This window comes from Carassius carassius, chromosome 15 (genome assembly GCF_963082965.1).
Source record: "Carassius carassius chromosome 15, fCarCar2.1, whole genome shotgun sequence".
Classification (NCBI taxonomy): Eukaryota; Metazoa; Chordata; class Actinopteri; order Cypriniformes; family Cyprinidae; genus Carassius; species Carassius carassius.
In genome coordinates this window covers 13,829,112-13,953,237 of record NC_081769.1, presented here as the reverse complement: position 1 = coordinate 13,953,237, position 124,126 = coordinate 13,829,112, and the positions used below count along the sequence as shown (strand labels likewise).

The 124,126-nt window shown below is 38.3% G+C and overlaps 5 protein-coding genes across 9 annotated transcripts in view; 2 read left to right on the top strand and 3 right to left on the bottom strand.

Annotated features, from left to right (window-relative positions):
- Window positions 1–5,498: 5,498 nt before the first annotated feature.
- On the bottom strand, window positions 5,499–27,553 carry plekha8 (pleckstrin homology domain containing, family A (phosphoinositide binding specific) member 8). Of its 2 annotated transcripts, none has more exons than XM_059567488.1 (13): window positions 27,383–27,553; window positions 26,849–26,965; window positions 25,911–26,066; window positions 18,717–18,847; window positions 18,310–18,468; window positions 18,188–18,228; window positions 18,002–18,108; window positions 17,648–17,912; window positions 14,761–14,846; window positions 13,259–13,317; window positions 12,602–12,803; window positions 12,435–12,496; window positions 5,499–7,022 (listed from the first exon to the last, which is right to left on the bottom strand). In XM_059567488.1, the coding sequence occupies exons 1-13, from the start codon at window positions 27,420–27,422 to the stop codon at window positions 6,825–6,827; spliced, it is 1,623 nt and encodes a 540-aa protein (XP_059423471.1). In that variant the 5' UTR covers window positions 27,423–27,553; the 3' UTR covers window positions 5,499–6,824. The 2 variants fall into 2 exon arrangements, with proteins under 2 accessions (XP_059423471.1, XP_059423472.1); XM_059567489.1 differs by having other exon boundaries at window positions 18,002–18,105; window positions 27,383–27,549.
- Window positions 27,554–28,512: 959 nt separating this feature from the next.
- Window positions 28,513–30,650, top strand: fkbp14 (FKBP prolyl isomerase 14). The gene is made up of 4 exons (XM_059567487.1): window positions 28,513–28,860; window positions 29,289–29,440; window positions 29,610–29,737; window positions 30,036–30,650. The coding sequence occupies exons 1-4, from the start codon at window positions 28,664–28,666 to the stop codon at window positions 30,192–30,194; spliced, it is 636 nt and encodes a 211-aa protein (XP_059423470.1). The 5' UTR covers window positions 28,513–28,663; the 3' UTR covers window positions 30,195–30,650.
- A 1,976-nt stretch (window positions 30,651–32,626) lies between these two features.
- On the bottom strand, window positions 32,627–84,072 carry chn2 (chimerin 2). The gene is made up of 13 exons (XM_059567486.1): window positions 83,600–84,072; window positions 68,080–68,118; window positions 64,897–64,952; window positions 64,656–64,687; window positions 64,166–64,279; window positions 63,147–63,417; window positions 51,131–51,217; window positions 47,719–47,803; window positions 43,499–43,672; window positions 41,542–41,619; window positions 41,150–41,287; window positions 34,506–34,611; window positions 32,627–34,142 (listed from the first exon to the last, which is right to left on the bottom strand). The coding sequence occupies exons 1-13, from the start codon at window positions 83,646–83,648 to the stop codon at window positions 33,971–33,973; spliced, it is 1,401 nt and encodes a 466-aa protein (XP_059423469.1). The 5' UTR covers window positions 83,649–84,072; the 3' UTR covers window positions 32,627–33,970.
- A 2,074-nt stretch (window positions 84,073–86,146) lies between these two features.
- On the top strand, window positions 86,147–100,757 carry LOC132157705 (probable serine carboxypeptidase CPVL). 2 transcript variants are annotated; one of them, XM_059567007.1, is made up of 13 exons: window positions 86,147–86,261; window positions 86,578–86,770; window positions 87,545–87,663; window positions 87,858–87,972; window positions 89,753–89,811; window positions 98,788–98,867; window positions 98,961–99,027; window positions 99,099–99,221; window positions 99,411–99,542; window positions 99,618–99,716; window positions 99,809–99,982; window positions 100,161–100,343; window positions 100,476–100,757. In XM_059567007.1, the coding sequence occupies exons 2-13, from the start codon at window positions 86,590–86,592 to the stop codon at window positions 100,578–100,580; spliced, it is 1,437 nt and encodes a 478-aa protein (XP_059422990.1). In that variant the 5' UTR covers window positions 86,147–86,261; window positions 86,578–86,589; the 3' UTR covers window positions 100,581–100,757. The 2 variants fall into 2 exon arrangements, with proteins under 2 accessions (XP_059422990.1, XP_059422991.1); XM_059567008.1 differs by lacking the exon at window positions 86,147–86,261 and adding an exon at window positions 86,390–86,509.
- A 6,242-nt stretch (window positions 100,758–106,999) lies between these two features.
- Window positions 107,000–124,126, bottom strand: part of creb5b (cAMP responsive element binding protein 5b) — an 83,134-nt gene continuing 66,007 nt past the window's right edge. For 2 of the 3 annotated variants that reach the window (XM_059567483.1, XM_059567484.1), the window contains 2 exons: window positions 112,349–112,457; window positions 107,000–109,311 (listed from right to left, as the gene is read on the bottom strand). In XM_059567483.1, coding sequence (XP_059423466.1) covers window positions 109,187–109,311; window positions 112,349–112,457 — 234 coding nt within the window. In that variant the 3' untranslated portion in view covers window positions 107,000–109,186. The other variant, XM_059567485.1, reaches the window with a different exon arrangement.

Here is a 124,126-nt window from a genome sequence, read left to right as displayed (position 1 = left end):
CGGACATCACGCAGTTTGTTGTGACATTCAAGAAACACAAAAAATCACTGATGGAAGCATATGAACTATACTTTTTGTTGAAATAAGGTAAATTTTTTGTAACATTTGCAACCATTTTACTCACCCTTCTATCAACCTCTCTACCAATCTATCAATCACACTACCTCTCATAAACCATTTATACACTCACTTTAGTGGTTTCTTGCAATTTGCATTGTTGCAGTGACCGAAATCGCCAGTAAATCCATCTACTTAAGCACCACTACTTACTTAAAATTCTACTTAAAATTCACATTTTACTTCAGTTTGGTGCATGGCAGTTGTTATTTGTGGACCCTGGGGATAAAAGTTGTGTTTTCACAGAGTATTTAATGTATACAAAAAAAGGCACTTAAACACTAAGTACAATAACGCTACTGACTGACAATATTTAGGATGTTTAAGATTAGAAGACCCTGCTTTCCAGGCTCTCTGTATGTTTTATGGGGTCAAACTTAGTTAACATTTCCATCATATCTCAGGAAACCACTTAAAGATATCCATAACCCATCCACCTCCATGTGTGGAGTAGGGCGCACATATTCCACAGTTTAGCTTAGTTCCACGCTGTTGTTTTCTGCTTCAAGATCTTGAAGTAAAGCAAACACTGCTTATTTATTGGGTTATGGGTCTGAAGATCTTAAAATAGGGAGGAAAAACCAACCAATCTCACAAGGAAATCTAACCATTTTACAAGGTGGCAATTTGTTTGAATTCATACAATGTGATTTTCAGAAAACAGTAAGCATGAAGCACTGTCCCTAAACCTAAACCATCAGTGAGTGGGGTGTAAGAATGTAGTCATCAATTTGCCAAAATGCAAAATAGCTTGGAACTTCCGTGAGGTTGTGTTGGAAAAACTATTCAGTATGTGAAGGCTCTGCAACTGTTATTGAACATTTTGTACTGTCTGCTATTGCAGGGGTAGCATTTTGCTGCTATTCAGGCTAAAGACTGTTGGATTAAGGCTGGACTGTTTTTGTCGTCCCAAAGGCTTTAAACTGATTTATGCCAAAGTCCAGTCTGAATATACCTCAGCATATACAATGGGCTTTAGCCTTTGTGATTACAGGACCTGAGGTGTAGAATACAGCACTTACTTACTGTTAAATTCACTAGAATCTTGCTTAAGTATCTTTGAGTTTTTTATGATCAAGCCATTTTTCCATAAGCTATATGATGCATTTGCTGCAGAAAACTCTTTGCTAACATTTCTTGGGTGATATTCCTGACTTCCTTGTAGATGTCATGTAAAATATTATGGATATATTATCGAAATAAGTGTCTTGAATTTATTAATCTGGTGAAACTGCATGTTTATATTGTATACTCTTGTTCAAAAGAGCAAAATTTGCCACATACTGTAACTGACTGTTATCCTCAGATTTGTATAAATTGAGGAAAGATTGCACAACACACCCATCCAAAAGAGAATGTTTTGTCCTAGTGTAATTTGAAAGCTGTTCTCAGTATTAAAACGGTTTATGGTTTAATACTGTCCTGTAATGATGCTAAAATAAAGCTTGAAAAGCTAACTTTTACAGTATCACTGTTGTTTATATTAGACCCATTTATTTTCTTCTCCTAAACATGAATTTTGTGATGATTCTGTCTTCATATTCTTTCATCAAAATGTTGTAATAGATTACACAATATTGTCAATGCTAGTTGCCCAAAGTCAGAGCCAATCTGTAGATTCTGAGCAGTCAGAGGTGACAGATTTAGCATAAAATTATTGTATGATGGGCACAAGTTGTTCAAGTCATTTTGAACACAACAAACTCGAACAGAGGTGAATTATGAATGTTCCTTTATGTTGACTGAAGTGATCCTTAATCTTTTTAAAAGTTATTTTTGGATCATATGATATACGAGTCGGCATTGCTAACATTTTTGTGTTGGCAAGCCTTCAGAGAACGCCGTACTGCTCTCATTGCTGTATATTTGATGAGTTTTTCTAGCTCATCAAGGTGTTGTAGCTGACTAGGCTCTGTGCTTGATCACAGCCAGCCGCAGTTACATCAGCATTTCTGTGATGAGTCTCCAGATCTGCTTCTCAGAGACTGTATATGTGGGCGTGAGGCCTGACAGTGATTGACAGTGTATTGATCACGGAAGAGATGGAAGGTGACAGAGAAAGATAAAAGGGATGCTGTCGACAGATTTCCAGGAAATAAACATTTTGTGCCGATGGAAGAATGGACCATAGAGCCTGAAAGGTCTTTTGCAATGGCTTTAGACTGGCATTTTTTTATTGTGTGTGTTTGTAAAGGTTGGCAGGAACCCTGAGTTAGGTACACAGATTTTTGAAGATGGTTGCATTTCAGTAACCATATTACATAGCCGTATCTTTACCCACTAATCACATTATGGTAATTTGCCTGCAGATGAGCTAGGCAATATCTTATATATGCATTGCATAACACAATCTGATTTTAAACTTTGTTGGGAATGTGCCAGTATGAGTCATTGAGGAGAGGGTCGCATGGAACTGGGTGTGAGGCGAGACCCCTGTTGCATTTGCAGGGGCTCAAACGGGGTCTTATTTAGCTAAAGCTGCCCAGGACTTTCCATTCAGGCTGGATGGAAACTTTCTGATAATCTTATAGTCTGAGTTTGAAATGTCTGCTAGTGAAATCCTAAACTGTTTCCCAAATCGTAACCTATATAGTGCACTATTTTCAGGGTAGTAACTAAATGTAATTTAGTAATTAAATGTAATCTAGATTATGTAATCAGATTCCAAAAATAAAGTACTTGTAATTAAATTATAAGACATTTTAAAACGCTCATAATCAGATTAATTACTTTTATTGATTATATAGTCTGATTAATTAGATAAAATGTGTAATCTAACTTTGGAAACAGCTCTATAGATTGTGATTAAATTAAATAGGAAAAAAGACAGCTGCCATATTGTAAGTATGATGATGGATTATACCGATGCAGGTTTAGGGGTGTCACGTTCCGGCTGCCGGCGCAGGATGGAGGACAGGGGGCCTCACAGGCAGGAAACAGAGAGGACCCAGCTGTCACCCGAGGCCCCAGTGAAAATCCCTGACCTACGGAGGGAATGGCAAACATGCAAGGTGCAATAGAATGGCAGGGAATTAACAACATACACAAACACATATAAACTAGAAATAAATGGATGGATAATAGCCAGGAACAAAGGGCCAAATTACAAGAACTCTTAAATCTTTGAAGAGTGTTCATCAACATAATAATTGAAGTCTTATACGGAATCAGCTAGCTCAATTTTATGACAAAGCTAATAAATGCTATAGAGTGCAGTGATTACATTTTTTAAGTCACACCCTGGAAGTTAGCATTTCCCTGTCTCGACAAAGAGTCAAGATGTTTTCACTGGCTTTTGGATTATTGCAGGAAATAAGGAAACAAAATGAGGCTGTAAAAGCAGACTAGTGAGTAGATGTTTTCTTGTTCAGTGTGATGACTATTAATGTCCATAACAACCTCTGATGTAATTTTATGTCAAGGAATAAAGCATGAAAATATATTTAGCTAGCTTGTGTTACCCTAAGAACTTATTGTATTTAACCAAAAACCCATAAAAAATATATTTTTTAATTAGTAATTTGCATTGCTAAGAACTTAATTTGGACAACATTAAAGGCGATTCTCTCAATATTTAGATTTTTTTTTCTGTCTTTTTTTTGTTTTTGCACCCTCAGATTCCAGAAATGTCCTTGTTTCAGCCTACAAAATACATAATCTCTGCGGCAGTCTAATATATTTAATACAACATGTTTGCAGTCTTCTTATTTGATTGGTTGAGCTGCATCTGAAATATGCAGTGTTTGAGGAGTGTGAATGTGCAGCAATGGAACTGATGTCATAGGTCATGTGATGACAAAGCCAATGTTGCCAAATTAGCATCACAGATTGACCTCTTCCCTCAACACAAATAATACAAATGTCAAAGCTGCAGTGAAGCAGGAAAATATATTTTCATATCTTGAATTTATATTCTGTTGAATGTTAAAATTAGTTGTGGTGTCCAAGCTTAAGTGTAGGTTTACAATGACAACAACAATCATTGCATAATCAAGTAGGCCTACGTATAAGGCATTGAATTATTACCTCAATTCAATCAACAAATCCTGATTCGTTTAGGAATGAAATATCATTAGGGGTAATTTACAGAAAATGCATTTTCATCGTTAAATAACACGAAACACAAGGTCGAGAGATTCATTTTTGAAAAGATAAAATAGCACTGAAAGCAAACGTCCCGTCCTCCCTGCAAACAGCCATGTATGCAAATACATATGTTGACAGGCAGTGGAAGGAAACCCAATCAACAGGGTCAACGAAAGTTTTTGGGCCCTACGCCTTCCACAGAATATGTAAATAAATATAAATACACTTCGATCACTTCCCTTAATGATGGCTATCGGGATGTGAAGAGACTTTCAACCAGCATAACAAAAAAAAAATGTTTCTGAAGAATGTTTCTTGCACCTTTAAATATGGCAATCTAGCACACTGAAAAGCAGGGGGCTAGAATGCCTTTATTATGAACTTGTTAAATTAAATGTTGTACAAAATCATGTGAAACTGCTCAATAAAAAATATTTTTGATTAACTGACTGGCTGGCTGAAATCGAATAAACATATTAGACCTCTTCTTCCAAGAAGGTTGCATTCAGGTCAATGGAAAACTCTGTTCATGGGCCAAGAAGTTTTTGATAGAGTGCTGGGGGTGTTGCAAGAGGTTAATTTGGCATCCAGTTGCCAATTCCATCGTGTCGCCTGCCCAAGAAGTTCTCTCAAATGTTTCCCCATTATCCCCTAGAAATGGATGGAGCAACGCTGCATAGATAAAGTGTTTCCACCGAGTATGGAACACAATATAACTCCTCTCAGAACTGTCATGATGGCCATTTAATAAATACTGTATTCGACTGTAGTAGTATATTTAGTTACTAAAGACTGGTCATGTAGAATACACTCTCAAAACATTCAAAGCCACTACCTCTGGATATTTTCTATGTGCTTTGACAAACAAAAACATTAAACCCTCCATCACACATGCACAAGTGCACGTAAAAACAATCCTTCTATTCTCGGCCCTTATTATTGAGTCTAGAGATCATCCTTGTTGTGGTGAGAGTATCCCAGCAACCACATCCAGATATTGAAGGATTGAGTGTCATAACAACGATGTAACATTGCATGTGTCTAAAAAGGTCACTTTTTAATGCTTGTTATTGGTCACCTCATGAATTTACAAAATTGATCTATGTTGTGAGAAATTTAACATATTATTGAACAAAAAGAAGAAAAAAAAAACAATGTAGACAATTCAGTGTAATTAACATACAATTTAAAAAGTACAATTAGCAAATACTTATAAAAAGGCATACCATATAGACATTTTAATACTAGTGAATGGCAACATGGATCATGTGTACTTTTCTTAGGATGTCAAAATATCTTCTTTTGTGTTCAACATAAAAAATACACTCATATAGGTTTGTTGACGCCATGCTGTTCAAAAACTGTACGACTTAATATCCTCTATGGAACATAGAACATATTTTGAGAAATGTTTCATGCTTTTATATTCTTAACTTTTTGTTTACCAAAAAAATTCAAAATATCGTTTGTGTTCAGCAGAAAAAGAAAGTCATACAGTCATACAATCCTGACATTTACAATACTAGGAAGGCATATTTATAAAGCTTTGTCGTATTTTAGTTTAAAACTTTGTGGAATTCAATTTTAAAAAAATGTAAACGTAAGAGAACAGTCGTCATCATATTATGTGCGAATCATTTAGTAATCTAAATCTAGATTATTGTCAAAATATAAAAACATAATCCATGCAATGCAACATGCAGACATTTGTATCATTCATATGATTTGAGAATAGGCATAGTGTGATTCTTACAATAAAAATCAACAGTTAAAATTAATATTCATATAAGTAAATAAATAAAGTCACTGAGAACATATCATAACATCTTTCCTTTTGTAGATCCACAGCTACATGTTCTTAAAAGTAGGAAATCTTTCCACAAGATCATGAAGAAGAAACCCTGCTTTGGTCCCTCTCACCAAGCTGAATTGAGTTATTGTGAATGTGTTTAAACTAAGATTATGTCACTGCAAAAAATAGTCCACCACAGTATCTGTATACTTCAGGTAAGTACTTGGTTTTATAAACACACTGCATGTTGATCTGAATCCCCAAAAGCCTCTGAATAACAACTTAGTTTTGTGCTAGTCTAAAATGAACGAGATGTGAGTATATGTATAAAAGTAATGCAATATTTGAAGTTAGGAGAAAAGCACATGTGCAGTTGTATTGCAGATAAGCATACTGCGAGTAACAGCTTCACTGCCAGGTAAACAATATCTTCAGCTTATCTGCTGTTGTACTCTTATGCCTAAAAGTGTATGAAAAACATACAACCGATTTCAACAAAACACTTGTTCACGCCACTGAAGGTTTCTAAAAATATACCTTTTCCCCGAAACACTTGGAATCACACCCTGCACTCCTCAGCTAGCATTATTTTGACTCGCATGTTGAAATTTCACAGGGATGACTGTTATTGGACTCTGCATATGCCACATTATCCAACACACTCTAACTGGTCAGGCTTTGCAAGCCCTGCCCTCACAGAAACCTCCGTTTTCAACACTAACTTCGGGCTCGGTTACCACAGCGGATGAAAGAGTTACAATTTCACCACTGAAACCGGTGAGCTCCGTCAGAACCAAGCTCTGTTCGCTGTGTAAGTGTATTTGATTAGTCACACGATGTCATCTGATTCCAAGCCATACTCCTCATAGAGAGCATCCAGGATGGACAGCTGCTTCTCCATGGCTGGCAGGTAGACGTCTAGGTCTCGATGCATGCCAGTCGTAAAGCCTTCCTTCAGCTCATCGCCTTCATGAGAAACCAGAGCAGCCATGAAGCCCTGATAGGATGGGGCAGCCCGTAGAGCCAGCTAAAATGAACAAACACAGTCAGAAAGGCCTAAGGAGGGCTGAATGCGTGTTGTTGTTTTTACAGAGCTGTATATTAAATGTATTTTCAATGGAACACTAAAGGACATTTTTAAAGGATCCATGCACAGTTGGTGCCATAAAACGATCAATCATGACAACTCTCGGGATAGAGCTTTTATAGTGTAATGGACGTGCCAGTGTTAATGTATTTGGTCTTGGCTGAACAGATCTGCAACATTGCTGCCGAACAAGCACAGGGACTTACTACTACAAGGATATTCAACGACAAGCTGCTGTGAACATACAGCATACATTCAATTATTCGTAGCAGATTTATATGGGTGGAGCTGGGGAAGGTGGAGGGTTTTTGATGGTATGCTATAGGGGTGAGCGAAAATCATGATAGGAGTAATGCTATTTCTCGGTAATGAGATATATATATATATATATATATATATATATATATATATATATATATATATATACACACACACACAGGTCCTTCTCAAAAAATTAGCATATTGTGATAAAGTTCATTATTTTCCATAATGTAATGATAAAAATTTAACTTTCATATATTTTAGATTCATTGCACACCAATTGAAATATTTCAGGTCTTTTTATTGTTTTAATACTCATGATTTTGGCATACAGCTCATGAAAACCCCAAATTCCTATCTCAAAATATTAGCATATCATGAAAAGGTTCTCTAAACGAGCTATTAACCTAATCATCTGAATCAACTAATTAACTCTAAACACCTGCAAAAGATTCCTGAGGCTTTTAAAAACTCCCAGCCTGGTTCATTACCGCAATCATGGGTAAGACTGCTGACCTGACTGCTGTCCAGAAGGCCATCATTGACACCCTCAAGCGAGAGGGTAAGACACAGAAAGAAATTTCTGAACGAACAGGCTGTTCCCAGAGTGCTGTATCAAGGCACCTCATTGGGAAGTCTGTGAGAAGGAAAAAGTGTGGCAAAAAACGCTGCACAACGAGAAGAGGTTACCGGACCCTGAGGAAGATTGTGGAGAAGGACCGATTCCAGACCTTGGGGGACCTGCAGAAGCAGTGGACTGAGTCTGGAGTAGAAACATCCAGAGCCACCGTGCACAGGCGTGTGCAGGAAATGGGCTACAGGTGCCGCATTCCCCAGGTCAAGCTACTTTTGAACCAGAAACAGCGCGAGAAGCGCCTGACCTGGGCTACAGAGAAGCAGCACTGGACTTTTGGACAAATTTTGCATGTCATTCAGAAATCAAGGTGCCAGAGTCTGGAGGAAGACTAGGGAGAAGGAAATGCCAAAATACCTGAAGTCCAGTGTCAAGTACCCACAGTCAGTGATGGTCTGGGGTGCCATGTCAGCTGCTGGTGTTGGTCCACTGTGTTTTATCAAGGGCAGGGTCAATGCAGCTAGTTATCAGGAGATTTTGGAGCACTTTATGCTTCCATCTGCTGAAAAGCTTTATGGAGATGAAGATTTCGTTTGTCAGCACGACCTGGCACCTGCTCACAGTGCCAAAACCACTGGTAAATGGTTTACTGACCATGGTATTACTGTGCTCAATTGGCCTGCCAACTCTCCTGACCTGAACCCCATAGAGAATCTGTGGGATATTGTGAAGAGAAAGTTGAAAGACGCAAGACCCAACACTCTAGATGAGCTTAAGGCCGCTATCGAAGCATCCTGGGCCTCCATAACACCTCAGCAGTGCCACAGGCTGATTGCCTCCATGCCACGCCGCATTGAAGCAGTCATTTCTGCAAAAGGATTCCCGACCAAGTATTGAGTGCATAACTGAACATAATTATTTGAAGGTTGCCTTTTTTTGTATTAAAAACACTTTTCTTTTATTGGTCGGATGAAATATGCTAATCTTTTGAGATAGGAATTTTGGGTTTTCATGAGCTGTATGCCAAAATCATCAGTATTAAAACAATAAAAGACCTGAAATATTTCAGTTGGTGTGCAATGAATCTAAAATATATGAAAGTTAAATTTTTATCATTACATTATGGAAAATAATGAACTTTATCACAATATGCTAGTTTTTTGAGAAGGACCTGTATACAGTACAGACCAAAAGTTTGGAAACATTACTATTTTTAATGTTTTTGAAAAAAGTTTCTTCTGCTCATCAAGCCTGCATTTATTTGATCAAAAATACAGAAAAAACTGTAATATTGTGAAATATTATTACAACTTAAAATAATAGTTTTCAATTTGAATATACTTTAAAAAATAATTTATTCCTGTGATGCAAAGCTGAATTTTCAGTATCATTACTCCAGCCTTCAGTGTCACATGTAACATCCAGTCTATCACTTAAATTCTAATAATATATATTCTAATAATATATTTTCTTTAATATCACTTTTTATCAATTTAACACATCCTTGCTGAATAAAAGTATTGATTTTATTTAAAAAAATAAAAAAATAAATTACTGACCCCAAATTACTGACCAGTAGTGTATATTGTTATTACAAAATATTTATATTTTAAAAACATAGCTTCTTTTTTTTTACTTTTTATTCATCAAAGTATCCTAAAAAAGTATCAAATGTTCTGAAAAAATATTAAGCAGCAGAACAGTTTCCAACTTTGATAATGAATCATCATATTAGAATGATTTCTAAAGGATCATGTGATAATGATCCTAAAAATTCAGCTTTGCATCGCAGAAATAAATGATCATTTAAAGTATAATAAATTTTAAAACAATTATTTTAAATTGTAATAATATATCACAATATTACTTTTTTCTGTATTTTTGATCAAATAAACATAAAAAATAGTAAAATATTAAAAATAGTTTCCAAACTTTTGGTCTGTACTGTATATATATGTATATACATATATATATATATATATATATATATACACACATATATGTATGTATGTATGCATGTATGTATATATATATATATATATATATATATATATATATATATATATATATATATATATATATATATATATATATATATATATATATATATATATATTTATATTAGGGATATGCCGGTATCTAATTTTCCCGTTGCGGTTAATTGATAATGCTTTTATCATGGTATACGGTATTGTCACGGTACTGAAATTTTGTTTTAAAAAAGTGGTCATAAAACAGTATAACAGGTTAAATAACTTTTTTTCTTATAACAAAAATAACTAAACATTTAAAACAAAGCAATACATAAAAATATATAAAAATTAAATGTTTTACACATTAAAGTGCAAAAGAACTATAAAAACCAATAGGTATCACTTTACAGTAAGACCTCATTAGTTAATCTTAGTTAATGCATTAACATTCAAGGCAAGGCAAGTTTATTTATAGCCCATTTCGTACACAATGGTAATTCAAAAATAAATTAAAAAAAAAGTCATGAAGAAAAATAATCACAAAAATAAAAAAAGCAATTTAAGAACTTGAAAATGAAAATTATTTAAAAATTGACTTAAAATGAATTTAAGACCGTTTCAAAATAGAAAATGATTTTACATAAAATACAGTGCAATACATAAAATATAGTGTAATCAGTTCGGACATCACATAGTGCTCATTCAATAAATGCACAGCTAAACAATGAGCAATAGCTACATTTTCTATAGATGTTATTAATCTTTGTTAAAAAATACAAGTCTTAGTTCATGTTAGCTCATTAAATAACACAGTTGCAACTTTCAATTTTAACAATGTGTTATTAAATATTGGAATACCTAAGATTAATGAATGTTCAGAATAATTTTTTCATTGGCAGTTTATGTTAACTAATGAAGCCATAATGTAAAGTGTGAATGAACAATAAAATATCAAAACACTTTCAAACAATATCTAATGGCATTTGCAGTCCAGATTAAAAAAAAAAAATGAATGTTTAAAGATAAACAGCCTATTAAGTAGAAATATTTCAGTAGTTGGCTCTGTAATAAACACCATAGGGAAAACACAAATCTGAATGGTTATATAAGATTATTTTTATGTTTACAGGGTAAGGGCTGCATTTAGCGCCATCTTCTGTCAGAGAGTGAATGTGCTTTCATTCAGCGCGTCTCTCACGTGTTCCTCCATGCGCTTCTCATGCGTGCTTGTTCACATCAGAGTTCATGCGCTCTTTCAAGCAGCATACAGCGATGTTGTGCATTTTAAGCAGCTGATGGGAATAATATTCATAAAATGCATTCCAAATTCTAAATAATTTGAAATGTATATTTATTCACGGTATTTAGAAGTGCCCACGATAACAATATCGTGCATAGCCTATTAATCACCGCAATATATCGCATTACCGAATACCGGCACAATTCTAATATATATATATATATATACTTTGGTTTTGCTTTAAATTAGGTTATGATATCAATTTTTTTATACCATAGAAATTTCTCTTCTTGTCAGCAGTGTCAATATAACAAAAAACTAATACTAGCCTAAATGTAAAAACAAACAAACAAAAACTCACTGAAAAAAGTAAACAGTCAGTGATTATATAAGAATAAGAAACATTACAATAACAGGACCAAAAACTACAGAAGAACAAATAAATGTAGAAATGCTACATACACTCTATAAACTAAATAAATATAATAAGTATACAAATACTGCATACTCTTAACTGATTAAATTAATTATAAATATCCTTCTTATTAAAGTTGCGAAAGTGATTTTAGTCAACAGCAGTGAAAAATTCTCTTTTGTTGTTTGATTAACATGAATGACAGACAGGACAGGAATATTAGACTGCTGTCACTTTAAGAGCTGCCCGGATCCAATATACTGTTACGGATGTTTTCTTTCTCAGCTGTTTGCTTTCTCTTAAGAACTATTAGGATACTTGCAAAAACGGGCATTTTGATACATTCAAGCATGTCTATTTAACTGTTCAAGGCTTATAAAGTTCTCAGAAACATTCTCTTAGACAGCTCATGCGATGTTGAGAGGATGTGATTGTTAGCAGATTGCATTATCAGCTTACGCCATATAGAGAATGACTGCACTAGATGTTTTATAGATGCCCATAAAAGAACTTTCTAAATAAATAAAATGGCATACATAGCCTGAAGGGCAGTGCTCTAACATGTTGCTTCCTGTCTACTCTATAGTGCCTAATCACAATAAAATAGCAAAAATAAAATATAACTATATATTTTAAAAAAATAATGGTATTAATATGGAGGCCCGCACATAACGAAAAAACTAAACAAACCAAAAAGAAAAAATATATGTATATTGTAGCCACAAACTGATTAGTGGTGGGTTCTTTAATATATATACATTTTCTTTTTGTTAGAATGAAGTATGGTAAAACTGTATAAAGTTTCTAGCCCCCAAAAAAGTGACACTATAGGCCATCAGACAAATATTCCTTTAAAATGGAAAAACAGCACTCTTAGCACAACACTTACTGCAAAGACACCTCGAACAACCCATCCATGATATTGCCGTAGCGTCTTTCCATATGCATTATCTGAAAGAAGAAAAAAGGGGACATTACAAAGCACTTTGTTGTTTGAACCAGGTGTTATTTTCTTTTTGCAACACAAACGGTTTTAGATTTGATCATCTGACTTACTAAGAGCTCCTTGGACATCCTTTATCCCTGTATTGATTTCAGAAAGAAATTCTTTGAGGAACTTGAGTCCACGTTTAAGCCACAGCAGTGCTTCTGTGGCCGAGTTCCTCACCTGTGTCACCTCCGTCTCCACCTCATGCAGCACGATGCTCTGCAGGGTGGGGAAACTCTCAGGATCGGACACCACCTTCTGCTGGATTTTCTGATTGAGAAAATGAGGACGAACTCTCAGACCAAGTTATTATGCCCTCTAGTGGTTATGGTGACATCCAGAAAAAGTACAGAGAAATTACAGTAACCTGTTAAATACTTCAACTGACCTCCCAAGTAATAATACATATATCATAATATGTAATGAAACCCACTACAAACCAGTCTCAAAGTCGTCACAGGCGTTACTTTGAAAGGTCGAGCTTAACTAAATATTATCTGTATTATACAGTAATTACTTATTATTGTTTATTACAGATGATCAAATTCTGTACTGGATGCACTGAATTTTAATTGTGAGATGCATCAATGCATTTTTCACCCCAATACTAAAAGACATGCACGTCATCCTCGAGTTAACCTATAATCTGTAAATCCACTGCTCATGTCATTTAAAATATGTATGTATTATTATAAATGTATTTCATTGTTTGCATTTACACTTACCTTAATGTTTCCCACAAAATCTATTTTAACTGGAGCAAAGACAGTTGGTCCAAGCTTGTCTGAGGGGAGAAAGTCTTTGTGAGTACTTTGTTGGTTAAGCTGTTAGTTTCATCCTAAACATACAGTACTGTTCAAAAGTTTGGGGTCAGTAATTTTTGGAGGAAATTAATACATTTATTTGGCAAAGAAGAATTAATTGATCAAACATTGCAGTAAAGACATTTACAGGACATTATAAAAAAAAAAAAAAATTATATTCCAAATTATTTTCTTTGAAGTGTTTTATCAATCCCAAAAAAACAATGCATCAACGTATTTAAATTAAATTAAATTAATGCATTTAGCAGACGCTTTTATCCGAAGCGACTTACAGTGCATTCAGGCTATCAATTTATACCGATCATGTGTTCCCGGGGAATCGAACCCACAACCTTTGCGCTTGATAGCGAAATGCTCTACCAATTGAGCTACAGGAACACTAAATAATTACATAGCACAACTGTTTTCAATATTGATAATAATACAAGTAAAAATAATGTTTTACTGTGCACCAAAATCAGAATAATCTCAAAAGGAGCAATGACGGCTGAAAATGCAGTTTTACCATCATAGGAATACATTTTAAAATGCATCATGGAAAACTGCTACATTTTATTGTAATTACATTACACAATTTATACTTTTTCAACAGCATTTTTAAATTAAAGAAATAATGCCTTGAGGAACCATAGAAAAATATTACCAACCGCAAACTTATGAATGGTAGTATATTCATATATTGGTCAGGGTCATAGTAACTGTGAGACAATGACACACATACAATTCAATGCGAAGGCCTAGAAACATCTGTGGGAAATAACAATTTGTGCCAGTTCATATGCAGTCCAATGATCTATCTGCACAAGGATCTACTTTATTCCTGATGTGCAAGTGTATTGAGTCTCCACAACCCAGAGAGAAACGCCATTAATCTCTACCCAGTCATCATCAGAAGCATCAATGCCCATTTAAGCTATAGAAAAAAGTGAGACTTTAAAACTGTACCAGTAGAAAACCAGTGCACGACATACCAATCACCTTTGATATCACCTTGATAAAGATTGTCCTTAAGTAGAAAGTGAGGAAAAGTGAGAAAAGTCTTCTGTACAAACTTTTAGAATTGATTGCAGACACAGCTTTTCTTGTTTTTAGCCCCAGTTCTTGGTCAGATACTCACCAAACTGTCCCAGTATACAGACATAGCAGAGAATGCAAGACCATGCATGAGGGAGCATGAGGTATTAACTGTGCAGACCAATGTGAGATGCAAATAAAAAATATAAAAGAGCACATTGTGAAGTGACACATCCACAGAGTACCAAAGATTTATGTCCCCAGTAGCATTTTACAACATTTAATAAGCACAAGCAGAGTATGAGTCAACTTTGACTGACTGACGAGAAAAGAAACAAAGCAACGAAGGGGTGGAAAAGGGAGAAAGAGTGAAAGATAGAATGTCCTACCTAAAACTGGTACTATAGCATAGCAAGAATCCAAAAAGGCTTGTGTGGGAATACCACTGTCGTCCTCCAGTATTATATCACTAAATCTACAAGAAAAAACCACAGACGTTCAAACAAGGACAATACATTAGAACACACGTCAACAAAACACATTTATTTGATGAAATTAAACACCAATACAAAAGCAGGCATAGCAAAAGCAGAAGAAAACCAGTTTGGAACATGCAGCCCTTGATTAAGAACAGCACACATTATAAATGAGATTCTATAACCTTCCCACATTGATATAATACTGAAAAGGTTTTCATATCTAAATAGCGACACAATGCATTGATAACATTTCACATTACTGACAGTTCAATTTTATTTGGTTTCAGCCCAATGAAGGCTGTTGGAGCAGATTAGTGTTGTAGATACATGATAACTTCATTATAACATAAAAGAGATGAAAGAATTATGAATAGCAAGAGAATCTACAAACCCTCATCAGGCTGGGCCTCATTTTGAGCGACCAAAAGAAAACATACCATGATAAACATTTAATCATGAACCACTTTTTTCTTTACATGATTAAATCACTATGTTGAAACTGCAAGACATTTATTTCTTTGTTTTGGAACTTTCCACATGCAAGGTACAAATACGAGACTTTCCAGCAAAGGACTAGTGCTGGGCAACAATTACATTTTTTTTTAATCGCAATCAATCGCATTGTTATGCACAAAACTAATAATGCATTCAAAAGTAGTGTATTGTGCACTTTTTTCACTTAAAAGTAGGCCTACTGCTATATAAATAAGTGTAGGAAACATTTGGTTTGCAAACACTTTAAACAAAATGCGCTTTTTACCGCAGTGTTCCTTTTACATAGTAGCAGTTAAAATATTTATTGTAGCCTAAATCTCAACTTATAACATTAATGTAATTAAATTAAATATAAATCAAGCCATTTGTCACTGCCAGGACATTAACATTTTTATAGAAAATATTTGATAGTTTTTTTTTAGAGAAAAACAAGTTACCCTCAGAGTCCAGTGCCTCTATCATAAAACAGGGTTTCCCACACATTGATTTATTTGTGACGGGCCGCCACAATATCAAAACTGACCACCACAAATAGATTTTCCAAAAGGCTTTGACTTCATTGAATAAACATGAGCACTGCACGTTTCAAAATCAAAAACCGGTGCGGGTGTTTTTATATCACCGTATTTCAGAAGGAAACCAACTGTATTTAGAAAATTTTTGATTTCATTTTGCATGTAATGCTTGATAAGGCTGCGTTAGTGAGCTCAGCGCTGCTTTACAGCTGTTACCGGAGAAACTTCTATCTCTCCTGCTCTTAAAGCGCCTCCTGCTGGTAGAAAATTAATTTGTATACATATGTATATATGGGGGTGGGGGAGTGCCACCATGAATAGAGTGTAAGGCTGTGGGAAACACTGTATCAGTATAACAGGCATCTTCCTATTAGAGACCTGCACGATTGCAGGACCCATCGCAGCAGAGTGCGGCACAGGATAACACTTGATGGGTGAAGGTTGTGTGTGCGGGATGCGGGAGAATAATTAGGGTGTGCTCACACTAGGCAATCTTAACTGTGTTGGAGCACATTTGACCCCCAAAGCCTGGTTCGTTTGACTAGTGTTATCACTCCGTTTATCTGTCCCTGGCTCGGTTGGAAGAGGTGGGCAAGAGCACGGTTCAGTTATATATAAATCAGTGAGTGTGAGTGCAGAACTTCTGATACGTGCTGCATGATTGCGTGAATATTTCTGAGCGGGAAAAGCGTTAGATCTGTAAAGCAGTAAATATTGTGAGAGGAACGTGTGTTATCGCGTCCCATATGACTCAAAATAATAAACCACAAAGTTATCAAAATGATTCACTCCACTGTGTTGAGCGAGAGCGATTCTCTGCTGTCTTCACATGCTATTGGAGACTTCCTATTCCCAGCTTATAAAGTCATGATTACGAGCTCGTTGCATTCTTTTCTGTTAAAAATAACAGTGGACATTGGTTTGTGAATGTTGTTGATAAGCCTAAATAATTTGATCAGGAGCATTCCCTCCTGTGACCCATGATTTTTCTGTATTTATTTTTAGAGCCGGTGAGCAACAGACATAATAATAAAAAACTGTGTTAACACGTGATAAAATACCTTTCCGCGTTAATCAATCAATCAAGTGATAACGCTTTAAATTGCCCAGCCCTAGTTTGAACATTTCAATGGGACTTTTTAAATAGATTTGAACTACAACTAATCAAATATCAGTTCAATAATTTGTCAAAATTATATGACATTCCTGTCATAAAAAAAAAAATCTCTATTTTACAGTGGGTCCAGATATGTGATATATTTTCAAAAGTTTTTAATGCGAAAAAAAAATTAATTAAAGGGACACCAAAGAGTACCCTATTTGTGGAAAGTGCCTTTTACATCACGATCCAACCAGGTGAGACGCAACAAGTATGCAGTATAAAGGTCTGTCTTTTTTGTCCAAACTGAAAGCAAACTTTTAGGTGAGTGCAAATTGGTTTATGTGGTATATCACAGCAAGCCACAAATTCTTTCAACAGACTTTACCTTTGAAGATACCTTTAACAGAACAGACAGGATTGGTCGCTTGTAACTTTATCGCGCTGCACCTGGTTACTCAGCACACAATGTTACTCAATGGAGATTTATAGTCCCACAATCTAGATTTTTTACTGAAACAATGACTTTGCATATAGCACATTTCTAAGAGTAGTGTTAGCTAATAACTTGCCATAGCATGACCATAGCTAATTTTCAAACCAAAAACAAGATTCTGATTAATTTAAATGTGTGCAGTACATTCATCTTGTTCCCTCAGAGGATCACAGCAACGGAGGCGCCTCATACCTGTGGCTCATGGTACTGAAGAATGTGTCCACCTTATCTTCCTGTTCCTGTTTATTCTCAGACTGAGGCTCATTCACTTCCTGGTCAGCCTGGATTTCTTCAGTGACCTTTTCTTTGTTTTGTGTGGGGCTCAGTGAGACTTCCTCTTGTTTTTCTTGGGTCGGTATTTCCTTCTCTCCTACAGATTTTTCAGGGTCCTGTGTCCTTGATGAAGAGCCATTACGAGGCTCCATGGGCTCCCTCTTCTCCTCCATTAAACCACTTTCTAAAAGAACAAGAGAGGAAATGATAGTAGAGGTCTGCCAACTGCTGCATGCGTAATCATTTCTGAATCTGACTTAATGTTTGTCATACTTGTAGGAGATGTAGGCATGTTTTCTTGAGGAGATGGAGGTGGTTCATTTTCTGGTCCACTCCCATGTGCTGATGTTCCTGAGATGTTGATTAAGTCCTTTCGCCTGCTTAACACACATTTTAATTGTAGAGAAAAACAAAAGCACATCTGACCCACAAGAGTACATTACTATGACCTGAACTCACTTTTCTCCTGGGTGCTGATGTCTTGGATCAGTAGGTTTGATCTATGGAAAAAAAACAATTATATTTTAGGTTTTGACAAACTAAATGAATCTACAACCGTTCAGTGATTATATTTAACATACCTTGTGAGGTTTGATGGTAGCCACAGGAGGAGAGCCTGGAGGGGTCAGACTCAGAAGGTTTGGATTGAAGGTCCGGCTAGCAATCTGCATACACTCCTCCAGGGTCTTCAAGAAGGTGCTGCAAGTGGACTTCACTAGATTTCCAGTCTCATCCCCTACCTGAAACCCACACATAGCACAACAAACTTGATTAGTCTGACTGCTTTAGGACTGATTTTTTTTATCCCTCATTTTTGTGATAAAGAAAACTACAAAAAATCTAAATGAGAATAGAATTCATTAGTGCAAGTCTGAGCTAATAAATACTCTAGTCTGTACTGATGTTTGAACAAGTTATGTATAGTTTATTTATCATAACTATGTCCATGAGCGTAGTGAAGGTTGACTCAAGACAAACACTCCCTTACCTCCCCCGAATCAGCTGCCATCTCCACTTCAGAACTTTCTTGTATTTTGTTCACTTGCTGGAGGAGAAGGTCACAGTAAAGCCTTAGCTCAGACATTTTTGTTTTCAGAGTGTCTGTGTTTTCCTGGAGCTCTGACAAAATAAAAGAGACTATTGTTGACATTATTTCCTTCATAGACCTGAATTGACAGCTCTTTGCAAAATTGCAAAATGAACAAACGTCATGATCTGAATGGGTTATGTAATCTCATTGGTTAAAGCCCCCATGAAATCATATGAAACACAGTTTCCTGTAATTGACATACTGTCTATTAAAACATCATTAAAACATATAATTTAAAGGGTTACTTCTAGTGATGCACCGATCATGATTTTTCATGGCCGATTCCGATACCGATTTTTTACAAGCACACTGGCTGTTTCCGAGAAAGAAGGAAAGTTTGCATAAACAAGATGTTTTTTTGGTATTTAATAGGCCAAACTGGCTTTTGGCTATTGAAAACAATAACCTTAACCATCTAAAATGAATGGCAGTAACTGCACATTAAGTAGCCTACATTCAATACAAACATAGATGGTACAGACATCAGCATTTAGCTTCTGTTTTTGAATTGGGTTGAAATTACATAGAACTGGCCTTAAATGAAAACATTAACTCTAACCATGTGAAATTAAAAGGCAGTAACTGCATAGTTCTACAATCCAAACAACACAATCAACACACATTCAGTAAGATGTTTCTTAATCAGTATTCAGTATTTGTTTTAATTTTTAAATTTGGTTTTAAATTTAAAAAAGGTCTTTACCAGTGAGACTAAGTAAAAGTATACTTTAAAAATAAATTATTCCAAAATGTTATAATAAAATAATGTTGGTGCGAATAAAACAAAGATGCAAATTGTTTTATTCGTCCAATTAAAAAAAAAAATTGGGTAATGATTCACATCTGTATATTTTTTTACTTGAGCCAATGAAAAATAAATAACTATTGGCTCAAGTTAAAAAAATATATGTGAATCATTACCCTAATTTTTTTTTAATTGGATGAATGAAACACTTTTTTTCAGTGTGCTACAGCAGGTGATTTTTAAATCAAATTAAGTCGATGTAATTTTAAGGTAAAATAAAAATAAACATCCTGTACAGAACTGACGTTTACTTCTGGCTTTTCAAATGTGTATGCAAGTTCTACTTTACAAAAAAAAAAAGCATTTCAGTTTTGTCACAGTTTAGTCCGTTTCGTTTCTCATCCAAACACGTGAGAAGTTGAGCTGAACATCCCTTCACTCTCTCCATTTGCGCAGGGCGCGGACAGATACAGGACGCTCGCGCAGCTTCAGTGAGCGCAGGAAAGGGGCTCTTATTTTTGCAGCAGAACATCAATAGCTGTTTGCTTCCTGCTATCTGTGCCTCAGGCGTGTAGCTCTGCACTTCCAGTGCTGAACGGCTGCCCGTGTCCTGCGCACAGATTTCGAAATGCTTCCAAACAAATGACATGATAACCAATGATTACAATGTATTCTGTGGACGCAGACGCACTTCTGGAAAAATCGGCTGAAAAAAGACCAAAAACCGTCCGACTGCCGATTGTGTATTTCAAGCAAAAACCTTCCGGTTCTGATTCATGGCCAGTCAACCGGTGCATCCCTAGTTAGTTCACCCAAAAATGAAAATTAGCCCATGAATTACTGACCCTCAAGGCATCCTAGGTGTATATGACTTCCTACTTTCAGACGAATCCAATCGAAGTTATATAAAAAATATTCTTTGATCTTCCAAGCTGTTTAACGGCAGTCAGCGGGTGTTGAAGTGCATCACTCATTCCATTCTTAATTAAAAGTGCCTCACATGGCTCCGGGGGGCAGAACAAAGGCCTCCTGTAGTTAATCGATCCATTATCGTAAGAAAAACAATTCCAACAATTTGATGAGGTACAAATTGAACAGACATTTTCTTTTATTCATTTCAATTGCAGAAGTTTATCAAAAAATTTTCTGAAATCAAACATTTTTTTGGAGACATTTAAAGGAAGATTTAAGTTAACTGCTTTATCTGAAACATGGATAAAGAAAGGCAAGGAGGTTGATCTGAAATTAAAGGGCTATAATTTATATGTCACCAACAGAGCCAATAGGACTGGAGGGGGAGTGGCCCTCTATATCTATAATGAATAGAAATGTAGACCAGTTAAATGCATGACAACAGCCATTAATGATTTAATGGAAAGTGTAGCTGTAGAAATAGAATTAGAACAAAATAGGAATATTGTTGTTGCACGTGTATATAGAAAACCAGGATCAAAAGTGGAAACCTTCATAGATAAATTAGAAGAAATGATTCATGGTCTAAATAACAAACTAAATATTGTAATTTGTGGAGATTATAATATTGATCTTCTAAAGGTAGATACACATATACAAAACTCAGATTTTTTTGGAGACATTATATAAAAATGGGTTGTATCCATTAATAACGAAGCCTAGCAGAATAACCACAACTAGTGCAACTTTAATAGATAATATCTTTACAAATGTTTTGGAGAATCACATTACTAGTGGGTTGGTAATAAATGATATAAGCGACCATCTGCCTATATTTGCAATATTTGACTATAAGTTGCCTAAAAAAAAAAAACAGTATACCATCAAATATATAAAAGGAAAAGGAGTGTTGATCATATTAATAAGTTTAGGAATGATTTAATTAAACAAGAGTGGAAAGAGGTGTACACAGATGATGTAAATAATGCTTATAATTCTTTTCTTAAATGTTATCTTACTCTGTATAATAAGCATTGTCATGAGATCCCATGCAGATCCATACAAAGGCAAAATAGTAAACCTTGGATAACAAACGGATTAAAAAATGCCTCTAAAAATAAAAATAGACTTTATAGGGAGTTTATCAAATCAAGAACAGAGAATGCAGAAAAACGCTATAAGAAATACAAAAATAAGTTGACTGATATATTGAGACAAGCAAAAAATGACTATTATAATAGAATGTTGCATGAAAATAAAAATAATATGAAGGCTACAAGGAATATTCTGAACAATGTAATTGGGAATAAGACTGGACGAACGGAACTGCCTAAATATTTTGAAAAGGACAATAGGGTGATTGAAAATAAAGATGAAATAGTCCATGAACTAAATCAATTCTTTTTAAACGTAGGACCTAGCTTAGCAAACGAAATACCAATATCTAGTGATCAGCTAGGGGGAGTCTGGAAAAGGGAAAATAGGATTTTGCAGTCAATGTATCTAGGTGAGGTGACTGAAAATGAAATATTATCTGTGGTTTATAAGCTAAAAAACATGACCTCAACAGATAGTGATGGTATTCACATGAAAATAAAAAAAAAAAAAAAAAAATTGAGAGAGAAGGAGTTTTTCCAGATAGTATGAAAATAGCTAAGGTAATATCTTTTTTTAAAACTGGAGATAAACATATTTTTAATAACTATAGACCAGTATCTCTCCTACCTCAATTTTCCAAAGTGTTTGAAAAACTCTTTGTTAATAAATTAGACAACTTTATTGAAAAACATGAATTAATAAATGAAAATCAGTACGGATTTAGGTCAAATAGGTCTACAAGTTTGGCTATCGTGAAAATTATTGAAGACATTACAACCGCAATAGACAGAAATAAATACACAATAGGAGTGTGCATTGATTTAAAGAAGTCATTTGACACTATAGATCATCAAATTCTTATTTCTAAATTATATACTTATGGAATTAGAGGAGTTGTACTGGACTGGTTAACTAGCTATTTACAACAACGACAACAATATGGTGAGTTTGATGGTTATAGGTCAGAATGTATGAAAATTGAATGTGGACTTCCACAAGGCTCAATTTTAGGACCCAAACTTTTTATTTTATATATAAATGAGATTTGTGAGGTTTCAAAAAAATTACACTATGTATTATTTGCAGACGATACAAATTTATATAGTTCAGGAAATGACTTGAAAACTTTAGCTAATAATATTGAAGATGAAATGGTTAAACTAAAATTGTGGTTTGATGTAAATAAATTATCTTTAAATTTGAATAAGACAAAGTTTATGATATTCAGCAATAAAAGAAAGGAGGAAGTCAGCTTATCTATAAACAATGTAAATATTGAGAAGGTGTCTGAAATCAGATTTTTAGGAGTCACTTTAGATGAGAAATTGACGTGGAAAAGTTATATATTCCATGTAAAAAAATAAGATGGCAAAAAGCCTATTTATTTTGAATAAGGTTAAATACAGTTTACCGTATAATACAATGAAAATGTTATATTGTTCAATGATTTTGCCTTATTTAAACTATTGTGTAGAAATATGGGGAAATACATATCATTGTAGGGCTGCACGATGTGTCGTTTAAGCATCGATATCGCGATGTACAAATCCACGATAGTCACATCGCAGGATGTGCGATGTAGGCTGTCTAGTTGATCCGTTATTCATTAACTGTACGGGCCAGCTACTCCCCTGACCTTGACGAATGTGATTCGCGGATTAATTGCACAGCTTAACCATCATAGAGTGAAAGTTTATAATTGACAGGACTGAAAACCACATGCAAGTTTAACAGGGCAGAGACAGAGAGAGCGCGCGGCGGCGCGAGAGAGACAGAGAGAGCGAGAGACAGAGAGAGCGAGAGACAGAGAGAGCGCGCGCAAGAGAGACAGACAGGGAGAGAGAGCGCGCGAGAGAAACAGACAGGAAGAGAGAGCGCGCGAGAGAGACAGAGAGAGCGCGCGCAAGAGAGACAGACAGGGAGAGCGCGCGCGAGAGAGACAGACAGAGAGTACATTAGAAGTACCATCAATGTTTATAGAAATGTATATGGATTTATTTTGCATGTAATTTTTTTTTATTATGAATATATATGTATTTTTGTTTTGTTTGTTTCTATTCTGCTATGTACAATACTTTAGGAATATGTACCTTTGTATGTCATGCCAATAAAGCAATATGAATTGAATTGAGAGAGAGAGAGAGAGAGAGAGAGAGAGAGAGAGAGAGAGAGAGACCGAGAGAGAGAGACCGAGAGAGAGCGAGCCGTTTTCAAACAACACGAGCGCTGTCTTGCTCTCCCTCCCTCGCGCATATTAATCAATTGACACGATGGTGTCGATGTTTAAATCATTTAAAATGAGAATGTAAGTGTGCTCACCCCATTTTTGTTTGTAAGAAAAGATATCGCAATATATATCGCAGAAAAATAAAATATCGCAATGTAATTTTTTCCCAATATCGTGCAGCCCTATATCATAGTAACACTATGCCTTTATTTATTTTACAGAAAAGAGCCATTCGCATTATTTTCAAAGCAGGATATAGAGACCACACAAATCCACTCTTTATTAGGTCAGGATTATTAAAACTTAAAGACATTGCAGAATTACAAACTCTGTTAGTGATGTTCAAAGCTAGAAGCAAAGCTCTTCCACATGACTTACAAAAGTTATTTGTTTTTACTTCTGAAGATGGAAATCACAGAAGGCCGTATGACTTTAAACATCTAATAGCACGAACAAACCTGAAACAAATGTGTTTGTCTGTTGCTGGAGTAAAAGCTTGGAATTCTCTAAGGAAAGATTTAAAAAGTTGTAAAAATATTATGGAGTTATAAAAAGTTCTATATAACTTTTTATATTAATATTCTATTAAGGAGTTATAAAAAGAAACAACTTGAATTATATCAAACTGAATTTTGATTTGGATTGTATGTGATCATTGTAAAACGTTTAAACAAATATCAGATATGTTGGAGTTTGGGTGATGGTGGAGGGAACGATGCTAATGACATCTATTTATGTTAATATATTTTGGGTGATGCTAATGTCATCTACTACTAATGTTAATAAATTTTGGGTGATGGTGGAGGGAACAATGTTAATGCCATCTACTATTTATGTCTATAAAGGGGGCAGATAAATATAAGAATATTATTCTTCTATCTGCTCCTTTCTGATCATGGAAATGTAAAGGAAAGTTCGAATGAATTGTATGTGTTTCGTACAAATAATGCATTTTCATGAAAAGAATAAAAGAGAAAAAGAGAAAATGAAAAATCTAGCTTGCGTCAACAGTTGTAAATGGAAGCAGTTGCGCATGTGCCGGTGAGTCTAGTGAAAACCAACATTTGTTTACAGGATCAAAGGAAGCAAAGGAAAACCAGTCTTCTCTTGGCTTATACGGAAATCCTTCGACATTCTTCTTTACAAATCCTCGATTTGTACTTTTAATTCATGACCGTTGTTTTGTTTTGATCTCTTCGCTGCACTTCCGCGTTCATTACTTCTGAGCGGCGCATGCGCAACGTCGACCTCATACGTCATCCGCCCGGAACTGCTTCCATATAAAACTGTTCGCGCAAGGTACATTAATGCGATTAATACGTTTTGAATGTAGATATTTTTCTAACAAAAAAGCGTTGATTCAGTACAGGAGGCCTTTGTTCACCCCCTAGAGCTGTGTGAGACACCTTTTAATTATGAATGGATGCGCTTTATTTAACTTCTTTTGGACTAATGCACTGCATCACCCGCTGACTGCCATTAAACAGCTTGGAAGATGAAAGACAATTTTTTATATAACGCAGATTGGATCGTCTGAAATAAGAAAGTCATATAGTCATATACAGTAGGATGCCTTGAGGGTGAGTAATTCAGGGACTCATTTTCATTTTTGGGTGAACTAACCCTTTAAAAAGTCATTTAAAAGTTTGGGATCAATTATTTAACACTTTGAAATTAAATTCAGCAAACTAATACTTCAATTCAGCAATAAATGTAACAAAATGTACAAAAAAATAGACTTTCATTGTTACAAAAGATTTCCATTTCAAATAAATGCTGTTCTTTTGAACTTTCTATTCAACAAAGAATAGTTTCAACCTTTTTAACACTGATAATAATATGAAATGTTTCTTGAAAACCAAAAAAACATATCATGTGACAGTGAAGACTGAAGTAATGGCTGCTGAAAATTCTGATTTGTAGTTTTTACTGTATTCTTGATTAAATAAATGCAGCCTTAATGACCATAACAAAAACATTAGAACTGACTGCAAACTATCAACCTAGATAGTAGTTTATATTACATTATCATATTTCACTGTCATATTAACACAAGCCAGATGATCTACATAGAATATCTGGTCCTTTACGGCAGAAATATAACACTCACCTTTCTCTCTCTTGGTTCGGTTGTCTGTGAGGCAGGCTTTTGCTGTCCCCAACGCCACAAGCCATTTCTGCCTCTCTGCTGCATTAATTGCCCTGAGATAAAAGTATTGTTCTCCTGGAATGATCAGATCAACCCTAGTGAAATCCGATGGGTGAACTACAATGGAGAGGGAGGACGAAGAAGATGGATATGCAAAGCATCAGTCACTATAGTTGTAATACAGTACTTGGGTGTTTCTTCAACTCTGGACACTTTTGGCCCTTTTAAAAAATAAAGTCTCTTCACGCTGTCAGCTTGTTTATTTTACTAGTATATTACTGTATTAAACGGTGAACACACAATTCTTCTCCTTTTCCCCATTTTATTAAGTAAAACAACTATGATTTCAATCAGTGTCATTTTCACCACATCTTCAATGAGGCATTATGTTTAATAGGATTGTATGGTGCAAATGATGGCAGTGGAAATGTATATTTTGAACATTTTTCATATAAACTGCTTTCCTTTTGTTTTCATAATTCACAAGGCTAACTTCTCATCTAGCATTTTATGTATCCTACATATAGTCTCAAAATCTATTAGGTAGAACACTTTTGTTGTAGTGGCAATGATTATAAATCATTTTCAAACAAATATTGTAGAAAGGTTGTTTACAGTTATTACAAAAATGCAATGATTCATACTTTCATGATCATGATCTCATGAAAAGTCTTGGTCTAGGGCTTGAAATAATATTATAAAATCAAATAAGACATTCGAAAGTGGCAAAAAAAAACAAAAAACTTGGAAGCCCCTGGGAAATTAAAGTTCCCAAAGACGAAGAAACATCCCCTTACATAAGCATGTGTTAAGATATCCCGAAACATAAAAATAATAGCTGCTTGTGATGTAATGGTTATTAGGTTTCCTGCTCAGGTTAGGCATAAACCTTTCCTTACCCTGTATTTCACACACAGATATTTTGATGCTGCCCTTGCATCCTTTCCATGCATCTTCTTGAGAGTCATAGTAGGAAAGAGTGCCTCCCTCAAGAACAAACCAACGAGGCTGCCAACCTTTTAACAGAAACAACAAAGCAATTATGAAATTCTTCACTGTAACTGACACATGTAACACTGTAACAATGTATTGATGACATTTGAGATCCCTCAACATAATAGGGTTTGACTTGTTCTTCCAGTCAAGTGGAGGCTTTTAACTGGTCATAGCTAGAAGTGAATAAAACAGAATCACACATCATCTTAAAACCAAAACAAACTTTTCTGAAAATGCTTTTGGCAGATGACACGTATGTTGTTCAGTTGGTCCCAGCGTTGGAAAAAAAAATATCGGCACAAAGACCTAAAGAGGATGATGACTTAACTTAATTTATACATTAGCGTTAACGTTACTTGTGCTAGCAAACAGGCTAACCGCTTTTCAGACTTCCCTGATTAACGTCATATAACTTTTGACTATCGCTGTATACATACCGCTAATATAGTTTGTCCATTTATAGAGAACTCCCTCCATGATAGACCTTCTCTTGACAATTCATTACTTAGTCGTGGCAAGACTGAGCCCAACACAGCCTCTTTGAGAAACTCGAGATTATTTTTAACTACGACAACTATATCCAAAAAACGCAAAGCGACTGCTGGGAATTGAGATTACGCAAACGACTGGCATAAAAGCTTCAGGAATACCAGTCCATGTGACCATAGAAGGTTCTGCCCACGTGCGTGACGTCTGTGGGATTTTCGTTTAGCGAACCTCTCATTGGATACGGTGTGAGTAGATGGGCGTGGTTGTGCTAAGACTATGTGTGTAATGTCCAATGAAAATTAGATACTGGTCGCTAAGGCCCGTCCTCAAAAAATCTGACCAATAATAATTAAAAGTTGTATTTTAGGGTGCCAACGTTTACGCTAGGAATCTGGGGAGTGTGTGCTGAGGTCCGAGAGTCGGTTCTTCCAAACAAATCGTTTCAAAAGAACATAGCGAGTCTTTTACGCCATCCCGTTATGATATCTCAATTTGGCATATAACATTCTCTAAATTACGTTTTGTTGTATTTGTGATGTGTCCCAGAAATTTACAAAGTGTAATTTAGGCAAGGCAAGGCAAGGTATGTTTATTTATATAGCACATTTCGTACACAGTGGTAATTTAAAGTGCACACAATGGTAATTCAAAAATTTGAACCTAAATATATAGCTAATTTGTATTTTTACAAACAAAATTAATTAGGCTATCTATTGCCTTAAAACGTTTTTGTAAGTTAAATATTTGTTTAATATATTTTAAAATGTAATACAGTCCAGTACATTTAACATTTCTGTAGTTTATAACATTTATTTATTTATTTTTAAAGCTGTTATTGCAATTGTGATTCACAGCTTGTTGAAGTCATAAAGCTCATAAAATCTTTAATTCATGTAGGCTATTTAAATATTTAATTCAATCAGTCATAAACATGTCAAGTACGTTCAGTTTGTAACGTTTCTGCCGTTTACTCTTGTGAACACCGAGTTAACTGCTCGTTTTTACAGTTTGTGAACAGTTTCAATCGATTCATTGAAAGGAGTCGACTCAAAAGAACGAATCGTTTATGGATCGGACATCCCTGGTTTGGGAAAGACCCCTGTAGAAATTTCGCTTGCCACGTAGTCGCGGCGGCACAACTTGTAGTTCGGCAAGTTTTATCAGAACTTTGCTGTGCATGAAACATTAGTTCAACAGTTAGAGAGTATTAAACTGTTCCTTATATTAAGATGATTCCAGAGTTGTGGACATGCATTTTTTCTGCATTATTCTTTTACGTTCATGGAGCAAAACTTCCGGAACCAGAGGTGAAAATCGAAGTTCTATACAAACCTTTCCTTTGTCATCGTAAATCCAAATACGGAGATATTCTTCTGGTTCACTACGACGGCTTTCTGGAGAGTAATGGCACAATGTTTCATTCCAGGTATCATCTAATGAACTATCTAATGCATGTTCACACTGCAGAAGAACAGGCTTTATTAACCAAACCTTCCCCTTTTGCAATGAGAATGCATTGTTAACTGTCAGAATCTATTTATTGTTACACTTTTTTTTTAAAGCTTTAACAGTTATGTTTTGCAACATTGTACTGCTGGTTTAATGTCTGATCCAGAATGATCATAAGCTGGTCAGTACCTTGATTCAAATACCAGTTTGACCACTTTAGCTGTTAGGCTCGTTGATGTGTTGCTGACCCAAGTTGGTTTAGTTTGGACCAGCAAATGACCAGTTTAGACCAGATAGGAACCACCAACCATGTTCCAAATCACAGCTACCAACTCAAGCTTGGTTTTTCAGCAGTGTGCATGTCTCTAGTGTTTAATACTAATGCATATGTCTTGTAATTGGCAGCCGCCATCATGGAGACAAAAACCCTGTTTGGTTTACGTTGGGGATCCGTGAGGTGATCAAGGGTTGGGACAAGGGTCTTCAAGGCATGTGTGCAGGGGAGAAGAGGAAACTGACCGTCCCTCCAGCTCTCGCATATGGCAAAGAGGGCAAAGGTGTGCCAGCAAGATGCATATGCATAAAACATTTGAGGAACTCCGGTGTTCTCCACCTTCTGCTATTGAATTTGTCTTTAACATTGCATGAGGTCTGCCTAAAATATATTTTTTTAAAGAATTATAACTTGGATTAGCTATATTGACAATGGATACACTATGTTCACAGGTAAAATCCCCCCGGAGAGCACTCTGATCTTTGACATTGAGATCATCGAGATCCGAAATGGGCCTAGATCACATGAGTCCTTTCAGGAAATGGACCTCAATGATGACTGGAAACTTTCCAAAGCAGAGGTTTGTCGAAACTTGTCAGAAAGCAGCTGTCCAGCAAGCATGAGATTCATACGCTCTTAAAAATAAAGGTTCCTAAAGGGGGTTTTGTTTACAATGCAGTAGAATAACTGTTTTTTGGATCCCCAAAGAACCTTTCATGGAATAGTTCTTAAAATAATCTTTTTTTTTTATCACATTTTTCACCATAAATAACTTTTTGTGCAATTGAAAGGTTACATGAATGTTAAATGTTTTTAATGAAACCATCAATGCCAATGAACATTTCAGGTAGTTATTTGTGTTTTTCTAAACACCTTAGGTCAAAGAATACCTGCGTAAAGAGTTTGAAAGGCATGGATATGCTGCCAATGACACCCATCATGAAGTGATGGTTGAGGACATCTTCCAAAAAGAAGATGAAGATAATGATGGATTTATTTCAGCTCGGGAGTTCACCTACAAACACGATGAACTATAAATACTCCCCACTCCTAACAGCATCAATGTTTACCTTCAGAGAGATTCCAGTATTTTTCTCTTTGAGATTTGCAGCTTGTCTATATCATTTCAGTCATGTTCCGATAGTTCTAAACAGGTTTTCTGTTATCTACAGATCGTGATTTTAGGTTTTTAAATACACTCAGGTGGTGGTATGATTGAGCTTTTACAGTAGGCCTATTTGAAGACTGTAAATCTTCTTCAATTCCAAAGTGCTAAATTCTGCTCAGAGAGAATGTTTGTCCCCAAAGTGCCTTTTGGCTGAAAAAATGAATATATTTCAGAACATTTCAGAGCTGATTTTTTAATAGTATGTATGTGTGTCACTTTTTCAGATGAATTTTGCAATAATGTTTACAATATTTAGAAAATTATTAGGTCAATTTGTCTGGAGTAGCCTATAAGTATTTAAGTGAATAAAGTACAGTTTATCAGTTCTGTGCTGCTCATCACTATTGACTTTGTAGTTTTATACACCAACACCAGATGGAGCTCTTCTCTTAGCCTGTTCCATGACACAAAATAACTGAATATCTCAAACTTCTCGCATATACGGTACTCTTAGAAATTGTAATGTGTAATAATAGGCAAAATTATTGAAACAGATTAGATAAAATGTAGTCAAGTGGCCTTTTGTTGACAAATGGCATAGTCATCATCATGCAGAGATGAGTATCTGTGTGTGGTGTGCATAATAATTGGCATACAACAATATATTCTCAAGTCACGCTTAACAGCGTTCCATTCTCCTATGCCATTACATAAGCTTTTGTCAAATTTGCGCAAGTTTACAGTTCCATTTTAGTTTGCTCCGGTGGATCTGCCCCGTCTCAAATCATTTTGGATAAAACCTAACTTCTCAATGGTGCAAGATTCAGAAAAGTTAATGAAACCAAACTGTCCCCCAAACAGAACTGAAAAGTGAATAATTAGTCCCTACATCATATATTGGATATCCTTCATTTAAAAAACGTTTGCTTTAAAAATCCCCTTTTAAGATAATAAGTAAGATACTTTTATGGAAAAAAGCAAACAGCCAAACAATAAATAGTTTGCGCCTACAGAGCCAATTTATTTCTTATATATATATATATATATATATATATATATATATATATATATATATATATATATATATATATATATATATATATATATATATGAATGAAGCGTTCAGAGTTAGATCCTTCAGCAGAGACAAATGAGCTACTGCAGACTGTAACCGTAAGTGTCATTACAGTCAGTCACTGAAACTGAAGTCAATGGCTCCACCGAATGATGGTTTTCTTCATAACATCATCTCTCCACTGCAAGCGAACGACGCAACCAGACAAAATCAGAACGCGCTCTTGAAAGATGGACTTCTCAAAATTCCATCCACAATTCCAGAAGACGCTTCGCGCGCTCGCCTTGTAAACAGCGTCCTTTATTTTAAACGCCGTAAACTGGCTAGCTACTTTGCAGCAGCAATGTTTTTGTCATAAAAGTTGTTCTCGGGCATGGTGACCCGCACTCTTCGTTTCTCCTTGAAACGGCCAGACCGTGAAACTGTCCAGTTTCTCCGGCACGTGTGTTCACTGAAGGAAGGCTCCAGCTGAGAGTCGTCGTACGTCTCGTCTCTGATCAGATTGAGTTTCTTGTTGTCGCCGCCAGTTTGTTTCACCGACGTCGCATTTCCAAATTCCTGCTGGCCTTCTTTAAAATGGTTCTTGTTTTTTCCAGTTAAGTTTTTCCACCAGGAGTTTCTGTCTGCCATTCGGTCGAATTCTTCAGTTCACACTGAAATGCATATATTAATGTTGTTAAAATTATATGCGAACATTGTTATTTTCTACAATAGGCTTATATATTTTAAATACTATATGTTATCCATCCATCATTATCTATCTATCAATCTATCTATCTATCCCATCCGTCAAAAATACTCACCTCAGCTTCAGGTGTGTTATTGTCAGCCAGAGACTGACAGTTGAGTCTTTCGTTTCTTTTGAGAAAACATCCAGCAGAACAACCTTGTGGGTTTTCAGTCTATATCTTTACAACATCCTACAGTGCTGCATCTCTCTGTCTAAACTATAATGAGTGATGAATTCTTTCATTTATAGTTCACCTGTTGCTCATGCGCCCTCCTTCCTCTCTCTCTTATTGGTCTGATGAGTTGATGCAACTGCCCTCAGGAAGCTGGTTTCAGGTTCTCACTTCACCTGTGATTTGGTGAAAAAGTCACTTTGGGGCATATACCAGCTCAGCGGTCTGATACTAAAACAATGCTGCCGTTCACACCCCTGAATATAGAACAAGAAAACCAACACCTAAAGAGAGCTGACCAAGCACTAATTACAGCAACATATTTCACATGCTGTAAATGTGAGGTGTTGCAGCTGAAGCAGTAATAACACAAACTTTCAGAAGTTCATTTGGACTGTCAAAATGTAACCAGATTTACATAATTTAATAAATCAGCATTTGATAAATTACACTCATAATTACAATCATTCACAGAAAATATTTTTTTTTATGTAAAAAGGTTTTATCAAATAAACAATTTGAAGGAACTCAAACCAAGTTAATGGTAACCATGTATGTGGTAAGGTACCATATGTGGACTTTTTTTTCCCCAAGGTGAATAACTGATCTCGTCTCAGGAGTCACGTAATTTTGTTTAGCGAAATCATTGAAATGGGACCAAGTCCAAGGAGGAAGGAACAAGCACTAAATAAAAGCTCACAGAACCATTTTGTCCATTCACAGGGTGATAATGTAGATCACTTAATCACTGTCAGGGCTAACAAAATATAATTTGAAGGGGGCATGGGTTAAACACAACATTATTAACACAGGGTGAACAAAATATTATCTATTTACACTCCATGTAAAATTAAAAAGTGCTTTACACATGATCTCAACTGACTTGCCTCTATAGCACACATACACGTCATGATCCATAAAAATACATATATTTTTAATCATACTTGACAATATGTCAGTTTTGCAATGCTAATTGACCATAGCTTCATACGGTATAATTACTGTAATTTGATTTAAAGGAGTCCCCCCCCCCCCCACCAAAAGATTTAATCACCCTCAAGCCATTCAAGATTTAGATGAGTTTGTTTCTTCATCAGAACAGATTTGGAGAAATGTAGAATTATATCACTTGCTTACCAGTGGATCTTTTGCAGTGAAAGGGTGCCCTCTCAGAACGAGAGTCCAAAAAGCTGATCAAAAAACCAACTTCAGTTCATCAATGATCATAATCAGTTAACATCTTTTTAAGAGCTTTTCTCTTCACAAGATGTTAATTGTTGGACTGGAGTCATGTGGATTACTTGTGGATTATTGCGATGTCTTTATCAGCGGTTTGAACTCTTAACCTGACGGCACCCATTCACTGTAGAGGGTCCATTGGTGAGCAGGTAATGAAACGCTAAATTTCTCAAAAAAAAGTTCTGACTGGGAAACAAACTCATCTACAGTACATCCAAAGTTTCTGGAAATGTTCATTTTGGGTGAACTACTCCTTTAAACAAAATGCCCATCAATATAATTAATTCTGTTTTCGGCACGAATGTTTATTTTTATCCATGCTTAGCAGTATTTGTTTGGGGAACTGAAACACATTGAGAGAAATGTGCATATAAGTCCAAATTTTGTACACAAAAGAGAAAACATAATATCTTTGAAATGTGTGGCAGGCTGCTTTTTAAAATGTACACGCTCTTTAAAGTCTTTAAAAGATGTCTTCATTTCAGCCGTTTAAAACAAGATGTCCTCATGCTCTATCAGGAGCTGAACTATCAGTTTCTGGTATCTCATGTCGTTGAGAGTGGTGAGTGTGTTCAGGTCCGGCGGCCGCATGAGTGTTGGGCCAAAAACGATTCCTAGATTCTCCGAGTTCATGTAATTGTCCTTCTCATACATGGTGACCCTGATAAATAGAGAAAAAGACCTCAGACAATACAATTTTGCTAATAAACATGCAGGTAGGTATCTGATATAATTTTCATGGGTGGGGAAATGTGGCAAAGCTGGCTTGGCAAGTTAGAGGTAAAGCACAAATCCCTGAGGATCATAGGTTTTTTTGGTTCCTGAAGTGCACTGAGCTAAAGTGCTGTATTGTGTTTCCTACTGCAGGGTGACAGGAAGTAAAATCACTCTTTAAAGCCGCAGGGAGAATGTTTAAATGGAACAAAAACCTGAAAACCGAACGGCTCAGTGAGGTAGAGAGCCATGTAATGAACTGTGGGACCGGCACATAAGGGAGCCGTAAATGTGTGTGAACATTCAATACCTTTTCAGGTGCGTCATCAGGTACCGCAGGGTCTCATAGTGGGCTGGAGGAAGTTGGAGGAGACCATCATGAACCGCCTCCAGTCTAGAATCAGGGTCTGTTATTTCTGACAACAGAAAGTGTAAGGAAATGTTAGAAAATGTTTTGCAAAATACTGTTCAGAATTGTGCAAAGTCAGTTTTTCTGCTACAACTGGCCACTATTTGACAGACTTTACAGATGTTATAGCACTTACAGTCCAAAATCTGAGACCACTAATGAAAATGATTTATTTTTGTATTCTTATACATTTTCACTTACAAGTTACACGACTATTTATAGGTTTGGGGATTTTAAAATATGTTTTAAATGTTTGCTCTTATGCTCACCATGGCTGCATTTATTTGATCAAGTGTACAGTATGAAAAAGTAATGTGAATTTTTATTACAATTTAAAATAACCATTTTAATATATTTTAACAATTTATAAATTCTTTGGGATGGCAAAGCTGAATTTTCAGCAGCCATTACCCCGGTCTTCAGTGTCACATGGTCCTTCAAAATGAGTTCTAACGTTGATTTGGTGCTCAAGAAATGTCCTATAATTTTCACTGTTGAAAACAGTTTGGCTGCTTAATATTTTTGTGGAAACTATGAGTTCCCTTTCGAAAGGGAACTCTACACTACGTCAGAATGACGCTTTGGGGAACGCCTCAGGCGTGACAGGTGTCTGAAATCACTATCAAATCACGGCAATCATAATGACCGGCGACAGCCCGTGAATCATTAACGTGAATGATTAACGTGCGACCTGCAAGTATAAAAGGGAGCCTTGCAAACATGACAAACATCTTTTCGTCTTCAGGGACTGTCTGTTTGATATCGCTGGAAAAGTCGGCAAAGAAAATGAAACGCACGGAGAAGGCTGAAAGCTTCAGGAAGTGTGCGGATCCGTGCCCAAGGTATTTGACGCCGGGTGATTCACACGAACTGTGCGTTCTCTGTCTGGGCAAAGAGCATGCACAGGCGGCTCTTGAGGGAGCTGTCTGTGCAAACTGTGAGCGTTTTGCTTTGAAAACACTCCGCTCTCGTCTAGCCTTCTTCTCGAGTGAGGAGGGCTCACCATCTGTACCTCGTGGCTCAGGTCCCGCTCGCGCTGAGGCAGAGCGGCGACTCGCGTCATGGGGTTCCCAGAGGGATCTCGCCGATCGTCTTGAGAGGGGTGTTAACCTCTCAGATGATTCGGCGGATGACGAGGGTGAGTTGCAGGTGGATGACGAAGAGGATTTTTCTCCTACTGTTCCTGCAAAAGATGCTCTTCAGGACGGGCAGGTGATGGATGAGGAGGAGGTCATTCAGGTGGACCCTGAACCCTCTCAGCCACCCTGCCCCGTGTATGCTGAGCTGCTGGATGTAATGGAACGCGCCACTGACAGGTTGCAACTGCCATGGCGGCGCGTTAGGGGGAGAAGTTGTTCGTGGCAGGCTGGACGATCGATTTCTCCCCGGCCATAGACCACCAGCTCAGGCGAGCCTTCCATTTCTTCCTGATCTCCATACTGAGATCGAGAGGGCATGGAAGAACCCATACTCTGCTCGGATCCACCGACATCAGCGGGCTAGTTTCGCTGATGTTGAGGGGATCGGCGAGTATGGGTATGTGTCGATGCCGCCCATTGACGAGACGTTTGCGAACCATCTCGTGTCTGGGCGGGCGTCGACACTGAGTGCTCCAGCCCTGCCATCCAAACCGCTCAAGACCACAGCGCGTTTGAATGGCAGAGCATACACGGCAGCGGGTCAGGCCGGTGCTGCCCTGCACACTATGGCGGTGTTGCAGGCGTACCAGGCCGACCTGCTGGGGGATCTCGACCAGGGGGCAGGGCTGTCCCCTGAGGCGGTGGCTGAGCTGCGCCGCACCACAGATCTTGCTCTCCGGGCCACTAAACAGACTGCCGCTTCGATCGGTCGATCGATGGCGGCAATGGTGGCCACGGAGAGGCATCTGTGGTTGAACCTGGCTGGCATCGGGGAGAAAGAGAAGGCCTTTCTCCTTGATGCACCGGTTTCGCCCTCTGAACTTTTTGGCACCTCCGTGGAGGCGGTGGTTGGAAAGTTCAGGGAGGCGAAGGCGCGGTCAGCGGCGTTTAAGACCTGTATACCGCTGAGATCCGGATCCGAGCCCAGGCAGGCGGGAGAGCCTGGCCCTTCACGACCTGAGGGCCGTAGACAGGGCCAGAGAGCTAGTGTCGCCTCTCGTGCACCCCCTCCATGTAGGAGCAGGTCACAGAGGAGGCGTGACTCCCGCAGGAAAAAGAAGGATCTGAGGGAGGTGATCCAGTACAAACGATCACAGCGTTAGTGATGGATCATCTCCTGGAGGGCTGTTACTATCCTAGCCCTCTCCTCTTTTTCCCGACTCCCCAGGCGTTTCTTACACCAGGCCTGGGGCTGGGTCTAGGATGAGAACAAGGTTCTGATGGCCCGCCTCGGCTTGGTTGGTGAGAGCGCCTCTTTCAGGCATGTAAAGTGATGGCCCCCAGGTTCATAGAGAACTCTCTGGCGAGTCTTCACTCTGCACGCCGCAGGTGAACTGGTTGGTTTTTAATATAATTTCTGTGTGTATACTAACACTGATTTGTATTTCTCTACAGACCTTGTTCCCTGTATAGACCTAGGGAGTCATTCTTAGAGGAGCAATGAGGTAAGGTATTGGAACTTCAGGGCCCTGAAGCCCCCCCCCCAGCTTGTGGCTAGAACGATTTAGGGAGAAGCTCAAAAAAAGATTTGACTCCCGTGTGAGTAGGTGATGGCCTTCCTGTCATGACATTTTTATGCGTGGTGGGCCACCACTCATTTCTATGTTAGCCTCAGGGCTTTAAGCCGCCTAGGGGTAGAGTAGTTGGTCTTCCTAAAAAATAAAAAATAAACTTTTTTACTTTAGGTTTAGACTGACGCTGGCGCTTCAGATAGATCTTATGTCCTACCTTTCGGTTTGTGACATTGGTATCCTGAGTACTTCGCTCCCCTGGCAGTAGGTTGAGTGTTTCACAGCCTCTCAATCAAGTAGGCTGTGGCTCCTCCGAGCCCTCAGGTAGATCTATGCTTGTAGGTCGGCCCTAACCCGGGCCGCCTCTGTAGCTGGCCTAGGCTATGTTTGGGATGTTGGAGGCGTTTTGCTAAGTATAGCTGCCGCATTTTATTATGTGTAGGCTTCCTCCCCGAGATTTCAGCCTCCTCCCTTAAATGGGAGTTGTTGGCCAAAGCCCGCCCCTTTCACTGCATTCAGGGGTGATAGAGTAATGCAGGGTGGTAGTTGAGGTATGATCCTTCAGGCGGGTCAGGCTGTCTTTCGCTCTGCGATGTGGTAGTTTGCCAGACCCTGCCGAACAGAGCTACTTGTTTTTAGGCCTCTAGAGCTGGCTCCACTCAGCCCGTTGAGCTGAACCGCTCGGACGATGGGTGAAAGTTGGTTGGCTTGCAAGCAAGCTCCGCTCCCCCAGGCTGGGCATAGGACAAATCCCTGTCACCCTTTGGAGCCACTTGCAGGCCCGCTCCCTGTCTAACATTTCAGGGGCATATGGTGTTACTCCCCCGCTAACGCAGGGTAGTTTTGAGTAATCCATTCTCAGCTCTGTATTATCTACCTCACACCATGATGGCTCCGGTTGAGCAGGGAGTTCTAACTACATTTCATTCCGGTATTTGAACTCCGCTCCCTTGAAGCCAGAGCATTGCCATGAGCTGATGCCCTTGCATTTAGTAGGTAGGCCCTTAAAATGGGGCCTCCACTAGGCAGAGTGGCGTATGTTGTACTCCCCTGCTATGAGGGTATTGCTTTTTGCTGAGTACACTGCCTTTGGCAATGTGATTAGGTACCAGGATGCTGTAAGCGCTGTAGTAACAGTTTTTCTGCCTTGAAGGCTGCACAGTTAGGTAGTAGGCCCCAGCAGGCCTCCTTGACTGGGTAACCCCTAAGATAGGGCTCCTAGGCCAGCTCACCTTTGGTGGTTGGCCCTGGTAGTTTGGGCAGAAGACTCACTACCGAGTAGTAGGTCTTAACAGGCCTCCTCGGAGGTGGGTCACAACATTGTGGAGCATACACTAGGTCAAAACTTTAGGAAAGTTTTTTATTAGTATGGTTCCAGCAGTGTTCATTAAAGTAGCAGAAAGACTCGCTATCAGCTAGTAGGCTCGACCGGGCCTCCCTGTTAGGCGAGTCCCCAGCAGCAGTACACATCCAGCTGATTAGACCGTTTCAGGAAGTAGGCCTCTTCAGGCCTCCCTGAAGATGGGCTCCCACATTTTTTGTGGAGATCAGGTAGTAGGCTTTACTAGGCCTCCCTGAGGGCTGAATCCCTCATACTGTGGTACTAAGTGGCCCTGAGGTTGAACTATCAGGTAGTAGGCCTCATAAGGCCTCCCTGAAGGCAAAGCCCCATAGACAGTCAACTGGACTGCCAGTCTGGCCCACTGTCAGCTGTGGTTTTCAGGTAGTAGGCCTCTCCAGGCCTCCCTGAAAGTAAGCTCCTTCATGTCATGGTTCTCTGGTAGTAGGCCTCACCAGGCCTCCCTGGAGTTGAGTTCCAACATACTTTGAGTTTCCACTTAATGTGGGTTTTCTGGTAATGGGTAGTAGGCCTCTCTAGGCCTCTCTGTAAGCGAACTCCTATGTACTGTGGTAGGCTTCACTAGGCCTCCCTTAAGTTGAGCTCCCAGGTTTTGTGGTTGTCATGTAGTAGGCCTCTCCAGGCCTCTCTGTAAGTGAACTCCCATGCGCTGTGGTTATCAGGTAGTAGGCCTCACTAGGCCTCCCTGAAGTTGAGCTCCCACATACTGTGGTTATCATGTAGTAGGCCTCTCCAGGCCTCCTTGGAAGGTTAGCTCCCACTTACTGTGTGTTCCACTGAGCATGGTTTTTCAGGTAGTAGGCCTCTCCAGGCCTCTCTGAAAGTGAGCTCTCACGTTTTATGGTTATCAGATAGTAGGCTGCACCAGGCCTCTCTGATGGTGAGCTCCCACATACTGTGGTTGTCAGGTAGTAGGCCTCTCCAGGTCTCCCTGAGTAGTTTCACAGTGGTGCTGGGTTTTGTAAGCTAGTGGCCGCTTACTTTCAGTTTAGCAGACCTTATCAGGCAGCTACCAAAGGTGAGCTTGCGCCCTGGCTCGACTCAAGTTTTTATTCTCTGCTACGGGTTCCCTCCTGGAACCTCTTTATCTTGCTACAGCCTGGTTGCCTACCAGGTAGATCTAATGCTCCCCTCACTGAGGGTCAGTATGAGTATGTGGTCTCCTGAGTCTGATCAGTCGGTCGTAGGCCTCTCATGAGGCCTCCCAGTTAGATAAGTCCTTAGGCCCTCACAGGCCTCCTTAGTGTTTTGAAACACAAACACTGGGTTGATCCGTGGATCGAGTAGAGAAACTCCCCTCGCTGGCAAGGGTTGTAATGCACTATGCTGAGTCATACTCTCCAGGATATCCCGTCTCTGAGATCCGGTCCGAGTGGTTCACTGCCTGCTTCGCAGTCCCTCGGGTTGGATGCCTTCCTAAAGGCAAGTGTCCAGAGGCTCTGTCTTCGGACAGACAGGAAGTGGCCAGACTATAGTGTCTTGTATGGTGACACCAGGTCAGGCCTGCCTGGTGGCATTTCAGGTGGCACGTTCCCCTGAATAGTGACTGGCTGGGGTTCCCTCAGGTTCCCTAGCCACATTCCCTAGAAGGGACCCCTTCTAAGAAGTTGAAGTGTGGTCCTAGGCCCTTGAGCAGGCCCAGGTAGACCTTTCACTAAAACTATGTTTATGGAGGTTTTTCTGTGGTATCATATAGCTTGGGCTATGACCGTAGGGAGTGCTGTCACTGACAGCCCAGTGTGACCTGAGGGTGAGTGGTTCTAGCGTTTCATTTGAATTTGCTAGTTCTGTCAGTTGTCACTGCCGCTTGGCAGGCACTCCCCTTAGCATGGTGGCGTTGGTATATCGTTCCCCAAAGCGTCATTCTGACGTAGTGTAGAGTTCCCTTTCGAAAGGGAACGTCTCAGGTTACGACTGTAACCTATGTTCCCTGAGAACAGGGAACGAGACACTACGTCTTCCTGCCATGCCTCGGGGCCTGCCTGCAACAGTCCCTTCAGACGATAGGATGTTTGTCATGTTTGCAAGGCTCCCTTTTATACTTGCAGGTCGCACGTTAATCATTCACGTTAATGATTCACGGGCTGTCGCCGGTCATTATGATTGCCGTGATTTGATAGTGATTTCAGACACCTGTCACGCCTGAGGCGTTCCCCAAAGCGTCATTCTGACGTAGTGTCTCGTTCCCTGTTCTCAGGGAACATAGGTTACAGTCGTAACCTGAGACATTTTTTTTTCAGGATTCTTTAATGAAGAGAAAGTTCTAAACAGCGTTTATTTCAAATATGATTCTTTTGTAACATGTTTTCGTCACTTTTGATCAATTAAATCATCCTGACCCCAAACCTCTGAATGTCATTGTCAAAATGATTAAAATTATTTAAGTGTTGTACCAGAATCAAAGGGTATTTGATGACAAGATCGAAGTAGTTAAAAAATAATGATCATCAAAACGGAATACAAGAGAAAGAGTCTAGTTAATTATAACACAAATAACTGATATTGTAGAATTAATACATAGTTATAGTCTCTTACTGGCAGCTTGAATAAATTTGGAGTAGACGTCATATGTGATAACTGGAATGGGCAGATCTCGCAAATAAAGCTTCAGAGCTCCGGCAATTATATTGATGTCTGGGTACATATTGGCACTGATGTCTGCCTTCTCACCATCTGCAAAGTAGAATTAGTTATCTGTTATCAGTAACAGATTAATCACTATACCGTACCAAAAATACATTGTTTTGAATGGAGAAGCATGGGTTTTTCCATCCAGGCTGCATGTTGATAAAATAAAAATAAGATAAAATAGGATTGAGAGTTCATTCAAGCATGTAAGCCAATGTAAAGAGACCAAACGTTAGTTGAACAGCTATCATACACCTTCAGGTCTGAGGCACAGACAGTTATTCTAAACCTTTGCAAACCTCTATCGAAGGCCAGGCGGACATCTTCTATGTGTTCTGTGAAGCCTGACACTCTGTACAGACCCTCTGATTTCAAACCTGGAAGAAGCAGAAGTAACACATATGTACTTCAACTATCCAATCAGTGGACTTGGAGGTAAACATGTAAATTAGTATTGATCAAACTGAGACTGCAACTAACAACTAATCAGATAATCAATTGATGTTTTGATTATCCTTTTGATTAATAGGGTATTCTGCGTCTTGCCTGGTTAATCTATCAGGGCTTCTTCGCCCGAAAACGGGCGAAAACTTGAACGTTTTGAAATGTTTAATTTTTTTGCTTCATCGGATGGGGATGAAACTTGGATGACTTTTGTTGTATTACCTATATGAACACACAAAAAAATCAAGGAGATGATTCTGATATGTTAAAGGGTCGTAAAAAAAAAAGTCACACTTAGCTTCCTCCCGCCCGAAAACGGGCGACATAGGAAATGAATGGGAAATACGAAAAAATAGGAAAACTCAGAGAAACTTTTGGTGGTACAAGCTACAGATCAGCAACTGTGCTGAAAAAAAGTGTACAGCAATGAAGGGGTGACACTCTAGAACATCAAGAGTGCAAATAAGACCCCCCCCCACACACACACACACACCCACGCACACAAACACACACACACATACACAGATAAACTGGCGACTGCAACAGCAAATTTGTAGAATATTCCACATAAAATCAATAAATGAAAAAAAAAACTTGCTCAAATACACACACACACACACACACACACAGAGAGAGAGAGAGAGAGAGAGAGAGAGAGAGAGAAAGAAAGAGAGAGACTGGTAAGACTGCAACAGCAAATTTTGAGAATATGCAAAAATAAATAAATAAAAAATACAAAAAGAGACTCTCGCTCAAATGCAACACACACACACACACACACACACACACACACACACACACACACACACACACACACATTCACTCACACATACACACACACACACACACACACACACATTGTGTTCCCTTTCTAACCAAATGCTATAGTTTGATTGTAATCATAATGCAAAACCTGATACTTATCTAAACATTTTTGTTAAGAAAATAAAGTAATCATCTTTTAGAATATCTAAATGTATATCTAAATAAAAAAACCGAATAAGATAGAGAAATCATGTCTAAAACAACAAAAGGAATCAAATAGCCTTTCTACATAGGATATATAGGAAGCTATAGACAGCCTACAGGCTGGTACAGGACATTACACAAAAGTGGCTATTTTTTAAAGCCACTAGATGAAGTTCTTCTCCTGGAACATTTTTTTTTTAGGCTGGCACTCTATTTTGATGTGAAATGCTGCATTTATTGAATTTTTTTTAAAAAATAAATATAAAATAAAAAATGATATATTAATTCTAATGGAAAAAATAGCTCATAAAAATTATATAATTAATGCAAAGTATCATAAATATATCTAAAAATTCTAAATAATAATCAGAAAACATTATAGAACAAAAATATATTTGATTGGTTATCCTGGGAAAAAGTAAAGTACAATTTTAAGGCTTCGCCCGTTTTCGGGCGGGAGGAAGCTAAGTGTGACCCATTTACGAAGAAGCCCAGAGGGTTAAAGTCAGTCACATAAAGTATCAAAAAGTTAATTTTATTAATTGTTTCTCAAATATAGCAAGCAGAATGCCGGTTGGCTTATACAGTATATAACTAATTTCTCAAAGAATGCTCTCTTTAATGGAAGACGTCACCCAATAAGTCAAAATGTGAAGAATGTTTGCTTCCTCTCCCTGTTGTTTTAGGTTAGGCATTCTTCTTTTTTGCACATCTTGTTATATGACAAGGAGACGCCTGAGCAGAGAGCAGCTGTGAGATGCCTACAGTCAGTGATTAAGTGCCTTACTGAAGGCCACAAGTGCTAGAGAAGATCTGGGATCTCCATATTAAAGTGATCAGTACCTCTGTGCTCGATCTCTTTGATACACATGTCCAAAACCATTGGCCGTTGCGAGTTGTGGGCTTTGACCAGCGTGGTGAGATCACAGCTGAAGACCTTCTTGATCCTGCGTAGGTCTGGCTGACAGTCACTGGGCACGAGTTTGGAGCACTGTTTGTGCACGTTCAGCCCACAGTCTGCAAGAGTAACAGGTCAAAAGGTTAGAGGAGTGTGACCCTGTTGTCTCCAAAAAGACAGACTCCAAGGTAAGGGATACCCAAAGTGTGCGTGTGTGTGTATAGGGGTCTCATGGAGGGTATATCTTCAGGGCAAAGTATACGTGGAAAAACAGGTGCATGTCAGTCAAACTGGGTGGTGAAGTGGGATAATATCAGTCACATTCTGCCATGTGTTTGTGTCTTGACATGTCTTGTCCCCAAATACACTGAGCCTAGCCTGAATTGCATGTCCAACTGTTTTACACATATTTTGTTCATTAGAATCAGGAATCTGTAGAAGTTGAATTTGATTGCAGTACTTACAGGGATAGTTCACCCAAAAATGAAAACTCTGTAATTAATTACTCATCCTCGTGTCATTCCAATCTCGTTAAGATGTTGTTATTCAAATTAAGATATTTTTGATGAAATCCAAGGGCTTTCTAACCCTACATAGACCGCAAAGGAACTGACATGTTCTAGACCCAGAAAGGTAGTAAGGACGTCTTTAAAAGAAGAAGAAATTATTGAATAAAGTCATTATTTTTGTTTCCTTTGCACAAAAAAAGTATTCTTGTAGCTTCATAACATTATGGTTGAACCACTGATGTCACATGGACTGTTTTAACGATGTCCTTTCTACCTTTCATGGCCTTGATCTTGGTAGTTCACTTTATGTCTGTGGAGGGTCAGAAAGCTCTCGGATTTCATCAAAAATATCTTAATCCGTGTTCCAAAGATCAACAAAGGTCTTACAAGTTTGGAACGACATGAGGGTGAGTAATTAATGACAGAATTTTCATTTCTGGTTGAACTATCCCCTTAATGAATAGGTGTCATGAACTAACAGTCCATAACTATATAATGAGTATATGTATGTTTTGTGGCTGTACCATTGAAACAGAGCATTTTACCATTTACGGATTGGCCTCATCCATTTTCATTGGGTTATTATAGTTAAATAATTTAGTTTTAAAACATTTTGATAAGAATGATAAGAAGTATAACATAAAACCTAAACATTTTATTTACAGAATTAAAACATAAGATTATCTTTATTCCCAGCTGCCAAGAAATATTTAATTTTCATTTAGTTTAACTTGGTGTACTAAAATGACTAAAAATGGAAGAAAAAAATGAAACAACACAACAGTTATTATAATACCAAACAAACAACAAAACTGTATCTAAAATTAAAACTGAAAACATAAAGGCAGTTCAAAATAATAAAAACTGTAAAAGTGGCACTAAAGTAACATTATGTCGCTTTTGAAGTTTGAGGCTTTTGAGTTCCCTGGATTAAAACTGACAAAAACAGATGAAACGTTCAAGTTTAGAATTACATGAGGTTTAGTGAATTATGACAATATTAATTTTCGGGTGAAATTAAAGCTATAAATGTAATATTACTCCTATTTGTTCACTGTAAATGAACTCATTCATTAATCTGACTTAAAATATTAGAAATGTACTAACCCAAGTACAAACAATTTTGTAAAAGTATTGTTCATTGTTTCATGTCAGTCACTGCATATACAAATGATTACACAAAACCTTACTGTAAAATGTGACCTTTTTCCATATTACAGGTGTTGTCATGTCACACGAGGGAGAGATGAGGAGACGCTGGAGAATACTTATTCTTGGAGTTGAATTTCGAAATCAACAAAAAGTAAACACTCAAGAACTCAGGTATGACATTTGTAGAACCGCATTTAACAGCAGACAGAACTAGGGACTGGGAACACTAAATTCACAGACACCAATGAAACACAGCTGGGAACAAATTCACATGACCAGGACAGGCACAGGAAGGACCAAATAAGGCAAACAGGAACATACACGTGACAGGTGTTTGCTCATACTCAGGGCTTGATATAAAAAATAAAAAAAGAAACATAAAATTAAAAAAAAAACATCTAAGAACTTTGGGATGTAATGTACTCCACACAAATTGTGATACAGATATGAATGATACTTGAAATTATGTGGCATAAGGACAAATGTTGAACCAGAATATTATACGAATGAAATATTTAGGGGACCATTTGGAGTTTCCTTTTTTTACCTTAGAGATTAAGCAACCACCTAGCAACCATCCAGAACACCCTAGCAACCACATAGCAATGCTCTGGGAACCACGCACAACACCTAATGTCTGTGGCCCTCGCATTTTCTTCAGAAAATGTATAATTTGCTTTGACAGTTTTGCTACAATTAATGAGTGCAAAACGCTCCCTTTGACTCCACAATTAGAACTTATGGAAAAAATTATCAGGTTTTATGTTGTTTAAGTTGTAAGAATCCTGGTTTGCTAACAGCTTTGACACTGGGACTCTGTGTGTGTGTGTGTGTGTGTGTGTGTGTGTGCATGGGAATGTGGCAGTAGGGGGTCTGTCTCTCTGTGTGTCTCCAGTAGTATGCACATGCTGTCCCACTGCTCCTCATCTTCAGCAATGCCATAAATCACACTCTCTGTCAGTTTTACTGCCTGCCTGAACCCCTCCTTAGCATCTTAAAGGCCACAGAGAAAAAAACAGAAGAGGACAAAAAGAAAAACACTCTGTGTTCCTCCATATGGGCCTAGGGACACATTCAACTCTGCTCTAATTCTCGATGTGTCTGATGACACTGGCTTGCCCGGGAGCCAGAGTGAAAGAAGAGAGGCTCCTGTGTGAAAAGAAAAGGCTTGAATAATGGCCCGAATGGATGAGGCCGTTTACAGTGTGAAAAACCAACAGCAAAGCCTTGTGACTGGATTGAGTTTATGTATTGGGAGTGTTTTGGGGAAGTGATGTCAAACAATAACCAGCTCCATGTTAACATGAGATCTGAGCAAACCTGTAGTCATGAACCATCCTGTATCAAATATGATCAACTACGATGTTTTGGTTGTTATTTTTATTTATTTAAATTAAATTTGCCTTTTGCCTCACAAAATAATGAAAAGCAAAACAAACCAACTCAAAGGTAAGCAAAACAAAAAACAAAACAAAACCACAACATACATATCACAAAAAAAAAAATTTATCGAATCCAAAATTAAAGTTTTTGTTTACATTATATATGTATGTGTACTGTGTATGTATGTATATATAAATATAAACACATACAGTGTATATTTTGAAAATATTTATGTTTATACATTTATATATTAAGATTCTTATATTATATATAAATATATTTAATATATAAACAAAATATTTTTCTTAAATATATACATGCATGTGTTTGTATTTATATATACTGTACATAATAAATAAACAGTACACATACATATACTACATAAACAAAAACTTTTATTTGGGATGCGATTAAGGATAAAAAAATTAGTGAACAATATAAAAAAAACAACAGTTTCTTTATAAAGTAACCTAGTATTACCTGGATTAAAATGAATTCATACAAAAATCATTAGTTTGTGATGCATAATTTATTAAATTGAAATAATTTAAGTTTGTTGTAAAGCTATTATATAAATCATATGCATCACTTGTACATAACCAATAAAGTGTCATACTTTGTCATACAGTACAGGTGTGTGTGCATTTATGCATCTGTTTATGTATGTTTATGTGTTTATGCATGTGTGATTTGAAGTGTAGCCTGATGCATTTTGCATAAACACAAAGAGACTGTCCTGGTTTACCTGGGTGTGCCTCTCACACAGTACTCCACAGTGTACACAGTATGTTTCACTATAAATAGTCAACACTCAACAGAAGGCACTCAACTGGTTTGTACCAGGTGTCATTAAGGAATGCAAAATACCCACACATCAGCATACTAGGTAAAACCCTTATTGTCCCAGGTATCACTTTCAGTATTTATCCTCAGGTTGCCACAGCATGCTGGAAAAGTTCTACAGCCAATTAAGCATTGCTACCAGAATGGCATGAGAAATTATCTGGATCCTAAGCGGCCTTTGGATTATAATTTGATATGAATAATGCTCCTCGACAGGTGCCATAATTCTGATGGACACTTTATTTCTGTGGGAGGGTTTGTGATTGGTGGAGGGTTACCTGAGCAACGGACGCCCTGGGCGATAAGACCCCACATGAAGTTTGCACAGTATTCACACCAGTGCGGCCCTCTGAAGGTGTGCACCTACACCAAAGGCAAAGCAGTCATTGTGAGTCAAGCACACATCAAAAAACACACATACATACATATTAGGCAAGTGAATCATTCATCTCTAGATTGTAATTTTTCTAGCTAAAGCTCAAAATGAAAGTTCCAAAGAAAATGAATGATTATATTTCCAGAGTATCTCTTACTGTACCTGACAACGGAGTGACCGTGTCTCACTGAGACTTGGTCAAACATAAAAACAATTACGACTTTTTTCTCACAATTGCGAGGTTACATCTCCCAATAATTTTTTCTTTGAATTGCGTGATACAATCTTGCAATTCAGATTTTTCTCAGAATTGTGAGATATAAACTTGCAATTGCAAGATAAAAAAACAGTTGTGAGTTGTGAGTTTATATCTCGCAATTCAGACTTCATAACATGCGATTGAGAGTTAAGTCAGAATTGTAAGATACAAACTCACAATTCTGAGAAAATATTCTTTTTTTCTCCTCACAATTGGACTTTATAACTCACAATTGTGAGTTTATATCATGCAATTCTGATAAAAAAGTCTGAATTGTGAGTTTATATATCACGTAATACTGAAGCTATAACTAACAATTGCGAGTTTATATCATGCAGAAATGATATAAAAAGTTGCAATCATCTTTTTATTTCTTTTTTTTATTCAGTGCTGGAAACAGGCTTCCATAAAGCAACATTGGCATTATATTATTTTACAAATGTTGGTAGGTACTGACCATTACTGTTTAAGTTAAGTTTTTTCAAAGGAAAACTGGCAAATTAAAATTTGAGTAAATATCATTTTAATTAATTTTTAAATAATTTCAGTTTACCACTTGCATCAGAATAACAAACGAAACAGCTTTGAAAAGAAATACAAATATATATATATAATACAAATATATAAACAAAATAGAAAATAAAACAAAACAAAACAAAACATTAATTAAAACTATTTCATTGCCATTTGCTACTTGCCCCAGGAAAAAAAAAATGGAAAAGGAAATGTGACTGAAGTGATTAAAATTTTGATGTCTGTCATCTGCACCATCATGGCAAAGTGTTTGTACACTAACTCTTGGGACATAGTTCCAAAAATGTATTACAATTCAATATGTTTAGATCAACATGATGCATGACGTTTGTTGTAGGAAACAGCCAGTGACGAGTGAAGCTGTTGTCTGTAGCTTTGTGAAGTGTCAGCTCCACTGTTTCTGCAAAACCCTATGACAGCAACAAATCAGTCGAGGGACAGTTTGAAGGCAGGAAGAAATAATCAAGCCTCTAAGACTGAGGGTGGTACCGAAAAAATGTAAATAGGATGGACCCCCTGTAAAGACTCAGCCCTGATTTTCTACATTTTTATATGTGAGTCAGATTACAGGATTGCAAGGGGAAAATGTGTCTGGCATCTGTTACCAAGCTGCTGAAAGTCACACGCAAAGCATGTTCCCATGCACGCCCTTGTGCTGTCAAAACACAGAACAAAGATAAAAGAAAAGACACAACACAGGGTTTTGGATCAAAGCCCAGGTGTATGACTGCTTAAATGTAAATATCATAATGATGTAAATATCATAATGAGAATACAATTCATCTCAGGCCAAAACCCAATAAGCTGTCTACATTCTAGCTGAAATGCCACCTAATAAGTGACTGATTTGCACCCAACATAGGGCAGAAACTCTGCATTATCAGATAAATAGCACTCAATAAAATGTTTTATAGGTTTTTGTATTACATTTTTTGTATGTAATTTTTTTTTTTTACAATTTAAGTATTTACAATCAATAATAAATATTTCTCTTCCATTATCGTATTGAATTTGCGCTTTTTACAAAGCTCATAACAGAATTCTGGGATTTTATTTATTTTATTTTATATGATGGATTTGGCAATAAATAAATAAATAACTAAATAATATACATATACATGCATGCATGAATACATATATTATTTCTTAACAATAATCTTTTTTTTACATTAAACTATTTATTGTTGACTTTGAGTATCAAAATATTTATTATGATTTTTGATTGATACATTTGGCCAAAACAAAATATCTCTTGAGCCAACATGAATTACATTGCCTTGGCATAGGGAACATAACTTATGATATACATTAAAACACTACATATTGAGTGTGCTCACTAGGTTTTGGAACACTTTTATGTGGGAGGTAATACTGTATAATCCATAATGCTCTTATGACCACTGGTGACACCCTGAGGAAGATGTTATAAGGAAACTTCCAAGCGACACGTTGAAGTCAGATGACTGCTTTGTTTAGCTCTTTTGGGGTTTAAAAAGCAAGTCAGATGATGGTACACTGTGCTGATTCTCAGCCTCAGATATTTTTCAGAAGCTGAAAAGGCATGAAATGCAAGAGGCCATTCAGCAGCTCGGCAGCGAGAGGTTATTGATTTGTGCGATCAATCCTATCAGTCAAGAGTGCTGTTAATGGATTAAAAGCTTAGGCAATTAGGCTCCTATGATAGATTTAAGCTTATTGATACGAGACTCACAGTATGTGTACCGTGCATTTAAATTCTGTCAGAACATAAACATTTGAATGAGACATTAGTAAACATCTGAAAAATCTCATGCTAATGCCAAATAAAGAAGTGACTGACTTTGTTAGGACCACAACCAACATTCAAATTTTGGTGGTTTTGAAAAAAACAATCTAAACAACTGAGAAATCACAAACAAATAAATGCAAAAAAATTCACAAAATATATTCAGTATGCCCAATATCAACATTTAATACAGATAGTTAACTAAAATAACTGATAATTCTGCATAAAACATTAAAATTGATGTCACAATGATCACAATGGAAAGATGACAGTGAGACTATGTAATAAAACAGCATTTCAGATAAAAAAAAAAAGTCCAAACATAGTTACCCAGCTACCTTCACCTGTTAAAGATTCAGCCAGTTTGACGCTTTTTGTATGATGTCGATAAGGAGTTTATGATGAGATGAACATATTGAACCATTCAAAAGTTTGGGGCTGGTAAGATTTTTGATTGTTTTCTAAAGCCTCTTATACTCACCAAAGCTGCAAATTATTAACAATGCTATTATCAGTTTTATAAACAGTTGTGCTGCTTAATATGTTTGTTGGTTGAAAAGAAAGTTAAAAAACAATTTATTTAAAATAGGAATCTTTCGTGAAAATTATAAATTTCCCAGTTCTCATCCTTGCAGAATAAAAATATCATTATTATAATTTTTTTCAATAATATTACTGACCCCAAACTTTTGAATGGTGTAGATATCATAATTCCGTCATGACATGACATAACACCATAACACAACCAGCACCCACCTTAAAGTTGTGGATCTTCTCATAATTGCAGTGTTTCTCCGGTCCATCCTTGATTGTGGTCCGTCGTCTCAGTGGTGATGGGCTGATCTGTGAACAAGCCAAAATCTTTAGAGGCTTCCAGAGGAGGGCACCCTTACAGCCCAGATTCACCCCCAGAGCTAAAGCCAACAGCTCCTGGTGCTTATGCTCCTTCTGCTTGGCTTTGTGAGGGGCTAATTCACCTTTCGCTGACCCCTTAGTGCCAACAACCTGGGCACTATGCCTTGGAAGAGCCTGCATCTCCTCTGTAGAGGAAGATGAGAATAATATGGAATGGGAGATAAAAGCAGGGACTGAGTCAGTCCTCCACTCTTTGGTGATCTGGGTCGACTGAGAAGGGGGACAGCCTGGTCCTGCATGGGAAGGGCTGGGGGTGGGAGGTATGGTGGGTGGGCTGCCTGGGGGTAGGAGTGTGTCTGACAAAATAGCATACATTCAGCACTCTGAGAGAATGGCAATGCGAGAGAGAGAGGGAGAAAGAGTGATTGTGTCAGTCTTGTAGATACATCTCAGCAGGTTTCTGCAGTGGGATCAATGGAATCCAGAACACAGTGCTACCAGACATGATTCTACCGCAGTTCCCTTGAGAGCAGATAATCCTGCAGCTCAGAGCCAAAGAGCTTGTCTATATAAGCAATAAAATCAAAGATCTGGTCTGAGAAGAGTAAGTTCTCTTTAAAAAAAAAAAAGGTATTTTCAGGTCTAGAACTAAGAGGTTTTATGTAGTTATCTCTGTCTCTAAACTTCTAAACTTTTGATCTAACTTCTGTTACAAATTGGATCCGGATTGAAGCACATTTACAGTAGTAATCCTGCATCACAGGATAATCCTATAGTCCCGGAATCACTTGTTTCAAGATTCAGACTTGCTTAGACCCCATCTAAACCTGGTCTTATGATCTATTTTGGGTAATCTAATTAAAAGTGGATAGCAAAAAAAAAAAATACAAAAATGTAAACAGGGCGCAAAGTATTTTATGATCTGGATCTCTCAAACATACAGAGCCCCTAAAGGGACATGTTGATGGTATTCAAAGTTTTGCAAGTGAACATAAAGTTTCTCAGGGGAATGCATACTTGTGCAGGAGAACACAAAAGCATTGAAATATAATTTTCTCTCCTATTTCTCTCCATTCCACCACCATGTCCCCTCAAGAGTCTCCATACAAACCACATTTGAAGGCACACTGAAAATAATTTGGTTTAGGATTTCCTTTGTATATATATGGCATGTAACACACTTAATTAGACTTTTAAAAAATATATGTAGAAAGACTGAAAATATATTCCCCAATCTTCAAAAACCTCATTGGTTTTTGAGCATCAAGCAAGTAAGTTTAATCCTCTGAAAAAAACAAAAACCTAAGGGTGTATTCACACCAGGATAGTCCGCTAGCTCACTTGCTTTGGTCAAATACAAAGTTGGTTTGCTTTCACACTGCCCTTTTTGCAAGTGAACCAGAATTTGTAAACAAAAGTACACGTTTGCTTCATCCAGGTCATCCATTTTTTGGACCGAAATTCTCAAGCAGAGAAAACAGGAAGTGCAAAAACAGGCTACTCATGGAGATCTTTCGTAGTGCAATTTTTATTCTTTTACTGATTTGATGTTTTCAGAAGAAACTTATGAGCATCATATGAAGTGAAGTGACATTCAGCCAAGTATGGTGACCCATACTCAGAATTTGTGCTCTGCATTTAACCCATCCGAAATGCACACACACAGAGCAGTGAACACACACACACACACTGTGAGCACACACCCGGAGCAGTGGGCAGCCATTTATGCTGCGGCGCCCGGGGAGCAGTTGGGGGTTCGATGCCTTGCTCAAGGGCACCTAAGTCATGGTATTGAGGGTGGAGAGAGAACTGTACATGCACTGCCCCACCCACAATTCCTGCCAGCCCGGGATTCGAACTCACAACCTTTCGATTGGGAGTCCGACTCTCTAACCATTAGGCCACGACTTCCCTATATGAGACAATGTCATACAATGTTGTAATTACGACTAGCTGAAAAATAAAATATATAGATATAAAATACTTAAAGCATATCACAATGTTGTTTTAAACATTTAACCTAGATAAACGTGCGCTATTAGGACTATATCCAGTTTGTGCAAAGAGTGGAATCAGAAGTGCGCTTCAGGACATCAGTGGAAACAAATTAAATACGCCATAATTTTTGCTCATAGAGGTAAGAATAATAATAATAATTCTGAACTGTAAATGGTCTGCTTTTATTTGTGTGCACTCACAATATCAACAATATGTTGTGCTTTTGTAAAATAAAGAGAACAAACAGGATGCACTTGCAGCCTCAGTCTTGAGCAGGAGCACTTTACAATAAGGAACTGAAAATCAGCTAAAATTATTCTTACAGACATGATGAATATAGAAAGCTCTAAATGACTACAAAACGAAATAATCCAAATCGAAAACAATCTCTTTCATCATGTAGGCTAATCCAAGATGCATTTTTTTCTAAAGGCCCGTCCAATGATGAGATGGCGAGTCAGGATCATCGATTTCATCTTTGCAACACTGTCTCAGAAAATACTAGTTTATTAATAAATAATTCAAATATCTCCTTACTATTCCCTGATTTCCCTCCCAATATGTTCATGGCAACTTTTGCAGCAAGCTTCAGCCTATTTAGCACACCCAAGTCACGTGTGCCATGGTAACAAAAACTCATCATTTGCATGCATTTTTAAGCATTTTGATTTAAAAACAAGCTATTGAAACACAAATAACAACACTACCTGTCTGTTTCTGAGCGTGATTTCTGCAATTGGGTTGGATCATATTCACACCTTAAACAAATTGTACCAGAGTACACCTCTTCATCTGGGTCTCAGTACGGTTGTTTGGTGCGCACCCGAGTGCGATTGCTGTATTGACATCTGCCCAAATGATGCAAACATTTTAGTTGCATGGACTTTTGTGTTTCAAAGTGAAACAAGTTTCACTGTGGTAAACCAGGAGTAATACATTTACAGGTTACATTTGTCTTTAAAAGAACCAGACATTACTACATTATTAAGAATAAACGTTTTTTATTGGCATTGAAGGTTCCATGAAGAACCTTTAACATCCACTGCACAAACGATCCTTTATATTGCAAAATGGTTCATAAAGGTCACGTTTTTTGTGGGGTTTTTTTAAGCTTTGATTGTGTTTACAGTGTGCAATATAACGTGTGTTCATGTTTCGCGTGTAAAAAAACACAATATTTTTCACACAATTCATTTATCTGTATACCGCTGTTTTCACTGTCATAAAAACGGGCTGATGACTTCCTTGTTCTATAAAGTCCCTCCTTCAGAAATACGTGACGAGTTCTGATTGTGCCAGCAGTTCCTGTGTTGTGATTCGACACCAGCTTACCTCACGTTGCCCTAATGGAAACGCGATTGGACTAGTTTTGGAGTAGTTTTGAGAAGCAAGAGGGCTTTGTTTTGAAAACCTGGCAATCCTGATCTGAACCATAGACAGTAAAAGATGCACGTGCTGGAGATGTACTTATAATCACAGGAGCGTTTTTACTGACGAGATGCACATGAAAATTGCATTTGATTTTTTTGCACAGCCCTAACATCTACGTAGTTAACAAAGCTAAACAGCGTCGCCCTTTGTGTAATAAGTTACAGAAACTGTTAAACGCAACAACTTAAATAATAAAATACACTTACTGGTTGTGGTCCATAAATAACGCCTTCTCCAGACAAAGAGGGAACTGCTCCATCTTTCAAGAATAATCTTTGTGCGAATCCGGCATTAAACTGATTGAGATTGAGGAGGCTTTCCTCAGCAAAATGTGCTGCACATAGTTTTACACGTTTATAATTTTCGGGAACCGATTTAAACATAAATTGTAACTATTGATCTCTAAGTACGGCGTCCCTGGGAAGGCCAAACAAAGGTGATTGGACTCTGAGATGAAAATAACAGCGTTTCGACGACATGGCGACAAACACAAACGTAACTCTTCCTCTTCTCCGTCGGAGCGCAATAAGACCACGCCCCCTTTTTTGTGTATTCATGCGGGCGGAGGTTAGTCAAAAAACTGTTTTAGTGACATCATTACTGCAGGAACTAGAGGGATGTAATCCAAACTGGTTGGACGATGTAAGCGAATTCTGTTAAATAAAATATCTTGCTTGGCATTGAACTTTGAGCTTTAGTATTTTTCAGATATTATTTATACTCTAACAACAACATTACACACTAACTGAAGTTTGAAACATGGGATCACGAAGAATGGGACCTTTAAGATCATTAAGATGTTCTTCACACCATGAATATCATGTTTCTTTTAAGAAATGACCACTGAAAGGGTCTTTGGGTAACCACAAATGGTCTTTGGTACCTTTTTTTTTTAAAGACTGTACTAGGTGTAAAATGCAACATGTCTTACAGGACCACCAGCTCTGTCATCAGATCATCCAAGAATGATGCAACTAAATACCAGGTGTAAATAAGGATTTCTGCTGTTGCACCAAAACCAAGACTCATGTCCAGGCTGAGGGACCATGACCCCTCTCAGCAGGAGGCTGATGCCGATGCCAGCAACACTGTCTGTGTATTTCCCGTAACACACGAGACTTCAGATATAACCTCATGGACACCAGATTGGGTGGCCGGTCATTTGTATAATTACATCAATTAACAAAATGATGAGATTAGGAAATAATAATAGAGCTGTGACAAGTAAAAAAGAAAGAATGCTGAAGAGGAAGAAAAACAACCTTGCTACGTCTCACATATTCAAGATATGCCACATTCAGAGACGTGATGTACCTGATTCCCCAGAAAAGTCAGGCGGAGGTGAGTGGAAGACTGTCAGGGTTGTGTTGACTCAAAGTATGAGCATTGCTAAAAAAGCGCTGGTGTGGTCTTTATTTCTGCTGACCTCCACAGTGACACACATTTTTGTGCACTGGGGGTAAAAGGCAGTTAACATGTGTTCTACTGGTCGAATAATATGGGTTTTTCAAACCCAATGCCAATATCTAGGGCACAAAGCAGCTGATGGCTGATATAATGCCAATTTATAAAATCAATATTATGCTTTTTGGTTTGTAGTCCTAAAACCAAAGAGTTTTATTAACATGTACTAAAATTAACATATATGAGGAAAGTATTACCCCTGAAATTGTTTTACAATAGCGGTCTTTGGTTTATGAGTAAAATAAGGTTTACAAAGATGTGACGGACAAAGACAATGTTAGCAAATTAGTTTTTTAAAGCACACAACAGTTTCAAAATTAATTTTTGAGACATGGCTGTGTATAATTTATATCGTTAAACAAAAGTCTCTTCAGGTAATGTTAGAATCATGCATCGAAAACCCCTACAATAAAAATCCCATGGCAAACTAGCTGGTTAGCCTACAAAATGACATCCTGACCTCCCCTGTTAAAAATAAGTACACTTTAGCATACTTTTAGAAAGTATGACTTTTAGACTCATCTTTATATGTAATTTCATAATTACTTCTATTGTCTTCTATGTGTTTTTCGGAAAGTGCTGACAAGCATTTAAAGTAAACTAAAAATATTTTAATGTAATTTCAATTACTTGTAGTTAAATATAGAAGAAACAGTTGTGTATACCAAAGTGCCCTTTTATTTCATTAATATTATATTATCTCCAAGTACAGTATAAATTTGTAGTACACTACAAGTGCATATTTAATACATTTAAAAGCAGCTTTAGAAAGCAATAGATGAGAGCTACAATATTACTAAAATTAGGGATGCACCGAATATTCGGCCACCGAAAATTTTCAGCCGAAAATGGCCCAAAAGTGCATTTTCGGTTTTCGGCCGAAAGACTTTTATCACCGAAACAACACGGCCGAAATGTTGTGATGACACAAACAGAAACCGCGACCTGCACGTGCACCTGCATAGCGCAGACCACGAGCTCCCCGCGACATTCACTTCACACCAGTGGGTCTTAATAGATAATAAACATTCTCTCTCTTCTCATTCCTTTATTCGCAGCACTAAAGCGTCTCCTAACAAAGAGATTGAGACGGACCACGAAGTGAAAACAAAGAAAAGTACAGTCTTATAGAGTCTGTTAGCACCACGTCTCACTGAGATCTTTTCAGGTCCTCTGCACTTCATCGGGAATGTGCTTGATCCGCGTTATAAAGACCATTACTTGGATGCGGAAATAAGACGCACGAGAAATGATCCAGGCCGCACTGGATGCGGAGAACCCATGTGGAGACGGAGAAGCGCCAAGCGCAGGAGACAGATCAGAGCGCAGAAAAAAAGACTTGTCTCTGCATCAGATGAGGGGCATGCACCCTCGTTGTCTGATGTGTTCAGTGAAATTCTGCAAGAAAGTGCCTCAAATAATAATAATACGTTGGCTATTTTGTTCTTAGGCTACTATATATGTGACATTTTATATATATATATATATATATATATATATATATATATATATATATATATATATATATATACATACATACACACACACACACACACACACACACACACACACACACATATATATACATACATAATATCAGATTGTAGCCATATTTCTGCTAGATTTCTGCTCTAATTTGATAAAAATGTTTATTTATGCCCTGGCCCTATTTAAATACACTCTCTCAAATATTTCTCAAATGTCAGGCAGATGACAAGCTCAACTGCTCAACATGGTTATCTGTCTGAAGTCCCCATCCCCAGAAGTGATAACCCTCTTGCCTATACTGGAGAAGTAATGCACTTTCTAGTCCTACAGAGAACAATTTCAAATGCACTTCACCTAAATGCACTTTGTTTTTATGAGAGAACAGTTCATTTTAAAACCTTTCTGCAGGCCAGTAGGCCTGTACATTATTATTTAATATACAACATGAGTGGGATACATTTTTAGTTTGAATTTTATTTTAATACTGTGCATTGTTGCAATGTGCTTAATAAATATTTGCATAATTTGTAATTATGTATTTTTATGTTTTTTATAATTTATGTAATTATAATTATCTTTGAAACTTTAATATTAATTTATGCAATTGCAATGTCTTAATTTTAGTAAAGTTAGTACACGGTCATAGCAATAAATGCAATGGTACTAATAATTGGCATAATTTCTTTCGGTGTTTCGGTTTCAGTTTTCGGCCTTGGTTTTCTCTTTTTCGGTTTTCGGTTTCGGCCAAGAATTTTCATTTCGGTGCATCCCTAACTAAAATTGTATATAAGTACAGTATACCCCACATTTGCCAGCATACAGTACTACAGTATACTCATGTACAGCGATATATACTATACAGCATCTCTTAACTGCTTAAATGCATGCATTGTTGCAAAATGTAAACTATATTACCACTAATTTAAACTGCTTAGAGGACCAACATCCAGTTCAGATAACCTAAACGGCAATACCAACACTAAGTAAAAACAGTGACTTAGAGTCACACATTTAACCTATACACTCAAAAGAAAGATGTTGGGGAGTTACATTGAGTGATAAAAGGGAAGAGGGAGATGGGGCGCACAGACAGTGTGAGTGCATGAGCAAGACTTGCACTTTTTGTCCTAAGGCAGATGGCTTCTTGTCTCCTAATGAAAGAGGCACAAAGTGAAACACAAAAGAGAGACAATAAAGCCTAGTCTCTTTTTAGAGACCACTGTATTGACAGAAGAGACCCCCGCAGCTGAAGAGACAGACAGAACTAGGGCACAGAAAGTGTCTACAGTACAAAACCACATCCTATGTGATACACACAGAGGGAAATGTGTTATATTTATTTAATACACTATTCAATTCATTCAAAATACTGTCTATGCCTGATTGCACAGCAGGACATAAAAAAAATGAAGGACAAAAATTGCATTTTGTCAAACTGGCAAAGCAAAGAATGCAACATTATTATGACTAATGTCCAACTGCAGGAAACTAAAAATCGGATTATTCCAATCCTTCAGTTTAAAAGCTGCAGTGCTGAAATAAAATGTAAACAACAATGATAAATCACTACAAAGCTCAGTGCTATTTCTAATAACTCCGATCCATCAGCAGCGAGTGGTTTTAGTAGGAACTTGCCAGGCCAGCAGAACACTTAAGCGATTACTGTTATTAGAAGAAGAGAGCCATGTGAACTCTGAGCTGCGCAGGTAACCAGACAGGCAAGGGGAGTGTTTCATTCAGATTATCAAACAAGAAGACTGCCTTCATAGAAAAACACACCCAATTCTGGTCCTTAAATGTGACCGGCACAAGTACTGTGAATCAAGACAGTGACGTAAAAGTGATTTCAGGGTGTGTGAAGTCACTGTGAGATCTCAAAAGAGACAAAATTACCTTAATAATTTGATTGTTAGGTTGTTGATGATGATGATTGTAACACATTAGCTAGGGCTAGGTTAGTCAATTATCATGAAAAGCCTTAAATATAGATCAAAATCAATTTACAACATTAAAACACAATGGTAGATAATAAAAAACAGAACTGATTGTTATTTTAACTAAAAAGAAAGAAAAAAAATGCCATTGTTAACATCTAAAATAAAACAAACTATAAATGAAAATAAACTGATTTAAATTAATAATAACGCTTTTAAAACTAATATAAAATAATAGGAACATAACAACACTGCTTAACTTTCAAATTTAAAATATAAAAAATGTATTCAAAATATTAGTAAATACTACAACAGTACATCAATAACACTAAAATAACACTGTTAATTATTTTTATAGCAGAATTAATCTAGTAAGTGTGCAAGAATTGCAGCCACATTGTAAAAATGCAGCAATATATTACAGCCAATATTTAAACGATAACTGCACAGTTATTATCATGAAACACAGTATTAGTCAGAAACAGCCGAAATGGCAGATTCAGTGAGTTTGTGAGTTTTGGGTTTGTCATTTTATCTTCATTGTGCCAGATGTAGAATGCTGTCTGGATTAGGCCGAAGGAAATGTTCCAGAACATTATGTGTATTTTGAGACCAGATCAAAGAAAACTTTGGATTTCTGCTGGTCTTTGTATTTCTTGAGGCGCACAAAACAGAATGACTTTACACTACACACACACAATATTCCGAATAAACAATCAAAAGGTGCATTTTATGGATTTTACATTTTAAAACGCAATTGTTTGTAGCAGGGTGGACTTCTCAGAAAAAGCTTACGGATTTAATTGATGTTCTTTCTGCATTTAATTTGCATCACAATGTGTGCGATATAAGAGAAAGAAAATTTGATGAAGTGAACAATGGGCTGCACAAAGCAGATCTTTTGAAGTATATATACACAAATCTATATTTACAGTTTGACAGCTTGTTGAGACTGCCCCCTAGTGGACATTTGTAGAAAACAGTGAGATGTGTGTGTGTGTGTGGGGGGGGGGGGTGTATTGAGTCCATTTATATTAATTTGAATGCTTAGCCAACTGAGTCATATTAAAAATTCTCTGTCTGGTTTCTGCAACAAAAACAAATATGCCCTATGCAAACATGAGTGGGTGATAAACAAACTACACTTCCTTTGACTAATTCACAAATGTTTGATCCTCGCTTATGTTTATTTCATTGAGCTCTCATGAAGAGCCATTTCACCTCAAGTGAAGCAATAGAATTTATAAAGAAGTAATGGTAGACCTGACTGATTTGATAAAACTCTCCTGTCAGTGAACCAGACAGTGCGTCTGATAAATGATAGAGGAGACAACACATACATGGCAGTACCTTTCATCAAAGATGCACACCTTGATGCTGAAACACTCTCACACTCATCTAATCTTCCAAATGCATGCAAAGAAATGCTCCTTCTTATTTGTCTAAATACCATTCTAATAATGATTTGTGAAAGGATGGTGTCCGACACCATGATCTGTGTTGGTTTTGTTGACTATTAGCAATAAAAAAACCCTGATAACTTTTATGGGCACATAATGAAGCAGTGCCAGTGTCTACAGTATGTCCCGTTTTCACTGTGCGAAGAAACAGATATGAGAATTTAAGTTGAAATCTCTCATTGAATTCTGCAGTAAATATAATCTCGGATACCAAATATGGCTCAAATAAAGGAACTAAAACAGAATTTACAGCATTACTGCGAGTTAGAGTGCTGAAATTAGCAATAATGCCAAAAAACAACCAAATGTATCCCAAGTTTCCTGATAAGCCTACAACATATACAATGAAAAAACAAAAAAGGTCCTAAAACAAAGCCCTGTGGGACCTAACAAAAAAAACAGATTTTTTTTTTTTTTGTAAACCTTACTAATACTTTTATTAGGGCTGGACGATTATGGCCTAAAATCAAAACCTCGATTAATTGAACATTTTACCTCGATTACGATTAATGAACGATTATTTTGTTTCGGTTTTGGTTTTTTGCCCTCATAGTTCACTGACAAGGTTTGTACTGTAAATATGATTGACTATCAGCAGTTATTTTATCTATGTTCATAAGATTTCTTACTAGGGTTGGGTATCGTTTGAATTTTATCGATTCAGATTCCGATTCTGTCTGCTTATCGATTCCTAGTTTCGATTCCAGTAAGATAAAAAAAAATCCAATATAAAAAAATTAAGTCAAACATTTAGATGTCAAACATTTTTACAAAGCATTCTGTTGCAGCTGAATAACATGAGCAAAAATCAGCAGCCTACAAAACACTGCAAAAGGGATTTTGCCTGTGATTAAAAAAATACCATAGCAAAAACAACTAGATTAATATAAATTTCAAATATTAAAGTGTTAAAGACAAGTAAACAGTCAGTAATAAGATAGGAACAAACAAATCAATTAGCAATATCATAAATAAATACATACAACAAAAAAAAATTTCAGGTACAGAAACTAATTAAAAGTTTAAAAACATTGCATAGTTTTCGTTTTATAAATAGAATAAAGATTAATCAAGTAAAGTTATTAAATATATTCAGTCAAGATCAGTGAATGATTTACTTTTGTTCTTTGATTAACATTAATGACAGGCAGCGTGTTTATTAGGCTGTTGTCTCTTTAATCAAAAATACTGCACATGTGTTTTCTTTCTCATCTGTTTATGAATCTGTTCACGTAAGACAAAAACGGCTGCGTTTATGATGATACACTGATGTAGTTTTCTGTATCGTAGTTTCGACTCGGAACAACCTTTTCTACAGTTAAAATACACAGAACAGTCCGAGAACGGACACAAACCTGGAACCCGCAGCGCGACCGCCGACCGCTGCTCTCTAGGCACGCGCTTGTGCTTCATGTGCGCTGCACACAAACATGCTATAATACGTTTTGAGATTCTAAGATACTTTAGTGATAAATCACAGGACAGCGCTGACAACTAGTTTCTGTGTTCCTCTGTGCACGCGATCTTCATAGCTACTGTTTATATGAGTGTTCGTGCCACAGTGCAGCTGCGCGAACATGGTAGCTCAATGTAAGAATACACATCCGTACATCTAATCGCTTGAATGTCCAAACCATAAAACAAATACAACTGACAAAGTTTAGTGAAGACGCAAAGCTCACCGCTCACGCGCCATCAGTATGTGTTGAACCGGCGTTCACCTCCGTGTTTTGCTTTTATGCCACTGACAGGCAGAGTCATGTGGCTACACACGCACTAGTATGCTTTTAAGGGGGAAGTTTTAACAGGATTAAAAAACCGAGATAACCGACATGGGAAAATTACGTCGGTTAGAGGTTATGAATTTCGGTTTTGATTATTTTTCGATTGATCGTCCAGCCCTAACTTTTATTACTAATAACAAATACTGCAACACATTCTTTTATCACCGTTATTTGCCATAAGTGACCATGGTTTGGTTACAATGTCTGTTGATTATGCAGTATATTATATATTTAAGGCTTTGATCATACATTGTTCACACTGTAGGCTGTAATTTTAGTAAAGTGTACATATGTGTACATGTACTACAACGTGTACAAAGAACATTATGAGCTATATAAGAATAGGTACACCCCTCACCTTTTCATCCTGCTGGAAAGTAACTTTTTTGGGCTCAGAGCGGGTCTGGTTGAGTCTGTGAGTGATTTTGCCCCTCAGGAGAGAGGTGTAGCCCAGATGCTGATAGATGGGGTTTGTGGTCATCTTAGCAATGTATTCTGCTGCCTTTGTCTCAATATAGAGAGTAATGAGGCCGTCTGTAACCAGATCGTGAACTGACTCGAAACGTTTCTCTCCCACAAAGTGCTTTCCATCATAAAAGAGTCTGTAGTTCAGAGTCTGGCCACCAAATCTGAGTGATAGACAAGCAGTATTCATATTATATTACCATATACTATTATACAGTATTATATAATATTATAATTATTATATTATAATGTTACTGTACATTGTAAAACAAAGCATTTTATATAGTATTTTATAATATAATATAACAGATTTTTCAAAGAAATAAATACTTTTATTTAGCATGGATGAATTAAAATGGTCAAAAGTGACATTGTTACAAAACACTCCTATTTCAAATAAAAGCTATTCTTTTGAACATTCTGTTCATAACTAAAATAATTCTTAAATAAAAATGTATCATGGTTTTCGCAAAATTAGTGGGCAGGACGACTGTTTTCAACTGTAATAACAATAGTAAACACTTCTTGAGCATCAAATCAACATACTGAAATGATTTCTGAGGGATCATGTGACACTGAAGACTGAAGCAATGATGCTGAAAATTCAGTTTTGATCAGAAAAAAAAAACATTTTAAAATAAAAATAGCTAATTTGTAAAATTGAAATTGTAAATAAACTATTTCACAGTGTTACTGTTTTTACAAAAATGTTTGATCAAATAAATGCAGTCTCGGTGAGCATAAAAAACTTTTGAATTGTAACAATATAAAGACTGTAAAAATATGAAATGAAATATGAAATGTAAAAATATGAAAATATAAAGTATCTACTGCAATATAACGAAGATGATGGATGTATGGATGGATGGATGAACATAGAGAGAAAAGGATAGAAGAATAGATGGTGTGTACCTCAAAGCAAGTGTATATGTTCCTGGTTGTCTCTGACTCTCTCTAATGAGGTAAGCACCTTCTGTACCAGCCAGCAGTTCATCTGCACGCTCTCTGGAAATCAGACCATGGAACCTGTACATAGACACTATCATTTACCCTGGTACACACACACACACACACACACACACACACAGAGAGACTATCATACTTAAATATTTACATGCACACACACTCTCACTCAACTGACACACCATAAATCACTGTCTTTTTCTCTCTCCCTCATACATTATTTCATATTTGCACCCTCACGCACATCACTACACAAAATCAGTATCCACCACCCCTCATAACACTCTTAAATAATACATTCGGCTTAGTCACTATACATTTCACACACATTTTTGAAGAATGGGGTAAAAAGTAACCAGATGGATACAAGAACTTATATGAGGAACAGTAGTGTTGATGCTTTGCTTCCCAAACACCACTAATAAAATTAGACACTCACTCTCTTCCATAGAACTTGGGTCTGCTCTCCATCTGCATGTTAGACAGAAAAAGGTAAGAGAGAGAAATACAGTTTTTAACACAAATTACTTCGTCTTACTGATGACAGGAGTCTTTTCTGACAGGATTTTGTGAACATGGAGATATCTGCTCCAGTGTTTAGTAAAAGCTATGCAGACTGAATCAATAAGAGTCATGTTTGATAAACCTTGGGAGTGTTTACACACATTTTCTGTACTTACCTCCTGAGGACATGTGATCCTCTTTGGTCTTGGTGCTTCCTGCTGCAGCTGGTACACTGATGAACAAAAAGCAAAATATCTTTGCTGTTTATTTTTTTTTTTTTTTTAATGAATTATATGAACATAAAAGTTGATATCAATAAATTGATATTTAATCTTTCACCATGAGCATCAACCCAAATGGGAGAAACTGTACAGTTAATTTTACCTCTAAATCTTTATTTTGCTGTGGTAAGATACTGGTGTACATATAGAGCATGTCAAAACACAGCATTCTCTGTTAGACATTAATCCATTAAGTCTGAGCTTGAGGACACACCCACTATCACTGCTGTCAGACTAAGCTACAACGCATTATAAGAGTGGATTGGGTAATATTGGTAAAGCTATTGAAAAATGAACACTGTGCAAAAGGCAAACAGATAAATCAACACAACAGTTGGTCAATATGGGAATGGCGTACATGAAGGGCCAGTGTTCAGCTTAAGGGGGGGTTAAGCTCTGATGTTTTTATTGTGCCTGTTTGTTTAAAAATGTAGTACAGAGAATGGAGGTTAATACCAGGAATTCCTCAGGTTATCCTCTCCCAAATAATCGGCTTGCACAGGCGCGGTCAGTTCAAACAACATTCCTTTGATAGCCAGTTACTTCATTCGCAATGATAAAAATGGCAACTTTGAATTTGGAGCCACAGGCTACGTCACTAAAATGGAAAATAAACCTGTATCTCCTAAAGGTGTCTTTCCACAGCTGCGTTAAGGCTGCTCTAGGGACAGAATTCAGCGTAAATGCGCAGTCCTGCATTCAAGGCAGAATAAATTATGCCTGCTCAGTCCCACCTCAGCCCAGTATCAAGTATACAGCTGTAGGCTAATTGCTGTGTTAATGCATTTAAGCCACCTCTGAGCAGCATTAAATAGTCTGTGTTAAAACACCTAGGGCCTAAATGCCACATGAGAAGCACTTCTGTGATACCTTTGTAGTGTACATTTGTCACTTTAAAAATAAATAAAGGTGCTAAAGTGCACCTCCATCTCTCTCTGCACCTACAGTGGGTTTCAATCAATGATTTCTATGAGTTTTGAACACTGTAAAACAGACAAAAAATAAAATAAATAAATTAGAAATATTTGGATTTCTGATGGGATATCTGATGTTCTGTACAGAAATACATACAAATGCGATTCATACATATTCTTGATTTTTGATTTTTTTTTTTTTAAATACACAAGGCAAGATTAGTTCAGGTTGTAAAATGTAATGTGTGGTGACTTCCTAAAACAACATTTTTATTAATTAATAATTTATGATACTTGTAAACAAATACTACATTTCTATATAATTTATATCTACAGTACAGACCAAAAGTTTGGAAACATTACTATTTTTAATGTTTTTGAAAGAAGTTTCTTCTGCTCATCAAGCCTGCATTTATTTGATCAAAAATACAGAAAAAAATGTAATATTGTGATATATTATTACAATTTAAAATAATTGTTTTTAAATTTATTATACTTTAAATGATCATTTATTTCTGTGATGCAAAGCTGAATTTTTAGGATCATTATCACATGATCCTTTAGAAATCATTCTAATATGATGATTCATTATCAAAGTTGGAAACTGTTCTGCTGCTTAATATTTTTTCAGAACATGTGATACTTCTTTAGGATACTTTGATGAATAAAAAGTAAAAAAAAAAAGAAGCTATGTTTTTAAAATATAAATATTTTGTAATAACAATATACACTACTGGTCAGTAATTTGGGGTCAGTCATTTATTTTCTTTCTTTTTTTTAAATAAAATCAATACTTTTATTCAGCAAGGATGTGTTAAATTGATAAAAAGTGATAGTAAAGAAAATATATTATTAGAATATATATTATTAGAATTTTTTTTTATTTTGAATAAATGCAGTTCTTTTTAACCTTTTATTCATCAAATATATTAGACAGCAGAACTGTTTCCAACACTCATAATAAATCAGAATATTAGAATGATTTCTAAATGATCATGTGATAGACTGGATGTTACATGTGACACTGAAGGCTGGAGTAATGATACTGAAAATTCAGCTTTGCATCACAGGAATAAATTATTTGTTTAAAGTATATTCAAATAGAAAACTATTATTTTAAGTTGTAATAATATTTCACAATATTACTGTTTTTTTCTGTATTTTTGATCAAATAAATGCAGGCTTGATGAACAGAAGAAACTTCTTTCAAAAACATTAAAAATAGTAATGTTTCCAAACTTTTGGTCTGTACTGTATATATCACTACTGTATAGATTTTTACATCAAAAAATACATTTATGATTCAGAAATGCATTCAAGGTTTGAGGAAAATCTTTAAGAAAGTTAAGCACATTTATGCTAATTTTTTAATTAAACATTTGAACCCAAATTGCATTGCTGGGAACATTTGCATTTACAAAATGTACTAAAAAATGTACAATGGAAGCATATTGATTAGAGAAAAAGGCAGTATATTATTGATATCAACCAATTAGTTCTGTAATTAAAAAAAAGTTTTATAATGGCATTTAGATCAGTGTGAAGAGAGCAGCACTAGTGAAATGATCAATGCCTGCTCAAAAACAGCAGCAGATGTGCAGGGATACTTCAGCTCGACATGGACGTGACCTTCTCTTGATGACTTCATTAAAAGCTGCTCATCACAGAGAGCAGCAATTGGCCAACGCAGTCCGAGCACAGACGGAGTCTGACCTCACTACTCAGATTTTTCTTTACAGGAAGAAGGCATCTGACAGATTTTGTCAAAGAAGCTCAGAACAAGCAGTGGGTTCTGGACAATATCCACCGGAATGACAAGGACGGGGCCTGCTCTAAAAATACTACACAGTGGGAGGGAATGCGAGGGAAAATGAGTTGAATCGTGGGATGTGCTACAAAAATTTGAGATAATGATTACTGGCCATGGAGACCTTCAGCAAAAAGTGCTCTAGAACTGCTCCTGTCCACTTTCTCTGTGCCAGTCCACATTCCCATGATGCAATGTTCTGCTGTTTGAAGCCCAGATTATTGTATTTTATCAGTTGAGTGTATGTTGTTCTGGCAGTTTTTCCAGAATAGTGTGAAGTCTGTCAGCTGGATATAGTTTTCTACATTCAAATGATCTAAATAAGTACATGTGTTAAATACACATTCAAATACTTACAGTACGATTTCCATATTGGTGGCTGATAATCTTCAGGATCTACAATAAAAGGAAAAGATAATAAAACAAATGTCAGGACGTCTTCTGTTATGTGCTACGAACATGTGTTAAAATAACCATCTCTTGTCAGCTTGTTCTCACTTAACACGGTCTATGATATTTACTGTCAGGTTAGAGAGTGGCTGTGGTCCAAAGTTATTATATTGTTACATCAATGTGAAGTTGTTCGGTAAGCCGTAATGCGCATGGCTGACAACATAATCCTTCCTGTACAATCCCCTCAGGGATGTACATATTTTAACACTTCTTTCATTTAGTTTCCCTGCTCAAAGACAATAAAGTAAAATACACACAGACAGACAGACCCCTGTTATCACGAAGCAGCAAATGTTTTTTGTTTGTTTGTTTTTTATTGAAAATAATGGGCTTTCAATCAATTATACATTTTAATGAAATTAATAACAACATATGCATAAATTAACCAAAATGAATCACAATTAATTGCATATTTAATTATCTAGTTGCATTTGAACTTGGGGAGATTAAATAGAGTAATAATCTTTTCCACGGTTTCACATATCAAAGGAATACTTCATCCAAAAATGAAAATGCCCTCTGGTTATCCAAGATGTGCATGAGTTTGTTTCTTCACTGGAAAAGAATTGGAGAAATTTACAATTACATCACTTGCTCACCAAAGGATCCTCTGTAGTGTATGGGTGCCATCCGAATGCGAGTCGAAACAGCTGCTAAAAACATAATAAATACACACATAATTCACATGACTTTAGTCCATCAATTATTATCTTATGAAGTGAAAATCTGTTGGGTATATAGGAAACAAAGCTATCATTATTGGCTTTTAACTTTAAACCATCACTTCCGGCCAAAATATGAATCCATCATCCATAATAAACTTCCTCCAGTTAAAAAAAAAAAAAAAACCTTGTCCTCTCACATCAAAATCCACCAACATATTTGTTTAGAACTGTTTTGGACTGGAAATTGTGCTTGATCTGTGCATATCTCTCTCCTAATTCAGATAAGGCAACTTTTTCACTGGCGAAAACGATATTATGGATAGACGATTCATATTTTAGCCTGAAACAACAGTTTGAAGTTAAAACTTCTTTATGATGGATTTGTTTTTTACAAAAATACAGGCTTTTCATTTCACAAGACGTTTACTGATAGACTGGACACATATGGATTATTTGTGGATCATCATGATGTTTTTAGCAGTTGTTTGGACTCTCATTCTGCCGGCACCCATTCACTTCAGAGGATCCACTGGTGAGCAAGTGAAGCAATGATAAGCACCTCGTATACACCTTGGATGGCCCGAGCATAAGTAAATTTGAGATATGAAATAAATACAGCTCCATTCTGTATAGTTTGTAAATTTGGTGTACATTTGTCTCAGAAATGCTCTTCCAGCGTATATCAAACATCAAATAACATTATGGCAAATGCTCTCTAAATAGGGTGCGATAAATGAATGGTGAAGCAGCACTTAATGTAAGTAAGTCATTTCTCTAAGAAATGCAAGTTAGAGCCTGACAGGGTTCAAATGGCTGTTGAACACACAGTCTGGATATGCAGGTTCATTTGGATACATTATGCATACTAATCAGAATAGCAGCCCTGTACTCCCAGAGAAGACCATTTAAAACAGAAGAACACCTTGAAACAATATTTTAATGCAAATAACTTAATTACTGTTAATTTAACATGTTAAATGTGTGCGCAAAATTGCTTAAAAAAATTAGATGAAAGTGATGTGACATACAGCCAAGTATGGTGACCCATACTCAGAATTCGTGCTCTGCGTTTAACCCATCCAAAGTGCACACACACACCGTGAACACACACCCGGAGCAGTGGGCAGCCATTTATGCTGCGGCGCCCAGGGAGAAGTTGGGGGTTCGGTGCCTTGCACTAAGTCATGGTATTGAATTAATCATTTCCTCCTGAACAGCTCTGTAAAAAAATATTCTACCATCTGAGCAATTTAAGCTTGAAGTACCAGTGCAGAGCATGGGTTTGGGAATTCTGCAGTCAGCACAGGTCCAGCTACTAAAAACCACACTGAGTGAGTAAGGAGCCATTCACATAGGGCATGTTTTTAGATCCAAAAACTGTTTGCAGGGGTCTTGATGCGTTTTAAATGCCCATATTATGCGTATGAACACAGACCAACAAAAATGGCACAGACTAGACAGCTGTGGGCTGTCCCTTGTGAAAAAAAGCACCTCAACATTTAAATATTTATATAATATTTATTAAATTAAAAGCCACATACTGTAAGTGTACTTGGAGAGAACACACCTTCATGACAGTTTCTTAACACTTAAATTCACTTTGTAATAATGTTCAAATAAAGTTTTTACTTTAAAGGACATTGTAAATCATTATGTGTTTATCTTTTTTCATGCTTTACAGAAGTTAATATATTTTAAATCCACTAATTTGCTGCTAAAACTGCATTTTGCAATGTCAATTATGCTTAATAATGTTTATCAGTTGATATATGAATAAGTGCATGAACATCCAGCACATCATGATATAATTTTTTTAATTGACTGGCAGCCCTAAACATTCATTTATTATTTATGAATTATTATCGATCCCACAGTACACAGTATAAAATCTGTCAAACAGATCATTCAATTATTCACCTGAATCATTCTCTGAAGTCCAAATACAGAAGCCTGAAAGGATCAATAGTAAAATAAATAAATAAAACAGGATTTTCAGGAATAAATCACAACAGTTCCTCTCATTGCTTTCACAGTCTAGCCAGACAGGCTTCTAGAAAATCAATATTATTACATAAAATAGACCTGACAGTAACTATGCAAACCCATAAACAGAAATTTGACAATAAGACAAAGATGCATGTGTAAGAAATAAACTAGATTGTGGTGCATCAGCATTTCCTCATCCAAGAAAGTACCTGAACCTCTGATGATTCAAGGAAAGTCTAGCAATGACACACACATTGTGTGTGTGTGTGTGTGTGTGTGTGTGTGTGTGTGTGTGTGTCTGAGTAGAGAGAATAGCATTAAATAGCCCTGGAAACTGTGTGAAAGTTCAGAATGAGTAAATGTGTGATCTTGTGTAAAGGCAGAAGAAGATCAAATAAGAAAGATAGACTGGAAAATAGTAGCAGTAGCAAAGTGTCTTTGAATGCATAAATCAATGTGCGTTTTTTCTTCTTCCCTGAATACGTGCTGGTCTCTATGGATCCATGTCTTATTTCAGGCACTGTCTCTTTTACTGTCAGCACTTTACTGCGGCCAGTCAGCATTTCCTCCCTGTCTACACGCTCACAAGCAAACACAAGCTCAAAGTCCAAAACCACAACACACACAGCGCTCCATCCATACCAGTTACAAGCAAACATTCAACAACTGTTAAACAACATGGGCTCAATCTGTATATGTCTTCTCAAATATGTTTATAGAACCACAGGTGAAAAGCACACATAAAACTGAGGTGTCAAGCTAAGGTACCCATTATGCATTGACTTGGAAAAAAGGCAATCGCTATGCTGGGCCAAAATGAATGGATTGCATGGTTTGAGGCTTTGGCATGTGCTTGCAAGGAGAACATTTAGCAAAAACATCAAGCGATTTAGTCCTTTTTCTTCCTGGAAGATGATGATATGGCGAAGTTTAAATGTTGGCTGAGGTTTGAAGTTAAGTTTTGCTGGTCTCAATCCTTTGTTATTCATGAACCAGTGTAAAGCAAAACATTTTACATGCAGACAACAGTGCATGATACATTGTGAAGGAACAATGTAAATATTTTAAGAGATAGTTCACCAACAAATTATAATTCTGTCAAACCTTGCCTCTTCTGAGATGAGTCTGTGTGTGTCCACCTCCAGGTCCAGTTTGGTGTGTGTGTGAGCCTGTGTGTGTCTGAGTCTGTGTGTGTGAGTGTGTGTGTTTGAGTGTGTCAGTAAGTTTGTGAGTTTGAGTGTGTGTATGTGTGTGTGTGTGTGTGTGTGTGTCCATCTCCAGGTCCAGGTTTGTGTGTGTGTGTGTGTGTGTGTGTGAGCAAAATTTGCAACAAGAAGTCTGTGGGGCAGTCATAGCATAGAAAGTGTAGCAATGGCATAGCAATGTAGCAATAGCAATGTCTTTAAAGGGATAGTTCACCCAAAAATTAAAATTCTATCATCGTTTACTCACCCTCAAGTTGTTCCAAACCTGTATGAGTTTATTTGTTCTGCTGAACACAAAGGAAGATATTTGGAAGAATGTTTGTAACCAAACAGATATCAGTCCCCATTGACTACCATAGTATATATTTTTTCCTACTATGGAAGTCAATGGGGACCGAGATCTGTTTGATTCTGTCATTCTTCCAAATATCTTCCTTTGTGTTCAACAGAACAAAGAAACTCATACAGGGTTGGAACAACTTGAGGGTGAGTAAACGATGATAGAATTTTCATTTTTGGGTGAACTATCCCTTTAAGGTATCTGACACTAAGTGTTGGCAATGGAAATGTGTACTTGTCACTAATATATGATATATTTATGATATATACATTATATATTTATGATATATACATTATATATATATATATATATATATATATATATATATATATATATATATATATATATATATATATATATATATATATATATATATAAATTTAACTTAACCCCCCCACCCACCCCCGGTCCCCAAACACCACACCACCGCAAATAGAATCTAATTCTGTGGGAAACACTGCCATTGGTGAACAAGTAATATACTGCCTCTAATAAAGATACAAATTCATCATGGATGACCTAAGGGTGAGTACTTTTTCAGCTAATTTAATTTTGTGGGTGAACTACTCCTTTAATTGGCCCAGTGTCCACTTTACAGTATTCAAGTGAGATGGATTAGCTTTCAATCCGTGTTTATGTGAGCGTATGTTTGGATTAGAATGAAGTTGTATTGTCTGTTGGAGCGCAGGGGTGCTGGCGTGCTGCAAACAATACAAAAAATGAATTATTCTTCAGTGGCTCATTTGGAAAATGTGATTTCTTTTGGTGATCTGCCAGGTGCTTTCTTTTCACTATCGCTGGATCTAACAGAGAGCCTGGAGAACATTGGAGGAGGAAACTTCAGGGTCAGGAGGTGCAGACAGCCTATTCACAAAACACTCCTGGCTACTTGCAGTATGTCAATTAAAAGTGAACAAAAGCTTTGAAAAGCCTGAATAGGAAGAATACTGCAGCAGTGCTATTAGAATGTTGAAGGTTGTGGTTTGTGAAGGCTATGAAAGGATGTGACTGAAAAATACTGTACAATATCAAACTATACTGCATCTTTCTTGATTAGACTCCAGAGTTGCTGCCGTCCTCAGGAGAAAAGGATTTTAATTAAGCAAATTTCCTGTCTGAATGCTACAGGCAATCTGTGAGGAATGCCTGCCATTACTGAAAAAAGAGACTAGATTAATCTGATTACAATGTGCCAAGGACAAACTGTTGGAGATATGCTGCAAAAGCTCTTATCATATTCAACTTCTCCATAGCGCTATAGCACAGGCATCCATTTGAGGTAATATTTTACAGGCTGGGTAATGCGAAATGTCACTTGCTGTTGATTTCGGGCTGGAGCAGGAACGATTTGGTTGCTTAGAAGATTCTGAAAGCGTTAAAGCTGCTTTGAGATGGAAAGTTGGACGACTATCTGCAGCTCACACACACCCTCACAGCTCCCACTTTCTTGGGCAAACTCTTATCTTTCACACAAATTAAAGCTCAGCGGATGAGAGGGAACAGGCTTCCTTAGGCCAAAACACACATAGAAATGCAGATGCACACTAGCAGTACTTCAAATGAACACCCCGTCTAAAATATCTGCATGCAGAGGAACACGACCTTAGTAAAACCTCATGACAAAATACACTTTCTATCTAATCCCAACACACTCACATACACACATACACTATCATCAAATTACTTTCTATACATTCTGACTTATTTTTAAACTGATATGATTTCTAATGCTTACTGCTAAACACTTGGCTGGTCCCTACAGTGTGTTTTCAGGTTTACTGTCCTTGTGAGAAGTGTATCCTTGTTAACAGCATTTACAGGGCCATGGCAAAAAATTTATGTTAGCCTTATGTGAATGTTTACTGAATGTGAGGAAATTAAAAGATATACTGGCAAGAAACATCTTTTTATCGAGCTGTCCTCGCTGGTGGCAAGCACTGTCTGATTCACAAACATGGTTTATGATGGTTTCTTTTTAGTGAATCAAAAATATAGGCTGAATTTGGAACAGGACACTAGAAAATCATGCTATTTAAAGTTCAGCAATACAGCACGATCAGTGTGATTCACAAACAAATGACTCTTTTAATGAATCATTAAAAAGACTGATTTGAATCAGTCTTAATCCTTCAATCATCTTGAATCCATCAGCATTAATTATCAACATTTTACTTAACTACAGGATATTATTATTTATTTCAGTTATGGAAATAAGGCAGACTGCTTGTCCACATATGAAAACGTTAAAGGAACATTAAGTTAAACATTAAACTTTTTGGTAATAAATGAACAAATTTAGCTATTATTAAAAAAAAAATTGCATCACAATTTTGTTAATTCAAGAACAAAACTTTTTTCCTTACGCTGTCAGTGAATTTTGCGTAAGGAAAAAAGATTTCCCCACACAGACATTATATTGGGTTTAACTGACCTTTCGCAAAGAGTTTGATTGACAGGCAATCTGACCAATCATAATGATGAATCTGGCATTTTGTCCGACAAACCAGACAGAAGAGTAGATTAACATTGGTGGACTCAAACTTGAAAACTTGGATGTACTGATGCCTTTCCAGAGTTGAACTTCTGATGTTCACTCGTGTTTATTTTATGCTATAGCTAGTAAAAAGGAGGAGATGATCGATTCATGTGCCCCTTGAACTGAGGCACTAGTGATCGGTCATGACACATTAAAGAACCACAAAAAAAATCTTAAACTGATTTATTCAATGACACAGATTCAGGAACAAAACACCACTATTTTGTTTTAAGATGCAGAATGGTCCTACTTTACACTGCATGTAAAATGGAAATTACTTATAGTAAAATTTTATTGTTGTGTCAAGTGAAGTCTAGATGTGTAAAAACCCCAAAAGAGTTATGAAGAAAACACTGCCTGTAGAGACATTTGGTACCAACAATGTCGGCTAAACCGTAACCACACACACAGCAGTCTGTTTCAGTGAACACACATGTGAATATGCAATACACACACATTTAGTGCTGATCCAGTGTTTTCGGGGACATGTTCCAGCTCCTGTGGGGAGGCCATCTGTACAGTATGCTGCTCTGGAGGAGCTGGGGTATATTATATAGACTCTATGTCTCTCTGAGGCACAGAATGCAAACCCACACATCTCTTCCACTTCACACAATGAGCTTAAAGAATCTGAGGATTCTGTGAAGACGGGAACAGAACTGGCAAGAAATGCAGAGAATTTTGTGACTATGTGTGAGACGAGGCATCAGACGGAGCAATCGTGAGGGAAGGCATGATGAAGTGTGTTTATCCTGTAACACTGCATGCAAGTGAGGGTGGGTTTGGGTATTTCCCTGTAAGTCTGTATGCCTTTGTTTAATTGTGTGTGTACACATACAAGCACATGTACTCTTGGAAGCCCCTCACTTCTGATTAGCAAAGGAAACACTCACACAATATCATGTAGACAAATGGTATACAATGTCTGGTCTAAAATGCATTTTATTATAGTCAAAAACTGCCCACTTATGAAGGAAGAGATAGTCTGACTGACATTTTTAACCATCCAGATTGTTTGTTGTGTTGGGTGTATATTAACTGTAGTGCTTTCTGTAAGCCAAAACCCGGAAACAAGTTAGCAGTTATACTGAACAGGAAAATCATCTACTTATTAGTCTGCTTTTACAGACCCATTGTGTTTAGAATTGTGCTTTTGCAAACTATTCTGATTCACACTTTTCAGAAAAACTGTTTTTAAATAAAGACTAGAGAGTTGTCAGAAGCTTAATGGAGGTGACGTTGGAGTCATATGACAGTGGTGTAGTTTGTCAAGCCTACATTTAGAATTTTACTTATGGCAACTGTATTTAGGCCTCAAATTTAACAGAAATCGTGTTCATTTATGAAGGTTATTATGATAACCAAAACATGAAAGAATCAAACTTTTGTCGGTCACATAATCAAAAAATCATCAAAAGTTTTTGTTGAAGGAATGAAAGTGGTGTTTACAAGCATGACGGTCAAACTCCTAAAAAAATGTTTTTACTTGTTTATTTAAAAATGATTATACAATAATATTGAAAATATTTTTTAATGATAATACAATAATATAAAAAAAATTTTTATCTATAAAAATAGTCACCATAATTATAGTTATTATTTTTTTATATAAAAACATATTTGTTATATTATTGCATAATCATTTTTAAATAAACAAATAACTAAAACTTTTTTAGGAGCTTGTTTGTAATAACTAATTATTATTATTAATTATTATTATTAATGAAACTACTCAATAATAATGTATTGGAATAATAAACAAATAATAATTGTGATTTAGCTGTAAGAATTTCTGTCCATTAAACAAAATTTTGAAAATAAAACCTAATATTGTATATCATTTTTCAGTCACACTTTAGTCTTGGCACCAATACTCACTATTAAATAACTAACTACAACTTTTCAATAAATCTCAATAAATGTATTATTTGCTGATTATTAATATTTAGTAGGGTAGTTGTTAAAGGGATAATTCACAAAAAAATGATAAATGTTATGATTTACTCACCCACAAGCCATGCTAGGTGTATATGACTTTCTTCTTTCAGACAAATACAATTAGAGTAATTTCTAAAAATGTCCTGGCTCTTCCGAGTTTTATAATGGCAGTGAATGGGTGTTAATATTTTGAAGCAACTATCCCTTTAAGTTTAGGTGTGGGGTAGGATTAAGGGATCTAAAATAAATATGGTCATGCAGAATGAGGTATTAACATGTGCTTTAAAAGAACTAAAAAACAGCCAGTTTGCTTGTAATATACATGCTATATATACATATACATACATTTTTTTATGTATTGATATGATATATACAAACTGCCTCAAAATAAACTTTAAAAGATTTGATTCTGCTAAAACTGACAAATGTTTGTGCTCATCTTTCAACCCGACTTAAAAACACTACTATAAAGCCCTTTAAACACGTTCTCCAGGAAGTTGTAAAGCCAGTCAATCAGATTAGAGGTTGCCAGATAGAGAAAGTGCTTTCCAGTTTAGTGTGCAAAATCAGATGGTCAGTGAACAGATTGCTGGGGGTCAGTGTGCCTGCTATCTGAGATTACACACATATACACACACACACATGTGCACATGTACATTACACAAGCACAGAGACACATTGGTTGCAGGGAGATCCACTGTTTGGTAATGTGATGATTCCAGAGGGTGGTGGATGACCATGGGTTCTCCACAGAGGCGATAAATAATAAATGCAGAGACACAGGAAGAGGTGAGCATTAAAACTTTCTTCTCTCCTCTGGTTCCCAACAATACTCCATCCACCAATAAAACTGCAGGCTTAAATAAGCCTCTTATTACACTCAGACTTACTGACTGTAAAACTACAGCAGGAATCACATGAGAAACCATGGAAACTATTAAGATGACCACTAATGAACAGACCATATTACACTGGCTTCTGTCAGAGACGAAAGCCTTTAAAAACAAGATTATAATAATGAGAAGCTTTCCGAAGAGTGAAGGAGAGAAAGTACCACTTTGGGGCCAGTAAGTGATGTGCATGCCTCATTTACCATCTCTGTCATCACAAGCTGAGGTTCCATTCAGTCTTTCACCCCTTCATTCATGCTTTTTTTAGCTATGTGCAACAGCTTAGTACAGACCTTGAAAAACCAAGGTTCTTTCATTTGACCGCCGCTGTGACATTTAACCAGACTGTCTTCAGTTTAAGAGTGAATTTGTTCGCATGAGTTCTTCTATTCTCTTTTTCCTTAGCTGTTAACTTCGATGTTAAACAACTCCAGAACTAGTAAGAACAGAGCTTGTCCTCATCTGATGCTGCCTGAAATGCAAAGAGGCAGAGTAAAAGGACACACAATCGCTGTTCTGAGTTATCTCTCTTGCTGTTTGCTTACCAGAGCTTTCAATCATGTGATCTGTTCCTGTTGTAGGACTCGCATTCACTTCATCTCAACTCCAGTGAACCAGAAGAACACAAAAAACAGACATAGCTTTCAAGATGACTATGACTAAGCACAGACGTGCAGTCAAAATGAAATCAAAAAGGACCATTTTGGGTCAATGTTTTGGTCCAAATCTACTAATATATTCAAAAATTTAAAGGGATGGTTCATTGCACTGGTTCAAAAAGTGCACTGTATCAAATGATTCAATGTATAAATACACCTGATATAAAGTGGGACCGCACTTACTTTAAAAAATACTACCGACCTCAAAACGTGGTAATGTATGCATATATAAGCATTTTTTATACAAAATATGCAACGCATGTACACGGATACACTGTTTATGTTTAGATCAAAATGTAAACAATGTAAAAAGTGTGTTGGTGACAGAACAGCATACATTATTTACGTATGTGATACTCTCCAAATCGGTGAGGAAGAGACTAACTTTTGAATAAAGTCATAATTTTTATTTTATTCCGCACAAAAGTATTTTCGTAGCTTTATAACATTACAGATGAACCACTGATGTCACATGGATTACTTTAACGATCTCCTTGTTACGTTTCTGAGCCTTGGTCATGTAAGGATTCTTGCAGTCTATGGGAGGGTCAGAAAAATCTCAGAATGCATCAAAAATATCTTAATTTCTCTTCTAAAGATGAACAAAGGTCTTACAGTTTTGGAACGACATGAGGGTGAGTAATTAATGACAAAATTTTCATATTTGGCTGAACTATCCCTTTAAGTAATGGTGTGTTCAAGATGTAACAAAATTATGTTCTTACTTATTACTTGATGATTAAACAACATAAGTCATATTCCAAAAGTACAATTGTAAATGCCGCTCCACTATGACTTTAAAAGAATGAACCCCCTTGCAGATTCATACTGTAAGTGCACAAGTAGTCTTTTAGTAAGTCTCATCCGAAGCAGCTTACTAAAGTGCACTTACGGCCAATGGTCAATGAAGAAGCTAGTTCCTCCTTACTGGGATTAAACCAGCAACTTTCTGGTCAAGTGCCCCAAGCTTAAACCAACACCACCCTTTCAGATTAAAAGAAATCAAATCAGCACAGACCCATGAAATCACCCATAATTTCAGCTTCATCATTTCTGAAACACTCACAAGCTTCCAGCTCTGAGCTGCAGCCCCAGTTTTCCTTTAGGGAAACATCAAAGCTCGAACTGGCCTTTGAAGTCAGAAGAGCTGAGCCGAGCGGCATCCATCTCGCCGGTCTGCCCTGCATTTGTTTACAGCTCTGTTCTTGGGTAATATAAAGCAGAACGTGCATGTTACACGCACCCAAACTAGATGAAACAAGGTTTCTGGCAACAAAAAAAAAAAAGATTCTAACATAATGATACTCCTGTGACAGACACGGCGAGGCTGGTAGAGGCGCGGTATATGGCATCCGATGATTACACCGGGGGCATGGAGCTAATGACAGTTCTCCGTACCACAGGCAGAAAAGACTCCCCGCCTTCTGCAGGCTTCGTGGCCGCAGTGCACTTCTGCTTTTTCAGCAACATGCATGTGAGATAATTTTTTTGGGAATGGATGGCGACCACAGAGGGTCATGGCTTGGACTGATCCCTTTACTGGATCTCAAGAGCACGTGGCTTGGTGTGGAGGAGAAGTCGTGGTTCTGTGCGTCTGCATTAAGAGTTACAGCAAGCAAGAATGGAATTAGACAAACCCTCTCTTTTTCCTCTCCCAAGGTCACTATTGAGCTTTAATGGAATGAGTGCCAACATGAAAACGGTTCTTCTTTACACACCCATTCAACAAAGCTTGTTATTTGAACTGGTACTCCCTTGAGACGTGTACTGTCCCTCAGATCACACATCCCTCCTTCTGTTCTAACAAACGCAATGCCGAGCGGCACAGCATGAGAACAGGGTGTTGACATGCATTTCTGTGTGGGAGTGGTTCTGAGCGTGTTTCCAACCTTATCTCTCCTTACACTTGTGATCGGTGTATTTAAACACCTGCACACTCTTTTGTGCTTCTCACACCTTCAGCCAACCTGACGCTTTTTGCTCTGTTTTGTGTCTTATGGTACTTTTGGGGATGTGGTTTCCCTTCCACCCAATGTTTGTTTCTTATCTAAGGTCACAAAATGTAAATGAGTCACTATATACACTGCTGTTAAAAAGTTTGGGGTCAGAGTGATTTTTTCAGTTTTTTTTTAAGTAATTAATACTTTTATAATGTACCTAATAGCTATCAAAATGCTATTCTTTTGAACTAAAAAGAATCAGGACAAATGTATCGTAAGCAGCATCACTGTTTTCAACATTTGCCATAAGACATATTTTTGTAATCTGTGTTTTAGATTAATTTCCAAAGGATCATGTGACACTGAAGACTGAAGTAATGGCTACAGAAAATTCAGCAGTTCTTTTATAAAAGACATTTCACAATATTACTGTTTTTATTGTATTTTTGATTAAATAAATGGCAGAGAAAAACCTACCAAACCTAAACTTTTGGACACTAGAGTAGCTTACATGGTGAAGATTTAAATGTGTAGTGGGTCAGTTTGGTACCTGTGTCAAAATACTGTATGTCAAAGGTTTTGAAAAGTAACACATAATTGCATGTGAAGGTTAATATTTGACCGTCAAACTTCCTTACACGTAATAATGCAGCTTAAACACTACATGACACCCAGCTAGGAAGATGACAGGTGATTTTAAAAGCTCATTTTCAACATCAATAATTTCTTGGGGATAATAAGATCAGTATAATAGAAAACCTTTCGAGTGAATAAAACAGAGACAGGAACAGCTTTTAGGGTAATTAGATTTCATCACACGCCTATGAAAACGTTTGATGAGTCATTTTAGAGGCAAAAAAAAAAAAAAAAATCTGAGATGTTGGGATTTAGGATATATATGCCTGTTGTAACCTAGATCCCTTGAGACAATGGGTGGGAAGTGCATTTGTACTGGATGTGTCCAAACCAGTTTTTGGTTCCCACGTTACAACATGTTGAAATGGACACAAAAACCCCCAAACTTGTTGTTGTTGGCATTACTGCCAGTGATTTACTTGGGATATCAAAAGTTGACACTGATGACAAACAATGCTGACATTATACTTTTGCTGTCATTCCCAAACTACACATGGGTCATTCCACGAAATGAGTCTTTTCTGTTTTAAAAAGGTGACTGCATAACTGTAAACATCCTGACAGAAAAGTCTTAATTGTTAATAAACAGTTTTCTTTTTCTAAATGAGTCCAATATTAATAAACTGACTTCTAAAGTTGTGGTGAATTGGAAAAACAAAAAATATTTTCTTCCATATTTTGATGTACATCTGAGTGGATTTAATTTCAAAACACAATGTTAATAAATTGCATTGCATGTAATTTCAAGCTAAATTTCTAAATAAAAATGTGTCATGATATATGCTATAAATGCACATGGTTCATTTACAGTAACAATTAGCTAATAGCCTTGTACTCAAGGTCATGACACTACATGCAGATATTTTCTCAAATACTTTTAAATAATCTGTTGTTTATTGTACAAAATCATGGTAACATGACCAATTATGTAAGGTTTTTTAATAAATCTCACAAAAATATAATGCAAGGCAAGTTTATTTATATAGCACATTTCGTACACAATGGTAATTCAAAGTGCTTTTAATAAAAGAAAGTAAAAATAATCATGAAGAAAAATAATAACAAAAATAAAACAAGCAATTTAAAACTTTTAAAATGATTTAAACTTTTAAAAACAGTTAGAAAATGATTTTACATAAAATAATAAAATAAAATAAAAAAACAGTGAAAATATAGTGCAATCAGTTCGGACATTGCACAGGGCTCATTCAATAAATGCGCAGCTAAACAGATGGGTTTTGAGTTTAGATTTAAATGTGACTAGTGTTTTAGCACATCTGATCTCTTCTGGAAGCTGATTCCAACTACGGGTGGCATAGTAACTAAAGGAGGACTCCCCTTGTTTTGTGTGAACCCTTGGTATTTCTAACTGACTTGATCCTAGTGATCTGAGTGCTCTGTTAGGTTTATATTCAGCGAACATATCTGCAATATATTTCGGTCCTAGGTCATTTAGTGACTTATATACGAGTAAAAGTACTTTAAAATCAATTCTAAATGTAACTGGAAGCCAGTGTAAGGACTTGAGGACTGGTGTGATATGCTCAGATTTTCTGGTTCTAGTCAGAATCCTGGCAGCAGCGTTCTGGATGAGCTGCAGCTGTCTAATGGTCTTTTTGGGAAGATTAAAGATTAAAATAAAAATAAGATTAAAGTTATATTATAATTTATGGACTTTATGGTAAAGGGCTTAAACATGACTTTAATAATAATAATAATAATATAAATAAAAAAATGCTTATAGTTCCACATTTCAATGCATGCAGTAACCAAAGCTATGGTTCTACATAAAATTTCAAAGCATGCAGTAACCAAAGATATAGTTCTACATGGGAAGTCGAGAGTTTGACTCCTAACCATAGGGTTGTGGGTTCGAATCTCGGGCTGGCAATAACATGACTTAGGTGCCCTTGAGCAAGACATCGAACCCCCAACTGCTCCTCGGGTGCCGCAGCATAAATGGCTGCCCACTGCTCTGTGTGTGTGTTCGTTCGTTCACTGCTCCGTGTGTGTGTGTGTGTGTGTGTGTGTTCGTTCGTTCACTGCTCCGTGTGTGTGTGTGTGTGTGTGTGCACTTTGGATGGGTTAAATGAAGAGCACGAATTCTGAGTATGGGTCACCTACTTGGCTGAATGTCACTTCACTACATAAAATTTAAATGCATGCAGTAACCAATGATACTGAAAAATTTGTTATTTGGCATTACAATTCAGCACAGCACATTTCTGATTTGTAGTTCCCACCAGTTATCGTGATCAAACTAAAGAGTATGTTTATGCTAAAGATTCTGTTTATCATGCAGGTATATGATCAGATAGAGGTGGCCTTTAAAACTCGTGCACAGTGAGTGTGACATTACACAACCATCTGCTAGCGTGCACTGGTTATAGCAACGACTGCATGCTTTTGCAAGGAAGTCAAAGGTGGGTCTAGTGGGTCAAGAAAAGGTATGACACACATTTATGCAGTGTTCTATCCCGTCTGATTTAATTACATCCAAAACCACAGAAATTAAACTGCCAGTGCCAACCATCTCCATTCTGCTATCGTCTCGCCAATTGCTTGCTTACGGAGATTCCCAAACAAAATAGTCCTGTTTGATTGTGATTCATCAGTAGGCTATACTCACCCGAAGAGACGGAGGAACCCGACAGACTCGAGTTGCTGGACGCTGCCATCGCGTCTAATTCACTGAATCTTCCCGCTTACTGGTGTCTGTTAGGGCTTGACAGCTCATCCATCTCAGTCTCTGCTCTCCTGACCTGTCTTCAGCTCTCCAGAGTTCCCCCTAAACAGCCGATAATATCCAGCTGTGAGCGTCAGATCAGACGGGAGTCGCCAGCGCTGCCGCATTTACAGACGCGCGTGCGGCAGCAATAGAACCATATGATGAAACTAGTTGAGACAACCTCACATATACGTACAGAAAATGTGACAACTCATTTACTCTTCATCGTCATGAAAAGCAGAATTAAAAAAAAAAACTTCCCGACCGTTCCGTGTGCTGTCAGTGCCAGTAGGTTTCGCCATATTTAGAGACAGGGATTTGACTGTTTCGGTTCCATGTGCCACTTCAAGGCTCGTAACAGACACACAGTGTGTGTAGAGGCGAATCCGCCTTCTTAAAGTGGAAGAGACGCGCGCGCATTCCTCCTGTCTACCTGAGCATGCTGTACTTACATGACTCTGAGCTGTGTGCTTCTGTGACCATATAAGAAAGTTGCGTTCCTTTTGCTGTTCAGAAATGTTGCATGTTTAAAAATTATGGTTTTACTGTGCTTTGACATGCTGCAAAGCTATCATGCGCAAAATGTTTGTTTTTGAGGTTTGCCTTAAGGTTTGTAACCAGCATTTGAAATGTGTTTAAATACAGTTTAAACCAATCATTTCTAACAATAAACATAAATTAAATAGTTTGAGGACATGCAGTAAACTGCTAAAAAAACATATATATACTTATATTTATTACCCATCATTATGTTTCTTCTTGGGAGTCACAATTTTAAAGGGTTAGGGCACCCAAAAATGAAACTTAGCCTGTTATTTACTCTATATATGACTTTCTTCTTTCAGACGAATCTAATCTGACTTATATTAAAAATTGTTCTGGCATAAGCTTCTAAACTCATTGCAGTGGGCAGGTGTCCAAAACAAATTAAATAAAGTGCGCACATCCATATTGAAACTGGGGTGAATAAAGGCCTCCAGTGGCGAATATCCATATAATATCTATAAAAATATCCATATTTCAAATGTAATAAACACTTTATCACATGCACCATCTGTCATACGCAGAAGCAGCTGACAGTTCTCCATACGCGGAGAGAGAATAAAACAAAATGCTGGTCATAAATTAGAAGTATGCGTGCTTTATTTAATACGGAGCACCGCACATGACATGCAAGAAATATAATAAATTTATAAATAAATTGTGCGCACAATTTACTAATTCTTTCCCTCAATGTACTAAAACATGCACACGATTACTAATGCATTCCCTCTATTTACTATTGCGTTGAATGAATTAGTAAATCCTGCGCACAATTTATAAATCGAGTGAACGAAATAGTAAATCGAGGGAACGCAATAGTAATCGTGTGCACGTTTTAGTACATTGAGGGAACGAATTAGTGAATCGTGCACACAATTTAGCCTAATATTTATCCTGCATGTCATGTGAGGGGCTCCGTAATTTAACGTTATTTAATTTTATTTAATGTTTTGGAATGTTAAAGAGAGACACCCAACTGCAATAATAACACTTAGAGGAGCCAGGACAATTTTTTATATATAATTCTGATTGTATGTGTCTGAAAGAAGAAAGACATATACAACTAGGATTGCTCGAGGGTGAGTAAAACACAGCTTAATTTTCATTTTTTGGTGAACTAACCCTTTAAGGAATCTTAATTTTTTTGACAGAAGACAGCAAACCACATGCAACTACACAAAATGAGAAATATTAGCATTCATTTTTTTGGCATTACAATTTATTAATATTCAGTATTAATATATACAAATTGTTTTTACTACAATGTATTGGTCAAACTTAATATTGATTTTAATTGTTTAATACAGCTGATAAGGTCAAGTCTTCTTACCAAATTCACCTATTGTCTTTCTCATGCTCAAAGGTTAAGTGAGCTGTGACATGTTATAAAAGGCTATTTCTTCATAAATGTCAGGTCAGAGCAAGTTTTTATTGGGGCAAGATGTCACATCCATTTTAAATATTATGAATTTATACAATTTACTCTTTTGTTGGACAAAATAGTTTGATATTTCTATGTTTAAAGAATAGTATTGGATTTATAATTGTTTTACAATGTTTATATTTTGTAATGTATTATTGTTACTTGGTTAAATTTTGTTCAGAAGTTCATAATGGATTGTTTTATGGCAACACGCCTCACTTTTGAGGAAAAATTCAACCTGTATATACTAACAGTCGGCATGTTCAATGGCTTTTTGTAGTCAAGACATTAAAATATCTACAGAAGATTTTTTTTTTTAATAAAGCAATTCTAAGAAAAAGCCTATTAACTAAAACTGTCAACTAGGCCTTTTTTATTACACAGCAAATGCATATTGCATAATATTATATATTGGGCTGGGGACTGGTTCTCTCAAGTGGGCCTGTAGGGGTCAGTGTTGGCGAAGTTCCTGGATTCACTGCGATCACATGACTGCGATGCCATATAGTCATGTGACTGCAACGCATTCAAAGCGTGACAACAAGCTGATGCCGATGCAAACGGCTTCTGGATTTCTGATTGGCATCTGGCTTCAAGGTAACTCTATTATTATTACTGATCAGGAAAACAAGATGTATATAAATGATCAATTACTTGATTTGATAAGTTATCACACCTGCCATCCCTGCACATTTTCTTTCCTGTTTGCACATTCATAACATAATAATGCCGCATTATGTACGTTACATGTGTTGGTTATTTTCGATCATTCACCGACTGACAAGAGATTTGTCGTCTTTGCTCTCATCTTCTGATATGTTTAGTCTTGTAATAACAGATAGCAGGTAATGCGAGCCTTTTAATATCAAGCTGGGTCTGTGTTCCCCGTGTCATGTTTCTTTGCTGTCTGCAGTTAAACTCTATAATGCTGAAGAAAACGCTTAGGCTGCTGTTCCTCTGGGCTCTTCTGGAGTCGGTCAGCTCCCGCGGCTGTTCCTCGTTCTTCTGCTGGAAATCACACCGTGTGAGTGGGACACGTTTTGTAGTTGACCCGGGCAAACCTCTGATGCTCACCCCCTATCTGGAGGAAGGCAAGATAGAAGAAGGTATGTTTGCTGTTTGCATAGAACAAGTTCAGTTCCTCTTCTTTCGTTCTTCTTTTACTGGAATTCACTAAATCTCATACATAGGAAGTTATCTTTATAAGATCTTTACCCTGCTGAAAAGCATATGCTGGTTAAGTATGTTTTGACGCTGGGATGCTGGTTTATGCTGGTAAAAGCATAAACCGGCGAAGGACCAGCTTAAACCGGCGAAGGACCAGCTTAAACCGGCGAAGGACCAGCAACGGGCCATCTTAAACCAGCAAAGGACCATCTTAAACCAACAAAGGTCTAGCATAAACCAGCAAAGGACCAGCATAAACCAGCATCCCAGCGTCAAAACATACCTAACCAGCATATGGTGTTTTTTTCAACAGGGAGATGAGTCTTTATAAGGTATTTTCCTTATTATGGAGTAGGGCTGCATGATATTGGGAAAAAATGACATTGCGATATTTTATTTTTCTGCGATGTATATTGCGATATGAAATCTAATCTAATTTTTTCTTACAAACAAAGATGGGGTGAGCACACTTACATTCTCATTTTAAATGATTTAAACATCGACACCATCGTGTCAATTGATTAATATGCGCGAGGGAGAGAGAGCAAGACCGCACTCGTGTTGTTTGAAGACGATGAGCGTGCGGCCTTAAAAACACATGCAAATGATAAACTTGAGTTGTCCACAAATTATAACTGCTTTCATACAGTAATTCACTGATGTTTCTGACCTGTATGCTAATACACTTTCTTTTTTGTATTGTGGATATGCAGCCAAAAAACTGAGTTTGGTGGGACCCCTTCCTGGAGCCAATGTCAAGAGTTACTCAGGATATCTCACTGTGAACAAGACTTACAACAGTAACCTTTTCTTCTGGTTCTTCCCTGCCCAGGTAATATAATGTTATGCACTTTAATTTTTTTGACATTGTACATGAATGGCACTAAAAGATAAGACTAATCTGCTGACTGTAGCTTCTGCGTCAGGTGTTTTCAGAAGTCGTTTACAACAAGTTATACAGTTAACAGCATTCAGTGATGTAATTACTGCACACTTATTTATTGTAGCATGTTTTTCTGTGTTTAGGAGAGACCAGAGACCGCTCCGGTGCTGCTGTGGCTTCAGGGAGGACCTGGAGGGACATCTATGTTTGGCTTGTTTGTGGAGCATGGCCCATATTTTGTACATAAGAACCTCACGTGTGAGTACAAATGCCTCTATGCTGTATTACATTATGTTGATGGAGATTAGCATATTGTTTCTGTATCTTATGAACATTTTATTATAGATGTTTTTGGGCCAGAAAGGAATTATTTGCTTAAAGGGTTAGTTCACCCAAATAGCAAAAATATGTCATTAATAACTCACCCTCATGTTGTTCCAAACCCGTGAGACCTCTGTTCATCTTTGGAACACAGTTTAAGATATTTTAGATTTAGTTCGAGGGCTCTCAGTCCCTCCATTGAAGCTGTGTGAACGGTATACTGTCCATGTCAAGAAAGGTAAGAAAAACATCATCAAAGTAGTCCATGCATGCAGTACAAATATATGGAAAATACATTTTGGTCCAAAAATAGCAAAAACTACGACTTTATTCAGCATTGTCTTCTCTTCCGTGTCTGTTGTGAGAGAGCATTCAAAACAAAGCAGTTTGTCATATCCGGTTCGCGAACGAATCATTCGATGTAACGGATCTTTTTGAACCAGTTCACCAAATCGAACTGAATCGTTTGAAACTGTTCGCATCTCCAATACGCATTAATCCACAAATGACTTAAGCGGTTAGCTTTATTAATGTGGCTGACACTCCCTCGGAGTTCAAACAAACCAATATCACTGAGTAATGCGTGCACTCAAACAGTACACTGACTGAACTGCTGTGAAGAGAGAACTGAAGATGAACACCGAGCCGAGCCAGATAACGAACAACAGACTGACTCATTCACGAGTCAAAAAAACGTTTCTGTCAGACGTGTCCGATTCGAGAACCGAGGAGCTGATGATACTGCACATGTGTGATTCAGGGTGAAGCAGACCGACACACAGAGCGTCTGAACTGAAGTGATTCTTTTGGTGATTGATTCTGAACTGATTCTGTGCTAGTGTTATGAGCGCGGGTAAACCGAAGGCTTAAATCAAGGGCAATCATCGCCAATGACACCATTACACCATTACGTTTTGTTCAACCGGTTTATTGAATCGAACTGTCCGAAAGAACTACTGGTGATCTGAAAACAGATGCAACCGGTTCTTGACTCGTGAACGAGTCAGTCTATTGTTCGTTATCTGGCTCGGCTCAGTGTTCATCTTCAGTTCTCTCTTCACAGCAGTTCAGTCAGTGTACTGTTTGAGTAAATGAATTTCTCCGGGATATTGGTTTGTTTTAACTCAGAGGGAGTGTCGGCCACATTAAAAAAGTTAACAGCTTAAGTCATTTGTGGATTAATGCTTATTGGAGACGCGAACCGTTTAAAACGATTCAGTTAGATTTGGTGAAATGGTTCAAAAACATCGATTACATCGAATGATTCGTTCGCGAACCGGATATGACAAACTGCTTTGTTTTGAACTGTCTAACAACAGACACGGAAGAGAAGACAATGCTGAATAAAGTCGTAGTTTTGCTATTTTTGGAGCAAAATTTATTTTCGATGCTTCAAAAAATTCTAACTGACCCTCTGATGTCACATGGACTACTTTGATGTTTTTCTTACCTTTCTGGACATGGACAGTAGACCGTACACACAAGTTTCAATGGAGGGACTGAGAGCCCTCGAACTAAATCTAAAATATCTTAAACTGTGTTCCGATGATAAACGGAGGTCTTACGGGTTTGAAACAACATGAGGGTAAGTTATTAATGACATAATTTTGCTATTTGGGTGAACTAACCCTTTAATAGTGAAACCCTACACTTTAGATATCAATGTATGAAATAACCTTAAAATGTTAGAATTTAACCCTTTAATGTCGTTCTGCAGTGGGCTATAGGGATTTCCCCTGGACATCACGATACTCTGTTCTTTACATCGACAACCCGGTGAGTAGACGTTCCGGTATTCAGTAATACAATATATCCCAATAATGAACATGCACAATATAGTTTTCGTGGGCACTTCAAGATAGAAGAATAATTTTCTCATCAACATGTTAATACAAAACACATTTCATCGCAGCACTGAATACTTAAATACTTGCATTTAATTACATTTAATCTGGACTACAACATGTCCTAGATACTGTTCAAAAATATTTTGTTCTTTTATTGTTTGGTCACACATTACATTTAAGGCTCCATTAGTTAACATTAGTTAATTCATTAGTTAACATAAACTGCCAATGAAATTTATGTATCTTAGTTCATTTCAACATTTAATAACATGTTTTTTAAATCAAAGTTATAATTGAATGGTCTCGAGCTAACATGAACTAAGTTGTATTTATTATTTTTTTTAAACCAAGAATAATAACTTATGTAACAAATGTTGCTGTTGCTCATTGTTAATGTTAGTGTATTAACTAAGGTTAACTAATGAGACCTTATTGTCAAGTGTCACATATTGTTCTTCATAATTCTTTTGAATTTTAAATCATTTGAAACGTTAGTTTACATTTATAAATTTAGGGCTGCTCCGATCACGATCGGCCGATCATTAATGCGCATCTCGTCAGTAAAGCCGGTTTTCTAATCAGCGGTAAATTTCATGAGGTGCGTGATTTCACATAGAGCAGCTGTTACTACACAGAGCCGTTGTTAACTGAGAAGATGCGCAAATAAACGCTGATAATGAACGTGGATTTGCGCAGCTTCTCGGTTAACAATGGCTCTGCGTAGTAACAGCTGCTCTATGTAAAATCACGCACCTGATGGAATTTACCGCTGATTAGAGAACCGGCTATTTATAAAAAATATTTTATTGTTATTGTTTTTTTTTTTTCTGAAAATAATTTGTATTAAAGTCGTTTGCTCAAGTCATTTTCACTTAATTCCTAAAAACAGGAAAATTTGTTATACTAAAAACATATTTAGGAAAATTTGTTATATTATTTCCCTTGCTTTTTATGCAATGTGAAATGTTTTTTTTTTTTTTTCTGAAATCAGGTAGGGAACATTGCTGCATACATCTGAGTGTCTTTGTGGAGATACATACAGGTCCTTCTCAAAAAATTAGCATATTGTGATAAAGTTCATTATTTTCCATAATGTAATGATAAAAATTAAACTTTCATATATTTTAGATTCATTGCACACCAACTGAAATATTTCAGGTCTTTTATTGTTTTAATACTGATGATTTTGGCATACAGCTCATGAAAACCCAAAATTCCTATCTCAAAAAATTAGCATATCATGAAAAGGTTCTCTAAACAAGCTATTAGCCTAATCATCTGAATCAACTAATTAACTCTAAACACCTGCAAAAGATTCCTGAGGCTTTTAAAAACTCCCAGCCTGGTTCATTACTCAAAACCGCAATCATGGGTAAGACTGCTGTCCAGAAGGCCATCATTGACACCCTCAAGCGAGAGGGTAAGACACAGAAAGAAATTTCTGAACGAACAGGCTGTTCCCAGAGTGCTGTATCAAAGCACCTCATTGGGAAGTCTGTGAGAAGGAAAAAGTGTGGCAAAAAACGCTGCACAACGAGAAGAGGTTACCGGACCCTGAGGAAGATTGTGGAGAAGGACCGATTCCAGACCTTGGGGGACCTGCAGAAGCAGTGGACTGAGTCTGGAGTAGAAACATCCAGAGCCACCGTGCACAGGCGTGTGCAGGAAATGGGCTACAGGTGCCGCATTCCCCAGGTCAAGCCACTTTTGAACCAGAAACAGCGCGAGAAGCGCCTGACCTGGGCTACAGAGAAGCAGCACTGGACTTTTGGACAAATTTTGCATGTTATTCGGAAATCAAGGTGCCAGAGTCTGGAGGAAGACTGGGGAGAAGGAAATGCCAAAATGCCTGAAGTCCAGTGTCAAGTACCCACAGTCAGTGATGGTCTGGGGTGCCATGTCAGCTGCTGGTGTTGGTCCACTGTGTTTTATCAAGGGCAGGGTCAATGCAGCTAGCTATCAGGAGATTTTGGAGCACTTCATGCTTCCATCTGCTGAAAAGCTTTATGGAGATGAAGATTTAGTTTTTCAGCACGACCTGGCACCTGCTCACAGTGCCAAAACCACTGGTAAATGGTTTACTGACCATGGTATTACTGTGCTCAATTGGCCTGCCAACTCTCCTGACCTGAACCCCATAGAGAATCTGTGGGATATTGTGAAGAGAAAGTTGAAAGACGCAAGACCCAACACTCTAGATGAGCTTAAGGCCGCTATCGAAGCATCCTGGGCCTCCATAACACCTCAGCAGTGCCACAGGCTGATTGCCTCCATGCCACGCCGCATTGAAGCAGTCATTTCTGCAAAAGGATTCCCGACCAAGTATTGAGTGCATAACTGAACATAATTATTTGAAGGTTGCCTTTTTTTGTATTAAAAACACTTTTTTCTTTTATTGGTTGGATGAAATATGCAAATTTTTTGAGACGGGGATTTTGGGTTTTCATGAGCTGTATGCCAAAATCATCAGTATTAAAACAATAAAAGACCTGAAATATTTCAGTTGGTGTGCAATGAATCTAAAATATATGAAAGTTACATTTTTATCATTACATTATGGAAAATAATGAACTTTATCACAATATGCTAATTTTTTGAGAAGGACCGTACTCGGTTACTAAACGTAACCTCGGTTCTCTCTAGAAGAGCGAACGAGTACTGCGTCTTAGCTAAGACGCTACGGGAAAAGTCTCTTTTCACGAAATACTGAAGCAAAAAATTATCCTTAATTTTGTATTTTTGTAAAGCGCATTTGCAGCAGTACACAGCCATAGGCGAGACGGCTCGCCCGCTCATTGGCTTGTTCTGCTTCGCGCCCTTCTTGCCACTTCCCGCCGAAACGGGTGTGGCCCAACCTATAAAAGGAGCTCGAAAAGGCTGACTCACCTGATTTATTTCATCGCCGAAGCGAACCAGAGTGAATCGTACGCACGGCAGAGAACGCAGTACTCGTTCGCTCTTCTAGAGAGAACCGAGGTTACGTTTAGTAACCGAGTACGTTCTCTTACGAGAGCTCTCTCGTACTGCGTCTTAGCTAAGACGCTACGGGAACCCGATGTAAAACGCCGTGCGCGCAGGGATCACACACCGATAAACCTGAAGCAACGCCCAGGATTTACATTGCACAGTCACCTGAGGGACTCACAGAGAGTCCGGGACAGAAAAGGGGGAAAGCCCTCCGTCCCATATCTAGCAGCATCCGTAGATGCGGCAATATGACATCACACAGCCGAGGCAAGGCCTGACCAATGTGGCAATGCGGGTCTTACGCAATACTGCCCATATAACAGTCGGCAGCGCATAGCGCTCATGAATTCAGAATTCCCCTCAGGGCCCTGATTCTTCTATACCGACAGCAGCCTTGCTTGCAAGGCGGGAACCTCCAGGTTATAGAACCTGATAAATGTAGACGGCGAGGCCCAACCCGCCGCCATACATATATCCTGCAAGGAGATCCCAGTAGACCACGCCCACGACGAGGCGACGCCTCTTGTGGAGTGTGCTCTGACACCCAACGGGCACTGAAGGCCCCTGGAAGCGTAAGCTAACGCTATGGCGTCAACTATCCATCTGGATAGAGTCTGTCTCGAAACAGCCATTCCTTTGGAACGTCCACCGAACGAGACAAATAGCTGCTCCGTCTGCCGAAAGGCAGCAGAGCGAGACACATAAGCTCTTAAAACCCTGACAGGGCAAAGAAGACTCGAGTCTCCATCCTCCCCTGACACCGGCAGGGCAGACAGGGCAATAACCTGAGCCCGAAACGGTGTGTTGAGGGATTTCGGCACATAACCGTGCCTAGGTTTGAGTATGACCCTTGAGTCATTGGGCCCAAACTCTAAGCACTACTGGCTCACCGAGAGCGCGTGCAAATCACCCACACGCTTCACAGAAGCGAGAGCCAACAAGAATACTGTCTTGAACGACAGATGCTGAAGGCTAACCGATTGGATAGGCTCAAAAGGGGGACCCTTCAAGGCCTCCAAAACCGCCGCGAGGTCCCACATAGGGACTGACGGAGGTCTGGGAGGATTCAGCCTCCTAGCTCCTCTGAGGAACCGGATGACTAAATCGTTCCTTCCTATTGACTGACCGGACGCCGTTTCAGAAAACGCTGCGATGGCCGCCACATAAACTTTGAGCGTGGATGGGGCTCTGCCCTTATCCAACAGCTCCTGTAGGAAGGAGAGGACCTCCGTCACCTCACAACTAAGGGGTGAATAACCTCGAGCTGTGCACCAGCTGGAGAACACCGACCACTTCGAGGCATACAGACATCGTGTCGACGGAGCTCTAGCCTGAGTGATGGTATTTAGCACTCCCACTGCGAGATCAGCGGGTAACCGTTGAGTGCCCATACATGGAGGGACCACAACTCCGGTTGAGGGTGCCAAATCGAGCCCCTGGCCTGCGAGAGGAGATCTCTCCTCAACGGTACCGGCCATGGGGCGACATCTGCTAATTGCATCAAATCTGGGAACCATGGTTGGTTCTTCCAAAGAGGTGCCACAAGCAGTATTGAACATCTCGTTTCTCTCACCCGTTCTATCACCTGCGGAAGGAGGGAGACGGGAGGGAACGCATAAAGCGGGCAGCACGGCCATTTCCGTGACAGCGCGCTTTCGTTCTTGGAAAAGAATGCGGGGCAGTGAGCGTTTTCGTGGGACGCAAAGAGGTCCACCTCCGCCATGCCAAATCTCTCCCACAACAGCCGAACTGTTTGCGGGTGTAGAGACCATTCGCCCGTAGGGACATTGCCTCTGGACAGCCTGTCTGGACCCAGATTCTGCAGTCCAGGCACATGCACTGCTCTCAGCGAGCGCACGTTGCGTTGAGCCCAAATCAGGAGGCGTTCCGTCAGCCTGTACAGGTTTCGGGACCCGAGACCGCCCTGGCGATTTATGTAGGACACCACGGACATGTTGTCCGAACGGACTACGACGTGGTGATCCTTGATATGGGGACAAAAGCGCGTCAGCGCGTTCTCCACTGCCAGCATTTCCAGGCAGTTGATATGATGGAGCTTTTCCCGTTCTGACCATAGGCCAAAGGACGGTCTGCCTTCGAGCAGCGCTCCCCATCCCGAAGTGGAGGCGTCTGTCGACACCATTTTCACACTCGGGGAAGTCCCCAGGCTTACACCTGATCGGTACCAGCCGTTCGCTGTCCAAGGTGCTAGAGCCGCAACACATCTCTGATCGACCTTGAAATGCAGCCGGCCAGACGCCCACGCTCTGCGCGGCACCCGAGCCTTCAGCCAGAACTGCAGGGGGCGCATGCGGAGCAGGCCCAGCCGCAGAACCGGAGATGCTGAGGCCATGAGACCCAGCATCTTTTGACAGTGTTTGAGCGACACAGTCGCGCCGCAGCGGAAAGAACTCGCTGCGCGCTGAATGCCCATCGTGCGCTGTGGTGACAGTCGCGCCCGTCATGGAACACGAGTTCAGAACTATACCCAGAAACAGGATCGTCTGACTGGGGTTCAGCGAACTCTTCGCCCAATTGACACTGAGGCCGAGCTTCTCGAGGTGATGGAGTAAAACGGCCCTGTGGTCCACGAGCTCCGCTCGTGATTGGGCCAGAACCAGCCAGTCGTCCAAATAATTCAGCACTCGTATGCCTCTGAGTCTGAGAGGAGCGAGCGCTGCATCCATGCACCTCGTAAACGTACGAGGAGCTACGGACAAGCCGAATGGCAGGACTGCAAACTGGTATGCCTGGCCCTCGAAGGCGAATCTCAAAAACCGCCTGTGGTTTGACGCTATCTGTATTTGAAAATACGCATCCTTCAGATCTATTGACATGAACCAGTCCCCTCCGCGAATCTGCGCGAGGAGCTTCCTGGTCGTGAGCATTTTGAAACTGCGTTTCATCAATGCCTTGTTCAGCTGTCTTAGATCCAGTATGGGCCTGAGACCCCCGTCTCTCTTGGGCACCAGAAAGTATCTGCTGTACAGCCCCCCCTCGCTTTGAGCTTGAGACAAAGGCTCTACAGCCCCTTTGCTCAACAGTTTTGATATTTCGGCCCGAAGTATGTGTGCTACTTCTGTTTTGACCATAGTTTCGACGCGCGCTGAGAAGCGCGATGGGCGTCGAGAAAACTGTAGCGAGTAGCCTCTCTTTATAATGCCTAGCACCCAATCCGAAACCCCTGGAAGCGCTGACCATGCATCTGCATGAATGGCTAAGGGCTGGATGTGACACGCGCTCTGTTGACTGGGCAACGGCGGCGCTCGAGTGTGCTGCGCATCTGAGGCGGGGAGCGCGCTGATCACAGCGGGCAGATCGCTCATCCTCGACCCCGTTCCGGCGCTTAACCGACTGGAGGGAGGCTGAGCGGGTCCCGTGGGACTCAATATATCTGCGAGTAACCGTGGGCTGCATGTGTGCACTTTTACCACTTCCAACTCGCCGTCTGCCTGTGCAGAATGTACGTGCACGGGCCTCGTTTTTACAGAAGACCCGCGCCGTAAGTGACATAGTGTATGTGGGCACTGGGAAGTGGGCACATTTACTATGCGGCGCGCTCGACCGATCTGTGTCGATCTTATGTGCGCCAGCCCTGTGTGCAGGGCTGTGCTTACATGCGGGGATGGGCACTGGGTAGTGGGCATCGTCACTGCATTTAAAGCACCATCGGCCGTGGCCGGACGAGCGTGCACGGGTTTCGTTTTTACAGAAACCACATGACGCGTGTGACATAGTAATTGTGGGCACTGAGGGGTGGGCACGTTTACTATGTAGTGTGCGCGACCGACTTGAGTCGACATTATGAGCGCAGGCCCTGTGTGTAGGGCTGTGCTTACATGTGGAGATGGGCACTGAGGAGTGGGCATCGTCACAACATTTATAGCACCATCGGCCGTGGCCGGAACACCAGAAAAACACTGTTTTTGTGAAACATCTGGGTAGCCGTGATAACGGCTTTTGTGTGCAGGCAAGCGGGCACTCGTGCAGGCTTGCGCATTGCAGAAGACACTGAGGCAGTCGCAACTCTTGGAACTGCAACAGCGGCGGGCTTGGGTGAGAGCTCGGCCGCAGCGGAACTCGAACACCGGCGCTTTCCCAGCAGTGCTAGGATGCTTTCGGGGCTTCTGGCTTCACCGCAATCCTCTGCCGCGGCTCCCGCGGCGCGGGGCGACGGCTCGAAGAGCGAGAACGGGGTCCCGAGCTGCGTTGCTGGCGCTGTCGTGATGGCGCAGCAGGAGGCGGTGGGCGTGACTGAGAGCTCTGTGGGGCCGGTCTAGAGCGGCTAGCTGCAGAACTGGAGCGCTTCGGCAAGAAGTGCTTGAACGCCTGTGAAGCTTTCTGGTCCTCGGCGAATCTCTCCACAAACTCGTTGACGGAAGATCCAAAGAGGCCGGCAGGAGTTAGCGGAGCATCAAGAAACGCAGCGCGCTCAGACTCCTTGATGTCAGAAAGCGTCAGCCACAAATGCCTCTCAGCCACCGTAGCGGAAGCCATAACCCGTCCCATGGCCTGTGCAGCGGACTTAGTAGCGCGGAGGGAGAGATCCGAAGCACTCCTCAGATCCGCGAGACAGATCGCTTCAGGTCCCATCTCATCCAGCTTGCGGAGAAGATCGCCCTGGAAAATCTGTAGCGTCGCCATGGTGTGTAACGCTGACGCAGCCTGCCCAGCAGCAGAGAATATCCGTGCGAGCAGCGATGACGTCATGCGGCAGGCTTTGGATGGCAACGCCGCCTTAGTCCGCCGTCCAGCAGAGGGCGGGCAAAGGTGCGCTGCTATAGCCTGTTCCACCGGCGGAAGTGACAGGTAGCCTCTGTTCTTAGCACCGTCCAGTGTGGAGAATGCTGACGAAACAGATGAGCGGATTCTCGCCGAGAATGGAGCGTCCCAAGCCTTCGCCACTTCTTCGTGAAGCTCAGGAAGAAAAGGGGCGTGTTTTGAGCTTGAGGTAGAGCGCTCATCCGGAAGATAGCTACCATCCAGCCGGGAACGTGAAGGGGGCGCTGGTGCAGACCACTCGAGGCCGAGGCTCGCCGCGGCCAACGAGAGTACACGCATCAGCTCCTTATCGATATCCCCCCGTCTGCTGGGCCTCTGAGCAGCGGGCGCGAGATCCACGGAGCTCGCCCAACCCTCACTGCCCGAAGCAAGCAGAGAGCACGTGTCTTCTTCCTCCGACGCGGGCCTGAGATCCACTTCCTCCGATGACGCGTCGGCAAGCAGCGGACGCTGAGCATCGGGAAGCGATGCAGGGGAGACCGGCGAAGCGGAGGGAACCGGCGAGCTCGGCCGAGCTGGAGGCGGTTCTGGTAGGCGCTGCGAGCGGCGCTTCTTACGGCGCTGCGGCGCAGCGGATGATGCAGGCTTCGAGAAGGATGCCAGGCGAGTCCTCAGAGTCACCATAGGCATCAACTCGCAATGAGGACATCCGCCATCAGCGAGCGCGAGCGCTGCATGGTCTTCACCCAGACAGGAGACGCAGATGACATGACGATCTCCTTCGCTGAGCGGGGTTCTGCACGAGCCGCACGAAGGCATCTTTAAAAAGACGCAGCTCTTTTGTGAATGTGCGTCGCAGGGCGAACACACACACAGAATATCACAGAACAAGGATTATAAAGGATATGGGCGCCGGATAGCGCAGCAGGAACGGCTGTGGAAGGCGGCGGTGCCAGCGGCTTCAGGCTGTCCTGCTGATATGCTCTTCCAGAGGGCGCTTGCTTCCTCGTGATCCAGCGATGCGTGAGCTTCGCTGAAGAGATGAAAAATCAGGTGAGTCAGCATTTTCGAGCTCCTTTTATAGGTTGGGCCACACCCGTTTCGGCGGGAAGTGGCAAGAAGGGCCCTTATTGCTCTGATGTTGCATCAGCCTGCGCTCGATAGGCTGTGCAGTTGCCGCAGAACAAGCCAATGAGCGAGCGAGCTTATTTTTAAGGTTGGGACAGGATGGAGTTTCACTGAGGATGACCGAGGATTTGCCCAAAACCAGGATGATGTGGGCAGAGACTTGTACAGGTACAGTAGTACAGTGGCAAAAGTTTACTGTATATCTAAGACAACGTGAGATGTATGTGATAAATATTAGGTTTTTTTTTGTCCCCTCCGCAGCGCCCTGACTCAGTTCTTCCAGATATTCAGTGAGTTCCAGTCTAATCCGTTCTACGCTACCGGCGAGGTGAGGAAGTGGACATAACTACTCTCTTGTACAGTCAAAATACTCGGTTGTTAACCATATAAAATCCATAGTCATATGCAGGAAAGTATGTTCCAGCAATTGGCTACTACATCCACAAGAACAATCCCTCTGCCAAAGTGAAGATCAACTTCAAAGGAGTGGCCATTGGAGATGGTCTGTGTGACCCTGAACTGGTGAATGAAAATGATATTTCCTTTTTTAAACTTATCAGATGCCAGATAGTTATAATTCACAGAAGTGCTATTGCTTTGAACTGGCTCTAAGGTGCTATAAACATGTATGTAAAGCTTCTTTGAAATGACTTCTTTGACTTTTGCTCATAAATGGACTTTAATCTCTCTTATAATCCACTTTGGTCTCAGATGCTGGGAGGTTATGCAGATTTCCTCTATCAGACGGGTCTCGTGGATGAACTGCAGAGGCAGCATGTGCAGATGCAGACAGATGCAGGAGTCAAACTCATCCAGGAGCAGAGATGGGTGGAGGCCTTTCAGGTGAGTATGATAAATCGGGACACCCTGCATCATCTTTAATTCATCCGTTCTGAAAACATCTCGTCTCTCCGTCAGGTTTTTGACAGCTTACTGAATGGTGATCTTACTCCTTATCCCTCATTCTTCCAAAACGTCACTGGCTGCACCAACTACTTCAACTACATGCAGTGTCAGGTACCCACACATTTTATAACAAGCAAATGGATAGAAATAAAGTTTTCTTGATTTGATTGGCTATTTGTCATTATGTGTTTTTCCCTAAACAGGAACCTCCAGACCAGGAGTACTTTTCAGCCTTTGTGACTCTGGAGGATGTTCGGCGTTCCATCCATGTTGGAAATCTTACATTCCATGACGGCTCAGATGTTGAGAAGCATCTGCTTCAGGATGTCATGAAGTCCATCAAACCCTGGCTGGGCGTCCTCATGGACAACTATAGAGTGAGGAAACCGTTTCATTGATTGGGTTGGGAATTTTATGGCCTTTTGTTAAATGACTTGACTCTATAATCATATTAATCCTTAGGTTTTGGGATGTGCAATATATTGCTACCATATTGATTATGGGACAAAAATTTTAGAGGTGTTTTTTTTTTAATGTTTATCAATGTATTCACAGGTGTTGATCTACAGTGGACAGCTTGACGTCATCGTTGCAGCCCCTCTGACTGAGCGCTTCCTGCCCACAGTGAACTGGTCTAAAGCGGACGAGTATAAAAAAGCAGAGCGCTTCCACTGGAAGGTCGAGCCTAGTGATACTGAAGTGGCAGGTTACGTACGACAAGTGGGAGAGTTCTTTCAGGTGAGGATTCGCAGTACTTGCTAGATATATTTAATTTATCAACCATTATGTTATATCATCATTGGCTGAAAGCCATAGCTATTATGTCTGTTGTTAATTCCAAAACCTGCTTACTTTTTTTCTTCATTGTAGGTAATCATCAGGGGAGGCGGGCACATTTTGCCTTATGATCAACCAGAGAGATCATTTGACATGATTGACAGATTCCTTTCTACAGATGGATTCTCATCACATTGATACACTAAACTCATATTGAATGTAAAGTGACTACCGAATGAAGTTGTGTAATGTGTTTTTCAATGCAAAAGTTTGTGCTCTATTATGAAGAGTTGGGGGACTAATTTTATTGGACTATGTGTTAAGTGTGGGGGCTATGTTTTTATTGTACATGATCTGTTTATAATTAAAATGATTTGGGAATAATGTACTTTTTAGCTTGTCTTTAAATTTCTTTATCTATTCAGTGTTATGAGTGCTTTAAGTGAGTTACTAGCATAATTTTACATTCTTCATTCATTTACATTCTTAATCATATAATAAAAAAATAAACACAACAAAAGCTATAACACTTTATTATCAGGACAAATTCACACTAGTTGCTTATTATCATGCATATTACTAGGATATTGGCTGTTCATTAGTACTTATAAAGCACATATTAATGACTCATTCTGCATGACTATATTTTAGATCCCTTAATCCTATAGCCTATACATAAACTTAAAAACTACCTTAGTATTAGAAAAATCTATTAGAAACTATTAGAAAAATCTAATTTAGATTTTGAGATGAAAGTTGTTGTTTATAATGAGAACTGGTCCCCCAAATTAAAGCGTGACCAAAGAATAACATAAAAGACATGCTGAGGATAAGAGGAAGACCGAAGAAAGAGGAAAAAATGCAGAGGTAGACATTCAAAACTGTTATGACTTTCACAGGAAGGAAGCAGATTCATTTTATATTAGGAGTGTAAATCAAAAATAGGCTAAATAGAATGTGTAGTTTCGCTAAAAGCACAACATGCTAAAAATAAAAATGAAATTTGCTCATTTTTAATGAACAGTGTCTTGAACCTTTCTCAAGACGTTTGTTTCTTCTGTGTTTTAACAGTATTTCCTTTGTGTGTCCGGCAGGGGGCGACAGCTCAGTGTTAAAAAAAAACCCGAATATTTCATATTGAAAGTTATTAATAACTAAATATGTGTGGCATTTCTACAATTGATGTCTTAAAATTAATATGTACCTTGTATTATATAATGCTACATTTTACAGTATGTTTTTATGCCAATTTTAATATTCCTGCTTTTTGGCCATAACAAAGTTGTTGCTGTTTTTTTGCAACCAGTTAATCCTATTTAAACATTACTCTTTTTCTGTATATAGAATGAACTTACTTGTTGCATTTAAAAAGGTATGATATATTGGCATCAGGCCAATGTTATAGAAATACAACATGAAATACATTCATGTTGTGAAATGTAAATTTAATTGATAATTACATTTTTCATAAACTGGCATTATTTTGATAATGATAAGGCTATGTATCTAGTATCTAGTATGTATGTGCAGGGACAGGGACTTTTTTAATATTATAATATTTCTAATCCTGAGTACATACAGCCGTGGCCAAAAATATCGGCCCCCTTGGTAAATATGATCAAAGAAGGTTTTGAAAATTCATCTGCATTGTTAATCCATTTGCCAGTTTAACAGGTCTAAATTTTCTCCTATAATGCCTGATGAGGTTAGAGAACACCTGACAAGATCAGAGATCATTCCTTCATCCAGAATCACTCCAGACCTTTTAGATTCCCAGCTCCATGTTGGTGCTTCTTCTCTTCAGTTCACTCCTCTCATTTTCTACAGGGTTTAGGTCAGAGGACTGGAATGGCTATAGCAGAAGCTTGGTTTTGTGCTCAGTGACCCATTTCTGTGTTGTTTTTGAGGTTTGTGTTTGGGTTATTGTACAGTTGGAAGATTCAAACATGGCCCATTATAAGATTTTTTAACAGAGTCAGTCACTTACTGATTTTTTATCTGTTGGTATTTGATAGAATCCATGATGACAAGATGTCCAGGACCTCCAGCAGAAATATAGGCCCACAACATCAAAAATACAGCAGTATATTTCATTGTACACATTGAGTACTTTTTATCTCTGTTCACCAAACCCATCTTGAGTGTTTGCTGCTAAAAAGCTCATTTTTTTGTTTCATCTCACCATAGAAGCCAGTCCCATTTGAAGTTCCAGTCATGTCTGATAACTGAATATGCTTTAGTTTGTTTTTGAATGAGCTAGGAGAATTTTTCTTGTAACCCTCCCAAACAACATGTGTTGATGTAGGTTCTGTTTGACAAATTTTTTTAAAGGTTTTCTGAGCCCGAGACTCAACTATTTTCTGCAATTCTCCAGCTGTGATCCTTGGAGAGTCTTTAGCCACTCAAACTCTCCTTCTCACTGTGCATTAGGACGATATAGACACACGTCCTCTTCCAGGCAGATTCGTAACATTTTAGGTTGATTGGAAATTCTTAACTATTGCCCTGATGGTGGAAATGGGAATTTTCACTGCTCTAGCTCTTTTCCTAAAGCCACTACACTAATTTGTGAAGTTCAATTATCTTTTGCTGCACATCAGAAATATTCTTTGGTTTTTCTCATTTTGATGGATGATTAAGGGAATTTGGGCTTTGTTTTCCCTCCTCTTTATATTTCTATGAAACAGGTAGCCATGGCTGGTTAATTTCATGTTCATAATAACGCTGGAGTGCTCAAATATGAATGGGAATATACTTCAGAGATATTTTACTCATAAGAATTTCTAGGGGGGGGCCAATAATTGTGTCCAACGAGTATTTGAGAAAAACCTCTATTCATAATGATATGTTTTTAAATTCTTATTTTCCAATGTAAGGATACATTTTTGTGAATTTTTAAATAAAAGATCAAAAGGATTAACAATGCAGATTTATTTTCACAGCCTTCTTTGATCATATATAAAAAGGGGGAAGATATTTTTGATATTAGATATTTGTGTACAGGTACATCTTTCTTGCACATTTGTTTCTAAACGTATGTGCCAGGATTTTTGCTACTTTAAATTGTAATGCACAACTTGTGTCTGTATCAAAATCCTTATTGGACAGAACTGTCCACCAGGGGTCCCTATTAAATAATCAAATAAAATCTGTACTTCTATGCTTGTCACCTTCAGATGTACTCAAGTTCTAGATTATATGCAAAACGGAGGGAAAAATGTAAAAAGCAATACTTCAAATTCGCAAATACTGTAATCTTATATTTTCAGTTTAATCATGGATTGGCAGAGCTTTGTTAAAGAACAAGTGCTTTATTTTCATATTGTAATATAGCTGTAGTGATCTCACATCTGTACATTTGCATAAACACAAACTGTTCAAGGCATTAATAAACATATAAAATATACAAAGTTATGTAAGCGTGTGTGAATTCATGAATTCAATATGCGTAACAAACAATGCAATGTTTCAGCTCTGAAATGAACAGGCAAACATTTGAAGACTGCAAGTACTATGCAAACATTATTTACAAACATGTACCAAACATGTACTCCTTTCAAAAAGAAAGGTGGTTGCATTACGGGAACAAGATTACAAAAATTAATGAAAATTTATACAATATTTATAGTTTTGCTGCAATGATACATTTATAGTTTTATTAATGTGTAGTCATTGTCCGCCACCTAAAAAAACAAACAAAAAAAACTATGCACACGGAAGCACAAATATACTCGTGCGCGCACACACACACACACACAAAAATCTCCCTCTGTTTAAAAGAATGGTATCACAAAAGACATCCATCCAACCATCCTAACAAGGACTGATGCCAAATCAGCAATTTGAGATAAACGTCTGTTACTCACTGAGAGCAAGTGAAATATTTCTAGTTCAGTGTGTTCTTATATGTTATGTTGCTTGGGTAGAATTGATGAGGCCCTGCGCAGATACACTCCTGACCACCTTGCTTTGAAATGTAAAGATACAGGAGATTAAATAAAATGCAACTTTAAACTGTTTAAGGTCCTCCATGAAGATCCAAACTGCTTTTAAAGAAGCCCCTCCCACTATATTATTACATAATCACGTAAATACTGCAAAACCTGTGAGTGTGAAGTCGGGAGTGAAAAAGCATGCATACACAGATCTATCTCAAGTTAACTTTCAAGCTCACAATCCAAAAACTTTGAAACTCACAACCTTCATGAGCATCAGAATCCCATTCGAAACCACATTATAATGCTACATGCACAGAAAACACTGAATGTTGATTTAAGTTACTTAAAGGGACAGTTCACCCAAAAAATTTAATCATCATTTTAGGTGTGGTCACATTGGGCAAAAAGGGTCCATTGTCTATTGAAGTCTGTGTGAGCTGTGTGAGCTTTATACATCTCTACACTATGGACACCTTAAAACCAAGCAGTTTTTGTTAGTGCGGTGAATCAGTTGCGAAATCTGCGTGAGGAAATCTTTCTCCCTCACACAAAATTATTTTTCTCTTGGATTTCTGTTGTAATGACTGAATTTTGTTCACATAAATTTGGCAAACAACAGTAAATGTAATTTCACCTTTAAGGTTTGTTCACAACGGGATGAATATCACATGCGATTATTGCCGTCATTTAACACCTTGTGACTAAACAAAGGGTTCCGATGTGAGTGTGCACACTGACGCGCAAAACGCGAGGCCTAAAAGTGTAATAAAAAATAAAATGCCTCGGGCTCGTTTTTTTGGTTTGATGCACCATGCATTGGTGTCTGAACACAAAGGGCGTTATTACAAATACGACAGCGACTACAAAAATCTCGATAAGAGGGAGTTGTTATGGCGAGCAATTGCAGATCAAATAGGATTTGATGTGTACCGAGGCATTTCTGGTTTTCATTAAGCACCATCTAATGTCAGGGAGTGAATTTGCATGTTGCATGTTGTCAGTGAAAATCGATTGGGTAAGAACCGAAAATGTCGGTGAATGAGGCTTTACTCATTTTATTTTTCTGCAGAACACTAAAGAACATATTTTGACAAATTTTTTACCATTTTCTTGTCCATACAGTGAAAATCAATTGGGTCCAAAAGTTTCATGATCCAAAAAATAAATCAAGGCAGCTTAAAAGTAATCCAAACAATTCCAGTCATTTTAAATGATACGATCAATGGACAAAGTGGTTATTCGCTCTCAAATCGAATCAAATTAAATCAGTTGATCAACTAATCTATACAGAGTACAAATAAAAAATGTAGACAAAGCAGTAAAAGCAAAACTGACTGTTTTTTTGTGTTTTGACATCATGTGACACACAAGAACCAATGAGGTTGGCTATTACTGATGTGTCACCATACAGTATTTAATCAGTGATTTTATATATTTTAGTTTAAAGTTTGAAATGTTTGGACCCCATTGACTTTCATTGTATGGACAAAACTCTAAAAAGTTTTTCAAAATATGTCTTTTCGTGTTTTTCAGAAGAATTTTAAGAAGAATTCCTTTTTGGGTGAACTCTCCCATGTGAACTATGCTGGGAAACAACTAAACCACAATAAGGTCCAACAAAATCAACAATGAAAGCACAGTCATGTTTCCAGTTCACCTTGATGTCACCCATTTCACAGTGTGACAAACACGTTTTCTTTAAAGGGACAGTTTAAAGTCTTAAAGCTACAGTACAGGAGCACCGCCAAAACCCAAACTTTCGGTTCAAAGGCCATCCGCTCAAAACCCAGTCCAATTGGTCCGTACAAGTTGCGTTGCTCCATAGATTGACAGTGGCTGGCTCTCGCTGGTGTGGGAATTGAGAATCGCTGAGTCTCCTATATGGCTATTCCATCCTCTGCTGTGCAGAGGTCAAAGTGCATAGACAGCTACAAGATTTCCATCTCTCAATGTTGAAGGTCGTTTTGCACGCTCTTGTTCCAAACACAGTGCTGCAAGGAAAGGCGAAGGGAATCAATATGTTCCATTTAGGAGGGAAGAAAAATCCTCTACAAACTGTGAAAAACGTGAAACAGAGTTCTGAGCTTAGCTGCTGGAAAAAAGACCCTTTTTCGCCAGAGGGGAAACATTTCAACATTTCAGCTAGCCTGCATTCTCATCACAGGCCTCCTTGGTTCAAGAAGGTGGAAAAGTCCATTAACACCAAAATGAGTCAAAAACACCAGTAATTAGTCTTTACAAAAAAGCTAAACAATGTCAAGGCCTTAAAGTTGAATCTGAATTGAAAATAAATGCAATGACATTAAGGTATTACTAAGTACTGACATTCTTCCCTATGTGAGTATTTAAGACATATTCAGGCACATAGTGACATTTGGAAAGCAGTATCTAGATCGGTCTAGATCGGTACCTGCATAGAAATAGTAAATTGCTATATTTTCGCAGTGGGGAGAAACAAAAGTGGACCAAATTGTGTCATTACTTGCAATTATACAAGGAAAATGTGACTAAAGTCTGTGACACACCAAGCCAACAGTCGGCCGTCTGCCAACGTCAGTTCCACTCAGTCACCACTAGTTGGACTCATTCGATGGCTTTTTGGCTGATTAAGCATGTTAAATTAGTCTCAGGGAGTCAGTGAGAAAGATCACTCTGATTGGCCAACTCAATCTCATGGCAATATCTGTAGTTTGGTTTCCCTTTTTGAATGTTGAACACTGTTGCCAACTACTGCCACCTGCTGGTATGGAAAGTTATTTCCTTTCACGCTTATACAGAATGTGCATACTAGGTGGCCTTTGGTTATAGCCTTTGCAGCCACTTTTTGGCCCAAACACATGCAACGCAAGACAACAACAGTCGCCTTTCTTCTGCGCTAGTTCATTAGTGTTCATTTGGTGTGTCACAGTCTTTAAGGTATTGAGGACTCAATATCTTAAAGTGACAGTGGCCAAATTATAGATCATCGGTCCATGATCATACTCTCATGAGGTATATGGGACCTTGCCCACACAACCCTTACAAAGTTCACCTTGGAATGTTATTATTAGGGCAGTTCACACAGAATGCATTTTCACATTCCATTGCGTGACGTTTATTTGGGAGTGTCTCAATCAGCTACCTAGGTTGTGAATCAGTGTACTGGCACTGGTAAGAACCCTGGCTCATAACACATTGAGACACTGTTTCTGGGTTGTAAAATGCCACCATCAAAACTTCTATTGTGTAATGATATGTACTAAGTTGAGGCGGTTCAGAAAATGGGATATATTTTCTGGTAAGGGAACACAGTAAACATAAATGCGCCCTGGTTTTGTGTGCATTGTAAGATTTTTTTAAGAAGCAAACATTCCAGTGAACTGAAAGGATTTTGTGATTGAGACAACCAACAAAATGGCATTGCACTGCAAACTACCTTTTGCATTTTATAAACGCGAAAATGCATTCTTGGTGAACGGCCCGTTACAGTAAGTTGCTGACTGTATCTCAAAATCATCAATTTCAAAATCAACACCTGAACATCCAGAACCTTTGATAGAAGTACTATAGTCAAGTGCAGAATTTACCATGGTCCATGTCAAGAAGGAAGCCTCATATGATTTCCTAGGCACCAAACAAACCAGGACTACGAACTGGGATGTATCAAAATATATCCTATTACATTTAATCCTATTAAATTTAATTTACCTCACAGTCAGAATGCCCGAGGAAGATATAAACAATATTTCCAGCCAAAATGAAAGCTAATTTTAAGTAGCATTTAACTATGCATTTGGCTTCAGTGGACGTTTTCCATAGCCTCCGGTAAAGCAAAAGCTTCCAAAAGTTTTCAATGGCATTATTCTGGTTCAAGATGGTGTGTTTTGAATGTGGTTGGAACATATGAGCACAAAACATATATAAAAATGTACTGAAGTATGTGCAAATTACTTAGTCCACTTGCTGATCCAAAACAGATACCGAAATGAACTGCCAGTAGAAGTAATATGCAAACAGACGAGGACCAGGGGTAAATCTGACCAGATGTTAAACCATCTTAAAATGAAACAGCTGAGGGTGTCTTCTGAAACGTTCGAACACCAAGTGAGATGTCTTCCTGGTGCAGCACTATTGCAGCTGTGATCTCGCCACTCTGGGAATACTCCGAAATCTCACACATGTTCAGCAGGGCATTTGATCACAGACGCCTGTGTGAGCTTGATAAATGCATTCCATTGACATGATCTGTACCAGCTTAGGAGTGAAAGCTGTTTTGTTTTATGAAGATAACTTCTGAAATTATATCTGAAATGACAGGAGCTAATAGGTTGAACTTAATCTGATCTAGATTCTGGTCCGAGTGAGCAAGTGAAGACAATCAGATTGCTGAGCATGTCAGAGATTCAATATTGCTTCAGGTTACTTTCATTAGGAACTCCCAATGGAGACTGACCATCCTAATTTATCCTTTTGAATTTGATAAAAAGGGCAATGTGAGAGTAATTGTTATATCAATAAACAGAAAGCAAAGGACAGCATCTTTTTGGCAATGGAAAATTCATTTCAAAAGCTATCCAGCTATCTGAATTCTGTAATTTGTAAAGGCAGTGGTCCAGTAGCAATCCAGGAACAGATGTAACAGTTGCATTTCCATTAATGATGTCCTTGACAAGTGAGATGGTGCCTGATGATTTATGCAGACTCCCTTTTTTAAGCAGATTCAAATGAAAACATTAAACACAGAGAACTAAGCAAAATTGTAATCAGTTTACATTTACAAATCACAAACAGAAGAATAAGCTGCCACAGAGGAACAGAGGTGTGTGTGTCTGTCCAGAATTTGCAGTCAGGATGTCCAGCATGGTGGGGGCGTCTGGGGTGGAGTCTCTAGTGAATGGGGTTAATATCTGTGCGGTGATTGGGTGCTGTGCTGGAGGTGGTTATGGTATTGTGCTGGATGACTTGCTGCTGGGTTACAGGGGTGGGACTTCCTGCCGGACTGCTCTCTGGACCTGAGGGACAATAGGAGAGATGAAGATGTCTGGTTGCATCCATTGAGATGTCTCTCAGTCCATCTTTCCTGTCGTTTTAGCCTGTTTGTCCATCCATGCATCCATTCATATGTCTATCTGTCCATTTATCCATCCACATGTGACCCTGGACCACAAAACCAGTCATAAGTAGCACTGTATATTTGTAGCAATAGGCAAAAATACATTGTATTGGTCAGAATTATAAATGTATCTTTTATGCCAAAAATCATCAGGATATTAAGTAAAGATCACGTTCCATGAAGATATTTAGTAAATTTCCTCCTATAAATATATCAAAACTAAATTTTTGATTAGTAAAATGCATGGCTAAGAACTTCATTTGGACAACGTTAAAGGTGATTTTCTCAGAATTTAGATTTTTTTGCACCCTCCGATTCAGATTGTCAAATAGTTGTAGCTCAGCCAAATACAGGTGCATCTCAATAAATTAGAATGTCGCAGAAAAGTTCATTTCGGTAATTCAACTCAAATTGTGAAACTCGTGTATTAAATAAATTCAATGCGCACAGACTGATGTAGTTTAAGTCTTTGGTTATTTTAATTGATTAATTGAATGATTTTGGCTCACATTCAACAACAAAAACCCAATTCACTATCTCAACAAATTAGAATACTTCATACAACAAATAAAAAAATATATATTGAATTGTTGGCCTTCTGGAATGTATCTTCATTTATTGTACTTGTACTCAATACATGGTAGGGGCTCCTTTTGCTTTGATTACTGCCTCAATTCGCGTGGCATGGAGGTGATCAGATTATGACACTTCTGAGGTTGTGGAAACCCAGGTTTCTTTGACAGTTGCCTTCAGCTCATTTGCATTTTTTGGTCTCTTGTTTCTTATTTTCCTCTTGACAATACAGAACAATATCAGACAATACAGGACAATACCAGACCTGAACCCCATGGAGAATTGATGGGGTTCAGGTCTGGTGAGTTTGCTGGCCAGTCAAGCACACCAACACCACGGTCATTTAACCACCTCTTGGTGCTTTTGGCAGTGTGGGCAGGTCCCAAATCCTGCTGGAAAATGAAATCAGCATCTTCAAAAAGTTGGTCACCAGAAGGAAGCATGAAGTGCTCCAAGATTTCTTGGTAAACGGGTTCAGTGACTTTGGTTTTCAAAAAACACAATGGACCAACACCAGCAGATGACATTGCACCCCAAATCATCACAGACTGTGAAAACTTAACACTGGACTTCAAGCAACTTGGGCTATGAGCTTCTCCACCCGTCCTCCAGACTCTAGGACCTTGGTTTCCAAATGAAATACAAAACTTGCTCTCATCTGAAAAGAAGACTTTGGACCACTGGGAAACCATCCCGTTCTTCTTCACCTTAGCTCAGGTAAGACGCCTCTGACGTTGTCTGTTGTTCAGCAAATTCCTTGACACGTCTGTGTGTGGTGGCTCTTGATGCCTTGACTCCATCCTCAGTCCATTCCTTGTGAAGTTCACTCAAATTCTTGAATGGATTTTGCTTGACAATTCTCATAAGGCTGCAGTTCTCTCGGCTGGTTGTGCATCTTTTTCTTCTACACTTTTCCTTCCACTTTACTTTCTGTTAACATGCTTGGATAGAGCACTCTGTGAACAGCCAGCTTCTTTGGCAATGAATGTTTGTGGCTTCCCCTCATTGTGAAGTGTATCAATGATTGTCTTCTGGACAAATGTCAGATCAGCAGTTTTCCCCATGATTGTTAAGCCTAGAGAACCAAATTGAGAGACCATTTTGGAGGCTCAGGAAACCTTTGCAGGTGTTTTGAGTTGATTAGCTGATTGGCATGTTACCATATTCTAATTTGTTGATATACTGAATCAGTGGGTTTTTGTTAAATGTGAGCTAAAATCATCACAATTAAAGGAACCAAAGACTTAAACTACTTCAGACTGTGTGCACTGAATTTATTTAATACATGAGTTTCACAATTTGAGTTGAATTACTGAAATAAATGAACTTTTCCACAACATTCTAATTTATTGAGATGCACCTGTATTATCCTAACAAACCATATATCAATGGAAAGCTTACTTATTCAGCTTTCAGAAGATTTATAAATCTTAAATTCAAGAAATTGAACCTTATGACTGGTTTTGTGGCCCAGGGTCACACAAGTCTGTCTATCTGTCCATCCCTCAATATGTCTACCTGCCCATCAATCTGTCTATTCATCCCATTCATGCATTCATTCATTTGTACATTCATCCATTTATCCATCCATATCTCTGTCTGTCCATCCATCAATTCCTTATCCATCCATTCATCCATCCATGCATTCAGCTACTGATGTGTCTATCGATTTATCCATCCTTCCATTCATCCATAAGTCTGTCTATCTGTCCATCCATCCATAGATACACTGTCTATCTGTCCATCCATCCATCCACCCGTCTGTCTATTCGTCCATCCATCCATCCATCCATCTGTCTGTTCATCCATCCATTCATCCATCCATCCATGTCTGTCTATCTGTCTCTCCGTCCATCCATCCGTCTATTTGTCCATTCATATGTCTTTCTATCTGCCCTTCCATCCATCCATCCATCCATCCGTCCGTATATAGTTTAGAAAATATTTACGAGATCAAATTTTTTTTCTTTTTTTTTTCTTTGAGAAGACAGGACAATAATGTGAAAATAGTAAACACTCCATTGAGATAAATATTTAAATATTCACAACTTCATTCATTATTGATGAATTTGGAAGTTTAAGAAGACACTTAAACTTAGTGTTAGTGTACATCACCTGAAGACATTTACTTCAAAGTGAAAATGGAAACAATATTTCTGCATCATAAACACTGCTAGGCAACTGGTTTGTCAGTGACTGAGAAAAGTTTTTGCCCTCCTCTATAAACAAGGAGTGGCAGCTTCCATACATTTTAAAAATGTCAGGAGTATCTATATCAGTGGGTGTGTCCTACAAACAATATAGTGTATATCCGTTATTACATAATGTCACCTCTGGCCGTGTGGGTGCATGATAGTACTCACTGAGGTAACCTTGAGACTCTTTCTGCATGGTGGTGATGGGACAATCCTTATGTGTCAATAAAAGCTGTTTCAGTTGTGTCACCTCGTTCTTTAGCATGGTGACCTCATTCTGCCAACAAAAACAATGATAACATGAAACACTCACAAAAAAAATAATCCCTCAGTGATTATATGGAATTGAATGACTTATTGCTAGTGAAAGATCAAGTCATGCACTTTGGCTTACAGTTTTTCTCGATTGGTTTGGCTCATTTCTTGAAACCGAGATGACATTCTCAAAATAACATGGACAAATCTCCAAACCACCTTGCAATTGTTCACAACAGAATGTCATTTTTCATTGGTTTTATCAAATTGCAAATGCTTTAGTACATGTCTCAAGTGACTCTGTGCTTTTTTTCAAATGATTATGTACAAGTAGCTACAGTTAGCACAATGAGCCCACATTTAGCACATTTTCCAAATAAATAGATCTTGCTGATCTAAACTGATTAGTTGATTTTTCAGTGAAATGGTTACTCTCTCCAAAACATATCAGCATGGTTTCATTGTGTAAGTCATCATATGCACAATTGTCTGTTCAACTGTCAAAATTAGTCAAAGATATAATACCATGAAAGAATTTCTTGGAACATTTGATAAATTTATGACAGTACTTGACAATCAATCAGGTGAAATTAGAACTAACGAAGGAGCAGTTTCCCACATCTCAGATGACCAATCAAACAGTTTGTTTAGTTACCTGACAGGTGTTGTCTATGATTATGACTGCTGCCAAAAGTATATAGACAGAGCTTGGCCCGGGGTCAGTTTCATTTGCAGTGTGAACAATGTGTGCCGCTATATCAGAAAGAGGTGTGGCCACACACATTCCCAGTTTAGGGCCCTACAATACACAAAAGCTCCTCAATTTTTTGGACCACCTTTATACTGATCTGATCCCGGAAAATGAGAGAGGTGAAGAAGGACCTCAGCTACCACATTATGTCATTGTGTGGGATAATGTGAACTTCCACCGTGGCCCACGCATCAGAACCTGGTTCACCACCCATCCCCGGATGCTAATGGAGTTTCTTCCACCTTACTCTCCTTTCCTAAATCCAATTGAGGAGTTTTTTTCAGCTTGGCGGTGGAGGGTGTATGAGCATCAGGCTCAAGACCAGAGGGCCCTGCTGCATGCAATGGATGCTGCATGTGAGGACATCACAGGGGATCAATGTAGGGGATGGTTGAGACATTCACGCCGTTTCTTCCCTCGCTGCATCGCAAGAGAAAATATCCGTTGCGATGTGGATGAGAATTTATGGCCTAACAGAGAGCAGCGCGTCGATGGCCAGGAGGATGAGGATGGTGGCCAGGAAAGAGAGGGTGACAATGGCGACCACTGAAAATATTACTGTACTATAGTTCTGAAACTTTATTTACAGTATGGTAGGCTAGAGTTTTTTTTGTTTTTTGTTTGTGTTTATAACTGTTCACATTTACAGAACCCTGTATATGTTTTCTTTTCACAGTATGTTCTCTAATGTTAACATTTCTTTGTACGAATAAAAATGTTTACAGTTTCCTTGAGTATGAGTGGTTTATTGGAGGCTGATTTTACTGTAAAATCTTTTAGTTTTATTCATAGTGGTATTCTGTTGCTAGACCTGTGCCTCAGTGACAAAACGTCTAAGCATTTTGACTTGCAGTGCTTAAACAATGCCAAAGGTATAATGCATTTTGGGGGCATTTACTATTTATATGAGAAGGATATTTAGTTTTGACACATGGATAAACTGTTTTGGGAGAGATATGAGCTTTTGCAGGGGATCCATGGTGTTGTGCTAAACCATCCAGGTTATTTTGACAAAAGCACTAAATGAATGCACATGTGCCAAGGCAATTGAGAAGAATCTGTGCTATTTTGACTGTACTGACCTTTTATATGGGAAAGGAATCTGCTTTTGAAGCATGGAAGAAGAGTTTGGGGAAAGATATTTGATTTTGCTAGTGAGCTATAATGTTGAGCAGAACTGTAAGACTTTTTGGCCAAAGAACCTTATGGTTTTGAGAATGTCATCTCGGTTTCAAGAAATGAGCCAAACCAATCGAGAAAAACTGTAAGAAATAAAACAAAACATAGTGTGTAGCAACAGAAGTTAATCAAAACTAAAGGTCCCTCATTATTTCACAGTTAAAAACATGTATATTTCACAAAAGCACTAGTTTCCTGGATACAGTCCGGCCTGGATTTGACTGCTTAAGAGTTACTGTCTATTGAAATTCTTATGTACTGTAGTTTAAGATTAAGTTTAAGCCATGTTTGGGAAATCATGTTTGTGACAGTTAGCCCCCTATGGTTCCCTAGTATGTAAACAAATGTAAACAAAGGAACACATGTTTATGATGTTCTGTTTTTGTCATAAACCATACAATACTTAACATAATTAAGGTCTCTGGCGGATATATTGGCAGCTTCACATCAAACCTCCCAGCAGACACAATGAATTAAAGGCCAGACAAGTCTGGGTCTCATTAGAAAACCTCATAATGAAAAGGCGGTGAATTCTCTGCAATTACCGTTGTAGGAAACACAAGCATCTAATCACACAGAGTTCTTGAATTTGATTAAATTTTTTAGCAGAACGATACGAAAACATGGCAGTGTTTCAGGGATGCTTGGTGGAGAAGAAACCTTGCTTTGACAGGTACCATGTTTGTGATTGTGGGATGAATATTTTACAAAAGGCAAAACAAGCCTGAACAGTCGGACTATGGGAGTGGCAGGGTGTCTATGAGCATTTTGTCCCACCTCGGCTAACTATGCAATAACAAAGAAAAACAAACACATTTAACATGTTTTGGTCTATTGTTAGCAGGAACTTGGGTTGGGTGAAATTATCTCTCACTATTTTTCAGCCTTTTGACAATATAAAACATATCTGATTCCAGAGGAACCTTAATTTCAACCAAAGCATATTTCAAGTAAAATTTTTAATGCAAAAACCAAAATACAATAAAAAAAATTAGCAACATTGAAGGCATGTTTTTTTTTACTAAATGAAAGGAAGAATTATATTGAAAATATATATACAGTATGCACCATTTATTTACACCAGTATAAAAATACATCATGATAAACAGAAATGTTTGCCTACATAATATATGTATTTGGTAAATATACATTACTGTTCAAAAGTTAGGGGAAGTATGTTTATTGTTTTGTTTTAATACTTTTATTAATTAAAATGATGAAAGTGACAGTAAATAATATATAATTGTAGTTTTCTATTTCAAACATATGCCATTTTGAACTTTGTAGTCATCAAAAAAAAAAAAAATAATAATAATAAATACCACTAACTGTAAAGAAAACACGGAGAAAAAGCGTTTGGCTTGGTGTCAAGATTTAAATGAGAATATAACTGAAGATGAATGGCAGAGTATCTGCTTAAAGGCCCAAACCCAGACAATTAATACCAGGTTTAAACTTCTGCAGTACAAGTGGATTATGAGAGTATACATAACTCCAGAACTGCTTCATAAATTTAATCCCAACATTCCCAATCAATGTATAAAATGCAACCTAGATATAGGAACTTTATATCATTGCTTATGGAAGTGCCCTCAAGTTCAACTTTTTTGGGAAAAGGTTTTGGACCTTTTGTCACTGGTGGTGAAACAGAATATCCCCAAGTGTCCTAAACTTTGTATATTTAATATTTTCCCTGTAGCTTGCACTTTAACTAACTCTAGTAAGAAAATGTTAACTCTCTGTTTATTACAAGCAAAACTTGTAGTTGCTCGTCATTGGAAAAACACAGAAATCCCTAATATTAAACAATGGTTACAGGAATTGTCTGCTTGTTTGGCTCTGGAGAAACTCACATATATTGTTAAAGGAAAACCTGGAAAATTTTTCCAAGTATGGAACCCCTTTATAGAATTTTTGAAGGAAGCTGAACCAAATAGTTTATTTTCTGTGTAACCAGATATAACATTCACCATGTTATGATTAATGTACCATTGTCTTGACACTTGTATAGTATAGATGTTGTCGTTTATTTAATTTATTATTTATTTTCTATTATTTTATTATTATTATTGCTGTAATTATGTATTTTATTTATATATTTTCCTGTGTTTGTTTTTTACGTAAATGCTTCAAAAATCAATAAATACAATGTTAAAAAAAAAAATAATAATAATAAATACACAGATTTCCCAAAATATTACGTAGCACAGCTGTTTTAAACACTGATAATAATAATAATAAATATTTATTAAGCATCAAATTAGCATATTAGAATGATTTCTGAAGGGTCACGTGACTAAAGACTGGAGTAATGGCTGCTGAAATTCAGTTTTGTCAACACAGGAATAAACATTTTTATTTAAATTAAAAAAGAAAACAGTTATTATTTTAACTGTATTTTTTTAATCAATTTTAAGCTCTTCGTGAGCATGGAGAGAAGAAAAATCATACCAACCTCAAATATCTAAACATTGTAGCTGGAAAACATCTCAGGTTACTCATGTAACCATGGTTAACCATGCGTGTGTAAGGAACGAGACACTGCTTCCTCTAGGGGTCGCTATTGGGAATGCCTCATCGTGACCCGTGTCAGAAACATATACTGAAAAACACCAACAACGTGTTGGCCCGTGACAGCCCATGATGTCACTACCAGTGCCACTATAGTATAAATAGGCACCAGGAGAACATGTCATCCACTTCTTTTTCTAAAGCTTGCGTCAGAAGCATGGCAAGAAGCTAGAGGATGCAGTGTCTCGTTCCCTACTCAGGGAACCATGGTTACATAAGAAACCTGAGACATTCCTTTTCAAGGGAACTTCGAACTGCGTCTTCTAGGTGTTGCTATGGGGAACAGTATACCCACGCCACCATGCTGAGGGGAGTGCAGGCCAAAACCATGGCGAGCACTAAGTACCAACTACGGCTTGGCTACATACCCAAACTTACCTGTTAGGGCCAGACTCCTGGGCCTGAGGTAGAGCTCAAGGCTTGGAATCAAGAATAGATTCCTTTAAAGGGGTACAACCAAGAGCCTAGCATCATACTAAGTCTTGGCCAGTTAGGAACTGAAGGAACTGTCTCAACAGATCCCTAGTAGCAACACCCCTTTAAATAGGTATCCTGAGGATACATAGGTGGAGTGGCGCCCAAGATGAAAGGGGCTTTTACCAGCTCAAGAAAGGGCACAAAGCAACTGTGCGAAGCCCTCACCATATAGGATTTTAGAAAAGAATGCAGAGTTCTAACGTGTGAACTTACCACAGTGTGGATTTTAGAAAATGTGCAAGACTTAACCTGGATTTTAGGATACCGTTCTAAGGGACTCTCGTGGCACTCTGAAAGAGCAGCTCATAGATGGAATGGTTTATTCCAAAACCAATATGTTCGAGAGTCACCAACTCAATCTAAGGTGTAAATGCTGGAGTGGTTAACAGTAAATATCTAGCTGAGGGGGCAAACACCCAGCTCTCAACCTAGAGGGGAGCTCTACCTACCGCTGCTCTGGGAAAACAGAGAACTCTACTCTCACATGAGAGTTGAACAAAGGAATAGTGCTTTCTCAAGCACTGCTAATACTACCACGAGAACAGCCCACGGAGCGAGAAATTTAACTCCACAGAAGGGGAGAGAACTCAAGTGCTTGACAGGAAGCACCATGCTTACAATAACCCTCAATGCTGAGGGGAGCGATGCTTCAGTGCGTGACCCTTACCGTACAGGATTTCAGAAAGTGTTACTACGAAGCCATAGAACCAACCAAACATCATAGGTCCAGCATAGGAGACTAATGCAGAAAGTTCCTACCTAACCTCGGTCAGGTGAAGAGATGGTGGTCAGAGGGGAATTAGGAAGGGGAAGATAAGGCAGATGTTAAACCCTCCCGAGGGAAATTAGTGGGCACTCAAGTATCACTCTAACCCGGACGAAAGCACTGACATCACATTGGATCACATCTCTTATCTTGCCTACCTCCCTTTGACCTGCGATTCCTCCTACCCCTACCACAGGTAGGGGAGGGGCGTGAGCCATGACACTAGCCTTCTGTGCCCGTTTCTGATCCTCAGATTGAGACGGGCCCGGACCCCTGGGTTTGTACAGGCTCAGACCTGGACTTTCGTATAATGAAGGATTTGAAGTCCGCTGAGCATGCTTTCACCTCGACAGAGGTATTGAAAAGTTTGAAAGGTGACATCAGAGCATAGAGAAGAAAGACCCTCTCTTTCTTCCCGACATATGCCAGGTCCACCCACCGATGAGTCTTCATTACCACCATAACTGCCATGGACCTGCCATAGCAGAGGCGGCCTGAATATTAACACAGAGAGCGGAATCAGTAGTGCCGCGCAACACAGCTACCTCATCGGGAGAAAGTCCCTCGCCTTTGACCAGGTCTTTCAGCAGAACAGCCTGACCTGCTGCTGCGTATGCTCTGCCATTTAAGCGAGATGTATTCTAAAAGGCTTACATGGCAAGGAGGAAGTCTTAACAGAATATGCCTCCCCCATGCAGCGAAAGCAGGGCAGCATCTCTTCAACAGGTGGCATCTTCTCATAACCATTCTCACGCATCCCCTCGATGTTGGCATAACTACTATGCTGGAATCTGTGGATGTGGGATGAGATTTTATTTTTTATTTACATTTTTTTCAAGCCAGAGTGCAGCATAATGTGGTTATCTGAGAAGGACATAACATGACCATCAGTCAAAAAACTGCAGACAGACCCACACTATACTGATAGGGAGAAATTTCCCATCATGTCCTTTCCATTTTATCACTGCGACACAACACGCAACATAAATTCAGCTCCTGCGGGAGCTATACATGCTCCACCCAACCCCTAGAAATCAAGCGCAAATGAAACTGCTGCCATTAATGCATCGCTTTTCTCGCAAGAGGCGAACACACTCATGCAAATGCTATCTACAAACTTGGGTAAATGGTGAAATACTCACATCCCCCTCAGTAGTCCCGCAATTGCATCACAATGAGCACAGCAGAGCACATCCAACTCCCTCTTGAGCTTAACACGCTTGCTCTTCACCACACACAGCAGACGAGCCGTGTGAACTGCAGGTATCAGAGCAAAGCCTCTGGCGAGAAACATGCACTCCTAAACGCTGTATGCTTCAAACAAAACAGTCAATGAAGACGAAGACTAGGATGACATTCTCCCAACACCTAGTTATACTATTTTTGCACCGTTAGTTACGTCATGGGCTGTCGCCGGCCAACATGTTGTTGATGTTTTTCGATGTACAGTATGCTTCAGACACGGTCACAATGAGGCATTCCCCATAGCGACCCCTTGAGGACGCAGTTCGTTACATCATGGGCTGTTGCCAACCAACATGTTGTTGATGTTTTTCGATGTACAGTATGCTTCAGACACGGGTCACAATGAGGCATTTCCCATAGTGACCCCTTGAGGACGCAGTTCAAAGTTCCCTTTAATGGGAACTATATATATATTGGAAATATATATATTGGAAATTGCAAAAAAGAAACTTCAATGAACCTTGGAGCCACAATGCCAGTGAATCAGTGTCTGATTCGATTTTAGTCATTAAGGGTTTACAAAATAAAATAAAAATGAATTTAAATCTTTACAATAATCCAATTTGCTTAATTTTATATTGTCAGCAAAATCACAAATATCCTTACATTGCCTATTGCTAGTAGGAATCTTTGATAAGAGGGTGGAGTTGCCTAGTGGTTTAAAATAATTGAAAGGTTAAAACCACACAAACTGCAAACTGCAACCTGTGAACCATGGATTATTGTGGCCTCACTGAGATAAGCAGAGAGCGAATGATGTAGCCTGATGGGGATGATCACCGTGCCCAAACCAACCAAGCTGTTCTGGTTTCATGGTTTTAAAGGGGCTTTAGACACGTGTCATCTGGTCAGATTGGACCACCAGCCAGCCGATCACCTGAACACCAGCTCAATCAGGCTTGGAGACCTGCTGAAAACCAGCTTGGACTATACTTAAACATCCTTCAAAAATAGGCTTACAAGACTACACACACAGCATCAATCTTTCAGGTAAATCTCCATGTAAATTCAAGGTCTACTGAGAGTCCAAATGGATGCATACGTATGGAAACCTCTCGCAGATGGGATGTACCGTGATGCTCAGAGGTTTTACTGGCCTACAAACCACACATTCAGTTGCAGCTGGCTGTGCTCTGGTTACTCTGTAGACCTTAATAACCCATTGACCCTGCCCTCCCCACAGCCATCCCCGTCTGCTCTCCATCGACAGTAGCTTCAGCTGTCAAATGAAGGGTGTTTATGAGCTTCTGTGGTCTAGAGTAAGCTAATACCGAGTGAAATATGAAGCCCTGCATGAAATACATCTCAGTATGTGTTCCAAAGCGAAGTGTGCTTTAACGCTTAAAATGTTAGTTCACCCAAAAATGAAAATTAGCCCATGATTTACTCAAGGCATCCTAAGTGTATATGATTTTCTTCTTTCAGATGAATACTATTAAATGCTAATATTAAAAATTGTCTTTGCTCTTCCATATATGTTAGTCTCGTGAGTTTGTTTACAGGAGCAAAGGAAGCAAAGTTAAACCAGTCCATTCTCCTCTTCAGGGCTGGGTACCGAACTTCGATGCCTTTATGGTATCGAACGAAAAACTTCGATACTATGAGTATCGAATAATTATTTATCTTTCGGGTCCAAATTTCGGTTCCAAAGGCCAAGCGGACGTTTTTGTTTTTTTTGGTTTTTTGCCAAGCGGCTGTGTCTGTGTGAGCTTGTAGCATACGTGCATGTAAGGACCTAAATTCGCCCATGATTGGCGGTCCACCACCACGTGACGTGACAGGGAGGATTTCTGAAGATACTCGCAGTCACACAACACAAGTGTAGTTGTTTTTTCTCAAAACGTTTCCGTTTTACAATGCCAAAGAGGTCTAAAGTGTGGCTACATTTTATAAAAGTGGATTCCGAGTCAGCAAAGTGCAACATATGCGATAAGAGTATTGCAACCAAAGCCGGCAATACCACCAATTTAATGAAGCATTTGTTTGGATGAGTGTTTTGACCTCCCTCCCTGTTTAGTTTAGTCTACTCCATTGCGCATCTTGAAACACGCCCCCTTTCACGTCGTCTAAAAAAATGAGAGAGAGAGACAGATTTATCCGGTACAGCGAATTTCTCTAAGCAGCAGGCCACTGTATACGTTCACTTAAAACATAACGACTGTGTTTACGAGAATACTTGCAGAGACATTTATTTTGATATAATTGTGTGTGTATGTGTTCATTCAGAAGTTACGATACACGAAAGATGAATTCATTATCTGTACGCACATTGTCTGAAATACTGCTCGCGCGCGTGCTTTGAATGAGTGAACGCAAGCTCCGAACGCACACGAATTGTTTAAAACGCTTGAATCAGCAATATTTAGAAACAAGTGCAAACGATCAGCTACGATCCGTTTCACCCCTTCAAGCGAGTGAACAACGCGAATCAAGTTAGGAATTTTACATCACTATTCACGATAGCCCATCGGACTTGAAAACACAATAGCCCCGGGACGTGGGGCTAATGATTTTGCGAGCCCTGCACCTCAGATCTATCCAGTCTGTGAAACACTGGTTTCCACACTGGTTTCGTTAAACAAAATAAATTATTATTTTAAAAGATTGACTCAAAAGAATCATCGGTTCACTAATCGGATCATGAACTTGTATTACCGAGCCAAAGATTATCTATTATTGAACATCTCGAATGAATAAAGACTTCAAGTTCATCTGTAAAGCACATAATGCTATCATTTGAGTTTATAAACTTCTGTTTCATGCATGATTCGTAGGGATCTGCTAACTGAATGCAAAGTGTGAGTTCTAGAAGAATGTTTGTGTCTTGATGAGCATGTATCGCTCACTAGGAGTCGCTAAATGAACAGCTGCTGTCTTTTTTTTTTTTTTTTTTCAACGTAGGATCAGTTGCCCTATTGGTTAAAATCCCCAAACTGTTTACTTAAATATTAAATTAATAAATGACATCAAAACAGGGGCGTTTGCGTTATGATGTGGTGGTCTGCTGTGGGCCAGAAAGTCCAGGGCAACTTTTTGGTCCCAGTCTGCCCCTGAATGGTGTACCCCTATCCAAAAAGCACAACCAGTTGTATTAATAATGTTATCCTGAGTGTGAAGTGTTACCAGAATTTGTTTTAATTAAGGTGAAAAATAAAAGTTTTGTGTTTAATGTATTTGTGTTGATGTTGAAATGGATTTTAAAACATATGGTATCGAAAAAAAGTATCGTTAGGAACCGGTATCGAAACTGAGTTATCGAAATTGGCACCGGATCGAAAGATTTTAAACAATACCCAGCCCTACTCCTCTTGGCTTATATTGAAATCCCCTTACACTTTTCTTTACAAATCCTCATTTTGTGCTTCTAATTTGTGACCAGCTTTTGTTTTGCTGTCTCTCCGCCATGCTTCCACGTTCGTCACTAATCACCTAATGCTACACATGCGTCCTATGTCATCCGCCTGGAATGGTTCCGCCTACGACAGTTAGCGGAAGTGAGAAAAAAAGTGTTGATAACGTTATAAATACGGATTTTTTTTTCTAGGGCTGCCCTCAATTTTTTTCCGTTGACTAGTAGTCGTTCATATTAAACATTACTTGACTAATCACACATTTATTAATAAACCATTTAAATCATTATAATGAGCCTTTAATTGCATATATAGCCTAATAAGCGCTCAAGTACATGCTAAAGTTTGCCATACCACACCGATAGAAGTAATGATTATGGGAAAAACAGTAAGGAGACTGCATTAACATTTTAATAATTTGATGAACTAGTGCTTTCTTTGTTTTTTGATTAGACGAACTCAGTGACACTGACTACGCAGTAGTGGATGCGGCTGTATTCATGTTTCATATGGATTACATAATCTGAGAATTTGGTTTTCCATTTGAATTGGTTCATTTGAAAGTATACATTTCACTCTCTATAGATACATTTTTAATGTCTGTAAGGCAAAAATAACCTATACACAGAGTTTAGTGCTCAAGTTCACAGACCAAGACGGCAGAAAGTGCATCATGTTTGCTTTCATTATTTTACAAAAGTGCCGTATTGTGAGTGCATACAGGTGCATATCAATAAATTAAAATGTCATGGAAAAGTTAATTTATTTCAGTAATTCAACTCAAATTGTGAAATCGTGTATTAAATAAATTCAGTGCATACAGACTGAAGTAGTTTGTCTTTGGTTCTTTTAATTGTGATGATTTTGGCACACATTTAACAAAAACCCACCAATCCTCAACAAATTAGAATTTGGTGACATGCTAATCAACTAACCTCAAAACACCTGCAAAGGTTTCCTGAACCTTCAAAATAGTCTCTCAGTTTGGTTCACTAGGCTACACAATCATGGGGAAGACTGCTGATCTGACAGTTTTCCAGAAGACAATCATTGACACCCTTCACAAGGAGGTTAAGCCACAAACATTCATTACCAAAGAAGCTGGCTGTTCACAGAGTGCTATATCTAAGCATGTTAACATAAAGTTGAGTGGAAGGAAAAAGGGTGGAAGAAAAAGATGCATAACCAACTGAGAGATCCACAGCCTTGTGAGGATTGTCAAGGCATCAAGAGCCTCCACACACAGACATGTCAAGGAATTTGGCTATAGTCGTCGAATTCCTCTTGTTAAGCCACTCCTGAACAACAGACAACGTCTTACCTGGGCTAAGGAGAAGAAGAACAGGACTGTT

Bases quoted from the DNA above. Each gene is read 5' to 3' on its own strand.
- plekha8 (XM_059567488.1), bottom strand. From the start codon at position 27,422: ATGGAGGGAGTTCTCTATAAATGGACAAACTATATTAGCG. The intron at 26,067-26,848 runs GTAAGGAAAGGT...TCTCCATTGTAG, and splicing joins ATCTGTGTGTGAAATACAGG to TTCACCCATCGGATTTCACT. The intron at 14,847-17,647 runs GTATGAGGCGCC...TTTTTCTTGTAG, and splicing joins TTCAGTACCATGAGCCACAG to ATTTAGTGATATAATACTGG.
- fkbp14 (XM_059567487.1), top strand. From the start codon at position 28,664: ATGATTCCAGAGTTGTGGACATGCATTTTTTCTGCATTATTCTTTTAC. The intron at 29,441-29,609 runs GTGTGCCAGCAA...CTATGTTCACAG, and splicing joins ATATGGCAAAGAGGGCAAAG to GTAAAATCCCCCCGGAGAGC. The intron at 29,738-30,035 runs GTTTGTCGAAAC...TAAACACCTTAG, and splicing joins GGAAACTTTCCAAAGCAGAG to GTCAAAGAATACCTGCGTAA.
- chn2 (XM_059567486.1), bottom strand. From the start codon at position 83,648: ATGGCAGCGTCCAGCAACTCGAGTCTGTCGGGTTCCTCCGTCTCTTCG. The intron at 43,673-47,718 runs GTAACCCTCCAC...TTACTCTTGCAG, and splicing joins CCAGGGCGTCCGTTGCTCAG to ACTGTGGGCTGAACGTGCAC. The intron at 34,612-41,149 runs GTAAGAGACTAT...TTCTGTTGTCAG, and splicing joins CAAATTTATTCAAGCTGCCA to AAATAACAGACCCTGATTCT.
- LOC132157705 (XM_059567007.1), top strand. From the start codon at position 86,590: ATGCTGAAGAAAACGCTTAGGCTGCTGTTCCTCTGGGCTCTTCTGGAG. The intron at 99,222-99,410 runs GTGAATGAAAAT...CTTTGGTCTCAG, and splicing joins GTCTGTGTGACCCTGAACTG to ATGCTGGGAGGTTATGCAGA. The intron at 99,543-99,617 runs GTGAGTATGATA...TCTCTCCGTCAG, and splicing joins GATGGGTGGAGGCCTTTCAG to GTTTTTGACAGCTTACTGAA.